The sequence below is a fragment of the Salmo salar genome, chromosome ssa04 (genome assembly GCF_905237065.1).
Source record: "Salmo salar chromosome ssa04, Ssal_v3.1, whole genome shotgun sequence".
Lineage (NCBI taxonomy): Eukaryota > Metazoa > Chordata > Actinopteri > Salmoniformes > Salmonidae > Salmo > Salmo salar.
Window position 1 is genome coordinate 21174232 of NC_059445.1, and position 144179 is coordinate 21318410.

At 42.9% G+C, this 144179-nt stretch overlaps 4 protein-coding genes and 1 pseudogene across 11 annotated transcripts; 3 read left to right on the top strand and 2 right to left on the bottom strand.

Moving 5' to 3' along the window:
* Positions 1-8525: 8525 nt before the first annotated feature.
* On the bottom strand, positions 8526-31288 carry ssrp1b (structure specific recognition protein 1b). 5 transcript variants are annotated; one of them, XM_014195279.2, is made up of 20 exons: positions 30993-31288; positions 30100-30191; positions 29673-29858; positions 29148-29253; positions 28855-29057; positions 27875-27975; positions 25659-25788; positions 25389-25492; positions 24813-24941; positions 24351-24468; positions 24091-24194; positions 23815-23887; positions 23692-23697; positions 23159-23291; positions 22526-22571; positions 22189-22306; positions 21820-21987; positions 21464-21561; positions 9136-9322; positions 8526-8993 (listed from the first exon to the last, which is right to left on the bottom strand). In XM_014195279.2, the coding sequence occupies exons 2-20, from the start codon at positions 30151-30153 to the stop codon at positions 8934-8936; spliced, it is 2124 nt and encodes a 707-aa protein (XP_014050754.2). In that variant the 5' UTR covers positions 30154-30191; positions 30993-31288; the 3' UTR covers positions 8526-8933. The 5 variants fall into 5 exon arrangements, with proteins under 5 accessions (XP_014050754.2, XP_045572598.1, XP_014050751.2 ...); XM_045716642.1 differs by having other exon boundaries at positions 21820-21984; positions 30947-31228; XM_014195276.2 differs by having other exon boundaries at positions 30947-31219.
* A 3799-nt stretch (positions 31289-35087) lies between these two features.
* LOC123742426 (sarcoplasmic/endoplasmic reticulum calcium ATPase 2) lies at positions 35088-52052 on the top strand. 2 transcript variants are annotated; one of them, XM_045716646.1, is made up of 23 exons: positions 35088-35218; positions 36289-36408; positions 36758-36775; positions 36859-36941; positions 37245-37349; positions 37458-37596; positions 40586-40752; positions 41557-41712; positions 41838-41979; positions 42428-42594; positions 42727-42815; positions 43599-43701; positions 44151-44282; positions 44413-44538; positions 44716-44937; positions 45135-45246; positions 45726-45967; positions 46217-46437; positions 46799-47001; positions 47254-47339; positions 47434-47567; positions 47960-48077; positions 49431-52052. In XM_045716646.1, exons 2-23 carry the CDS (start codon positions 36291-36293, stop codon positions 49737-49739), a joined length of 3192 nt encoding a protein of 1063 aa, XP_045572602.1. In that variant the 5' UTR covers positions 35088-35218; positions 36289-36290; the 3' UTR covers positions 49740-52052. The 2 variants fall into 2 exon arrangements, with proteins under 2 accessions (XP_045572602.1, XP_045572601.1); XM_045716645.1 differs by having other exon boundaries at positions 35095-35506.
* A 463-nt stretch (positions 52053-52515) lies between these two features.
* On the top strand, positions 52516-97824 carry LOC123742427 (large neutral amino acids transporter small subunit 3). Of its 2 annotated transcripts, none has more exons than XM_045716647.1 (15): positions 52516-52695; positions 69606-69766; positions 70216-70399; positions 70667-70722; positions 70894-70970; positions 85348-85440; positions 85654-85787; positions 85972-86126; positions 87899-88045; positions 88378-88413; positions 88611-88722; positions 89310-89439; positions 93404-93477; positions 93836-93959; positions 94210-97824. In XM_045716647.1, the coding sequence occupies exons 2-15, from the start codon at positions 69613-69615 to the stop codon at positions 94411-94413; spliced, it is 1680 nt and encodes a 559-aa protein (XP_045572603.1). In that variant the 5' UTR covers positions 52516-52695; positions 69606-69612; the 3' UTR covers positions 94414-97824. The 2 variants fall into 2 exon arrangements, with proteins under 2 accessions (XP_045572603.1, XP_045572604.1); XM_045716648.1 differs by having other exon boundaries at positions 52524-52695; positions 69611-69766.
* A 9917-nt stretch (positions 97825-107741) lies between these two features.
* On the top strand, positions 107742-113733 carry LOC106602576 (GTPase IMAP family member 7). 2 transcript variants are annotated; one of them, XM_014195275.2, is made up of 3 exons: positions 107742-107896; positions 111028-111087; positions 112124-113733. In XM_014195275.2, the coding sequence occupies exons 2-3, from the start codon at positions 111078-111080 to the stop codon at positions 112963-112965; spliced, it is 852 nt and encodes a 283-aa protein (XP_014050750.1). In that variant the 5' UTR covers positions 107742-107896; positions 111028-111077; the 3' UTR covers positions 112966-113733. The 2 variants fall into 2 exon arrangements, with proteins under 2 accessions (XP_014050750.1, XP_045572605.1); XM_045716649.1 differs by having other exon boundaries at positions 107761-107896; positions 110898-111087.
* A 13952-nt stretch (positions 113734-127685) lies between these two features.
* On the bottom strand, positions 127686-129670 carry LOC106602530 (GTPase IMAP family member 7-like; annotated as a pseudogene).
* Positions 129671-144179: the final 14509 nt, after the last annotated feature.

A 144179-nucleotide genomic window follows, 5' to 3' on the forward strand; every position in this document is an offset into this window, starting at 1 on the left:
CAGCCTTATTTTCTTTATTTCTAGCATCATACCAGTGTCTACATATCTGAAAACGTTTTGTAAAAAAATGTAAAGTTAAAAAGTTCTACATCATCAAAAGTTGAACTATTTAGTGGTTTTCAAACAATATGACATTTGTGGTGACGTGGGAAGTAAGAAAACACCCTCTCTCTGGCTAGAAACTCGTTGCAGGTTTTGGAAATCAAAGTTTTTCTTAATTTTAATCCTATCCTGTGATGTCGCAGAGAAGCATTTTCTAGAACCTTTCATCTTATCTTTTTTTTTTAAACTACGCTCTGTTTTCACGTATGGAGACACTGGTTTGGTGCTGGAGATAATGAATAAGGTTGAAAAGTTGCTGTCACACCCTGATCTGTTGCACCTGTCCTTGCGATTGTCTCCACCCCCTCCAGGTGTCGCTTGTTTCCCCCAGTGTATTTATCCCTGTGTTTCCTGTGCCAGTTCGTCTTGTATGTCCAAGTCAACGAGTGTGTTTTTCCTGTGCTCCTGCCTTTTCTATTCTCTTTTTGCTAGTCCTCCCGGTTTTGACCCTTGCCTGTTTCTGGACTCTGTACCTGCCTGACCATTCTGCTTGCCTTGACCTCAAGCCCGCCTGCCACTCTGTACCTCCTGGACTCTGAACTGGTTTTGACCTTTTGCCTGTCCACGACCATTCTCTTGCCTACCCCTTTTTGGATCAATAAACATCTAAGACTCTGCCTTCTGTGTCTGCATCTGGGTCTCGCCTTGTGCCCTGATAGTTGCCCTTAAATAATGAATAATAATTGATTGGATTTATATAGTGTTTTTCTATAGACTGAAAGACAGACTAGAGATGAAGGCAGTATCTCTGGATTTTAGATATGTGTTTGTATACAGGATAATAATACAATGTAATAGCGCTTTTCATTCCGGAGTTGTCTCAAAGGTCTACGGAAGGGAAAAAAATATATATTTATATTCAATAAAACAACAAAAATGTAGAATTAAGGCAGGTAAAATGGCAATAGTGGGCTAGGTGCTAAGTATCGTCAGCGTCAATCTCTGAGGATTTGGCTGAGAGGGAGCCTGTCAATTAAAAACAGGATAAGCCCCAGCACTGACACCTGTGGGACGCCACATGTGACTGCAGACTCCTCTGAATCGGAGTTTCTCCCATTCTTCTCTGCAAATCCTCTCAAGATCTGTCAGGTTGGATGGGGAGCATCACTGCACAGCTGTTTTCAGGGTCTTTCCAGAGATATTCGATCGGGTTCAAGTCCGGACTCTGGTTGGACCACTCAAAGATATTCAAAGACTTGTCCCGAAGCCACCCCTGCGTTGTCTTGGCTGTGTGCTTAGGGTCGTTGTCCTGTTGGAAGGTGAACCTTCACCCCAGTCTCAGGTCCTGAGCACTCTGGATCAGGTTTTCAAAAAGGTTTTCATTCGTCTTTCTCTCGATCCTTCATTCTTCCCAGTCCCTGCTCCTGAAAAACATCCCCACAGCATGATGCTGCCACCAACATGCTTCACCATACGGATGGTGCAATGTTTCTTCCAGACGTGACGATTGGCATTCAGGCCAAAGAGTTCAATCTTGGTTTCATCAGACCAGAGAATCTTGTTTCTCATGGTCTGAGAGTCCTTTAGGTGCCTTTTGGCAAACTCCATGCGGGCTGTCATGTGCCTTTTACTGAGGAGTGGCTTCCGTTTGGCCACTACCATAAAGGCCTGATTGGTTGAGTGCTGCAGAGATGGTTGTCCTTCTGGAAGGTTCTCCCATCTCCACAGAGGAACTCTGGAGCTCTTTCAGAGTGACCGTCGGGTTCTTGGTCACCTCCCTGACCAAGGCCCATCTTCCCCGATTGCTCAGTTTGGCCAAGGTGTCCAGCTCTAGGAAGAGTCTTGGTTGTTCCAACTTCTTCCATTTAAAAATGGTGGAAGCCACTGTGTTCATGGGGACCTTCAATGCTGCAGACATTTGTGGGTATCCAGCTCCACCAACACCCTTGCAAACATCCAAGTACACTTGACGTAATTTTCGGTCACAACTTGTAGACTTGTTTACATGCTGCTGTGCGGTTTGTTGCTAAACTTACTTTGCTACCTGCCAACTTTACGTTTTTTACTTTTTAATTAAAGTTGTATATTTTTATTTTTTCCCCTCGCTCAACTTTTTTCATTCAACTTTTTCACCCCGGATGCTTTATCTGGACGTGGTTCGTCAGGACCTTCACCAGCCGAAGCTAAGTAGTAACATTAACATTATGCCTTCTAATTGCAGTCGCTGTACTCATAATATACGGGAGAACGATCGCCCTATCGCGAGGATAGCTGTGTTGCAATCCCAGCTTCAGACGCAATCGTTAGGCAAGGGTAATTGAAGTGTAGGAAAGGATGAAACTTTGTCTGTGCCACAAATAACTACAGATAGTAGTATAAATCCCCTCACACAGTCCAGACAATTTTCTCATGGCTTCTGGAAGGAAATGCTGTAGGAATGCTCAACCGGTGTCGCTCATTCAGCCGACAGAAACTTTTAACCGGTTCTCCCCATTGAGCAACAGGTCAGAGTCAGAGGCCGAGCCTTCTCTGGTCTCTCCTCCTCCCGTTACGGGGTCTGAGATGCCGAAGCTTCCCACCATTAGCTCTGACAAATTCAAAACCCTAGTCATTGGCGACTCCATTACCCGCAGTCTTAGACTTAAGACAAATCATCCAGCGATCATACACTGTTTACCAGGGGGCAGGGCTACCGACGTTAAGGCTAATCTGAAGATGGTGTTGGCTAAGGCTAAAACTGGCGAGTGTAGATAGTATTAGCACAGATAGATGAGAACATCTTTGGTATAGGGATATTGTTATCCACGTCAGCACCAATGATGTTAGGAGGTCACCAAGCACAACTTAGCTTCAGCGTGTAAATCAGCTGAAAAAATGGGTCGGCATTGAGCAATTGTCTCTGGCCCCCTCCCAGTTAGGGGGAGTGATGAGCTCTACAGCAGAGTCTCACAACTCAATCGCTGGATGAAAACTGTTTTCTGCCACTCCCAAAAGATAGAATTTGTAGATAATTGGCCCTCACCCAAAAACAGGACCAATACTGGCCTGCTGAGGAGTGACGGACTCCATCCTAGCTGGAGGGGTGCTCTTGTAACAGTTTAGCTTCCGTCCCTCTCCTCGCCCCTACCTGGGCTTGAACCAGGGACCCTTTGCAGACATCGACAACAGCCACCCTCGAAGCATCGTTACCCATCGCTCCACAAAAGCCTCGGCCCTTGCAGAGCAAGGGGAACAACTACTTCAAGGTCTCAGAGCGAGTGACGCCACCAACTGAAATGCTATTAACGCCCACCCCGCTAACTAGCTAGCCATTTCACATCGGTTACACTCTCATCTTATCTACAAACATAGACAGGGCTCTATCTCCCCTAGATCCACAATGAGATAAGGTGCAGGCCAGACAGCAGGCTGTTAGCCAGCCTGCCAGCTTAGTGGAGTCTGCCACTAGCACAGTCAGTGTAGTCAGCTCAGCTATCCCCATTGAGACTGTGTCTGTTCCTCGATCTAGGCTGGGCAAAACTAAACATGGTGTTGTTCGCCTTAGCAATCTCACTGGAATGAAGACCTCCTCCATTCCTGTCATTATTGAAAGAGATTGTGATATCTCACATCTCAAAATAGGGCTACTTAATGTTAGATCCCTCACTTCCAAGGCAGTTATAGTCAATTAACGAATCACTGAACATAATCTTGATGTGATTGGCCTGACTGAAACATGGCTTAAGCTTGATGAATTTATTGTGTTAAATGAGGCCTCACCTCTTGATTACACTAGTGATCATCTCCCCCGCGCATCCCGCAAAACGTTGTTTTTGTCTTTTGAGCTTCTAGTCATGAAATCTATGCAGCTTACTCAATTACTTTTTATAGCTACTGTTTACAGGCCTCCTGGCCATATACAGCGTTCCTCACTGAGTTTCCTGAATTCCTATCGGACCTTATAGTCATGGCAGATAATATTCACATTTTTGGTGACTTTAATATTCAAATGGAAAGTCCACAGACCCACTCCAAAAGGCTTTCGGAGCCATCACCGACTCAGTGGGTTTTGTCCAACATGTCTCTGGACCTACTCACTGCCACAGTCATACTCTGGACCTAGTTTTGTCCCGTGGAATAAATGTTGTGGATCTTAATGTTTTTCCTCATAATCCTGGACTATCGGACCACCATTTTATTACGTTTGCAATCGCAACAAATAACCCACTCAGACCCCAACCAAGGATCATCAAAAGCACACAGCCGTACATTTCGATGAAACATGGTGAAGCTCCAAATTTGCCCTCCTTGGAAGCCTGTGTTTCAGACATAAGGAAGTGGATGGCAGTACATTTTCTACTTTTATACTCGGACAAAAGAGATGAGTCCCAAGAAACAAAGAGATCTTCTGTTGAATCTGACAATTAATCTTGAAGGTTGTACAGTCATCTCAAATAAAACTGTGAAGGACCTTGGCGTTACTCTGGACCCTGATCTCTCTTTTGACGATCATATCTAGACGGTTTCAAGGACAGCTTTTTTCCATCTTCGTAACATTGCAAAAATCAGAAACTTTCTGCAAAAATGATGCAGAAAAATGTATCCATGCTTTTGTCACTTCTAGGTTAGACTACTGCAATGCTCTACTTTCTGGCTACCCAGATAAAGCACTAAATAAACTTCAGTTAGTGCTAAACCCGGCTGCTAGAATCTTGACTAGAACCCCAAAATGTGATCATATTACCCCAGTGCTAGCCTCTTTACACTGGCTTCCTGATTTCAAGGTTTTACTGCTAACCGACAAAGCAATATATTGGCTTGCTCCTACCTATCTTTCTGATTTGGTCCTGCCATACATACCTACACGTACGCTATGGTCACAAGGCGCAGGCCTCCTTACTGTCCCTAGAATTTCTAAGCAAACAGCTGGAGGTAGGGCTTTCTCCTATAGAGCATTTTATGGGAGAGACGCAGACTCGGTCTCAATTTGTATGTCTTTATTGAAGACTCAGATCTTCAGTAGTTCCTATGATTGAGTGTAGTCTGGCCCAGGAGTGTGAAGGTGAACGGAAAGGCACTGGAGCAACGAACATCCCTTGCTGTCTCTGCCTGGCCGGTTCCCCTCTCTCCGCCTGGCCGGCTCCCCTCTCTCCACTGGGATTCTCTGCCTCAAACTCTATTACAGAGGCTGAGTCACTGGCTTACTGTTGCTCTTCCATGCCATCCCTAGGATGGGTGCGTCACTTGAGTGGGTTGAGTCACTGATGTGATCTTCCTGTCCGGGTTGACGTCCCCCCTCGGGGTTGTGCTGTGTGGGAGATCTTCATGGGCTATACTCAGCCTTGTATCAGGATAGTAAGTTGGTGGTTGAAGATATCCCTCTAGTGGTGTGGGGGCTGTGCTGTGGCAAAGTGGGTGGGTTATATCCTGCCTGTTTGGCCCTGTCTAGGGTTATCGTCGGATGGGGCCACAGTGTCTCCTGACCCCTCCTGTCTCAGCCTCCAGTATTTATGCTGCAATAGCTTATGTGTCGGGGGGCTAGGGTCCGTCTGTTATATCTGGAGTATTTCTCCTGTCTTATCCTGTGTCCTGTGTGAATTCAAGTATGCTCTTTCTAATTCTCTTTCTTTCTTTCTTTCTTTCTTTCTTTCTTTCTTTCTTTCTTTCTTTCTTTTTCTTTCTTTCTTTCTTTCTCTCGGAGGACCTGAGCCCTAGGACCATGCCTCAGGACTACCTTGCTGTCCCCAGTCCACGTGGTCGTGCTGCTGCTCCAGTTTCAACTGTTCTGCCTGTGGCTGTGGAACCCTGACCTGTTCACCGGACGTGCTACCTTGTCCCAGACCTGCTGTTTTCAACTCTCTAGAGACAGCAAGAGCAGTAGAGATACTCTGAATGATCAGCTATGAAAAGCCAACTGGCATTTACTCCTGAGGTGCTGACCTGTTGCACCCTCTACAACCACTGTGATTATTATTATTTGACCCTGCTGGTCATCTATGAACATTTGAACATCTTGGCCATGTTCTGTTATAATCTCCACCCGGCACAGCCAGAAGAGGACTGGCCACCCCTCATAGCTTGGATCCTCTCTAGGTTTCTTCCTAGGTTCTGGCCTTTCTAGGGAGTTTTTCCTAGCCACCATGCTTCTACATTTTTATTTTATTTTTTTTGATTTTTTTTTTTCTACACCTGCATTGCTTGCTGTTTGGGGTCTTAGGCCGGGTTTCTGTACAGCACTTTGTGACATCAGCTGATGTAAGAAGGGCTTTAAAATACATTTGACTGATTGATTGGTACCCTTCCCCAGATCTGTGCCTCGACACAATCCTGTCTCGGAGCTCTGCAGACAATTCCTTCGACCTCATGGCTTGGTTTTTGGTCTGACATGCACTGTCAACTGTGTGACCTTATATAGACAGTTTTATGCCTTTCCAAATCATGTCCAATCAATTGAATTTACCACAGGTGGACTCCAATCAAGTTGTAGAAACATCTCAAGGATGATCAATGGAATTTTGAGTCTCATAGCAAAGGTTCTGAATACTTATGTAAATAATGTATTTATGCTTTTTATTTTGAAAACATTTGCAAAGATATCTAAAAACCTGTTTTCACCTTGTCATTATGGGGTATTGTGTGAAGATTGATGAGGATTTTTAAAATATTTAATCAATTTTAAAATAAGGCTGTAACGTAACAAAAAGTGGAAAAAGTCAAGGGGTCTGAATACTTTCCGAATGCACTGTATTTCTATGTTTTGAAAGTTATATATCTTGAAAACTTGATTGCTGACATGTAAAACATTTTGGCACTATATCAACAATGGACTAATGAAACAAATGCCAAAATATTGTTTTTGGGTGGTTTTCCTTTACATTTCCTCAGGTTGAGGTGGCCCAGTCATTAAGAGCGTTGGGCCAGTAACTGAAAGGTCACTGGTTCAAAACCTTGAGCAGACTAGGTGAACAATCTGTCGATGTGCCTTTGAGCAAAGCACTTAACCCTAATTGCTCCTGTAAGTCTCTTTGGATAAGAGCATCTGCTAAATGACTAAAATGTTAAGGAATTGAATGGGCCTCTTTGGGTGTTAAAGCGGTCAGAGATAGTGTCACAGGGGGTGCCGGCAGTGTCCTAGTCCAAATTACAAGCAATGTACGACGGATTGTACGTTTTTATGGCATGACCCTGTTAAGTATACAGTACACCATAACTCTCTGGGCTAAGAGAGAGACAGATGCTAAGTCCCAAATTACACTCTATAGGCCCTGGTCAAAAGTAGTGCACTATATAAGGAATAGGGCACCATTTGGGATGTGCCCAGAGAGTTATATTTGTCATAATGATGATTGTGGCGCCGTTAGAGATCACAGATACTAGGAAGTTCTTTCCAACTTATTAGATCTCCTTAGAAATTGGAGAACGAGAGAGAGGGGGAGAAAAAGAAAGACAGCTGGGTAGAGACTGAGAGAAAGAGATGGAGAGAGAAAGGAAATTGACTTAACAGATGATAAATAAAACTCATCCACACCTTCAATTAGATTACCTAGTAAGTGGTCTGAGAGGAAGAAGAGAGATAGAGGGATGGAGAGGACAGACAGAAGATGGAGGAGAAGGGGATGGAGAACAGACGATTATAAGGGGAGAGAGAAACAACAAAAAAGACGAAGGACATGATGGAAAGGGTGGCAGGTAGCCTAGCGGTTAGAACGTTGGACCAGTAACTGAAAGGTTGGTTCGAATACCCGTGCTGATAAGGTGAAAAATCTGTCGATGTGCAAGGCACAACACTAATTTGCTCCAGGGGCGCTGTACTACGGCTGACCCTGTAAAACAACACATTTCACTGCACCTATCCGGTGTATGTGACAATAAAAAATATATCTACTGTTAAAAGGTATATCAATGCAGGGCTAGTATGTAGAGAGAAGAGGTTAAGTGTTGTGGTAGATAAACAATGTAGCTGTCATATACAGAAGATGTGGTTGGAGAGAGGGGTGTGCAGAGAAACTGAGAGAGAAGGAGAACAAAAGGGAGTGTGAGAGAGAGAGAAAGAACAAGGAAATAGATGTTGTGGTTGGCTGAGAAGGAGAGGGGAGAGAGAATTGATAGTATGGCTGGAGAGAGAGAGAGAGAGAGCAGGAGATTGTGTTCCTTTAGAACGCTTGTCATCAGTATCAGATTACGCACAGACACTTAAAAGACAGCCCTCATCCATCCATCCATCCATCCATCCATCCTTCTCTCCGGTCCTCCCCGTCATTCTCACTGCTCATAGTTGACCACACCATGGTATATTGAAACCACAGCCCTCCTCCTTCCTCTAACTCAGTCCAACACCACACATTCTTCTAAACCACGTGGAATAACCATAGAATGTTTATTGTGCTTCGCTAATAGCAAATGGTTGTTTATGTGTGTGTGTGTTTGTGAACATGTGTAACGTTATATGAAAGACAGCATTTACACCAGTCAGCCCCAAAACACTCAAGACATGGAAAAGAGCATTTACTTATAATATTTAATTCAGTAATATTCTGGAAAACTACATTTCACAGCAGGCAAGGGTTTTTACCTGAGTTTTTCACAGCCTAAACCAACAGACAGTGTCATGCATGTGTAGCTGGGAAATGTAGTCATGACACTGCTCAGGTTATGGGATTTTTGCACTGGGCTAAAATCATTAAATACAATTTTTCGCTTCCTGAGATGAGGGGGATAGTTTTACAATTCCTGGACAGAATATTCTTTGAATACATTGGTATGAATTATCTTCATACTTGATTCCTGTGCTTTAAAATAGAATAGAACGAGCGTATGAGAGAGAGGAATGGAGGGCGGTAGAGAGTTCACAACCCCCCTCCACACTTTACCCTCTCCATGTCCTTCCCTCTCTCTCTCCTCTCAGGTACGCCTCAGTCTGATCCTGAGTCAGAACTGGGTGGGGTCGAGGCCACCTCCTCCTCATCTGAACCCTGAGAGAGAGAGAGAGAGAGCGAGAGAGAGTAAAAGAAGAGGCGTGAACATGATTAAACAAAACAATTGTCTGAAATGCCATACTTGTAGCAAAATGTTTTATATGTGAAGTGCATTGTGTGTGTGTGCATATGTCCTCACCTTGCGTTTGCGTTTACCCTTGCCTCTGTCTGACTCTGAGGAGCTCTCTTCGCTGGAGATAAACTCCCTGCTCTTAAAGCTGTCGTTTCCTGTCGTCCTCTCCCTCTCCCTCTCTCGCTCCCTCCCTCCACCAGATGTCCCCTTCTTATTCTTCTCATCCCTCTTCCCTCCCTTCTTTTTCCTTTCCCTGAACACATGAAAAAGAGGAAGTGATAGATTAAAGACATGATAAATAAGCAAACATTCAAAAATACTTCAAATATGATGCACCTTTTGCTGTTATGTTTAGCAAAACTCTTACATGATAATCAATGATACTGTAAGGACCGACGCTGAAGACGAGAAGCAAGTACAGGGAGTGAACATTTAATGAAACATGGACAGGAAAAGAAAATGGATAGTGTCTGGACAGGGGAAAACAAAACGACAATAATGCTGACACGGGGAACAAACTGAGGAGCAGACAGATATAGAGGGGCAATAAACAAAGTAAAGGAGTCCAGGTAAATCTAATGAAGCGCTGATGTGCGTAATGATGGTGACAGGTGTGCATAATGAAGGGCAGCCTGGCACCCTCGAGCTCCAGAGAGGGGAAGCGGGAGCAGGCGTGACAGTACCCCCCCTCTAGGGGTGCCACCTGGCGTCCCACTTGGGCAAGCCTGACGGGCCTGCCGAGGCATGGTGCTGGACTAGCCGGCTGAGGCGTGAAAGTCCGACGAGCCGGCTGAGGCGTGGAAGCCCGACGAGCCGGCTGAGGTGTGAAATCCTGACGATCCCGCTGAGGCGTGGGAGCCTGATGGACCGACTGAGGCATGACGTGGGATGGGAGCCTGATGAGCCGGCTGAGGTGTAAGAGCCCAACGAGCCAGCTGAGGCATGTCGTGGGATGGGAGCCTGCTGACCCAAACGAGGCAAGAGAACCTCTCGAGCCAGCTAAGGCGTGGAAGCCCGATGAGCCAGCTGAGGCACCCCCGGTTCCACAGGCGGCGGCACCCAGACCCGACGTCACCACCAAAAACAAAAAAACGCAAACTCCCTGATGATTCAAATAGTGGTGTAACGGGTGTTGCCGTGTTGAATGGACCAAACTGCAGACGGAATGTGGATACTCATCTTTTTAATATATACGAGCAAAGCATCCACAGGAAAAACAATCACTACTAACTACAGGCTAACAGGCTACGTACAAACAAAAAGACTAGCAGTGTTAGCACAACCACCCACAAACCCAAGTGACAAACATACTCCTAAATATATGACTCCCAATCAGGAACAACGATCCCCAGCTGTTCCTGATCAGGAGTCACAAGACTAACACAGAAACAGACATACTAGACAACACATACAGACTTCTTCTGCCACGTCCTGACCAAAATACTACACCACTACTCCCTCTGCTGGTCAGGACGTGACAAGTGGTGTCAGCATTCTGTAAGGACCGACGCTGGAGACGAGAAGCAAGTACAGGGAATGAACATTTAATGAAACACGGACAGGAACAGAATATGGACAGCGTCTGGACAGGGGAAAACAAAACGACAATAATGCTGACACGGGGAACAAACTAAGGAGCAGACAGATATAGAGGGGCAATCAACAAAGTAAAGGAGTCCAGGTGAGTCCAATGAGCGCTGATGTGTGTAATGATGGTGACAGGTGTACGTAATGACGGGAGCCCTCGAGCGCCAGAGAGGGGAAGCGGGAGCAGGCATGACAGAAACCTAGTCCTGGATTAAAAAGCATGCTCAATGGAGAATCTCAATTAGAAAGGATTTCTAGTCTTTCTAGTATGCTTAATCTGGGTCTGGGAAACCACCCAACATTATATATACTGCAAATTATATACAAGTAGTGCATCAATTGTATCTACACTCTTAGAAAAAAAGGTTCTGGATAGAACCAAAAAGGGTTCTAGTGCTTGCTTCATATTCATAGGTTGCACCTCCATCACTCGGTGGTGCCCTAAAGTGGTGATAAACCCAGTCATTCTGGACAGAGGCTAACTACTGTTAGGTCTAAATTGCATTACAGTGCCTGGAAATACAATGACATTGCTAAAGTAGTCAAATATTTAGTAGGAAACAACTTTGCTAGCATTATCATGTCATCAAATTTACTTTAGACACATTGCAATGTTGTCATTAGCTAGCAAAGTTTGTCAAAAATAGCTAGCAATGCTAACATTAGCGAGCTAAAATCCGGTGGCCTCTCCTCAATCTTAGCCAGCTAGCTAGCTGCATCTAAAGTCAATCTGGTGACATCGAAATGATGACAAAAGGTTTTCCTACTTATTATTGTCTCCTTTTGAATGTCATTGTATTTCCAAGCCACTGTAATGCACTGAATGCTCAGTCGGGCATCAGTCCAAAATGAACGTTCAAAACAATATTGTGATGAAATATGCAACCCATGAATATCGCACCCGTAAAGGTTCTATATAAAACCCTTTGTAGGGTTCTTCGATCAGAACCCAAGGGCTTCTTCTCGGGTTTCCTACAGGATTCTATATGGAACCAACTTCGGTTCTATATTGAATCTTAATCAATCAATCAATCAATCAATCAATCAATCAATCAATCAATCAATCAATCAATCAAATGTATTTATAAAGCCCTTTTTACATCAGACAATGTTACAAAGCGCTATACAGAAACCCAGCTTAAAACCTCAAACAGCAAGCAATGCAGATGTATGTGACAAACGTCGTAGAGAGGAGACCAAGGTGCGGCGTGTTCAATATTTATTATAACTCAGAACACTAAATCAAAACAACAAACAACGGAAAACGAAAGTCACGTTCTGCAGGCTATACTGAGCTGTACAAAAACAAGATCCCACACTGAAGGAGGAAAAAAGGGCTGCCTAAGTATGATTCCCAATCAGAGACAACGATAGACAGCTGCCTCTGATTGGAAACCATACTCAGCCAAACAAAGAAATACAATGACATAGAATGCCCACCCCATATCACACCCTGACCTAACCAAACAGAGAAAAACGTCTCTCTCAGGTCAGGGCGTGACAATGTATTTGTATTTATTATGGATCCGCATTAGCTGCTGCTTTGGCTTCCTGGGGTCCAGCAAAATTAAGGCAGTTTATACAATTTTAAAAACATTACAATACATTCACAGATTTCACAACACACTGTGTGCTCTCAGGCCCCTACTCAACCACTACCACATATCTACAGTACTAAATCCATGTGTATGTATAGTGCGTATTTTACAGTGTGTGTGTGTGTGTATGCATGTGTCTATGCCAATGATTGTGTTGCTTCACAGTCCCCGCTGTTCCATAAGTTTTTTTTTTAATCTGATTTTTAAAATTAAATTTTACTGCTTGCGTCAGTTACTTGATATGGAATAGAGTTCCATGTAGTCATGGCTCTATGTAGTACTGTGTGCCTCCCATAGTCTGTTCTGGACTTGGGGACTGTGAAGAGACCTCTTGTGGCATGTCTTGTGGGGTATGCATGGGTGTCCGAGCTGTGTGCCAGTAGTTTAGACAGACCAACTTCAACATGGTTGGTGCATTCAACATGTCAATACCTAAAAATAGTGATGAAGTCAATCTCTCCTCCACTTTCAGCCAGGAGAGGTTGACATGCATTTTATTAATATTAGCTCTCTGTGTACATCCAAGGGCTAGCCGTGTGGCCCTGTTCTGAGCCAATTGAGCCAATTTTCCTAATCTGAGCCAATTTTCCTAAGTCCTTTTTTGTGGCACCTGACCACACGACTGAACAGTAGTCAAGGTGCGACAAAACTAGGGCCTGTAGGACCTTCCTTGTTGATAGTGTTGTTAAGAAGGCAGAACATCACTTTATTATAGACAGACTTCTCCCCATCTTAGGTACTACTGCATCAATATCTTTTGACCATGACAGTTTACAATCTAGGGTTACTCCAAGCAGTTTAGTCATCTCAACTTGCTCAATTGCCACATTATTTATTACAAGATTTGGTTGAGGTTTAGAGTTTAGTGAGTGTTTTGTTCCAAATACAATGCTTTTAGTTTTAGAAATATTTAGGGCTAACTTATTCCTTGACACCCACTCTGAAACTAACTGCAGCTCTATTGTTGAGTGTTTCAGTCATTTCAGTCGCTGTAGTAGCTGACATGTATAGCGTTGAGTCATACATAGACACTCTGGCTTTACTCAAAGTCAGTGGCATGTCGTTAGTAAAAATTGAAAAAAGCAAGGGGCCTAAACAGCTACCCTGGGGAATTCCTGATTCTAACTGGATTATATTTGAGAGGCTTCCATTAAAGAACATCCTCTGTGTTCTGTTAGACAAGTAACTCATTATCCACATTATAGCAGGGGGTGTTCAGACATAACACATATGTTTTTCCAGCAGCAGACTATGATCGATAATGTCAAAAGCTGCACTGAAGTCTAACAAGACAGCCCCCACAATCATTTTATCATGAATTTCTCTCAGCCAATCATCAGTCATTTGTGTAAGTGTTATCCTTGTTGATTGTCCTTCCCTATAAGCATTCTGAAATTCTGAGGTCAATTTGTTTACTGTGAAATAGCATTGTATGTGGTCAAACACTTTTTTTCCCCAGAAGTTTACTAAGGGTTGGTAACAGGCTGATTGGTCGGCTATTTGAGCCAGTAAAGGGGGCTTTACTGTTATTGGGTAGAGGAATGACTTTAGCTTCCCTCCAGGCCTGAGGGCACATGCTCTATAGTAGGCTTAAATTGAAGATGTGGCAAATAGGAATGGCAGTATCGTCTGCTATTATCCTCAGTAATTTTCCATCCAGATTGTCAGACCCTGGTGGCTTATCATTGTTGATAGACAACAATATTTTTTTCACCTCTTCCACACTGACTTTATGGAATTCAACAGTACAATTCTTGTCTTTCATAATTTGGTCCGATATACTTGGATGTGTAGTGTCTGCCTTTGTTGCTGGCATGTCATCCCCATGTCATTGCAATATCAGTGGGCTTTGTCATGAATGAGCCATCTGATTCAATGAATGAAGGAGCCGAGTTAGCTTTTTCCCCCAAAATCTCACATAAGGTGCCCCAAAGCTTTTTACTATCATTCTTTATATAATTTCTCTTTGTTTCATAGTGTAGTTTATTTTTCTTTAGTTTAGTCACGTGATTTCTTAATTTGCAGTACATTTGCCAATCAGTTGGGCTGCCAGACTTAATTGCCATACCTTTTGTCTCATCCCTATCAACCATATAATTTTTCAATTCCTCATCAATCTAAGGGGATTTAACAGTTTTTACAGTCATTTTCTTAATGGTTGTGAGCTTATTAGTAACTGGAATAAGTATTTTCATAAATGCGTCAAGTGCAGCGTCTGGTTGCTCCTCATTACACACCACAGACCAGTAAATATTCTTTACATCATCAACATATGAATCACTAAAAAATGTCATGTATGACCTCTTATACACTATATTAGGCCCAGCCTTTGGAACTTTGGTTTTCCTAGATATGGCTATTATATTGTGATCACTACATCCTATGGATTTGGATACTGCTTTAAAGCAAATATCTGCAGCATTAGTAAAGATGTGATCAATAAATGTTGATGATTTAATTCCTCTGCTGTTTGTAACTGCCCTGGCAGATTGACTGACAACCTGATCCAGGTTGCAGGCACTGGTTACAGTTTGATGTTTTTTCCTGAGTGGGCAGCTTGATGATAGCCAGTCAATATTTAAATCACCCAGAAAATATACTTCTCTGTTGATATCACATACATCAAGCATTTCACAGATATTATCCAGATACTGACTGTTAGCACTTGGTGGTCTATAGCAGCTTCCCACAAGAATGGGCTTTAGGTGAGACAGATGAACCTGGAGCCATATTCCTTCAACAGTATTTAACATTAGATCGTCTCTAAGCTTTACAGGAATGTGGTTCTGAATATAGACCACAACATTGCCTCCGTTGGCATTTCTGTCTTTTCTGTAGATGTTGTAGATGTTATAACCATGTATTGCTACCAGTGTATCATCAAAGGTATTATCTAAGTGAGTTCCAGAGATAGTCAGAATAGGAATGTCATCTGTTACAAGCAAGTTATTGACTTCATGGATCTTGTTTCTTAGGCTACATACAGTGAGGGAAAAAAGTATTTGATCCCCTGCTGAATTTGTACGTTTGTCCACTGACAAGAAAATGATCAGTCTATAATTTTAATGGTAGGTTTATTTGAACAGTGAGAGACAGAATAACAACAAAAAAATCCATGTCAAAAATGTTATAAATTGATTTGCATTTTAATGAGGGAAATAAGTATTCGACCCCCTCTCAATCAGAAAGATTTCTGGCTCCCAGGTGTCTTTTATACAGGTAACGAGCTGAGATTAGGAGCACACTCTTAAAGGGAGTGCTCCTAATCTCAGTTTGTTACCTGTTTAAAAGACACCTGTCCACAGAAGCAATCAATCAATCAGATTCCAAACTCTCCACCATGGCCAAGACCAAAGAGCTCTCCAAGGATGTCAGGGACAAGATTGTAGACCTACACAAGGCTGGAATGGGCTACAAGACCATCGCCAAGCAGCTTGGTGAGAAGGTGACAATAGTTGGTGCGGTTATTCGCAAATGGAAGAAACACAAAAGAACTGTCAATCTGCCTCGGCCTGGGGCTCCATGCAAGATCTCACCTCGTGGAGTTGCAATGATCATGAGAACGGTGAGGAATCAGCCCAGAACTACACGAGAGGATCTTGTCAATGATCTCAAGGCAGCTGGGACCATAGTCACCAAGAAAACAGTTGGTAACACACTACGCCATGAAGGACTGAAATCCTGCAGCGCCCGCAAAGTCCCCCTGCTCAAGAAAGCACATTTACATGCCCGTCTGAAGTTTGCCAATGAACATCTGAATGATTCAGAGGACAACTGGGTGAAAGTGTTGTGGTCAGATGAGACCAAAATGGAGCTCTTTGGCATCAACTCAACTCGCCGTGTTTGGAGGAGGAGGAATGCTGCCTATGACCCAAGAACACCATCCCCACCGTCAAACATGGAGGTGGAAACATTATGCTTTGGGGGTGTTTTTCTGCTAAGGGGACAGGACAACTTCACCGCATCAAAAGGGACGATGGACGGGGCCATGTACCGTTAAATCTTGGTTGAGAACCAGGGCATTGAAAATGGGTCGTGGATGGCTATTCCAGCGTGACAATGACCCAAAACACACGGCCAAGGCAACAAAGGAGTGGCTCAAGAAGAAGCACATTAAGGTCCTGGAGTGGCCTAGCCAGTCTCCAGACCTTAATCCTATAGGAAATCTGTGGAGGGAGCTGAAGGTTCGAGTTGCCAAACGTCAGCCTCGAAACCTTAATGACTTGGAGAAGATCTGCAAAGAGGCGTGGGACAAAATCCTTCCTGAGATGTGTGCAAACCTGGTGGCCAACTACAAGAAACGTCTGACCTCTGTGATTGCCAACAAGGGTTTTGCCACCAAGTACTAAGTAATGTTTTGCAGAGGGGTCAAATACTTATTTCCCTCATTAAAATGCAAATCAATTTATACAATTTTTGACATGCGTTTTTCTGGATTTTTTTGTTGTTATTCTGTCTCTCACTGTTCAAATAAACCTACCGTAAAAATTATAGACTGATCATTTCTTTGTCAGTGGGCAAACATACAAAATCAGCAGGGGTCAAATACTTTTTTCCCTCACTGTATGTTAATATGGGCTATTTTTAGCACTTTTATGGGTTGCTTGATTGTTTTTAATGCTTTACTGGGAAGCTTATCAGAGGTAGACTTACTCATGTTATTTACATTGGAGCTGATAGTGCAGGGTGAGCTGCACAAAGTGGCCTTCCTACTATTGCACACCGCCTCAGTGCTAACAGTGTAACTCTGGTTTATAGGCTCATGATTACTGCTTACAATAGCTGTAGGATAAACAGATGTATTCGGTGAAATTAGGGGTACATCAATTAAATTACCTACATTGTGTTTTTTACAATGCCCCTAAAATCATGTACATTTGATGCAGCATTATGACGACTCATTGTCAAAAGGGTAGGGATTAACTGAGCTGGTCTTGGATCATTTACCAGTCATTGTTTCAACGCAGCCTTGAAATGCGTGGACAGAGTCCAGGAGCCAAGATGATTTGGATGGACTCCGTCATTCCTGTAGAGTATCTTCTGTTTCCAGAAGGTGACGAAGTTATCAATAAAAGTGACTCCAGCAGAGCTACAGTAGTCTTTTAGCATGATGTGTAATGCCAGCAGTCTGCTGAATCTTTAACACCCGCGGCTCAACGATGGTACTGGACATGAAATTATTTTAATGCTAAAATCAGTTATTTTAAATCCATTTTCAAATGTTCCAAGCTAGCCCTCCTGATGTGGTTTGACCCCACATGGACTACGACAGTGTCAGCTCCCGGCATGGTGTTATGTTCTGTACTCGTGCTCCTGGGTAGCACAGGGTTTTTGCCTTGGGGACCGAAATGTTTCTCACCATAGAGTTGCCTATGATGACAGCTGGTGATGTTGAATGGGCCGGTCTCTCAGGCAGCCTCACGGTCTGGGAGCTCAGAGGATCTGAACCCGAGGTAGAAGCCACCGGAGAGGGAGACAGAACAGAGGACGAAGACGCAGCTGCCTCCAGATAGGATCTTGATTGGGAAGCCACCCAGGAAGAAGGTGCCGGAACCTCTGGATCCTGGGCGACAAATCTGTTTTTGGTGTGTGTCAGTTCCGGGCTCAACATCTCCATGGAGACCCCCGTTGCCAGAGGACGCCTTCTTCGACTTCCAAGGCGAGTGACGTAACTCCATGACTGGTTGGTTGGGTCGAGAACAGTTACGTTCTCTAGGAAAGGGGGAGATCCCTTCGGGGATGGAACCCTGCCAAGCACCGGCCAGTCGGCTGTGGAGAGCCGCGATATGGCGGCGAAACTACCACCAGACCAGAGCGGCGTCCGGCTACTGGGGTGGAAGAAAAATAAAAAGTAGGTGGGCGTGGGTTCCCCAGTAGCTTAAGTAGGTTTGCTACTTGCTTGCTAAGAGTAGCTACTTCGCTCCTGTAGTCCTCCGCAAGCAAGCAGTTGCTACATTGAAAGTCAGCGCGGTCCACATTGTCCCGGAACAAAGCAAAGTAAACACAGTTCCTGCGTTAGATAGCGGCCTCCATTTGAGCCCGCCGAGCCAGCGAGGCTAGCTAGGCTTTCTCGTCTCTCCCCCTATACGGAATCTGGCAGGATCCCGGGATAGATAGTGGCGCTCACAGCAATTTAGCCCAACAGAGCTGCAGGATTCAAAATAAAATAAAAAGTATATAAAAACACTGTCAGCTTTTAAACCGAAGTCTATAGTTCAGGTTTCGGTGTAGATGTAGAAGCCATGTACAGTGCATTCGGAAAGTATTTAGACGCATTCACTTTTTCCACATTTTGTTACGTTATAGCCTTATTCTAAAATAGATTCAATTGTTTTTTCCCCCCACATCAATCTACACACAACACCCCATAATGACAAAGCAAAAACAGGTTTTTAGAAAATGTTGCAAATGAATAAAAAATAAAAAATGGAAATATTACATTTACATAGGTATTCAGACCCTTTACTCAGTACTTTGTTGAAGCACCTTTGACAGCGATTACAGCCTCGAGTCTTCTTGGGTATGACGCTACAAGCGTGGCACACCTGTATTTGAGGAGTTTCTCCCATTCTTCTCTGCAGATCCTCTCAAGCTCTGTCAGGTTGGATGGGGAGTGTTGTTGCACAGCTATTTTCAGGTCTCTCCAGAGATGTTTGATCGGGTACAAGTACATTCAGAGACTTGTCCTGAAGCAACTCCTGTGTTGTCTTGGCTGTGTGCTTAAGGTCGTTGTCCTGTTGGAAGGTGAACCTTCGCCCCAGTCTGAGGTTCTGAGCACTGGAGCAGGTTTTCATCAAGGATCTCTCTGTACTTTGCTCCGTTCATCTTTCCCTCGATCCTGACTAGTCTCCCAGTCCCTGCCGCTGAAAAACATCCCCACAGCATGATGCTGCCACCACCATGCTTCACCGTAGGGATGGTGCCAGGTTTCCTCCAGACATGACGCTTGGCATTCAGGCGAAAGAGTTCAATCTTGGTTTCGTCAGACCAGAGAGTCTTGTTTCTCATGGTCTGAGGGACATTTCGGTGCCTTTTGGTAAACTCCAAGCTGGCTGCCTTTTTTTTTGCCTACAACGTAACAAATTGTGGAAAAAGTGAAGGGGGTCTGAATACTTTCCGAATGCACTGTATGAAGCAAGCATAGAACCCTTTTTGGTTCTATCCAGAACCTTTTTCTGTAAGAGTGTAGTATCTACAGTCAGAAGTTAACATACACTTAGGTTGGAGTCATTAAAACTTGTTTTTCAACCACTCCACAAATTTCTTGTTAACAAACTATAGTTTTGGCAAGTCAGTTAGGACATCTACTTTGTGCAAAACACAAGTCATTTTTCAAATAATTGTTTATAGACAGATTATTTCACTTATAACTCACTGTATCACTATTCCAGTGGGTCAGAAATGTACATACACTAAGTGTAACGCCCTGGCCATAGAGAGGGGTTTTTGTTCTTTATTTTGGTTAGGCCAGGGTGTTACATTGGGTGGGCGTTCTATGTTCATTTTTCTATGTTTTTGTATTTCTTTGTTTTGGGCCGTGTGTGGCTCCCAATCAGGCACAGCTGTAGTTCGTTGCTGCTGATTGGAAGTCACACATAAGGAGCCTGTTTTTCCTTTGGGTTTTGTGGGGGATTGTTTCTGTTTAGTGTCTTGCACCTGACAGTACTGTTTGGCTGTCGGTTTTCTTGTTTTGTTGTATCGTGTTCGTTCGTATATTAAAACTCAAGATGAACACTAACTCCGCTGCACCTTGTTCTACTTCCACAGACAGCCGTTACACTAAGTTGACTGTGCCTTTAAACAGCTTGGAAAATTCCAGAAAATTATGTCATGGCTTTAGAAGCTTCTGATAGGCTAATTGACATAATTTGAGTCAATTGGAGGTGTACCTGTGGATGTATTTCAAGGCCTACCTTCAAACTCAGTGCCTCTTTGCTTGACATCATTGGAAAATATGAAGAAATCAGCCAAGACCTTAGAATTTCTTTTTTGACCTCCACAAGTCTGATTCATCCTTGGGAGAAATTTCCAAACGCCTAAAGGTACCATGTTCATCTGTACAAACAATAGTACGCAAGTATAAATACCATGGGACCACGCAGCCGTCATGCTGCTCAGGAAGGAGCGCGTTCTGTCTCCTAGAGATGAATGTACTTTGGTGTACGAAAAGTGCAAATCAATCCCAGAACAACAGCAAAGGACCTTGTGAAGATGCTGGAGGAAACAGGTACAAAAGTATCTATATCCACAGTGAAACGAGTCCTATATCGACGTAACCTGAAAGGCCGCTCAGCAAGGAAGAAGCCACTGCTCCAAAACCGCCATAAAAAAGCCAGACCACGGTTTGCAACTGCACATGGGGACAAAGATCGTACCTTTTGGAGAAATGTCCTCTGGTCTGATGAAACAAAAATGTAACTGTTTGGCCATAATGGTCTTCATTATGTTTGGAGGAAAAAGGGAGAGTCTTGCAAGCCGAAGAACACCATCCCAACCGTGAAGCACGGGGGTGGCAGCATCATGTTGTGGGGGTGCTTTGCTGCAGGAGGGACTGGTGCACTTCACAAAATAGATGGCATAATGAGGAAGGAAAATTATGTGGATATATTGAAGCAACATCTCAAGACATCAGTCAGGAAGTTAAAGCTTAGTCGCAAATGGATCTGACCCCAAGCATACTTCCGAAGTTGCGGCAAAATGGCTTAAGGACAACAAAGTCAAGATATTGGAGTGGCCATCACAAAGCCCTGACCTCAATCCTATAGACAATTTGTGGGCAGAACTGAAAAAGCATGTGTGAGCAAGGAGGCCTACAAACCTGACTCAGTTACACCAGCTCTGTCAGGAGGAATGGGCCAAAATTCACCCAACTTATTGTGGGAAGGTTGTGGAAGGCTACCCTAAACATTTGATCCAAGTTAAACAATTTAAAGGCAGTGCTACCAAATACTAACTGAGTGTATGTAAACTTCTGACCCACTGGGAATGTGATGAAAGAAGTAAAAGCTGAAATAAATCACTCTCTACTATTATTCTGACATTTCACATTCTTAAAATAATGTGGTGATCCTAACTGACCTAAGACAGGAAATCTTTACTAGGATTAAATGTCAGGAATTGTGAAAAACTGAGTTTAAATGTATTTGGCTAAGGTGTATGTAAACTTCCGACTTCAACTGTAGGTGTTTAACTGGGACATGATACTGTACTTTTTGGAGGGGGCAGAGGATCCTCCTCCACTCTCTCTGTACTCCCTCATCGCTACCTCATAGTCCTTCTTCGCCTCCTCCGCTTTCCCATCCCACTCCTGACAGACAGAGAGAGAAAAGGGTAGAGGGAGAGAGAAAGTGAGAGACAAAGAGAGAGAGAGATGGGAATGGGGCGGAGAAAAAGAAAGACAGAGATAGTCAATAATTCAACAAGATGCATTTTACAATGAACTACATTTTCACACACTAATGAAAGGGAGAGCAAAAGAAAGACAAGAGGGAAGGATGAGAGGAGGACAATTGCAGTACTGGTATCTCTCTCTCTCTCCCTCCCTCTTCCCCTCCCTCTCTCACACCACTTTTTGCTCCTTCCCCAGTTCCCTCCACATCTCCCCGGCCCTCTTGGAGATCTCTGTGATGGATATCCCAGGGTGCTCTGCTTTGATGCTCTCGCGGCTCGCGTTCAGCCACAGGAAATAAGCGCTCATCGGCCTCTTGGGGGCGCCACTGTCCTTTGGCTTCTTCTAGGGAGAGAGAGTAAAGGAGGTAGAGGGGAGAAAAGGGGGAGGGAGAGAGGAAGGGAAGAGGGATAAAAACAGAGGTGAAGGTAGAGAAAGAGAGGAAAGAGGAGAGAGGTTGAGAGATAGAAAGGAAGGGAGGGTTCATTTCAGATGAAGTACTTAGTTTTACCTCTCCTCCCTCTCTCTCCTCCCCCCCTCCTTTACCTTGCGTGGTTTCCTCTCCTTCACTACTTTGGCCTTCTTGGCTGGTCTCTTCTTCTTCTCTCTGTCACTGTCTCCCTCCTCTGCACTGCTGTCACTGGCTGATGCCTTACTGTCATACCTGAGAGAGAAGGAAAAAGAAAGAGAGAGACGGGGAGGGGAGGGGGAGAGAGAGAGAGAGAGTGTGAGGGGGGAGAGCAAGAGAAAGTGGGAGAGTGAAAGAAAGGAGGCAAGTGAGCGAGAGGGAGGCAGGATGAGAAGAGAGAAGGGAATGTGAAAGAAATTGACTGATAAAAAACAGTAAAGATAAGGGAGTGATGGATTGAAAACGAATACGCACTCTTCCGCTATGTCATCTTCCTCCTCTCCAGGGTTAAAAGACTCATCTGGAAGACAAGAGAAATAACTGTGATTGGCTCTGCCTCCTGTCACTCACCGCTCTCACCCTCTGAACTAATTGACTGACATCGGTTCAATTATTTGAGTTCCATTTCTTTCCGTTTTTTTTCTGTGATCCCAAGGTGCAGTTACTCTAGAGATAAATCAGGTCAAGCCCGAACTGTGTGATATAGTAAGGAGTTGTAATTTCCAACAGGCCAATATTCTACACTGTTTAGTGCAGTAAACATGGTAATTAACTACAATGACCATGATCCATTGCGTGCCTACTTGTCCGGTCAGGGCAGACACGAGAGACAGAATAATGTGTTATCAAGAGGGGTAGAGAGCAGTTGCTTGGCGAGGTATTTAAAAAAAAACACATAATGCATTATGCATTATGCATTTAATGTTTAAAAAAATTAATCTAAACCAAAATCAAAAACCATGATTTTTAATAATCAAACTGAAACTGAACCAACCTAAATAATCGCTCAGCTATACCTGTCACTCACGGTTCTCATCCTCTGATTGGCCCAGCCTCCTATCACTCACTGCTCTCGCCCTCTGATTGGCCAAGCCTCCTGTCACTCACCGCTCTCTCCATCGGAGTCATCACTGTCATTAGCCTCCTCTCTGATCTTGCCCTCCTCTTTCATCCTCTCCAGGTAGGCATCATGCTGGTCCTCGTCTGAGTCCTCCAACATGTCATCTTTACCCTTTATACCCTGACAGGATGAAAACACACCGTAGTAGTATAGTAAATACACAGTAGTATCATAGTAAATACACAGTAGTGTCATAGTAAATATATAGTAGTACTGTAGTAATAGACAGCAATATCATTAATTGTAAAACGCAGACTACCCATGTAAAGATGCTAACTAACTCTGGGAAATATACATATACACAGTGAACAACATGTAAAATGTTGACTCACTTACCAAGTCAGGTGTTAATTTGCTTTATCATCAGTAATAACATACACAGATTTAGACTCCTCCCTCCCACCCCAATTCCATAAGAGACAGGCAATGCAATTAATACCCCCAATCCTGATCATACCATTCTCCCAAATCACACACCATGCAGTTTAAAACCAAACCACCACCTCCGTACAGGACCAACCTTTTTCTACCGGACCACAACACAGAGAAACAGAGAGGACAGGTCAGCGGATGAAGGGATGAAAGCACATCTAATGAAAGAGTGAAATAGTGTAGTTTACAGGTGAACAGGTGAGATGTTTACCTCTTTGAATCCTCTGTTCTTGATGCTGAGCTTCTTGGCAGTCACAAAGTCAAAAAGCTTCCCATACTCCTCTCTGACGGAGAGATAGAACGAGCAAGAGAGAGATAAAGACAGAGAGAGAGGATGAAGTGAAAGGTGAGAGACATGACAAAGGTGTGTGCATGCATAAGTGTATGTGTGTGTGAGTGTTTGAGTTTAGCGTGTGTGTGTGTGTGTGTGTGTGTGTGTGTGTGTGTGTGTGTGTGTGTGTGTGTGTGTGTGTGTGTTATCCGTCACCTCTCGATGCTGCTGAAGGTGAACTGGGTGCCCTGCTTGGTTTCTATCTCAAAGTCGAAGGAGCGCGTGGTGGTGGTGCCTCTGGCGAAGTTCACACACGACACCTGGATGGATGGATGAAGAAGAAGAAGGAGGAGGAGTAGAAGAAGTAGAAGATTACTTTATCGTCCAATGTAGGCCTACGCATGAAGGAATGAAAGAACGCCCAAAAAAAGGGATACTTGAATGTCCCATAAGGAAAACTAAAAGGCATACAGCACCTCCTCGAAGCGCAGGTGTACGGGGGGCTTATGTATGTAGACGAAACCCCTCTCCAGAGGGTAGAGCAGGCCTGACGATGCTTTGTAGGAACACGTTATACACTGGGTCCCCGAGTGACTGGAGGGGAGAGAGGTAGAGAGTTTTAAGAGAAAGTTCTATTTTAGAGTGTAATGAGAGTGTGATGGAGACGAGACAGACCGATATGAACGTCGGCTGTATGCAGCAGGTGGCTGTCCTATCGGCTCTGACCACAGAACTTATGTCACTTACGTACGTCATGTGCTGTTCATTTCCAGCTGATTTTACATGTGGATTTGGCACAGTTTGACGACTACTGCGCGCGGCTGACATTCATGTTGTTTAGTCTTGTCTTAGAGGGGTGTGTATGAATGTGTGTTTACTCCTGGAAGTTTCTGTGTGTGTGTGCGTATGCATGTAAACGTGTGCGTGTGAGTGTTTACCCCAGGAAGTTTCCTGGCACGGTGATCTTCCTGTTGACCAGAGCCTTCATCACCCTGCCGACCATCTCATAGAGAGAACCTGACATGTTCTTACTGAGCTTTCCCCCATAACGCTTCTCCACCTCCTCCCTAGAGAGAGAGAGAGGAGAGAGGAGAGAGAGAGGAGGTTTGAGGAGAGAGGAAGACAAACAATAGAAATAAATGAAACAAAAAGCATGAAATATACACCTAATTATCTAATCTGATCAATATCTTCTAACATTTTCCATTCCTTCTCATACACTTACAAATGAAATCCAATTTTACTTGTCACATGTGCCGGATACAGCAGGTGTAGACCTTACCGTGAAACGCTTACTTACAAGCCCTTAACCAACAATGCAGTTTTAAGAAAATATTTACTAAATAAACTCAAGTTTAAAAAAAAAAGGCATAAAAAAAGTAACCCAATAAAATAACGGTAATGGGGCTATATACAGGGGAGACCGGTATAACATCTCTCTCTCTTCCTCTCTCATACTCCAATGTCTCTCATTCCCTCCCCTCACAGTCTCCCTCTCATTCTCTCTCTCTCACTCTGTCATGTTGAGGGAGAGGCTGAGGTCCTCCTCCTTGGAGAAGAGCAGGATGAGGAAGTGGTAACGTGTCTGCCCCTGTTTAATGGGCGGGTCTAGACTGATCTACAGAGAGAGAGGAAGGGACGGAATGAGGGAGAGACAGATAGAGAGAGATTAAGTGAGAGAGAGAGGGAAGGTGAGAGGGAGACAGACAGACATTTGTATACAAATGGTATGCAATCTTGAGGTCTTTACGTGTGATGACTATTCAAACACCAGTAGTACTCACCATGAAGAACATCTGCCTCTGGTCCTTGTGTGGTAGCAGGAAGAGACGCAGCACAGTGGAGTATGGGATCTTGTAGTCAAACGTCTTTCCATGGAGGTGGAGGAAGCTGGGGTAGATACGGATATCATACCTGAGAGAGAGAAAGAGTCAGTGTGAGAGAGAGAGAGAGAGACGGGGGGGGGGGTGTGACAGTGCAAGAGGTTTATATTTCAAAACAAATGTTATTTGTCACATGCACCAAATAAAACCTTACCGTGAAATGCTTACTTACAAGCCCTTAACCAACAAAGCAGTTCAAGAAATGTGTAAAAATATTTACTAAATAAACTAATGTAAAAATAGAAATATTAAAATAAAAAGTAACACAATAAAAATAACAAGGCTATATACAGGGGATACCAGTACAGAGTCAATGTGCAGGGGTACAGGTTGGTCGAGTTATTTTGTACATGTAGGTAGGATGCTTGTCTGGACGCTTGTCTGAACGCTTGTCTGGGCAAAAGGTAGATTAGGAATAGAAAAGGGGTGGCGGAGTTTGGCATAGGTGTCTACACAGCCAACCCTATGGCAGAGAATCATATCTGCCTTCCAGCACTTTCTGATCTGACCGTCAGCTTCTACTTATCCCCAGTTACATGTTCAGCTGTTTAATAAAGTCACAAATGAAAGGGATACATCTTGATACCTTCACCCCCAGCTGAAGGTGTAGTTTGGCATGGATAAGGATTGTGTGTGCCTACCTGACCCTGCATACAGTATGTGTGCACGAAGGCGTGTGTGTGTGTATATGTGTGTAAAGGTGTGTATGTACAGTTGAAGTCGGAAGTTAACATACATTTAGGTTGGAGTCATTAAAACTCGTTTTCAACCACTCCACAAATTTCTTGTTAACAAACTATAGTTTTGGCAAGTCGGTTAGGACATCTACTTTGTGCATGACACAAGTCATTTTTCCAACAATTGTTTACAGACAGATTATTTCACTTATAATTCACTGTATCACAATTCCAGTGGGTCAGAAGTTTACATACACTAAGTTGACTGTGCCTTTAAACATCTTGGAAAATTCCAGAAAATGATGTCATGGCTTTAGAAGCTTCTGAAAGGCTAATTGACATCATTTGAGTCAATTGGAGGTGTACCTGTGGATGTATTTCAAGGCCTATCTTCAAACTCTGTGCCTCTTTGCTTGACATCATGGGAAAATCAAAAGAAATCTGCCAAGACCTCAGGAAAAAAATTGTAGACCTCCGCAATTTCCAAACACCTGAAGGTACCACGTTCATCTGTACAAACAATAGTACGCAAGTATAAACACCATGGGACCACGCAGCCGTCATACCGCTCAGGAAGGAGACGCGTTCTGTCTCCTAGAGATGAACGTACTTTCGTGCGAAAAGTGCAAATCAATCCCAGAACAACAGCAAAGGACCTTGTGAAGCTGCTGGAGGAAACGTGGGCTTAAGGACAACAAAGTCAAGGTATTGGAGTGGCCATCACAAAGCCCTGACCTCAATCCTATAGAAAATTTGTGGGCAGAACTGAAAAAGCATGTGCGAGCAAGGAGGCCTACAAACCTGACTCAGTTACACCAGCTCTGTCAGGAGGAATGGGCCAAAATTCACCCAACTTATTGTGGGAAGGTTGTGGAAGGCTACCCTAAACATTTGACCCAAGTTAAACAATTTAAAGGCAGTGCTACCAAATACTAACAGAGTGTATGTAAACTTCTGACCCACTGGGAATGTGATGAAAGAAATAAAAGCTGAAATAAATCATTCTCTCTACTATTATTCTTTCTTTCATATTCTTAAAATAAAGTGGTGATCCTAACTGACCTATGACAGGGAATTTTTACTAGGATTAAATGTCAGGAATTGTGAAAAACTGAGTTTAAATGTATTTGGCTAAGGTGTATGTAAACTTCCGACTTCAACTGTATATGTTTGTAAAGGTGTGTGTGTATATGTGTGTAAAGGTGTGTGTGTGTGTATATGTTTGTAAAGGTGTGTTTGTATATGTGTAAATGTGTGCAAAGGTGTTTGTGTATATGTGTGTAAAGGTGTGTATGCATATGTGTGTAAAGGTGTGTATGTAAAGGTGTGTGTGTGTATATGTGTGTAAAGGTGTGTGTAAACACGTGTGTGTGTGTAAAGGTGTGTGTGTGTGTAAAGGTGTGTGTGTGTATATGTGTGTAAAGGTGTGTGCATATGTACCTGCCCCTGGGCGTGAGACACTGCAGCTCTTTGAAGATACACACAGCATCTCCTGTAGCCTGGATCACATCTGCCTTGGACAGCACACTGTCTCTAAAGACCTGAGTGGAGGAAAAAACATGTTACTTTCCATACAATATCATCAACATTTCATTTATTCATTTGAGGCATTGGCAGAGACTTTTGTTCAAATCTCCTGTAGATACTTATGTATTTCAGTTTTAACATGTAGAACTTTTATCCCAATAAAGTTGAACTTGACAGTTGGTGTCAGTTCAGTTTCACTGCTAATCCAAGCCGTTTGGGTGTCTCATTATTCAGACAGAGATGCCTAGTCACTGAGTCCTGACACTGAAGTTTTTTGTGGGGAAGAGTTTGCTCTGCAGGACTGAAAAGCCCAAAACATCTATAATACAAGCTGACTTCGGTCGTCAGTTGGACAATGTTTCCTCCGACACATTGGTGCGGCTGGCTTCCGGGTTAAGCGAGCATTGTGTACAAAAAGCAGTGTGGCTTGGCAGATCATGTTTCGGAGGACGCTTGTCTCTCGACCTTCACCTCTCCCGAGTTTGTTGCGGAGTTGCAGCGATGAGACAAGATCGCAACTACCAATTAGAGATCACGAAAACTGGTGGCTATGAGAGGCTATGCATTATCCTGACGACTTAATGTAAATATTCTGTCAATATCAGATGCTTCGTTCTGTTGTTGTGTTTTACATTTTAATCTGTTCTTGTCTGTTGTACTTTAACTGCTGCAAAATGAATTGCCTCTTGAGGACATTAACATTTTCTGAATCTGAATCTGAATACGGGACTAATATGGAAGACTATAGCAGACGTTTATGAATGCTGCCATCACGTTTGTTCTGACCTCTGCTGCGAAATCTTTTTATTCAAACTTGAAGAATATTTCAGTGAGTGTGGGTTTTTCCTTTCTTCAAGTCTATACCAGACACATGCTCACACACAGCCCCCCACCTCCACGGGTTCTGGCCCCTCTTCCGTGGTGGCAGTGTCCCCGGGCGGGACATAGAAGCGGACCTCCATCAGCGACACCTCTGCCTCATCGTTCTGGTGGAACTCCAGTGTCACCTCGTTCTTCCCCGTGGCGCACTGGGACACGCTGGCCAGGGGGATCTCAAATGCTGGGCTGTCGCTCACCTCGAATGACAGGAGAGGGCCTGGGGACAGAAACTAGACTGTGTTGGAGCAAAAATGTTACAACCAAAATGTCCTCTGAAAACTTGAATATGTGGTAGTGTTGTCCTTACCAGAGAATTTGGTGGTGCCCCAGTTCCAACCCTTCACACATAATTCCTTCTCTGACAGCTCCACTTTGTAGTGGGCTTTGAAGTACTCAGAGATCTTCTCAAAGTCCTGGAGAGAGAGGGTAGAGAGGAGAAGGGTGGAGAGAGAGAGAAGACAATGTTTATTTTCCATGCTGACTTTTCTGTTTCAAATGATTCTATTCTACACTCCTCTCTGATCTCGTTCCTACTCCAAACTCACTCTTTACTCTCTTTTATTCCCATTCTTCCCTCTTTCCACCTCTCCATCTGTTTCCTCCCCTTTCTCCTTCTTTCTCTCTTCCATCATCCATACCTCCCTCCCTCCCCTTCATCCTTCCCTCCATCTCTCTGTCTCCCCTCAACGATATCTCCCTCCCTCTCCTCTCCGACCCTCCTTCACCTCCCTCCCTCCTATTTTCCTCTCCTCCACCCCTTTCCTCTCCTCACCTCTCCTCTACCCTCATCTCTCCCCTCATCCCTCTCTCTTCCTCCCATCCCTCTCGTCACCGTGTCTCTGAAGCCGTCATATTTGTAGATGTGCCCGGTGCTGGTGGTCAGCTTGATGCCCTGTCCCAGACACACACGTCTCCACTGGGCCTGAGACAGTTCCGCAGCTGGGATGCTGTCCACCTTCCCTGTCTTACTGCTCTTATACACCACACTCTGTCTACCGAACCGCAGACGGCCATCATTCTGGGGAAGACACAGTAAATAGTGTTGACATACATATACAGTATAGCAACACCTGAAGTAAACATAGACACACACTCACATTTAGAATAGTTTGCAATAGTTTTTAACTGTTGACTGCATTGTCAGATATGTGTTGCTGTGCAGAAACACACACAGACAGCCTCTCCTCGAGTCCTCTCTCTCTCTTTCGCTCACACACACACATGCACAAGCACGCACACACACACACACACACACTCACCCATGACCCTTTGACCTCCTGGTAAATGTCACTGAACTCCAGTGTGTCGCCCATGGCAGCTATTCCTCTGGTCCTCGAGTGCCACTGTCTCTCTAATACCACACACAGAGAGTCTGCCTTCATTATACTAGTCCTATAGCTCAATTGATAAAGCATGGGGCTTGCAATGCCAGGACGGTGGGTACGATTACCGGGATCACTCATAAATAAAGTGTATGCACATAACTGTAATTTGCCTTGAAAAAAAGAATCTGCTAAACGGCATATATAATTATTATAATATTATTACTGTATCTACCGTACTGTACTATCTATAGTATAAACTAACTACAAACTCATAGAAATATATATCTTTCTATCTCTTTATATAAACTTGTAAAAAATATATCTTGTTTCAATGATTTACAATTTATGTGCATGAAGTGGCCTAAATCTTGAATTAAATACATCTAAATGATTTATATGGAAGCCTGTGTGAACTACATGTCTCAACAACTTAATACAGTAGGCCTTGCAGTGAAAATTATAACAACCAACCAAACTTGCTTGTTATGTGTTGCTGTCAGCTGTCAAGCAAATTGAGACATGTAAATAACCCTTATGACAATCTTGAATTAAATACATCTAACTGATTTATATGGAAGCCTGTGTGAACTGCATGTCTCAACAACTTAATACAGTAGGCCTTGCAGTGAAAATTATAACAACCAACCAAACTTGCTTGTTATGTGTTGCTGTCAGCTGTCAAGCAAATTGAGACATGTAAATAACCCTTATGACATCTAAAAACTATTATGCAATATAGTACAGCTTGCTATAATGGTGCTATTATTATGTTATTGTTTACCGATTATAGTTGATCTGTGGAATAACGTCATGTTTACATTACTAACCGTTGTGTTGCAGCTGTCAACTTGCAATGTTGTGCGTGGGGGGAAAGTCAAGTCTTTGCGTCGAAAGTGACGTAATCACGGTTTGTATGTGTTACGTTTGACGTTTTTTCTTCTCTTGGTCTGGCTGTTTTGCGTTTCGAATGTTTTCTTTACTATATGAGTGACGTACAATATCGTTACACATTGATCATCAGACCAAAACAGAAGGGGAAAGACACAGTGGCGGTTCTAGACCATTTCAACTAGGGGGGCCAAGCTGGGGCCAGTTGTACTGTTAGAGGGGCCAGTTACATTAGACGTTATTGTTGACATATCGTTTTGCATGTGGTACGATACTGTTGTGTTCCGCCTAAAGCCGTCCCTCTAGAAAATGTGTGGGTTAAATTAGTGTTCCGCGTTGCCACTGTCTAATAACGGATGTAAAAAAAGAAAGATAGCAAAAATTTGTTTTGTAAAAATTATTTCATACTCCACATTTAGGGGGTCCAAAATTGTTGTCACAGGGGCACTGCCCCCCCAGAACCGCTAGTGGAAAGACATTGAACAGAATTGCAAACAAGTATGTTATAAAACTATATCAGAGGCGTGATAAAACGTTTTTACACACAGTGAATTGCACAAGCGCAAGAAACCTATGAAAACGCGCAGAATTGGTCATATGATAGCAATACATACCAAATGCTAACAAGTTGAGTTGATCACTGAATCACTAATTTCCTCTCCGAAGACAAATACAACTATTCTAGCATTCTATTCATTTTACAAACAGATTGAAATTCGTAAATTATTTTACCTTTATTTAACTAGGCAAGTCAGTCAAGAACATTGGTGGCGAAATATCGCCTAAATTGTCTGTTATGCAGCTAAGGTTAGCATTACGGCAGGTAGCCTAGTGGTTAGAGCGGGACTAGTAACTGAAAGGTTGCAAGATCGAATCCCCGAGCTGACAAGGTAGAAACGTGTCATTCTGAACAAGGCAGTTATTGAAAATATGAATTTGTTCTTAACTGACTTGCCTAGTTAAATAAAGGTAAAGTAAATTACGAATTTCAATCTGTTTGTAGAATGCTAGAATAGTTGTATTTGTCTTCGGAGAGGTAATTAGTGATCCAACTCAACTTGTCAATATACCACTATTATTGCCCCAGCTGTATGTGATTGGTCATGGTGGTGTCACTCTAACCCTGCTTAAAAATATAAAAACTAACCCTGCTTCCGAGTCCAAATCAGACGCTGAGCCGCGCCCCTTCACAGCCAGAGAGAAAGAGCTGCAGGAGCTGAGACAGTTTGACCAGGACTGGCGTTGTGGAGACTGCACAGGTACCCTGCAGCAACCGGTGTTAACTATCTGACAACACATTTTTAATACTGTTGTTCATAATAACAATATGCAGCACGGTGGAGCGTTGCACTGTCCCTTTATATTGTAATGTTTTAGTGTTTCCTCCTGTTTCGTATTGCTTTGTGAATTGTTTTAATCCAATTGTTTTCCTTTCTGTATCTCATAGTGCTATATGATCTACAGTAGCATTCCTAATCCCACTGTACTCACACACACTCTCTCTCTCTCTCTCTCTCTCTCTCTCAGGTATCAGTCGTTTGCAGCGGTGGGAGAGAGCCATGCACAGCATGGGTTAAACCCCCCTCAGGAGATCAGATATATGCTGTTTAGTGCAGACAGACTACACACACTGGTACTATGATCAGAATAGTACACACACAACACACAAGCAGATGCACACACACAAATGCATGTACATTCTTAGAAAATGGTTCCAAAAAGGTTATTTGGCTGACCCCATATGATAATCCTTTTGGGTTCTAGGTAGAAGTATTTTGGGTTCCATATAGAACCCTCTGTGGAAAGGGTTTTTACCTGGAACCAAAAAGGGTTCTTCAAGGGGTTATCCTATGGGAACAGCCTGTGACGATCATCAAAAGGAGTAGACCAAGGTGCAGCGTGGTATGTGTTCATCTTGATATTTATTTAAACTCTGAACACTTAAACAAAATAATAAACAATGGAAAACGACCGTCACGTCTTGCAGGCTTTACAAAGCAGTACAAAAATAAGATCCCACAACTCAAGGAGGGAAAAGGGCTGCCTAAGTATGGTTCCCAATCAGAAACAATGATAGGCAGCTGCCTCTGATTGGAAACCATACCTGGCCAAAACATAGAAATATAAACCATAGAATGCCCACCCCACACCCTGACCTAACAACATAGAGAAATAAACTGTCTCTCTCAGGTCAGGGCGTGACACAGCCGAAGAACCCTTTTAGGTTCTAGATAGCACCTTTTTTTTCCCTAAGAGTGTACACACACACCACACACACACAGTCAAAAACACACAAAAAACTCTCATAAACACACACACTTGATTCTGGACCATTACAAATGTATTCCAGCCATACAGTATCATACGTAATATTGTGCATAACAGTAATGAGAAATGATACATTTGTCATATTTTGTTGTTAAAATATTGTCTAGTACTGTTTTGTCTTTCAGCCTGTGAAGTGACTATCCATTGTGAGAAATAAAAAGATGCGAGACAGAGAAGATAAAAGTAGAATGTCCAAAGTTCATGTGGTTTTGCTTTTGTTCAGTTCAGGTTCGACTGCTAACCATCACACTACACGTTTTTATTAAAATACCCTTTTCTACCAAAATATCTCACACACACACACACACACCACACCACTGCCTCTGTCACACATTTGGTACACTTTTGAGACATTTACATAAATATTTGTATAGGTAACCTATTTCAAACTAAACAATTGAAATTGTATATGTACCAGAGTGAGGAAGAGAGAGAGAGAGAGAGAGAGAGAGAGAGAGAGAGAGACAGTCAGATGTTGCTATTACCTGCTAATGTTGTGTAGACAGTGACACATTCTATTACACAGTAACCCTTTGCCCTCAGAACAGCCTCGATCGGGGCATGGACACTACAAGGTGTCGAGAGCATTTTACAGGGATGCTGGCCCATGTTAACTCCAATGCTTCCCACAGTTGTGTCAAGTGGGCTGGATGTCCTTTGGGTGGTGGACCATTCTTGATAAACACAGGAAACTGTTGAGCATGAAAAACCCAGCAACTCTGAATGGCACACATACACAATCCATGTCTCAATTGTCTCAAAGCTTAAAAATCCTTCTTTAACCTGTATCTTTCCCTTCATCTACACTGATGAAGTGGATTTAACAAGTGACATCAATAAGGGATCACAGCTTTCACCTGCGGTTTCTGTTTTGTATACTGAGTGTATATGTAGCTATGTAGCCAAGTCATCGTTTCTCATTGTGTATTTTTCTATTATTTAAAAAAATGTCTCTGCATTGTTGGGAAGGGCCGTAAGTGTTAGTCTATAGCTGTTGTTTACAAAACATGTGACAAATAAAATGTGATTTGAGTAATAGCCTAGAATACATGACGTAGGATAATGTGTTGCATCAGACGAGCAATAGCCTACTGCTGTTAACGTGACGTCTAACGGAGCAGATAGATGTGTGTGTGAGAGAGAAAGAATGAGCAAGGGAAGGAGGAGATGGGGTGCTGGGGGAAATAATATCTGACCACATATGTACCTTAAGCACATATGCGACCAGACATGCCCCGTTCAAATCAACTGGGAACTCAAATCATGATGTCACTCATCTTCAGGTCGGATGTCAGTCATCTTCAGTTCGGAAAGTCGGAACTCTAGTAAGAGGCCGATATTGTACGTCACTCAGCGGTAAAACGTATTCTGTTGACAGATGGGCGTTGGGGGGAGGAAGCTATCCGCTTTACCTTTAAATACACGTCCCGCCTATTTTGCCTGATGGACATTAATATTGGTCAGGGGGTAACGGGAATCGAGTGTCCTGCCGAACCCATTGAGTTGTAAAAAAGTCAATCATCTGAAAAACGACTGTCGCACAGCACGTTCATTGGTCAAGCGCTGAGCCAAGGGCAAGGTTGGGGTTCCACCCTCCTGCAGCAAATCACCGGTAGGCGGGTTTATAGAAGTTACTGCAATGTGATTCGCTGTACAGCCATTTGTCTAAATCCCACGTCTCTAATTGGCCTAACTTCTGCTCCTACGATTTCTGCGACTGAAGCACTACTGTATAATTCTGTGGCCTTGCATTAAATAAAGCGACGGCTATTTAGATAGCTAAGACATAGCGGGTGGATTAAAGCGCACGACATCGGTGCTGTAATCAAATACAAAGGTAGAGGAATACGCCTCCAACAAGCCTTAGTTGTACTTCAAGAAAAAATGACTTATTCTATGACAATGCCTTTCTTATAATTTTTCAGGACGTAACGTTAGCTAGCTAGTGATCCAGTGGGAGAGAAATAGCCGAGCAGTTAGTATAGATCGATTTCTCAATTCGTCGTAGGAATTAACGTTTTCTTTTTGTAGTTTTCTAATCCTATTTGTTTTGACATTGTGTTATTTACTTAACGTTTCGGAATTAGTTGTTAGTCAACGGAATACCAGGATATTTATTGTACTGGTAAGTCTCCCTTCATTATTAGAGCGCAAACGTCCTGTACAAACAGGATTATTAGCTAGTTACCGTTTCTGAGAATGCCATTTAGCTAGTTAGCAAATGTTAGCGTATTGAAGGCGTCGCAGCGGATCGGCCTAGAAGGGAACATTAACCTTCAATGCAGATATTTAAAAGCTCGTCAACAAGACTTTATCTTTGTATATCAACAAACTTTGCTTTTATTTTATTTGTAATATAATGTGAGCAGTTGACCTGCGTTGGATGCTGCGAAGAGGATTCTTTCAAGAACATTCTGAGATTCTGACATTGTATCTTCGAACCATCGATAAATGCATTTAGCACAATGCAACGCAGGATTCACGTTTATAGTATATTATGTGGTTGCTAAGTTTATTGCATCATGTCTCGTTGAATCCCCTAGCGAACAGGTGCTGTAAATCAACGTAATTTACATGCAACAGGTGCAATTGCTCACCTGATTCTCTAGGCTCCTTTTGTCATGTCCCCAGGCGTTATTTCGGTCTCAGACTCAACACTATCGTATTTACAGAATCAAGGCGGTCCCCATATTGTGGGAATGTTTCATTCAGTGCAGTGAGAGTATGAGTAGAATGGAGAGTACACAATAATTTTTTTCTTCATTTTATTTTCACTAGTTAAGTTTCAATGTTATGTAAGCCTACTGATGTTGTGCATCCCCTTCACTTTCTCACTTTTTCTCCCCAATGTCATCTCTCCCCCTCCATCTTCCTGCCCCTCCCTTTCACCATCCCGCTCTCTTTCAGGGATGGACAATGCCCATACTAAGACAGTCGAGGAGGTGTTGGGGTATTTCTGTGTGAATGAGTCGACAGGCCTGAGCTGCGAACAGCTGAGGAAAAGCAAGGAGAGATGGGGCCCAAACGGTATGTCCTAGTGCGTGACCTAAATGACACGGTTGCCTATGTAGTGCACTACTTTTGACCACGGCCTATAGGACTCTGGTCAAAAATAGTGAACTATGTAGGGAATAGGTGCCATTTGGGACGCAAACCTAACCCTTGACCCCTATTTCACCCTTAAATAAAAAACCGCCAGACTCTTACTCACAAGTATTCAATTGTTTCAATGATTATTATAAAGTAATGACACCCAAGTTAGGCCTATGTTTAGTAATGTGATGATGATATTGACAGTGATGACTGAAAATAGCAATGTTATTACCATGTTTATAACTCTCTCTCTCTCTCTCAATTTCTGAACTCCATGATGCAGAGTTACCGGCAGAAGAAGGTAAGATGTTCATTATCTCTCTCTGTTCGCTCTCTCTTTCTCTCTCCCCTGCATTTACATTGTTTCCATGTCTGTGTTTCCAGGGAAGTCGCTATGGGAACTGATCCTGGAACAGTTTGAGGATCTGTTGGTTCGGATTCTTCTGCTGGCTGCTTGCATCTCCTTCGTAAGGACACACACACACTAACACACGCAGAAAGACAACCTAAACAAACACTATTGTAAATACTGTAACTTTACAATAAATAGCTAAGTCTCAGCCTACCCAAAGCCATCAGATATATTTATAGCTATTTCTATATTTTTGCTCTGAGCATTCCTATTCACTCTTTATATCCTCACAATATTACCATCCCTGTCACATACTCTCTTGGCTCTTGAAAACAAGTTCCTCTTTAACCTCTCTCTCTCTCTCTTTCTCTTTCTCTTTCTCTTTCTCTCTCTTTCTCTCTCTCTCTCTTTCTCACAGACTCTTGCCTGGTTCGAGGAAGGGGAGGGGACCATCACAGCCTTTGTGGAACCCTTCGTCATCCTCCTCATCCTCATCGCCAACGCTATTGTTGGGGTGTGGCAGGTAAAGTCAGTGTTTTGACATGTTGCATTAGTGTGTGTGTGTGTTCATGTATAAACAAGTTTATTAATGTGTGCGACGATGTGTGTTCATTCACGTGTGTGTTTCCAGGAGCGTAATGCTGAGAATGCGATTGAGGCGTTGAAGGAGTATGAGCCTGAGATGGGGAAGGTGTACCGACAGGACAGGAAGAGTGTCCAGAGGGTCCGTGCTAAGGACCTCGTACCTGGGGACATAGTGGAGGTGGCAGGTAGGCAGAACAACTACAAATCCCAGAGTCCATCGAGGGACCACTGTGTTCTACACTATGACTGGTAACATTGTTGAGGTACTATAGCAGGTAGGCAGAAAAATCCCACCATCTTCTAGTGTGGCCCAAGTGTTCTTTATATTAGAAGACCTTCAATAATGGAAAGAAGAACAGAAACTCCCAAAAAACACACCTATGTTATCGAGGTACTATAGCAGGTAGGGGAAAACACTACAAATTCTGTAACTCCTCAAAGGTCCCTTGTGTTCTATACATTGTACCTGGGGAGTGGAGACACAGCGACGGTGGCAGGCATGTAGGGGGAAACAAACTACAAATCCCATTTAGCAAATCCCATACACAAAGTGTTATATTATTGACTGAGTTAGTTGTTTAAACTTCCAAAAATAAGATGTTTAGTTAGCCTTGGAAATATTTTAATCTGTATGGGTTCGGTTTTTTCCCCCTCGCAGCATCATGGAAATCAATGAAGGGTTTTATGGGAAATTAAGTTTTAATCAAGTTGCTGTCAGTTGATGTGATATTCGAAGAGGCCTACAATACCCAATATCACTGCATCTTGCTAAGCTCTGGGAATGTCGCCAGACGGGGTCAAATATTTTCTCAAAGAAACTTTTTACACATATCTGACTGAAAAGCAGTTTGCGGGTCAGTTTCAAATTTCTGTGTGACTTAGCGACAACGCAGCTCGAAGGGTTAAAACCGCCCCAATTGTCGAATCCTCAAGGCGATCCGTTTCTATTCTTAGAGCTTCAAAGAAGTAACAGAGGAAATGGGGGTTGAGTGTGTTTTTTATTTGTGTGTGACTCAGAGATTCACTGTGTGGCTTAAAGAGCATGGGAACTTTGTGACACCAATCACAGTTTACATTGGGGGATGTGTCCCAAATGGCACCCTATTCCCTTTTATAGTGCGCTATTATTGACCAGAGTTGGGGAATAGGGTGCTGTTTGGGATCTATCCATGAAGGATTGTAAAAAAAAGTAACGCGCTTTATCTCATCAATCATCACATCACTGCCTGTCTGTCCCTCTGAGCCAGTGATCTTGCAGGGTTTGAAATGTTTACCAATGAATTTGTTTGATTGACAGCTCATAAAAAAGCTTTTATGTGGAAATAAGATGATAGTTTCATTGTTCTACGGTTTTATGGGTTGTATTTGAACAAATTTAACACAATGGTCAATCTAAGCGCTAGCGGTGTCAGAAATATTTTTGCTATTTTCACAACCATAATTAGCGCAGTTGCTGGCATGGGTGCGAAAGGCCTGGGTTTTGATGAATAAACACATTTTGGGTGTGTCGAGGCTTGGCCCCTCACTAGCCAGTCAGACACGTGCTCCATGGCTAAATATGTGGTTGCTTCAAGTTGTGTATTTACGGTCTTTTATGTATTGCCTTGGAATCAACTCCAATTCCAATGTTAGTCCATTATAGTTTGTTAAACAGCTTACAGAAACAAAATAACAAAATGTAGACCTATCCCATCTTTGCTAAATACAGTATGTTAACTTGAACCTGTTTGCAGTCCACATTGTTCTAATTAATTGCATGTCTTCAATGTGAAAATGTATACATAGAATTCACACTGAAATAGGGGCTAGGCCTACTGTAAGTTGCATTATGGCTGAGCTTGGACATGCTAAAGGTTGTCAATAAGAAAGATTACATTCATTATTGATAAGGCCTAAAAAGAGACTGAATAATTCTAAACAAAGTGAAACAACTTGTTTTTAAGTAGGCTATGTCTAAATATAGTAGCTGGACAAAGGTCCAATATAAAGGGAGAATGTCCTTATGGTTCCAATATGTATATAAAACATCTTAGAGTGCATTCACACTTTTCCAGAAGTTGCATTGCATGCGCGCCACAGACGTTATCACCATAAAAACAGGACAGTGACTCGTTCTAATAAGTTTGCTTGTTTTTTGTAGAATTTTTATTAAAACCCATGTTTTATTTTTTTTCAACAACAAATACACGACATGACCAAAAGTATGTGTACATCTGCTCGTCGAACATCTCATTCCAAAATCATTGGCATTAATATGGAGTTGGTCCCCCTTTTGCTGCTATAACCACCTCCACCCGTTCCACCCGAGTTGTTTTTATTTTTCTCCCTAATTTTGTGATATCCAATTGGTAGTTAGTCTTGTCCCATCACTGCAACTCTCCAACGGACTCAGGAGAGCCGAAGCTCAAGAGCCATGCGTCCTCCGAAACATGACCCTGCCAAGCCGTACTGCTTCTTGACACACTGCTCGTTTAACCTGTAAACCAGCTGCACCAATGTGTCAGAGGAAACGCCATACATCTGGCGACTGAAGTCAGCTTGCAGGCTCCCGGGCCCGCCACAAGGAGTCGCTAGAGCGTGGTGGGACAAGGATATCCCGGCTGGCCAAAACTTCCCCTAACCCGGATGACGCTGGGCCAATTGTGGGCCGCCTCATGGGTCTCCTGTTCACGGCCGGCTGTGACACAGCCTGGGATCCAACCTGGGGCTGTAGTGACGCCTCAAGCACAGCGACGCAGTGCCTTAGACCGCTGCGCCACTCGGGAGGCTACGTTCTGTGAGTTTGTGTAGCCTACCACTTCGCGGCTGAGCTGTTTTTGCTCCTAGACGTTTCCACTTCACAATAACAGCACTTACAGTGGCCCGGGGCAGCTCTAGCAGAGCAGAAATTTGACAAACTGATTTGTTGGAAATGTGGCATCCTATGACTGTGCCACTTTGAAAGTCACTGAGCACTTCAGTACGGGTCATTCCACTGCCAATGTTTGTCTATAGAGATTGCATGTCGGTGTGCTGGATTTTATACACCTGTCAGCAATGGGTGTAGCTGAAATGGCCAAATCCACTAATTTGAAGAGGTGTCCACATACTTCTGGCCATGTCGTGTTTATCCTCAGCTATGTAAGACTTGAACTTGACTTGAAAAACCATCACCTCCGCCCCGTTTTTCCCCAGTGGGTGATAAAGTCCCAGCAGACATCCGGCTGACCTCCATCCGCTCCACCACGCTGCGAGTGGACCAGTCCATCCTGACGGGGGAGTCGGTGTCCGTGATCAAACACACAGACCCAGTGCCTGACCCGCGAGCCGTCAACCAGGACAAGAAAAACATGCTGTTCTCTGTAAGTGTGTGTGGTGGAGGGTGGGTGGGTGGGTGGTTGTGTGTGTTTTTAGGGGGTCATTATCTGATTAGAAATAGACCAGCACGTTTGTTTGAGAATGTGTGTGATTTATTGATCTAATGGGAGATATGGTGTGAGAGAGGAACCAGAACACACGACCGTGTGTGTGTGTGCGCACTGTGACGCTTTGATGTGAGTGTCGAAGGTGTGACTCAACTGTTTGTTGAATAAAACATCACTCGCATTGTTTGCACAGGACACACACATAATATACTGTGTGATATAATCTACTTAACAGTTCTAAAGAGTCAGGTGAACGAGCAACGAGGCCACTGTCTTCCAGGTTAATATACTGATAGTGGAGCAATCCAACAGGGATCATCTGTATTGGTACTAGAGCTACACCCATATACTGGAACTGAGACTGTTCTGTATATCACTAAGAGATACCGTATGTGTGGGATGCATGCCGTTGATCCCCACGCCACCTACATAGTCAAACGCAATTCATGATTTGTAATACATCTGCCCAATGTTTTAAACGTCATTGACAAAACTTTGGAAGTACAGTATGTATTTCTGGTTGAAAAAGATGTCTTTCTGGTCTTGTGCTGACTGTGTTATACATACATACATTTATTTTCCCCTGAATCCTTTTTTGGATGTTATTGCCGTGACTTTGATCTGGAAATGAGCTGTGAGCACAATGCCAGTGTATGCTGCTTTACAGATCAAACTCATGTAGAAAGTACCAACACGGGGCTTCGTCAACCAACACAGGGCTTTATATCATTGTTCTTCCAGGGCACCAACATTGCGGCGGGCAGGGCTATAGGTGTGGTGGTAGCTACTGGGGTGCAGACTGAGATCGGGAAGATTCGTGATGAGATGGCTGCTACAGACCCAGAGAGAACACCGCTGCAGCAAAAACTGGACCAGTTTGGGGAACAGCTGTCCAAGGTACAAGGACTTTCCTTCTCTTCCCTTTTCTCGTCTCTCGCTCTTTCTTTCCCTCATTCTTTTTATTTCATCTGTCAGCTGTATTGTGAGTGGCAGTGTTGTGATAACAGGCTCCCTCCCTCTAGGTGATCACAGTGATCTGCGTGGCAGTGTGGGGTATCAACGTTGGCCATTTCAATGACCCGGTCCATGGTGGCAGCTGGCTCAGAGGGGCCGTCTACTACTTCAAGATCGCTGTGGCACTGGCTGTAGCTGCCATCCCTGAGGGTACGTGGTGGGACCAACCACCTCTCTCTCATTTCTTTGTCTCTCCGTAACACACAAAGTAGAGCATGATTCCATTCTATTCTGAAACCAAAATGAATTCTCTTTTGGGGCGGCAGGTAGCCTAGTGGTTAGAGCGTTGGGCCAGTAACCGAAAGGTTGCTGGATCAAATCCCTGAGCTGGCAAGTTAAAATCTGCCGTTCTGCCCCTGAACAAGGCAGTTACCCCACTGTTCCCCGGTAGGCCGTCATTGTAAATAAGAATTTGTTCTTAACTGACTTGCCTAGTTAAATAAAACGCAGCTCCTCTCTGTGTCCATTTAGACTGTAACTCGGTAAATACAGTAGATTGATCAGCCAGTGTACTTTTGTTACATGACTCGGAAGAACCATCATGGAACCATATATTTAACCGTCCCTTCACCCTATTCAATCTTGGCCCCCCCTGCAGGCCTACCCGCTGTGATCACCACCTGCCTGGCTCTGGGGACCAGACGCATGGCCCGGAAGAACGCCATCGTCCGCAGTCTGCCCTCTGTGGAGACCTTGGGCTGCACCTCTGTCATCTGCTCCGATAAGACTGGCACCCTCACCACCAACCAGATGTCTGTCCACCGGGTGAGAGAGGAGCTGACTTGAAAGTGAAATGGTTTGGCATGTTGATTGACAGACTCAGCCTGATACTGACCTAACCTTACTGATTGTGACATTGAGAGTGTATTTTCTAACCCTGTGTGTGTGTGTGTGTAGATATTTGTTGTGGACAGTGTGTCAGGGGAGCGTTGCGCCCTGAGTGAGTTTTCGGTGACCGGATCTACTTACGCCCCGGAAGGGGAAGTGTGAGTGTCTTTACCCTTTAACCCTTAACTGATGATTGCCACGTTCAAAACAACTGGGAACTTGGAAATATCCGACTTCAGTCTGTTCAAGACAACTGGGAACTCAGGAACAAAACAAGCTCCGACTGGGGAAAAATAGCTTTGAATGGTCATCCGAAATGAAATTCCATGTCAGAAACTCTGGCTTCTTTCTAGAGCTCCAACATTCCGACCTGAAGATCAGGGACATCATGATTTGACCTCATTTTTTGGGCAGTTCCCAGTTGTCTTGAAAGCACAAAATGTCATGACGAATCACTCATCCCCAATTTTGCTATGACTGTCTGAGTGGGGAGGGGGAAAATGAAAACTAGCTGTTATTGGCAGAGGGGTTTGGAACTCTTTCTTATTGGTGTATTAACTAATTTACCGCCTGGTGACGTCACCAGGCAGGCCAAAACTCCATCCCACCAAAACAGGCTGAAATTTCAGGCGGTCTTTTTAAACAGACATGATCATTCTTCATAAATTCCGTTTTTTTATTACAACCTCAGTGTGTGTGTATATATGTATATATAACACAGACAAATCACGTTTTTGACTGCACTGGACCTTTAAGATGCTGAGAAATGTTATCGGTTTAATATTTGGTTCCCTTCCTCCGCTACTTTCTTTCTCTGGTCTCATTCTCCCCCTCTTCTGGCTTTCTACGATCCCTTACTTATTTCCCTTTCTCTCTTATCTTCCATCTCCACCCTTCTGTCTCTTCCCTAATTTTCTCCCTTGTCCTTCTCTCTCCCCCAGGTATAAGGATGAGACGGTGGTGAAGTGTAGTCAGTATGAGGGCCTGGTGGAGATGGCCTCTATCTGTGCTCTGTGTAACGACTCCTCTCTGGACTACAACGAGGTGAGAACAGCTCCTACTTTGCACACCATAACACATCAATTTAAATGGATCTTACTGTAGCCACTGCACTACACACGATAACACACTTCATTTTAACCTTTTATTTAACTAGGCAAGTCAGTTAAGAACAAATTCTTATTTACAATGACGGTCTACCGGGGAACAGTGGGTTAACTGCCTAGTTCAGGGGAAGAGTGACAGATTTTTAACTTGTCAGCTCGGGGATTCGATCCAGCAACCTTTCGGTTAATGGCCCAACGCTCTAACCACTAGGCTGCCTGCCGCCCCAACCATAAGCACTGCATGACACACCACTACATGGACAGACACTTCTTAATTCTGGTCCAGGAGAGCTACTTTTGTTCCAGTCCAGTAGCATCTGTTTGAAATAATACATTCAAATAATGTCATTGTTGTTGACCCTTAACCTGTGGGGGTGTGTGTCCCAGTCTAAGGGTGTGTATGAGAAGGTAGGCGAGGCCACGGAGACGGCCCTGTGCTGTCTGGTGGAGAAGATGAACGTGTTCGACACAGACCTCAGAGGACTGTCCGCCGTCGAGAGAGCTACTGCCTGCTGCTCGGTGTGTGTGTCTGTAATATAAAAAAAACCTGTGTGTGTGTACCATTGAGATGTGCTGACCTAATTTACTTCCTGGCAGAGTGATTGAATGATACATCTCCTCTCTCTCCCTCTATCCTTCTCTCCATCAGGTGATTAAACAGTTGATGAGGAAGGAGTTGACGTTGGAGTTCTCCCGTGACAGGAAGTCCATGTCAGTGTTCTGTTCTCCCAACAAACTCAGCCGCTCTGCCTCCGGGGCCAAGATGTTTGTCAAGGTCAGCTGTGTCTCTGTGTCTTACTCCTACTTATCCACTTCTCTATCCCCCCCCTCTTTCTCTCTCTGCTCTTTCTTGTCGTTTCTATTCCTTACGCGCTTCTTTCTTCTGAGCTCTTTCTCCTACTCTCTGTCCTCCATTTCCTCACTTTGTATGAACTTGTCGTCTCTCTCCCAGGGAGCTCCGGAGAGCGTGCTGGAGCGCTGCCGTTGGATCCGGGTGAACGGGGGCGCGCGGGTGCCCATGACGCCGGCGGGGCGGGAGCAGCTCCAGGGGACCGTCAGGGAGTGGGCCACGGGGCGGGACACCCTCCGATGCCTCGCCATGGCGACCCGGGACTCGCCTCCCGAGATACGCTCTCTCAACCTGGAGAACTCGGCCACCTTCGCTGACTACGAGGTGAGTGATAAAATGAAATCTTTTTTTTTTTTTTGTAATTTTTTTTATGTATCCTTTGTGTTATTATGCAATTTTATTAATCTCTTGTACTTATTTTATAGCTTTTGACTGTAAAGTGTTGCGGTTTTTAAAGGCACTTCAAATACAGTTTTATTTGATTAGTGTTAAATAAACAACAATGTCCCACCCCCCCCCAGTCGGACCTGACCTTTGTGGGCTGCGTGGGGATGCTGGACCCCCCCAGGAAAGAAGTACTTGGTGCGGTCCGCATGTGTCGACAGGCTGGCATCCGTGTCATCATGATCACAGGTAAGACATGCCTTGCCCTCAGTCCCTCTGTTTGTTGTGTTGTGATACATGCTCCTTGGATGGGGAGACCCAAGACACATTATCCAAGGGGATTCAATAAAGTCAACTGAACAGAATTTCTAGCCTCACACTCATCTACCTTAAAATGATATTATAACGTGAAAGGCTGGGACGATACCAGTATATCAATATTTCTTTCCAATGGCAAAAATGAAAACGCGATGCAGACCAAACTCTTTTTGTCCTTTAAAAAGCTGCTGTATGTCCAATATCGTGTGCTTTAGCTTGGAAAATTAAATAAATGTGACATTAGGGCTTTTTACCTCAAGAAGTTAAATCCACTTTGTGTTTTGTTTACTTGCCACGATACTAACGAGTATCCCGATTACTGGTATCGGCCCTAATAACGCGATTTCAAACCGCTTTGCCTGCTGGGTATCATCTCTCCATCTAACCTCTTACTTCACCCCCCCCCCCAGGTGACAACAAGGGCACAGCCATGTCCATCTGTCGTCGCGTGGGCATCATCACGGAGGAGGAGGAGGAGGCGGGCAGGGACGACCCGTTCTCAGGGGGCCTGACGGGGAGGGAGTTTGACGAGCTGCCCCCCCACCTCCAGAGGCAGGCCTGTCGTACCGGACGCTGCTTCGCCCGTGTGGAACCCACACACAAGAGCCGCATCGTGGAGTACCTACAGAGCCTCGATGACATCACAGCTATGGTGAGGTGGTGTGTGTGAGGGGGGGGCTGTATGAGTGAGTGTCCCTGTCTAGAGCTCTACTCTGTGACACTTAATTTTTTTGAAATTTTTTATAATAATAAAAGACCTGTTCAATCGAGTGACGGAACTGTTGTCATCGGTAACATTCTTCCTCTGCATTGAGAAGGCATGTTTGCATTGTGTGGGACCTTTTTTTGCGTTTCTTCCCGGTTTTGACACACTGCCTGTTCTTGCTCCCTCTCTCCCCAGACTGGTGATGGAGTGAATGATGCGCCAGCCCTGAAGAAGGCCGAGATCGGGATCGCCATGGGTTCAGGCACAGCTGTGGCCAAGTCTGCCTCAGAGATGATCTTAGCTGATGATAACTTCTCTACCATCGTAGCGGCTGTAGAAGAGGGCCGAGCCATCTACAACAACATGAAACAGTTCATACGATACCTCATCTCTTCCAACATAGGAGAGGTTGTCTGGTGAGGATAGGGGGACGAGAGGGACTGGAGGAGAGGAAGGGGAGATCCATCTATAACAAAATGAAACGGTTTATAGGAAACTTCATAGGAGAGGGGGATGGAGTGGTACTGGAGGAATGGGTTGGAGGATGGAAATGGGGGAGGAAGAGAGCGTGGTGGGTTAATGTTTTAAATAAAGGGGAAGGCTAACAGAACGGAGATGCACATTTAGGAGAGGAGTACGCTTTAGGTCAGGTGACAATAGAGAGAAGGACAATTTACAAAGGAGGGATTAACTTTTGGGATAATAGTAGTCTGGGACAGTGAGAGAGGATTTCTCTCACCATCCCAACCCCTCTCCCCCTCCTTCCTTCCCCTCCAGTATTTTCATGACGGCTGCTCTGGGCATGCCCGAGGCCCTGATCCCGGTCCAGTTGCTGTGGGTCAACCTGGTGACAGACGGCTTCCCGGCCACCGCCCTGGGCTTCAACCCCCCTGACCTGGATATCATGTCCCGCCCCCCACGCTCCCCCAAGGAGCCACTCATCTCCAGATGGCTCTTCTGCAGATACCTCATCGTCGGATGTGAGTATCTCTGGTTTATCTGTTTCTATATCTATGGCAGATACCGTATCGTGAGGTTATAGATCATGAACAGACAAGAGTTATTGTATTTTGAACTTGTATACTTTGCAGATGTAGCCTCATAAGCACTTTGACAAATCTATTTGTAAAAAGCACTGTACAAATAACTTTTGTGGACGATTGATTGATTTACATCACAATATCAGCTGGGATTCTAGAATATACACATCTAACCTTTGACCTTTCTCTCAGGCTACGTAGGAGCAGCTACAGTAGGAGCTGCAGCCTGGTGGTTCATGGCAGCACACGATGGACCCAAACTCTCCTTCTACCAACTGGTAAGAACACATCCCTCTCTTCTCTCACTTCTCTTACTTTACCGTGTCTAACCTCTCACTCCCTCCCCATCTCGCTCTTTCTCTCTCCTCTCAGTCCCACTATCTCCAGTGCGGTGAAGGCCACGGGGAGTTTGCGGGGGTGCAGTGCTCGGTGTTCGAGTCGCCCTACCCCATGACCATGGCCCTGTCCGTGCTCGTTACCATCGAGATGTGCAACGCCCTCAACAGGTACGCTACTAAAACTACAACTCCTGTAATCCCTTGCGGCACTTGGCGTCATTCATAAAGATCACTGTCTATGACGCGACACAGAACTGGTTTAGTTCTCGCACGATGACATTTCTATTTGTTAGTCACAGTACATTCTACATATGAATATCGACTGTACATTTCGTTCAGTTCTATGGCATGTTGTCCACTTGTTGCTCTTTTCAAATTAAACACTTTCTTTATGATCATGATATGCATGATTATTCAGTAGTGTACAGATTTATATTAGAGATTATTTAGTAGAAGTATGGATGTTTTACTGACTTTGTATTGATATTTCAGAGTTCTGTTGCGTTTAGTATCAATATTTTATTGGCATCTTTTGAGCTTGTTCTGGTCCTCGTCCTCAGTCTGTCAGAAAACCAGTCCCTGCTGAAGATGCCTCCGTGGTCCAACCCCTGGCTGGTGGGAGCTATCTGTCTCTCCATGGCGCTCCACTTCCTCATCCTCTATGTTGACCCCCTGCCTGTAAGTGTGTGTGTTTGTGCATGCATCTGGCATAATTTTGTCAACAACAATACAATATTAGTCAAACACCTATTTTTCAGTGGCAATTGACGAGACTATAGCTGCCTAAATACACTCCGAAAAAAACAAACTAAATGAAATGATTTTTCATTTCAGTTGACTAAAACGAGACAATTATCGCAGTGACTAAAATCTGACTACTAAATGGACCGGACAATAATTTTGGGAGAGATTTGAGAGCTTTTCAGTGATGTGCACAATTAATATTAGCAGCACAGATACGCAGCGGAGTTCTGTTCAGCAGTGGGAAGGATGCCCCACACAGCCTACATCAGCTGGTGAGCTGCGGGGAGCAAGCGATGAGTGTGGGCAGACGGGATCTGCTCCGGCTCCCCCTCCGATTATACACATCGCGCTGTCGACTCTTGCTTCCCCGTAGCTAACCAGTCACCACAATCCTTCTAGTTAGTTACCCTTTGCCTGATTTAAGAAACACAAGCTCCTTTTACGAAATTAAAAACCATAACAGCATTGACTTTAATAGTAAAACAACAGCTGTGTTTTTCTCTCCCTTGAGTAGGCTACAGAAAAGTATATATATTTTTTTGTGGTCTCGCTCAACCCTCCCACTTTTCCCACTGAATTTCATATACAGGTTCTGCAACCAATGTAGCCAAGTCTCCCTCTTTTCCACAGAGAATGGCTTGATTTTTCTATCCCTTAGGCTACCGTTCAAAAGACATGACCCATAATTCCGCCGCTACGTTTTTTTTTTTTTCCCGTCGTGCATAGGCAGGCCGCGTTTTACATTCATAAAGCATATCGCGGGCCGTTCTAAAACTACTTGACTATTTTCCGCCACATCCCACTACGTGTTACCCAGTCAGATATAGCGGACTCGGACTTCAGCCATAGGGACTCGTGAATCGGACTCAAGCACAAGGGACTTAAGAATCGATTGTTATTTTTGCTTTTTGGAAGAATAGGATCTCATGCAGAAAAAGATATTGGTAGGACAAGGTTATGTATGTTTGTGCACATGGAAATCAATGATTTATGTTTACTATAGGTTGTGGCGATACAAATGTGATGTGACTAAAATGAAAGGACATTTAGTTTACCAAAATGGCCTATTGTCTTCATTATTTTGACAAACTAAATCATTATTCAAATGACAAAAATGGGACCAAAACTGATATTTTAGTCAAAATGACTAAGACTCGACAAAATCTAAAAAAGTGCCAAAATTACCACTGCTGCACAGGGAAGTGTGTGTTACATTATATTGTGCTCTCTATCGCATTGTCTAACCATCCCCCTACCCTCTCTCTCTCCCCCTTTTCTCCCATCCAGGTGGTGTTCCAGATCCGCCCCCTGTCGTGGCCACAGTGGGTTGTGGTCCTCAAGATGTCCCTTCCAGTCATCTTCATGGACGAGGCCCTCAAGTTCCTGGCCCGGAACTGGATCGAGCCGGGCACCGACGTGGAGCGCCAGGAGGAGGAGCGGGAGCGCCGGCGGAGGGGTCAAGGGTCAGGGGGCATGACTGCCGCTGTGAGCAGGGTGTTCAAGGGCGTGTCCTGGTCGTTCGTGTTAATGTCGTTCCCCCTTTTGGTCTGGATCTACAGCCTGGACTCTGATATTACTAACATGTTCTATGAGTGAAGGGGGGGGGAAGGGGGAGGGAGGGAGTTGGGTTATGAATGAAAGCGAAGGAACTATAACATAAATAGGGGAGCAAGTTGAGGGGAAGATGGAGTGCAGGGAAAGAAAATCAAAAATACATTTTTAGTGGGATAAAGCCAGGGATGGAGGGATGAAAGTTGAACAATCTGAGACGGTGAGAGGGATAGTGAAGAGGAGAGCACTGATACATCCTAGTTCAGCACTCTGACATTTTGAATATGGGCCCTGACCGTAAGTGAGGGATTTTCCAGAACTCAAGGTCCTATTCAATCAAGCCTGGTTTAGCGAGTTACCTGAATAAGTCTTGAAAATACCACTCCTCTTGTGCAGAAAGAATGCACGTTTAGGTTCACGTAGCCCCTTGACAACATCATTTTTTACAATGTGAGACAAACCAGAAAAGAAACGCAACTTTGTAGTTGATTCAAACAAGCTTTCTAGCCACTCAGAATGAGTTAAATTGAAAAAAAATCTCCCGGAAAGCTGGTTAGCGGATTTGGTTGACTATGGCTGTTGCTTGTGTCTTGAACTCTCCTGCATATTTATTCAATTTTGAAAGGGAAAGTACTGTCTATAGATGATTTATAACATTGGGTACTTTATTAGTTTCATTCCAGTTTCTCTACCTGTAAGGGGACAGGTGGGAAGGTGAGGGAGAAAGAAGCTTCTTCAGTCAAGTCTAGGGAATGGAGGGATGACTGGATGAAGAGGGAGAGAGAAAGGGAGAGCTGAAGAATCTTCCAGCGTCAGTCAGACTGGCCACACCGACACTCTAGCCAGTTTCAGAAATCAATCAATTAATATTTGATTTAATTTAGATGTCATCAAACTGTCTAGGGAAGAGGACAGCAGAATACTTCTTCTTTAATGTGTATTTCTTAGGATTATAGGCTGGCAGAGCTGAATTTTGAAAAGATTTTGCGTTTGTTTTCACTGCACTATTCATATTTATTAATACATCACGACACTGAATTATGTGTTTTCTTTTCTTTCTGTTGGATATTTCTCTATGCCTAACTTCTTTGCTACAGAATGGATGTTGCCTCCATGTATGGTTCTGATAAAGGTGGGCTACTCTTTATGACATCATACCCTTTGTCTCCTTATCATGCATGTTTGAGATTGACTACTGGTGCATTGCAGTTGGACTGCTCAGAATCACTGATCACCAAATTACCTTGCTTTCTAAGTAACTACTCATTATGTGATCAAGATTAGCGATTCTGCGCTGTGCCTTGCTCAAACTCATCCTCCTCAAACACGCTGACTGTTGGTCTATACTAGAACTGTCCAGGTTAGGTGCAGGTTTGGCATCTTTTTGCGTGACCGGATTCCTTCCGATGTCCTACACATGATTTCAGCTTGGACCTGCATCTTTAAAGTTACGACGTCACAATCCTCACGTAGGCCTAGAAGCAGTAGACTTGCCTCTCCGGAGGGCTCCAGCATCTCTGACATTGAATTGTGTAATCGTGACGACTCATTGTTGTCAGGCTGAGAAATTGCATCATATTTTAGCTAGGCTGCTCTACCGTTCTACTAGTTGGCTGTGTGTTTTGATAGTCTAACAGCCACTGTGACATCACACCATAAACTAAAGGTACAAAGTTGTGTAGTCTGCTCATGTGGACACCAATACCACTTCCTCTGTAGTAGTGGGTTTGTTATGGTTGGGAACACTAATTATTTGTCTTTTATTTACAACAGACCGAATTTGCTAACTTTCTAAACCCCCCCCAAGACATGCAACATTGTTTTTTGTTATTATTATTGATATGACTATGACGGTAATTCTGATTTAATTGTCCTTGTGGCGTTTGTAGTACCCCTACTGTGCCTGTAAAGAATTAGGGGGTACCATTTTATTTTCTGAATGTAGTAAAGGGTGGGGGAGTTATTAAAATCATTAATAGGTGTAAGAATTAGAGTGGAAAAGGGGGGATTAGAAGAGGGGCCGTCTGACAGGGTGGCTTTATGAAAGAAAGAGAGATGAGGGAGAGATGCTGAGAGGTCTTTTCTTTACATCTTTCCGTTTCTCTAATGTCGTTCTGACAGAGTACTGTCTTCATCTGAATCCAATAAGCAAAATAATTATACAAAATTTAACGACTTCAAAGAAATGAACATTCAGTGGAGTTATTTGAACAAAAATATTTGAGGCTAAATTAAGGTGGGAATGTATTTAGTTTATTGTAAATCGTACCATTGCTGTGTCACACTACTGCTATTTCATTTATGGAAGATGGGAAATGCTTTATGGGATGAAAACAACAATAAAATGGTTAATTTAAATGTATGTTTCTGTGGTTTCTAATTTGACAGATGGGATCAGAGCCATGTATTTAAATATGTTTATTCCATTTTGAAACGCTTGATGATGAGAATCCGCTGTGTAGTGATAGGGCAAAAACCAAAACGTGCACCCACGGGAGGGACGGGGCAGGACCGAGTTTGGGAAACCCTGATGTCAGCTAACATCACCAGGAACAACTGTGTCCTGGTTATAGCCTGGGCCCTGATCAAGAAAAAAATCGTCTCCGTATTATGCTGTTTGTGTATTTGTATTTAAATATTCGCCGCAAGGTAGCGCAGTGGAACAAGGTTTTTATTTGACAGCTGTAAAGTACCACTGACAACTGAGCGTGCTGCGTTTATAAGTAAATGGAAACTCTCTGCGGCGGGTGGGTGGGTGGGGAGTCCATTTATATAGACTTTAGGAAGGAGAGCGCGAGAGAGGAGGGGTTTAAAGCCATACAAATGTAATGAAGTTGTGACGAGGAACTAAGTGAATGTAGTGAAGTTTCACAAGACCCACAGTGACTGACTGTGTAACGTGTTCGCAGCAGACAGTTTATATCCCGCTTTTTTTTTCACTAAAGAAGGGAAATAAACCATTTACCATAGATATCAATTCTTTCAGGGATTAGCGTCTGAAGTAAGTAATTTCCATTGTTGTGCATGTTCAGAAATGTTGCTGATCTTTTGTGTGTCTGGTAAGAGGAATTTGACTTTACGCACATGGCACAATAGTTATTTTCTGTATTAGTTCCCCCCATTCTTTTTCATAATCTTTCATTTGTTATATTAATGTGCATAACTTTTTTGTAGACCGAGTGACACGGATGATTTTTATATTCGTTTGTACAATGCTAACGTTAATATGTTGACACTATTGTGTTTGGCGCTAAAATTATATATATATATAAAAATGCCCTCCCCACGTTTCAGGTGTCATTTGGCCATAAAAATAGTATAATGGAGGGTGACCAGTAGTTGGTTTATAATCAACTTTGTATACTTAGAAACCGCACTGGGCAATCCATGCGTAATCTATGCGCTGTGCACGTAAAAGGTGGCACCACCGGTGACACCTGGACGCAGCTGTCAGTGCGCACACAGGGGAGCACGAGGAGGGGTCACGCGCGTCCACCACCCACGGATAGGCCGCACGAGTGGAAACAGCTGAAACAGAGGGAGGGATCGAGAGAGGTGTGGCAGTTTTACCACCCCAGGTTTTATATACTGTGTATTTACTCAGTGTATTTACTCTGCCTTAGCTGGTGCCTAAATCAGGAATAGGAAATTCAGAAACTCTTAGAGGGTAGTGGAAGTTGATAAAAGTGCTTGTTTATGATTACATTTTGATTACAACTTCCACTGTCCTCCAAAAGTTGCTGATTTTCTTAGAATGATGCTTTCCAACGTTCTTGTAAATCTAATTTTATTGGTCGCATACACATATTTAGCAGATGTTATTGCGGGTGTAGCGAAATGCTTGTGTTTCTAGCTCCAGCAGTGCAGTAATATCTAACAATTCACAACAAAACACACAGATATAAAAGTAAAAGAATGGAATTCAGAAATTATATAAATATTAGGAGTGTATGTGTAATATATATGGGATGTATAGACATAGTAAATATTCTATCCACATACTGTACATATCTGTAGAATACGTAGGATAAAATAGTATATATACAGCAATAGGTGAATAGGATGGCATTGACTACAGTATGTAAACATAACTAAAGTGACCAATGGATCCATGTCTATGTACATAGATCAGCAGTCTCAACCACCCCGTTGAGTAACTGGGTGGTAGCCAGTTAGTGACAGTGACTAAGTTTAGGGCAGGGTACTGGGTGGAGGACACACAACCAACAAAAATACTGAAGTTGAGTAGGAGCTAGAAGCAGAACTGCCATTTCTGTCGCCGCCATCTTCCTGTGAAAGAGAAAGATACTTCTTTGACAAACTATTTCCCCCTTTTTTTCCTTTGGTTCTACCGGCACACTAAACAAAAAATGACTTATGATCAGTGCCTGAATCTGGCCAGTACACACCGGTACTATGTACAGGCTCCTCACATTTTCTGAGTCTTGAGTTCCAGCAATTATTATAGTATATTGGCTTAAAGAATTTCAAATCAAATTTTATTAGTCACATGCGCCAAATACAACAGGTGTAGTATCCCTTACAGTGAAATGCTTACCTACGAGCCCCTAACCAACAGTGCAGTTTAAAAAAAACAGGTAATATGTACATGTAGGTAGAGTTAATTGAAGTGACTATGCACAAATGACAACAGAGAGTGGCAGTGGTGGGGAGGGGGGCAATGTGAATAGTCTGGGTAGCCATTTGACTAGATGTTCAGGAGTCTTATGGCTTGGGAGTAGAAGCTGTTTAGAAGCCTCTTGGACCTAGACTTGGCGCTCCGGTACCGCTTGCCGTGTGGTAGCAGAGAGAAGAGTCTATGAATAGGGTGGCTGGAGTCTGACAATTTTTAGGGCCTTCCTCTGACACCGCCTGGTATAGAGGTCCTGGATGGCAGGAAGCTTGGCCTCAGTGATGTACTGGGCCGTTCGCACTACCCTCTGTAGTGCCTTGAGGTCGGAGGCTGAGCAGTTGCCATACCAGGCAGTGATGCAACCAGTCAGGATACTCTCGATGGTGCAGCTGTAGCACTTTTGAGGATCTGAGAACCATGTTAGTTTGTTGGTGATGTGGACACCAAGGAACTTAAAGCTCTCAACCTGCTCCACTGCAGCCTGGCAGATGAGAATGGGGGTGTGCTCGGTCCTCTCTTTCCTGTAGTCCACAATCATCTCTTTTGTCTTGGACACGTTGAGGGAGAGGTTGTTGTCCTGGCATCACACGGCCAGGTCTCTGACCTCCTCCCTATAGGCTGTCTCGTTGTTGTCGGTGATCAGGCTGTTGTGTCATCGGCAGATTTAATGATGGTGTTGGAGTCGTGCCTGGCCGTGCAGTCATGAGTGAACAGGGAGTACAGGAGGGGGCTGAGCACGCACCCCTGGGGGGGGCCTGTGTTGAGGATCAGCGTGGTGGATGTTTTGTTACCTACCCTTACCACCTGGGGGCGGCCCGTCAGGAAATCCAGGATCCAGTTGCAGAGGGAGGTGTTTAGTCCCAGGGTCTTTAGCTTATTGATGAGCTTTGAGGGCACTATGGTGTTGAACGCTGAGCTGTAGTCAATGAATAGCATTCTCACATAGGTGTTCCTTTTGTCCAGGTGGGAAAGGGCAGTGTGGAGTGCAATAGAGACTGCATTATCTGTGGATCTGTTGGGGCGGTATGCAAATTGGAGTGGGTCCCGGGTTTCTGGGATGATGGTGTTGATGTGAGCCATGACAAGCCTTTCCAAGCACTTCATGGCTACAGACGTGAGTGCTACAGGTCGGTAGTCATTTAGGCAGGTTACCTTAGTGTTCTTGCATACAGGCACTATGGTGGTCTGCTTAAAACGTGTTGGTATTACAGACTCGGACAGGGAGAGGTTGAAAATGTCAGTGAAGACACTTGCTAGTTGGTCAGCGCATGCTCGCAGTACACGTCCTGTTAATCCGTCTGGCCCTGTGCCTTGTGAATGTTGACCTGTCTAAAGGTCTTACCCACATCAGCTGCGGAGAGCGTGATCACACAGTCTTCCGGTACAGCTGGTGCTCTCATGCATGTTTCAGTGTTACTTGCCTCGAAGCGAGCATAGAAGTAGTTTAGCTCGTCCGCTAGGCTCGTGTCACTGGGCAGCTCTCGGCCGTGTTTCCCTTTGTAGTCTGTAATGGTTTGCAGGCCTTGCCACATCCGACGAGCATCAGAGCCGGTGTAGTACAATTCGATCTTAGTCCTGTATTGATGCTTTGCCTGTTTGATGGTTCGTTGGAGGGCATTGCGGGATTTCTTATAAGCTTCCGGGTTAGAGTCCCGCTCCTTGAAAGCGGCAGCTCTAGCCTTTAGCTCAGTGTGGATGCTGCCTGTAATCCATAGTTTCTAGTTGGGGTATGTACGTACGGTCACTGTGGGGACGCGTCATCGATGCACTTATTAATGAAGCCAATGACAGATGTGGTGTACTCCTCAATGCCATTGGAGGAACCCCAGAACATATTCCAGTCTGTGCTAGCAAAACAGTCCTGTAGCTTAGCATCTGCTTCGTCTGACCACTTTTTTATTGATCTAGTCACTGGTGCTTCCTGCTTTAAGTTTTGCTTGTAAGCAGGAAGATAGAATTATGGCCAGATTTGCCAAATGGTGGGAGGGCTTTGTATGCATGTCTGTATGTGGAGTATAGGTGGTCCGGAGTTCTTTTCCCTCTGGTTGCACATTTAACATGTTGATAGAAATGAGGTAAAACAGATTTAAGTTTCCCTGCATTAAAGTCCCCGGCTACTAGGAGCGCCTCCTCTGGGTGAGTGTTTTTCTTGTTTGCTTATGGCGGAATACAACTCATTCAACGCTATCTTAGTGCCAGCCTCTGACTGTGGTGGTATGTAAACAACTACAAAGAATATAGATGAGAACTCTCTCAGTAGGTAATGTGGTCTGCAGCTTATCATGAGAAACTCTACCTTAGGCGAGCAATGGCTCGAGACGTCCTCAGATATCGTGCACCAGCTGTTGTTTACAAAAATACATTGATCGCCACCCCTTGTCTTACCAGACGCCGCTGTTCTATCCTGCCAGCCAGCTGTATGTTGATATTGTCGTCGTTCAGCCACGACTCCGTGAAGTATAAGATGTTACAGTTATTAATGTCCTGTTGGTAGTTTAATCTTCCCAATAACTCGTCCATTTTATTGTCCAAAGATTGCATGTTTGTGAGCAGAATTGCGGGGAGTGGGGGCTTATTCGATCGCCTCCTACTCCTCAGAAGGCAGCCCGCCCTCCGGCCTCTCTTTCTCTGCCTCCTCTTCACGCAGATCACTGGGGTCGGGGCCTGTTCCCGAGGGAGCCGTATATCCTCCGCCTCGGGCTCGTCAGAGTCGTAAAAGGATTCGGCTAGTCCGTCATGAGTAATCGCAGTCCTGATGTCTAGAATTTATTTTCGGTCATAAGAGACGGTAGCAGCAACATTATGTACAAAAATATTTAAAAAACTAGTTAAACAACGCAGATAATGTACAAAAAAATAAAATGTTTGGAGGCATGTATAACGTCTGTCTGCCTTCTGCTCCGGCGCCATTTTACAGCAGAACCTAATATAAATTGTACTTGCTCCCATTTCAAGCCCTGTTGAAATTATGACCATCAAGCCACATCTCCCAGTTTTGTCATTTAGCTGACACTCCTATCCAGAGCAACTAGAGTTAAGTACCTTGCGCAAGGGCACATCGACAGATTTTTCACCTAGCTGGCTCGGGGATACGAACCAGCGACGTTTCGGTTAGTGGCCCAACGCGCTAAACCGCAAGGCTGCCTGCTGTCCCCATGTGAACGATGGTTGGAAGTGACATCCCGTTGGTGATTGTCATCATAGCGAGCATAACACAACTAACCAGCCAGTCAGTCAGTCATTGTGGACAGGACTTGTGTGACAGGGGCTGTCTCTCTGGATGTGTCCCAAATGGGCACCCTATTCCTATAGTGCACTATAAAGGGAGTTGGGTGCCATTGGGGCCCATCCTCTGTCTGGCCCTTTCAAGGTTGAGATACAACTTTATTTGTTCTGCGGGGGGGGGCATCGGAGTGCAAAGAATGAGACAGACATGAAAGAGATGCAGCGATAGTAAGGGGAGAGAGTTCAACCAAAATGAACAGGGGAGGGGGATTCTTCAGAGGGGGTCATCACTTCAGACCCGGCGCCAGGATAAAATGACTAAGGGGGTAGTTGAAATCAGTGAGGGGGCACAATTTTGGTGGGTTCTCGCATTGGAATTATATTGAATTCACTAAACATAAAGTTCAAATGCCGAGACGCCAAGACCATCATTGATTGAGTGCTTTTAAAAGTAGCCGATCTCCGCTGCGCTGTAGCAGCACTAAAGCAGGGTCATTTTGGTAATGAATATAGGCTACAAGATAGGCTGTTTGTAATAGGTGTATAACACTATCTATGTGAATGCAGCCGTACACACTGCTGTCTTACCAAAATAAGGCCAACTAAATGCTGAAAGTAGTAGCCTAGTTATTTATGCGTGCAAACTAAAATACTGAAAAGCAAGCAGTTTGGCTTAGAATTTATTTATTTATTTATTTCACCTTTATTTAACCTCTTACATCTAGACGTTCCGCTAGCGGAACACCTGCTCCAATATCCAATGATGGGCGTGGCGCGAAATACAAACTCCTCTAAAATCCGAAAACTTCCATTTTTCAAACATATGACTATTTTACAGCATTTTAAAGACAAGACTCTCGTTAATCTAACCACACTGTCCGATTTCAAAAAGGCTTTACAGCGAAAGCAAAACATTAGATTATGTCAGCAGAGTACCCAGCCAGAAATAATCAGACACCCATTTTTCAAGCTAGCATATAATGTCACAAAAAACAAAACCACAGCTAAATGCAGCACTAACCTTTGATGATCTTCATCAGATGACAACCCTAGGACATTATGTTATACAATGCATGCATGTTTTGTTCAATCAAGTTAATATTTATATCAAAAAACAGCTTTTTTACATTAGCATGTGACGTTCAGAACTAGCATACCCCCCGCAAACCTCCGGTGAATTTACTAAATTACTCACGATAAACGTTCACAAAAAACATAACAATTATTTTAAGAATTATAGATACAGAACTCCTCTATGCACTCGATATGTCCGATTTTAAAATAGCTTTTCGGTGAAAGCACATTTTGCAATATTCTAAGTACATAGCCCAGCCATCACGGGCTAGCTATTTAGACACCCAGCAAGTTTAGCCTTCACCAAAATCAGATTTACTATTACAAAAGTTTGATTACCTTTGTTGTCTTCGTCAGAATGCACTCCCAGGACTGCTACTTCAATAACAAATGTTGGTTTGGTCCAAAATAATCCATCGTTATATCCAAATAGCGGCGTTTTGTTCGATGCGTTCAAGACACTATCCGAAGTGTAAATAAGGGTCACGAGCATGGCGCAATTCGTGACAAAAGATTTCTAAATATTCCATTACCGTACTTCGAAGCATGTCAACCGCTGTTTAAAATCAATTTTTATGCCATTTTTCTCGTAAAAAAGCGATAATATTCCGACCGGGAATCTGCGTTTAGGTAAACAGACGAAAGAAAACAAAGCATTCTGTCGACGCGGGCACGAGCCTGAGTCTCACAGTACTGTAACCAGCCACTACCCAAACGCGCTACTTTTTTTTCAACCAGAGCCTGCAAAGCCACGATTCAGCTTTTTGCCGCCTTCTGAGAGCCCATGGGAGCCGTAGGAAGTGTCACGTAACAGCAGAGATCCTCTGTAATGGATAGAGATAATCAAGAAGGGCAAGAAATTGTCAGACAGGGCCACTTCCTGCATGGAATCTTCTCAGGTTTTAGCCTGCCAAATGAGTTCTGTTATACTCACAGACACCATTCAAACAGTTTTAGAAACTTTGGAATGTTTTCTATCCAAAGCTAATAATTATATGCATATTCTAGTTTCTGGGCAGGAGTAATAATCAGATTAAATCGGGTACGCTTTTTATCCGGCTGTGAAAATACTGCTCCCTAGCCATAACAGGTTAACCAGGTAGGCAAGTTGAGAACAAGTTCTCATTTACAATTGCGACCTGGCCAAGATAAAGCAAAGCAGTTCGACAACATACAACAACACAGAGTTACACATGGAGTAAAACAAATATACAGTAGAAAAATAAGTATGTACAATGTGAGCAAATGAGGTGAGATAAGGGAGGTAAAGGCAAAAAAGTCCATGGTGGCAAAGTAAATACAATATAGCAAGTAAAACACTGGAATGGTAGATTTGTAGTAGAAGAAAGTGCAAAGTAGAAATAGAGATAATGGGGTACAAAGGAGCAAAATAAAATAAATAAATACAGTAGGGAAAGAGGTAGTTGGATGGGCTATGTACATGTGCAGTGATCTGTGAGCTGCTCTGACAGCTGGTGCTTAAAGCTAGTGAGGGAGATAAGTGTTTCCAGTTTCAGAGATTTTTGTAGTTCGTTCCAGTCATTGGCAGCAGAGAACTGGAAAGAGAGACGGCCAAAGGAGGAATTGGCTTTGGGGGTGACCAGAGAGATATACCTGCTGGAGCGCGTGCTACAGGTGGGTGCTGCTATGGTGACCAGTGAGCGGAGATAAGGGTGGACTTTACCTAGCACGGTCTTGTAGATGACCTGGTGGTGGGTTTGGCGACGAGTATGAAGCGAGGGCCAGCCAACGAGAGCGTACAGGTCGCAGTGGTGGGTAGTATATGGGGCTTTGGTGACAAAACGGATGGCACTGTGATAGACTGCATCCAGTTTGTTGAGTAGGGTATTGGAGGCTATTTTGTAAATGACATCGCCAAAGTCGAGGATCGGTAGGATGGTCAGTTTTACGAGGGTATGTTTGGCAGCATGAGTGAAGGATGCTTTGTTGCGAAATAGGAAGCCAATTCTTGATTTAACTTTGGATTGGAGATGTTTGATGTGAGTCTGGAAGGAGAGTTTACAGACACCTAGGTATTTGTAGTTGTCCACATATTCTAAGTCAGAACCGTCCAGAGTAGTGATGCAGGACAGGCGGGCAGGTGCAGGCAGCGATCGGTTGAAGAGCATGCATTTAGTTTTACTTGTATTTAGGAGCAGTTGGAGGCCACAGAAGGAGAGTTGTATGTCATTGAAGCTCGTCTGGAGGGTTGTTAAGTGTCCAAAGAAGGGCCAGAAGTATACAGAATGGTGTCGTCTGCGTAGAGGTGGATCAGAGACTCACCAGCAGCAAGAGCAACATCATTGATCTATACAGAGAAAAGAGTTGGCCCAAGAATTGAACCCTGTGGCACCCCCATAGAGACTGCCAGAGGTCCGGACAACAGGCCCTCCGATTTGACACACTGAACTCTATCAGAGAAGTAGTTGGTGAACCAGGCGATGCAATCATTAGAGAAACCAAGGCTATTGAGTCGGCCGATGAGGATGTGGTGATTGACAGAGTCGAAAGCCTTGGCCAGGTCAATGAAAACAGCAGCACAGTATTGTTTCTTATTGATGGCGGTTACGATATCGTTTAGGACCTTGAGCGAGGCTGAGGTGCACCCATGACCAGCTCTGAAACCAGATTGCATAGCGGAGAAGGTGCGGTGGGATTCGAAATGGTCGGTAATCTGTTTGTTGACTTGGCTTTCAAAGACCTTAGAAAGGCAGGGTAGGATGGATATAGGTCTATAGCAATTTGGGTCAAGAGTGTCCCCTCCTTTGAAGAGGGAGATGACAGCAGCTGCTTTCCAATCTATGGGAATCTCAGACGACACGAAAGAGAGGTTGAACAGGCTAGTAATAGGGGTTGCAATAATTTCGGCAGATAATTTTAGAAAGAAAGGGTCCAGATTGTCTAGCCCGGCTGATTTGTAGGGGTCCAGATTTTGCAGCTCTTTCAGAACATTAGCTGAATGGATTTGGGAGAAGGAGAAATGGGGAAGGCTTGGGCGAGTAGCTGTGGGGGGTGCAGTGCTGTTGACTGCAGTAGGGGTAGCCAGGTGGAAAGCATAGCCAGCCGTAGAAAAATGCTTATTGAAATTCTCAATTATAGTGGGTTTATCGATGGTGACAGAGTTTCCTATCCTCAGTGCAGTGGGCAGTTGGGAGGAGCTGTTGTTATTTTCCATGGACTTTACAATGTCCCACAACCTTTGAATGTGTTGCAGGAAGCAAATTTCTGCTTGAAAAAGCTAGCCTTAGCTTTTCTAACTGCTTGTGTATATTGGTTTCTAACTTCCCTGAAAAGTTGCATATCACAGGGGCTGTTTGATGCTAATGCAGAACGCCATAGGATGTTTTTGTGTTGGTTAAGGGCAGTCAGGTCTGGGGAGAACCAAGGGCTATATCTGTTCCTGGTTCTAAATTTCTTGAATGGGGCATGCTTATTTAAGATGGTGAGGAAGGCATTTAAAAAAAATAACCAGGCATCCTCTACTGACGGGATGAGGTCAATATCCTTCCAGGATACAAGGGCCAGGTCGATTAGAAAGGCCTGCTCACTGAAATGTTTCAGGGAGCGTTTGACAGTGATGAGTGGAGGTCGTTTGACCGTAGACCCATTACAGATGCAGGCAATGAGGCAGTGATCGCTGAGATCTTGGTTGAAAACAGCAGAGGTGTATTTAGAGGGCAAATTGGTTAGGATGATATCTATGAGTGTGCCAGTGTTTACGGCTTTGGGGTGGTACCTGGTGGGTTCATTAATAATTTGTGTGAGATTGAGGGCGTCAAGCTTGGATTGTAGGATGGCTGGGGTGTTAAGCATGTCCCAGTTTAGGTCACCTAGTAGCACGAGCTCTGAAGATAGATGGGGAGCAATCAGTTCACATATGGTGTCCAGAGCACAGCTGGGGGCCGAGGGTGGGCTATAGCAGGCGGCAACGGTGAGAGACTTGTTTTTAGAGAGATGGATTTTTTAAAAGTAGAAGTTCAAATTGTTTGGGTACAGACCTGGATAGTAGGACAGAACTCTGCAGGCTATCTCTGCAGTAGATTGCAACACCGCCCCCTGTGGGCTAAGCCCTCTTTTGGTGGGCTAAGCCCTCTTTTGGTGGGCTAAGCCCTCTTTTGCTGGGCTAAGCCCTCTTTTGGTGGGCTAAGCCCTCTTTTGGTGGGCTAAGCCCTCTTTTGCCCCCTCGTGGAACCGAGCCGTCTGCTTAATACTCGCCTAAATTAAATTGGAGGGTTCAGAAAGGTCATCTTCGATACTCCATCATACATTTATGTGACATAAGGAGCAGAGAGGTCAGGGGTTAGAGGTCAAAGTCTAACACACCCCAATGTTTGGGTTCAGTATGAGCACGTTCCAGGTACAAGATCCTTATGTCATGTAGATGTGGTAGTAAGTAACCTAATAGTTGGTTAAAATCACATGATTCACACCCGATGATGTCATCAGAAAAAAACGTATCTACAAACATAGAAACCCGCCGTTTTCATATGTTGGGGTGGTGCTAGAGATGACCAATTTGATGTTGAAAAAGAGTTCCCTTTAAACATTTCTCCAGCCATTGTAATAACCAGGTATTCTGTGCAACATAGATGTGTTCCCATGTAGTGTACTAGTGTAGTTAAGTGTCACTAGGTCTGTGACCACTGCAGCTATTTTTGTCCCCAGCAGGCAGGAGTCCCAGTCTGGCTGCAGGCACGTGTTCAAGAGAGGTAATAGACCCTCAGTCAAACCTGCTTTACCTACACACACAGTCACAGATAGACTGGCACGTATTCACACTTACAGTACCAGTCAAAAGTTTGGACATACCTACTCATTCAAGGGTTTCTCTTTATTTTTACTATTTTATACATTGTAGAATAATAGTGAAGACATCAAAACTATGAAATAACACACATGGAATCATTTAGTAACCAAAAAAGTGTTAAACAAATCAAAATATAATTTATATTTTAGATTCTTCAAAGTAGCCACCCTTTGCCTTGATGACAGCTTTGCATACTCTTGGCATTCTCTCAACCAGATTTACCTGGAATGCTTTTCCAACATATGCTAAGCAATTGTTGGCTGCTTTTCCTTACTCTGTGGCCCAACTCATCCCAAACCATCTCAATTGGGCTGAGGTCAGTTGATTATGGTGGCCAGGTCATCTGATGCTGTACTCCATTACTCTCCTTGTTCAAATAGCCGTTACACAGCCTGGAGGTGTGTTGGGTCATTTTCTTGTTGAAAACAAATGATAGTCCCACTAAGCTCAAACCAGATGGGATGGCATATCGCTGCAGTGGTAGCCATGCTGGTTAAGTGTGCCTTGAATTCTAAATAAATTACTGACAGTGTCACCAGCAAAGCACCCCTACACCATCACACCTCCTTATCCATGCTTCACAGTGGGAACCACACATGCGGAGATCTTCTGTTCACTGACTCGGCATCTCACAAAGACATGGCAGTTGGAACCTCAAATTTGGACTCATCAGACCAAAGGACAGATTTCCACCGGTCCAATGTCCATTGCTCGTGTTTCTTGGCCCAAGCAAGTCTCTTCTTTTTGATGTCCTTTAGTAGTGGTTTGTTTGCAGCAATTCAACCATCAAGGCCTGATTCATGCAGTCTCCTCTGAACAGTTGATGTTGAGATGTCTGTTACTTGAAATCTGTGAAGCATTTATTTGGCCTGCAATTTCTGAGGCTGGTAACTAATGAACTCATCCTCTGCAGCAGAGGTAACTCTGGGTTTTCCTTTCCTGTGGCGGTCCTCATGAGAGACAGCGCTTGATGGTTTTTGCGACTGCACTTGAAGAAACTTTCAAAGTTCTAAAATGTTCCGGATTGACTGACCACCATGTCTTAAAGTCCTGAAAATTCTCTTTGCTTATTTGAGCTGTTCTTGCCATAATATGGACTTGGTATTTTACCAAATAGGGCTATTTTCTGTATACCACCCCTACCTTGTCACAATGCAACTGTCATTAAGGCAAAGGGTGGCTACTTTGTAGAATCTCAAATATAAAATATATTTTGATTTGTTTAACACTTTTTTGGTTACTACATGATTCGATATGTGTTATTTCATAGTTTTGATGTATTCACTATTATTCTACAATGTAGAAAATAGTAAAAATAAAGAGAACCCTTGAATGAGTAGGTGTGTCCAAACTTTTGACTGGTACTGTACATCTGACAACCACTTTCTAATGCATACAGACTTCATGCCTGTTGGCCACAGGTAAACATGCATATTTGTGAGTTATACCCAGGAGGAAAATCTCCTCACTACAATTACATTTTTTTTTAAACATTTATTTTTATTTTTTACAAGGCACATTTTACGAGTCTAAACCCTTGCTCACTAGCTCAGGCTGTGTGTGCCATAGGCACATGCAAATAACAGGGTGTGTGTTCGTGTCAGTCCCAGCTGTCTGATACCTGATAGGTCCACAGCGTGAGGTCAGACACACAGCAATAAGGTCAATTCAGGGGTCACTACTCTACTCACCATTCAGCTCTTTTGTCCTCTAATTCTTCTTTACACCAATCCCTTATTCCTCTCTCCCTCATGGCAGGTAGATCCACCTACAATAACAGGGAAACTGTCCGTTTTTTTCCCAAGCAGTTAGTGAACGGTCAGAATTAGGTACTAACTAGAGGTCGACCGATTATGATTTTTCAACACCGATTATTGGATGACCAAAAAAAGACGATACCGATTAATCGGCAGATTTAAAAATAAATCATATTTATAATGACAATTACAACAATACTGAATGAACACTTTTATTTTAACTTAATACATCAATAAAATCAATTTAGCCTCAAATAAATAATGAAACATATTCAATTTGGTTTAAGTAATGCAAAAACAAAGTGTTGGAGAAGTAAAATTCTAATATTTGCCATGCAAAAAAGCTAACGTTTAAGTTCCTTGCTCAGAACATGAGAACATATGAAAGCTGGTGGTTCCTTTTAACATGAGTCTTCAATATTCCCAGGTAAGAAGTTTAAGGTTGTAGTTATTATAGGACTATTTATCTCTATACCATTTGTATTTCATATACCTTTGACTATTGGATGTTCTTATAGGCACTTTGGTATTGCCAGTGAAACAGTATAGCTTCCGTCCCTCTCCTCGCCCCTACCTGGGCTCGAACCAGGAACACATCGAAAACAGCCACCCTCGAAGCATCGTTATCCATTGCTCCACAAATGCCGCAGCCCTCGCAGAGCAAGGGGAACAACTACTTTAAGGTCTCAGAGCGAGTGCCGTTACCGATTGAAACGCTATTAGCGCACACCCCACTAACTAGCTAGCCATTTCACATCGGTTACACCAGCCTAATCTTGGGAGTTGATAGGCTTGAAGTCATGAACAGCTCAATGCTTGAAGCACAACGAAGAACTGCTGGCAAATGCACAAAAGTGCTGTTTGAATGAATGCTTACGAGCCTGCTGCTGCCTACCGCCGCTCAGTCAGACTGCTCTATCAAATATCAAATCATAGACTTAATTATAACATAACACACAGAAATACGAGCCTTAGGTCATTAATATGGTCAAATCCGGAAACTATCATTTCGAAAACAAAACATTTTGTCACAATCGTCTATAGGAGTAGACCAAGGCGCAGCGTACTTAGAGTTCCACATGTTTAATAAATATGAAACTCACAAAAACAAAGTGTGAAGTTCTGGGCTGCTCACAGGCAGCTACACAAACACAAGATCCCACAAAACACAGGTGGGAAAAGGCAACGATAGACAGCTGCCTCTGATTAGGAACCATACTCGGCCCAAAACAAAGAAATACAAAAACATAGAATGCCCACCCCACACCCTGACCTAACGACATAGAGAAACAAACCCTCTCTCTCAGGTCAGGGCGTGACACATTTATTATTTCAGTGAAATACGGAAACGTTCCGTATTTTATCTAACTGGTGACATCCAAAAGTCTAAATATTGCTGTTACATTGTACAACCTTCAATGTTATGTCATAATTATGTACAATTCTGGCAAATGAATTACGGTCTTTGTTAGGAATAAATGGTCTTCACACAGTTTGCAACGAGCCAGGCAGCCCAAGCTGCTGCATATACCCTGACTGCTTGCACAGAACATAAGAGAAGTGACACAATTTCCCTAGTTAAAAGAAAGTCATGTTAGCAGGCAATATTAACTAAATATGCAGGTTTAAAAATATATACTTGTGTATTGATTTTAAAGAAAGGCATTGACGTTTATGGTTAGGTACACATTGGTGCAACGACAGTGCTTTTTTCGCGAATGCGCTTGTTAAATCATCACCTGTTTGGAGAAGTAGGCTGTGATTCGATGAGAAATTTACAGGCACCGCATCGATTATATGCAACGCAGGACACGCTAGATAAACTAGTAATATCATCAACCATGTGTAGTTAACTAGTGATTATGTTAAGGTTGATTGTTTTTTATAAGATAAGTTTAATGCTAGCTAGCAACTTACCTTGGCTTCTTGCTGCACTCACGTAACAGGTAGTCAGCCTGCCACGCATCCTCGTAGAGTGCAATGGAAGGCAGGTGGTTAGAGCATTGGACTAGTAACCGGAAGGTTGCAAGATCGAATCCCCGAGCTGACAAGGTAAAAATCTGTTGTTCTGCCCCTGAACAAGGCAGTTAACCCACCGTTCCTAGGCCGTTATTGAAAATAAGAATGTGTTCTTAACTGACTTGCCTAGTTAAATAAAGGTAACATTTAAAAAAAAGTTTTAAAATCGGCCACAATCGGTGTCCAAAAATGCCGATCACAGATTATGAGAACTTGAAATCGGCCCTAATTATTCGGCCATTCCGAATAATCGGTCAACCTCTAGTACTAACAGATTACATGTAACCAGGATTACGTAATCAGATTACAAAACTGAAGTAACTGTAATCAACCCCAAAAATATGTAAACACAAGTAATCTGATTAGTTACATTCTTAAAACAGCGGATTACATTTTGGATTACTTCATCTAATATCAAGATGTGGGCTTCAAGTGATTGCCTCAAACACACTGAGATGGCAAGTTTTTGAAAGCTGTGCTGCGCCACACAGCTTTGAAGTCACCTTTCAGTGGGAATGGAAGCCTTTCCATTTTATTCTAATCTTTTAATCTAATCCAAACCTGCAACATTTGCTCTCCCTGGTTGCTTTCCACAGGAAAAAATTATTAAACCAAAAAACATCAGATTTACTGAGAACTGAATCATCCCACATTTGAATTGGATTTTGAAATGAGTCAACACAGCCACATCCTGTTCACTTCCCAAGCACAAATCAGCTGCTTACTCGGCTAAACCTCTAGTTACAGTGGAAATGAGTACTCTCAAATCTACCGTTCTGTCTTTGCAGCAGTGCTGAGCGATTTAGTGCTTTTTGGGGTCAGTTCGATTGTTCAAAAAATAATCACGGTTTTTGATTTTGGTTTAGATTATTTTTTTAAACATTAAATGCATAATGCATTATGTGGGTTGAATGCTGTAACAACACAGAATAAAACAATGAATAAAAGTCCCATGATGTTAGACTGCCCATTACTGCTTATCACTTATTAACCATCATCTAGTTACATTATTTGAATAAAATATTTCAGTTGTTGTGTATATAATAAAACGTTTATTTGATGACTTTATTGTTTCATTCCAAGTCATCTCATCTCTAGCTGCTGCCTATGCTGTCTGACAAAATCACAATTTTGTAGTTCTTCAAGGTAAATAAGGCATACTTCTATGACTGCTGAATAACAATTATCAATCACTTAGATAATGTATTTTCAGGTAGAGTTCCTCACAAAGCAACTGCTCTCGATCACGCATTCTAACATAGCAGGCGTAAAAGAAACACAGATCGGTAAAGTAGGCGCACAATGGACTATGGTCATTGTAGTTAATTACCAGGTTTTCTGCGCTAAACGATGTAGAATATTTGCCTGTTGGAAACTAAAACTCCCTAATTCGGGCTTGATCTGATTTATCTCTAGAGGAACTGGCAATGTGCGTATTGAGCTCACAAAACAAAAACAAAACAACAATGGCATTCAAATAATTGAACATTTCGGTTAATCGCTCAAGCACTACTTCACAGACAGATCTATGTGTTTTTGCAAACTTAGAATAGTCTACATTCAGAGTATTTGCACAATTGGTCATCCAACTAATAAAATAATTCGATTTCTCTTGGATCTGTTACATCTGTCGATTGAAGTATTTATCATTCAAATGACCTTAAGCTCTTTTACTGGCCACAATCTTATTTTTCATGTAATCCGCCGAACCCTGAGTTTATAGGATACTCCTCTTGCTTAGCTGTATGCTTTATAGAAAGTCAATGTCAACATATTCAGGGATTATAACAGAACTGGCAGAGAAACCATTCAGCACAGCGTCTTTCCGGAAACCAGAGTTATGTTGTTGCCATGATGGTGGTGATGATGAGTCAGTCATATGGTTAACCTCACTCTCAGTTGTAGTATCCCACAGAGAATTTGTATTGCTGTTCCTCTCTTTTTGTTGCTCTCTGAGCTCAGATGAAAGTGAGGAGGAAAGTAGCTGCATACTTAAAAAAAAAACATCCTTTCTTGCTTTGATATGTATTTTTAGTTTTTGTAGACCTTTGAAGTTGTTGATGCAACATTGAAGTTCTGTACGGACAGTGTGTGCGGTAATTCTGTAAGAAAGGATTGTTAAATGTTAAACTCTCTCCTCTATCTTCCTCTTGTCTTTTTCTTTTTACCACCTTCTCTCTCTCTCTCTCTCTCTCCCTCCCTCTTGCTCTCTCTCGCTCTCCCTCTCTCTCTCTCTCTCTCTCTCTCTCTCCCTCTCGCTCTCTCTCGCTCTCTCCCTCTTGCTCTCGCTCTCTCTCTCTCTCTCTCTCGCTCTCTCTCGCTCTCCCTTGCTCTTGCTCTCTCGCTCTCTCTCGCTCTCTCCCTCTTGCTCTCTCGCTCTCTCTCTTTCCCCCCAGAGCAGCTATGGCTCCTTCTCTGGCCCAGGCCTATCGTAGGCGCTGGTGGATGGCGGTGACTGCGGTCATAGAGAACCTGCTGTTCTCTGCTGTGCTGCTGGGCTGGGGATCGCTACTCATCATGCTCAAGAACGAGGGCTTCTACTCACACCTCTGCATAAGTACGTCCCCGTCCATGGTAACACTCACACAGGGATATGGTATACTTCAGGGTTGGGTTCCATTCCATTTCAATTCCAGTCAATTCAGAAAGAAGACCAAATGCCAATTCAAAATGTTCCTCATTGAAAAGCATTTAAGAGAATGTCAGTGTACTTCCTGAATTGTCTGGAATTGAAATGGAATTGACCCCAGGTATACATAAACCTGTGCATAGATACTGTGGGGTGAATCCTAACTTCCACTGATATCAATGCTTGACTAAGTGACAATTCAACTCCAGTGGAACTTGCGATTCACCCCTGTATACGTCCATAGATAATATATGTCTATAGCACATGTGGTTTCCTGTGTCTTGTATAGTTCTCAACTCCCCTCTCTCTCTCCACCTCCTTACCCTTCTCCTTCTCCCCCCTCTCTCTTCCATCTCTCTCCACCCCCCCCCCCCCAGACAATGAGACAGTGTTCAGTAACATCAGTTCGTGGGACAGTGGTATCTGGCATAGCTGCGTGGACCAGGAAGAGATGTTGAATCTGGGCTTTACCATTGGCTCCTTCCTGCTGAGTGCAGCCACTCTGCCGCTAGGTATCCTGATGGACAAGTACGGGCCCCGCCCACTCCGCCTCCTCGGCAGGTAAAAGACGGGAAACATCATCGTCATCATCATGATAATAATAGTAAATCATCATCATCATCTACACTGTGATTGTCATCTTCATCATCGTCATTATTATTACAATCATCATCATCATCGCAATTATCATTGAGCATTGTCATAATTAGTATTATTTAAACAATTATCATGTTCATCATCTTCGTGACCATAATCATTATCTTCACAACCATCGTCATCATCATTGTCTTCACCAGTCAGCGTCATCATCAACTCTCTCTCTTGCAGTGCGTGTTTTGCTTTCTCTTGTGCCATGATAGCTGGAGCTGCCTATAACCCTGAAGGTAAGAATCCTAAGCCACTGTAAATCACATGTAAATGAACACTAAATGTACAGGAAATGACATTAAACACAACTTCTGCTTATTACATTACACTGCACACATAGATCTCACTCACTCTGTCCTCTTGTCTCCTCTTTCCTCCTTCTGCTCCTCCTCCCTTTCCTCCTCCAGTACTCTCGGCCCTCATTTTCATCGCGGTCTCCTTCAACGGCTTTGGAGGAATCTGCCTCACCTTCACCTCCCTCACGGTAAGACACGCACACACACACACCCATCATCCTTCTCCTCTACATAGACACAACAACGACAATATCCGAAGCTACCAAGTTCCCAGAACACACCAGCGGCTGGTGGGAGGAGCTATAGGAAGACAGGCTCATTGTAATGGCTGGAATGGAATTCATGTAACTGTATCAAACACACATTTGACTCCGTTCCATTTGTCCCATTTCCAGCCATTACAATGAGCCCCTCCTCCTATAGCTCCTCCCACCACTCATGACCAAAACCTCCCGGCACCTGAAAGGTTTCTTACCCCGTGCTGTGGCCCATAGAGACTAAAGGACTGCACTCCATGCTGCCATCTCTGAACTGTACACAAAATAACTGCACTGTGCTGCATTTGCATCACTCTGCATGTAGATAAATTCATACTGATACTGTAAATGTGTACATCCACTGTATATAAACCGTATTCCCACTGTATGTCAACCGCATACCCACTGTATGTCAACCGTATACCCACAGTATGTCAACTGTATATCAACCGTATACCCACAGTATGTCAACTGTATATCAACCGCATACCCACAGTATGTCAACCGTATATCAACCGTATGTCAACCGTATGTCAACCGCATACCCACAGTATGTCAACTGCATGTCAACCGCATACCCACAGTATATCAACCGCATACCCACTGTATGTCAACTGTATGTTAACCATATACCCACAGTATGTCAACTGTATATCAACTGTATATCAACCGCATACCCACAGTATGTCAACCGTATGTCAACCGTATATCAACCGTATGTCAACCGTATATCAACCGCATACCCACTGTATGTCAACCGCATACCCACAGTATGTCAACTGCATACCCACTATATGTCAACCGTATGTCAACCGCATACCCACAGTATGTCAACGTATACCCACTGTATGTCAACTGTATGTTAACCATATACCCACAGTATGTCAACTGTATATCAACTGTATATCAACCGCATACCCACAGTATGTCAACCGTATGTCAACCGTATATCAACCGTATGTCAACCGTATGTCAACCGCATACCCACAGTATATCAACCGCATACCCACTGTATGTCAACCGTATGTCAACCGCATACCCACAGTATGTCAACCGTATGTCAACCGTATATCAACCGCATACCCACAGTATATCAACCGCATACCCACTGTATGTCAACCGTATGTCAACCGCATACCCACAGTATGTCAACCGCATACCCACTATATGTCAACCGTATGTCAACCGCATACCCACTATATGTCAACCGTATGTCAACCGCATACCCACAGTATATCAACCGCATACCCACTGTATGTCAACTGCATACCCACTGTATGTCAACTGTATGTCAACCGCATACCCACTGTATGTCAACCGTATACCCACTGTATGTCAACCGTATATCAACCGCATACCCACAGTATGTCAACCGTATATCAACCGCATACCCACAGTATGTCAACCGTATATCAACCGCATACCCACAGTATGTCAACCGTATATCAACCGCATACCCACTGTATATCAACCGCATACCCACTGTATGTCAACCGTATACCCATTGTATGCCAACCGCATACCCACTGTATGTCAGCCGTATATCAACCGCATACCCACTGTATGTCAACTGTATGTTAACCGTATACCCACTGTATGTCAACCGTATACCCACTGTATGTCAACCGTATATCAACCGCATACCCACTGTATGTCAACCGTATGTCAACCGCATACCCACTGTATGTCAACTGTATACCCACTGTATGTCAACCGTATGTCAACCGCATACCCACAGTATATCAACCGCATACCCACTGTATGTCAACCGCATACCCACTGTATGTCAACCGCATACCCACAGTATGTCAACTGCATACCCACTATATGTCAACCGTATGTCAACCGCATACCCACAGTATGTCAACGTATACCCACTGTATGTCAACTGTATGTTAACCATATACCCACAGTATGTCAACTGTATATCAACTGTATATCAACCGCATACCCACAGTATGTCAACCGTATGTCAACCGTATATCAACCATATGTCAACCGTATGTCAACCGCATACCCACAGTATATCAACCGCATACCCACTGTATGTCAACCGTATGTCAACCGCATACCCACAGTATGTCAACCGTATGTCAACCGTATATCAACCGCATACCCACAGTATATCAACCGCATACCCACTGTATGTCAACCGTATGTCAACCGCATACCCACAGTATGTCAACCGCATACCCACTATATGTCAACCGTATGTCAACCGCATACCCACAGTATATCAACCGCATACCCAGTGTATGTCAACCGTATACCCACTGTATGTCAACCGTATATCAACCGCATACCCACAGTATGTCAACCGTATATCAACCGCATACCCACAGTATGTCAACCGTATATCAACCGCATACCCACTGTATATCAACCGCATACCCACTGTATGTCAACCGTATACCCATTGTATGCCAACCGCATACCCACTGTATGTCAGCCGTATATCAACCGCATACCCACTGTATGTCAACTGTATGTTAACCGTATACCCACTGTATGTCAACCGTATACCCACTGTATGTCAACCGTATATCAACCGCATACCCACTGTATGTCAACCGTATGTCAACCGCATACCCACTGTATGTCAACTGTATACCCACTGTATGTCAACCGCATACCCACAGTATATATATATAGCTCCACACCGCGTGGCCGCTGCCACTCTAACCTGGTGGTCCCAGCACGCACGACCCACGTGGAGTTCCAGGTCTCCGGCAGCCTCTGGAACTGCCGGTCTGCAGCCAACAAGGCTGAGTTCATCTCAGCCTATGCTACCCTCCAGTCCCTAGACTTCCTGGCGCTGACGGAAACATGGATTACCACAGATAACACTGCTACTCCTACTGCTCTCTCTTCGTCTGCCCACGTGTTCTCGCATACCCCTAGAGCATCGAGCCAGCGGGGTGGTGGCACTGGAATCCTCATCTCTCCCAAGTGGACATTCTCTCTTTCTCCCCTGACCCATCTGTCTATCTCCTCATTTGAATTCCATGCTGTCACAGTTACCAGCCCTTTCAAGCTTAACATCCTTATCATTTATCGCCCTCCAGGTTCCCTTGGAGAGTTCATCAATGAGCTTGACGCCTTGATAAGTTCCTTTCCTGAGGATGGCTCACCTCTCACAGTTCTGGGTGACTTTAACCTCCCCACGTCTACCTTTGACTCATTCCTCTCTGCCTCCTTCTTTCCACTCCTCTTCTCTTTTGACCTCACCCTCTCACCTTCCCCCCCTACTCACAAGGCAGGCAATACGCTTGACCTCATCTTTACTAGATGCTGTTCTTCCACTAATCTCATTGCAACTCCCCTCCAAATCTCCGACCACTACCTTGTATCCTTTTCCCTCTTGCTCTCATCCAACACTTCTCACTCTGCCCCTACTCGGATGCTATTGCGCCGTCCCAACCTTCGCTCTCTCTCTCCCGCTACTCTCTCCTCTTCCATCCTATCATCTCTTCCCTCTGCTCAAACCTTCTCCAACCTATCTCCTGATTCTGCCTCCTCAACCCTCCTCTCCTCCCTTTCTGCATCCTTTGATTTTCTCTGTCCCCTATCCTCCAGGCCGGCTCGGTCCTCCCCTCCAGCTCCATGGCTCGACGACTCACTACGAGCTCACAGAACAGGGCTCCGGGCAGCCGAGCGGAAATGGAGGAAAACTCGCCTCCCCTGCGGACCTGGCATCCTTTCACTCCCTCCTCTCTACATTCTTCTCTTCTGTCTCTGCTGCTAAAGCCACTTTCTACCACTCTAAATTCCAAGCATCTGCCTCTAACCCTAGGAAGCTCTTTGCTACCTTCTCCTCCCTCCTGAATCCTCCCCCCCCCCTCCTCCCTCTCTGCGGATGACTTCGTCAACCATTTTGAAAAGAAGGTTGACGATATCCGATCCTCGTTGCTAAGTCAAACGACACCGCTGGTCCTGCTCACACTGCCCTACCCTGTGCTTTGACCTCTTTCTCCCCTCTCTCTCCAGATGAAATCTCGCGTCTTGTGACGGCCGGCCGCCCAACAACCTGCCCACTTGACCCTATCCCCTCCTCTCTTCTCCAGACCATTTCCGGAGACCTTCTCCCCTTCCTCACCTCGCTCATCAACTCATCCTTGACCGCTGGCTACGTCCCTTCCGTCTTCAAGAGAGCGAGAGTTGCACCCCTTCTGAAAAAACCTACACTCGATCCCTCCGATGTCAACAACTACAGACCAGTATCCCTTCTTTCTTTTCTCTCCAAAACTCTTGAACGTGCCGTCCTTGGCCAGCTCTCCTGCTATCTCTCTCAGAATGACCTTCTTGATCCTAATCAGTCAGGTTTCAAGACTGGGCATTCAACTGAGACTGCTCTTCTCTGTGTCACGGAGGCTCTCCGCACTGCTAAAGCTAACTCTCTCTCCTCTGCTCTCATCCTTCTAGACCTATCTGCTGCCTTTGATACTGTGAACCATCAGATTCTCCTCTCCACCCTCTCCGAGTTGGGCATCTCCGGCGCGGCCCACGCTTGGATTGCGTCCTACCTGACAGGTCGCTCCTACCAGGTGGCGTGGCGAGAATCTGTCTCCGCACCATGCGCTCTCACCACTGGTGTCCCCCAGGGCTCTGTTCTAGGCCCTCTCCTATTCTCGCTATACACCAAGTCACTTGGCTCTGTCATATCCTCACATGGTCTCTCCTATCATTGCTATGCAGACGACACACAATTAATCTTCTCCTTTCCCCCTTCTGATAACCAGGCGGCGAATCGCATCTCTGCATGTCTGTCAGACATATCAGTGTGGATGACGGATCACCAGCTCAAGCTGAACCTCGGCAAGACGGAGCTGTTCTTCCTCCCGGGGAAGGACTGCCCGTTCCATGATCTCGCCATCACGGTTGACAAATCCCTTGTGTCCTCCTCCCAGAGTGCTAAGAACCTTGGCGTGATCCTGGACAACACCCTGTCGTTCTCCACTAACATCAAGGCGGTGACCCGATCCTGTAGGTTCATGCTCTACAACATTCGCAGAGTACGACCCTGCCTCACACAGGAAGCGGCGCAGGTCCTAATCCAGGCACTTGTCATCTCCCCTCTGGATTACTGCAACTCGCTGTTGGCTGGGCTCCCTGCCTGTGCCATTAAACCCCTACAACTCATCCAGAACGCCGCAGCCCGTCTGGTGTTCAACCTTCCCAAGTTCTCTCACGTCACCCAGCTCCTCCGCTCTCTCCACTGGCTTCCAGTTGAAGCTCGCATCCGCTACAAGACCATGGTGATTGCCTACGGAGCTGTGAAGGGAACGGCACCTCCATACCTTCAGGCTCTGATCAGGCCCTACACCCAAACAAGGGCACTGCGTTCATCCACCTCTGGCCTGCTGGCCCCCCTACCTCTGAGGAAGCACAGTTCCCGCTCAGCCCAGTCAAAACTGTTCGCTGCTCTGGCACCCCAATGGTGGAACAAGCTCCCTCACGACGCCAGGACAGCGGAGTCAATCACCACCTTCCGGAGACACCTGAAACCCCACCTCTTTAAGGAATACCTAGGATAGGATAAAGTAATCCTTCTAACCCCCCCTTAAAAGATTTAGACGCACTATTGTAAAGTGGTTGTTCCACTGGATATCATAAGGTGAATGCACCAATTTGTAAGTCGCTCTGGATAAGAGCGTCTGCTAAATGACTTAAATGTAAATGTAATGTAATGTAAATGTATATCAACCGCATACCCACTGTATGTCAACCGCATACCCACTGTATGTCAACCGTATATCAACCGCATACCCACAGTATGTCAACAGCATACCCACAGTATGTCAACCGCATACCCACAGTATATCAACCGCATACCCACTGTATATCAACCGCATACCCACTGTATGTCAACCGTATACCCATTGTATGCCAACCGCATACTGTATGTCAGCCGTATATCAACCGCATACCCACTGTACGTCAACCACATACCCACTGTATGTCAACTGTATGTTAACCGTATACCCACTGTATGTCGACCGTATACCCACTGTATGTCAACCGCATACCCACTGTATATCAACCGCATACCCACTGTATATCAACACTGTATGTCAACCGTATATCAACCGCATACCCACTGTATGTCAACCGCATACCCACTGTATGTCAACCGCATACCCACTGTAGGTCAACCGCATACCCACTGTATGTCAATTGCATACCCACTGTATATTTGTATATCTGCTCATTCTCTTATAGCTCTATGCTCACTCTACCTAGTTGTATATAATGTATGTAAACTTTGTTTAAACTCCGCCGTCTGTATTCTCTCTAAATGTTGTCTATCACTAGCAACACCATATCACCAAGTACAATCCTGAGTATGTGTAAATGTACTTGGTGAATAAAGGTGATCTGATTCTGACCAGTCTATGTTGGTTATTATAACCATATAAATAGATTCAATGGATATAACTAACTATACACTGAGTGTACAAAACATTACCGAACACCTGCTGTGTCCATGACATAGACTGACCAGGTGAATCCAGGTGAAAGCTATGATCCCTTATTGATGTCACTTGTTAAACCCACTTCAGTCAGTGTAGATGAAGGGGAGGAGACAGGTTAAAGAATGATTTGTAAGCCTTGAGACAATTGAGACATGGATTGTGTGTGTGCCATTCCGACGGTGAATGGGTAACACAAAATAAAGTGCCTTTGAACCGTGTATGGTAGTAGGTGCCAGGCACACCGGTTTGTGTCAAGAACTGCAACACTGCTGGGATTTTTACGCTCAACCGTTTCCTGTGAGCATCAAGAATGGTCCACCACCCAAAGGACATTCAGCCAACTTGACACAACTGTGGGAAGCATTGGAGTCAACATGGGCCAGCATCCCCGTGGAACACTTTCAACTCAATATTAGGAAGATGTTCCTAATGTTTGGTATACTCAGTGTATAGTCGTGGCCAAAAGTTTTGAGAATGACACAAATATTAATTTCCACAAAGTTTGCTGCTTCAGTGTCTTTAGATATTTTTGTCAGATGTTACTATGGAATACTGAAGTATAATTACAAGCATTTCATAAGTGTCAAAGGCTTTTATTGACAATTACATGAAGTTGATGCAAAGAGTCAATATTTGCAGTGTTGACCGTTCTTTTTCAAGACCTCTGCAATCCGCCCTGGCATGCTGTCAATTAACTTCTGGGCCACGTCCTGACTGATGGCAGCCCATTCTTGCATAATCAATGCTTGGAGTTTGTCAGAATTTGTGGGTTTTTGTTTGTCCACCCGCCTCTTGAGGATTGACCACAAGTTCTCAATGGGATTAAGGTCTGGGGAGTTTCCTGGCCATGGACCCAAAATATCGATGTTTTGTTCCCCGAGCCACTTAGTTATCACTTTTGCCTTATGGCAAGGTGCTCCATCATGCTGGAAAAGGCATTGTTCATCACCAAAAACCACCCAATGTAGAAACATCTCAAGGATGATCAATGGAAACGGGATACAACTGAGCTCAATTTCGAGTCTCATAGCAAAGTGTCTGAATACTTATGTAAATAAGGTATTTCTGTCTTTTATTTTTAATACATTTAAAAACCTGTTTTTGCTTCGTTATTATGGTGTATTGTGTGTAGATTGATAAGCAAAAAAAGTAATTTAATCAATTTCAGAATAAGGCTGTAACGTAACAAAATTTGGAAAAAGTGAAGGGGTCTGAATACTTTCCGAATGCACTGTATAAGGCATACTTTAGCTATTGCTATTATACACTATATTACTGTATATGGTTGTCAGTTGGTGTTTTGGGAGGATTAATACTTTTTTTCTGTATAGTATGTGTGTATTTTTGTTTTTCTTTGCGTATAAATGTGATTAATAGTGGGTGTGTGTGTTGGCCGTTCAGGGTCTCCACAGCACATGCTGTTCTGCTCCTGGCTCTAAATTCTGGCACACGTCTGTCGGCCAATCAGATCACCGAGCTGACGACACGCCTCGTCCCTGCCCCGCACCCCTTCCCAAAACACACAAGGACACGCGTCTCTCCCTCTCTCCCCCTCTCTTTCTCTCCGCCCTCTCTCTATCTCCCTCTACCCCCTACCCCTCTCTCTCTTTCTCTATATATCTCTCTTTTCCTCTGTCTCTATATATATACACACACTGTAAACCCCCTGGTCTGTGGCAGTAGTTCCAGGTGGTCAAGGCCCTTTCGTTCCATTGACCTAAATCACACGTCCATCCGTCAATCCGTCAGTCAGTCAATATGAGGTACCTGAGCTATATGACCTTACATTCTCCAGGGCAATCGAGACATATCCCATTCCTCTTTTTGTTGTTGTTGTAGAATGTTGTTCCGATTCTGTTTTTAAGGCTCCCTGCTTTTTCTCGAGTTCACCCATCTTCAGACCCTCTCTCTGTCTTTCTACCCCTCTCTCTGTCTCTCTACCTTTCTCAGTCTCTCTACCTTTCTCTCTCTGTCTCTCTGTCTCTCTACCCCTCTCTCTGTCTCTCTACCCCTCTCACTGTAGAGCCCTGCATGACATGGCAAACGTCTCACACGTTTCCCTCCTAGGCATTGACTCTTTCGTTTCATCCATCTTAATAATGTCAACCTTTTGGTTCTGTCTGCCTGTCTCTGTCTGTTAGTCCATGGCAGTGTGTGTGGGGGCACGTAGCTGAGGCTCCTGAATACCTCAGATAGGTCATTAAGAACGAGCTGGAGCTCTGCCCTGACCCATACACTGACCTACAGGACCTGGAGAGAGAATGGTCATGGTCATGGGGCGACTTTATCTGTACCTCTGCCAAGACCTGACCAGGGAAAACTGCAGGCCCTAGTTATTGGCTAAAACTACACTCTTAGAAAAAGGTTTCTGTATAGTACCAAAAATGGTTCTATAACTTCATATAGCAGCCCTTAAGGTTCTATATAGAACCCTTTTGTAGGGTTCTTTAATCAGAACCCAATGGGTTCTATATAGTGAGTGTAGGGCACAGGGTTTTTCCTGGTCGGGTCACTTGGTCCAGAAAACTGTAGTACAGGCTAGTATGTCACTATCAGCAGGATTAAATTGGGAGGGGGGAGAGGGAGTGATAAGGATGGAAAACAGGGAGAGAGACTGTTGTGGAAACAGGAAATATCTTGAAGTAGGGTGTCAAAGTGTGTGTGTGTGTGTGTGTGTGTGTGTGTTTGGCTTCTTCCTGTTTTTTTTTATACAATGTTGCATTTAATTGTTAGAGATAACTGCCCAAGCATCTGAAGAATCTTTTTTTTAAAGGAGTGGTAACTCCCACCCTTTTTCTATTTTCTGATTTTTATTGAACAGATAGTGAGGAATGACAGAGGGGAAAGATATACAGAGTTATTGTTGATATAAAGGATTCATATAACTTGTTTACATAGATGCTGTCTTTATAGATTCCGGTTGTTATGCACATCTTTAAATAGAGGTTAACACAATGCTGTTTGATAAATCTCTAAGCTCAGCTTGGCACAGTGTGAGTTGACACAGTTTGCATCTGAAATGGCACCCTATTCCTTACATAGTAGTCAAAAGTAGTGCACTATATAGCAAATAGGGTGCTACTTCAAATCGTAATACATATCTATATAGAGAAGTGCAAACAGTGTTGTAGCTCTGAGTCTAGCTTTTTTTTTTTTACATTGTATAAAAAGTACAATCACAAAGATTTGATTTAAGCCTTCATAGAGAAATCTCATCACAATTCTGGTATGTATTTAAGCTCAGTGAGCTAATGCAGTATGTGTTGTCACTATATTTAACTTGCGTTTATACCAGCAAAGTAGCCTGACTAATTACCGTTCCGTGCAGCAAACGTTCATGTGAGCTCGCGAGATCAGGCAGCTTGCGAGGCTACCAGGAAAGCCCGCTGTTATAAACAGGAAGTTTTCCAATGGGAGAGTGGTGCTGACATAGCCTGATGTGATGTATGTTATTATCTGTGTGTCCTTTTTATCCGCATAGGCTGGCACTGGCACAGAGTTGTTGGCACGACGTAGGGGGAAATATTTACAGCTGTTGTGCGTGTCTGTGTGTTGGGCATTACTTCAGCAGCTTCTACTGTGCCACCTGCACAGTTTCTCACACACACACACACACACACACACACACACACACACACACACACACACACACTTCACAGCAACAAATGCATTTTTGGCACGCAGACACTCAGTACTTGCACAAAGTCCTCCAACAGAGAAAAGAGGAGGGAGGGAATGAGTGAGGAAAATAACAAGGCATCTACAAGACGACTTGTATGGTATTTGTTTATTCATAACCCCAAATGTACATATTTTCTACCTTTTTCCAAGTTAAACCGTTAGTTTTGCAAAAGTGCCAGCAACCAAAACATCTAAAATCAGCACTGTGATTATTATATGCAGAGTCAGAGGCTGTGAATACAAAGCAAGGCTATTCCCCCTGCCTCAGGCTAGCATGTGTCTCCTAAATCAGCAGAGTAACTGACCTAACACGTGTTGCAATGCTGCGTGTCAGGACCCTCTCCATAAAGATGAACAGCTCATATCACCACCTGGTGTTACTTTCATAGAATTGCATCTTGAGCACTTCCAGTGTCTTCGGGAAGTATTCACACTCCTTTACTTTTCTCACATTTAGTTGTGTTAAATCAAATCAAAGTTTATTAGAGCCTGAATTTAGAGCCTGAATTTAAAATGGATTACATTTTAGATTTTGTGTCACTGATCTACACACAATACCCCATAATGTCAAAGTGGAATTTTGTTTGTAGAATTTGTATTTTTATTTTATAAAAAAATGTAAAGCTGAAATGTCTTGAGTCAATAAGTATTCAACCCCATTGTTATGGCAAACCTAAATAAGTTCAGGAGTAAAAATGTGCTTAACAAATCACATAAATTACATGTTCAATCATAGTGATTAATATGATTTTTGAATGACTACCCCATCTCTGTACCTCGCACATACAATTATCTGCAAGGTCCCTAAATCGAGTAGTGAATTTCAAGCACAGATTCAACCACAAATACCAGGGAGGTTTTTCAAAGCCTCGCAAAGAATGGCACCGATTGGTAGAATTGTAAAAATAAAATAAAAAAGCAGACACTGAATATCCCTTTGAGCATGGTGAAGTTATTAATTACACTTTGGATGATGTATCAATACACCCAGTCTCTACAACGATACAGGTGTGCATCCTAACAGTTGCCGGAGAGGAAGGAAACTGCTCAGGGATTTCACCATGAGGCCAATGGAGATTTAAAACAGTTACGGAGTTTAATGGTTGTGACAGGAGAAAACTGAGGATGGATCAACAACATTGTAGTTACTCCACAACACTAACCTAAATTACAGAGTGAAAAGAAGGAAGCATGAACAGAGTACAAATATACCAAAACATGCATCCTGTTTGCAACAAGGAAATTAAGTAAACATGCAAAAAAAGAAAGGAACTTTTTGTCCTGAATACAAAGTGTTATGTTTGGCGAAAATCCAACACATCACTGAGTACCACTCTTCATATTTTCAAGCATGGTGGTGGCTGCATCATGTTATGGGTATGCTTGTCATCGACAAGGACTAGGGAGTTTTTTGTTGTTGCATAAAAAGATACAAAATACAGCTATAAGCACATGCAAAATCTTAAAGGAAAACCTGGTTCAGTCTGCTTTCCAACAGACACTGGGAGATTAATTCACCTTTCAGCAGGACAATAACCTAAAACACAAGGCCACATCTACGCTGGAGTTGCTTACCAAGACAACGTTGAATGTTCCTGAGTGGCCTAGTTACAGTTTTGACTGAAATCAGCATGGAAATCTATGGAAAGACATGAAAATGGCTGTCTGGCTATGCTCAACAAGGCAATCAAACAAGCTAAGTGTCAGTATAAAGTCAAAGTAGAGTCGCAATTCAACGGCTCAGACACGAGAGGTATGTGGCAGGGTCTACAGTCAATCACGGACTACAGTCAATCACGGACTACAAAAAGAAAACCAGCCCCGTCGCGGACTCCGATGTCTTGCTCCCAGTCAAAGTAAACAACTTCTTTGCTCGCTTTGAGGACAACACAGTGCCACCGACACGGCCCGCTACCAAAACCTGCAGGCTCTCCTTCACCGCAGCCAACGTGAGTAAAACATTTAAACGTGTTAACCCTTGCAAGGCTGTCGGCCCAGACGGCATCCCTAGCCGCGTACTCAGAGCATGCTCAGGCCAGCTGGCTGGTGGGTTTACGGACATAAACAATCAATCCTTATCCCAGTCTGCTGTTCCCACATGCTTCAAGAGGGCCACCATTGTTCCTGTTCCCAAGAAAGCTAAGGTAACTCAGCTAAATGACTATCGCCCCGTAGCACTCACTTCCGTCATCATGAAGTGCTTTGAGAGACTAGTCAAGGATAATATCACCTCCACCCTACCTGACACCCTAGACCCACTCCAATGTGCTTACCGCCCCAATAGGTAAACAGACGACGCAATCGCAATCACACTGCAGACTGCCCTAACCTATCTGGACAAGAGGCATACCTATGTAAGAATGTTGTTCATTAACTACAGCTCAGCATTTAACACCATAGTACCCTCCAAACTCGTCATTAAACTCGAGACCCTGGGTCTCGACCCCGCCCTGTGCAACTGGGTCCTGGACTTTCTGACGTGCCGCCCCCAGGTGGTGAGGGTAGGAAACAACATCTCCACCCCGCTGATCCTCAACACTGGGGCCCCACAAGGGTGCGTTCTCAGCCCTCTCCTGTACTCCCTGTTCACCCATGACTGCGTGGCCATGCACGCCTCCAACTCAATCATCAAGTTTGCAGACAACACTACAGTGGTAGGCTTGATTACCAACAACGACGAGATGGCCTACAGGGGGGAGTGTGGTGTCAGAAAAATAACCTCACACTCAATGTCAACAAATCAAAAGAGATGATCGTGGACTTCAGGAAACAGCAGAGGGAGCAGCCCCCTATCCACATCGACGGGACAGTAGTGGAGAAAGTTCCTTGGCGTACACATCACGGACAAATTGAAATGGTCCACCCACACAGACAGCGTGGTGAAGAAGACTCAGCAGCGCCTCTTCAACCTCAGGAGGCTGAAGAAATTTGGCTTGTCACCAAAAACACTCACAAACTTTTACAGATGCACAATCAAGAGCATCCTGTCGGGCTGTATCACCGCCTGGTACGGCAACTGCTCCGCCCACAACCGTAAGGCTCTCCAGAGGGTAGTGAGGTCTGCACAACGCATCACCGGGGGCAAACTACCTGCCCTCCAGGACACATACACTACCCGATGTCACAGGAAGGCCAAAAAGATAATCAAGGACAACAACCACCTGAGCCACTGCCTGTTCACCCCGCTATCATCCAGAAGGTGAGGTCAGTACAGGTGTCAAAGCTGGGACCTAGTCACTTTAAACAATGCCACTTTATATAATGTTTACATACCCTACATTACTCATCTCATATGTATATACTGTACTCTATACCATCTACTGCATCTTGCCTATGCCGTTCGGCCATCGCTCACCCATATATTTATATGTACATATTCTTATTCATTCCTTTACACTTGTGTGTATAAGGTAGTTGTTGTGAAATTGTTAGATCACTTGTTTGATATTACTGCACGGTCGGAACTAGAAGCACAAGCATTTCGCTGCACTCATATTAACATCTGCTAACCATGTGTATGTGACCAATAAAATTTGAACAATCAACTTGACAGAGCTGGAATAATTTCAAAAAAAAGAATAATGGGAAAATATTGTACAATCCAGTTGTGCAAAGCTCTTAGAGACTTACCCAAATAGCCTCACAGCTGTAATCACTGCCAAAGGTGCTTCAACAAAGTATTGACTCAGGGGTGTGAATAGATATGTACATTTGATATTTCTGTGTTTCATTTTCAATCAATTTGCAAAAAGTTCTAAAAACATGTTTTCACTTTGTCATTATGGGGTAGTGTGTGTAGATGGGTGAGGAGAAAAACATATATTTAATCCATTTTGAATTCAGGCTGTAACACAACAAAATGTGGAATAAGTCAAGGGTTATGAATACTTTCTGAAGGCACTGTACACGGACTCAACAGTCACTGTGCTCACCCGTGATCTTTCTGTTTCTCTCTCTCTCTTATCTCTCCCTCTCATCTCTTTCTCTCTCCTCTCTCTCTCTACCTCTTATCTCTGCTTCCCTTCTCTCTTTCTCTCTCTCCCTCTCTTATCTTTCTCTCCCTCTTCTCTCTCTCTCCCTCTCTCTGTCTCTTGCTGTCACCCCTTTCGCTCCCTCTGTCTCCCCCTCTCTCTCTCCTTCTCTCTGTCTCCTAGTTACCCAACATGTTTGGGAACGTGCGCTCCACCATCTTGTCTCTAATGATCGGCTCCTACGCCTCTTCAGCCGTCACGTTCCCTGGAGTCAAGGTAGGACAGTTACTCCTCAGTTCCCTCTGGGAGTTTAGGTCAGTGTTTGTTACAGTAAGCACCTTGTGACAAATGTTGATTGATTGATTGAGGATTCACAGAAAGGCATTACTTTATGGCTTTATTTGATATTGTGATATATTATAGTTGAATTTGCTAACCTCTTTCCCATACTTCTCTCTCTCACTCCCTCCCTCTGTTTCTTCTCTCCAGTTGATCTATGATCTAGGTGTGTCCTTCAGGGTGATCATGTGGGTGTGGTCGGGGCTAGCCGGTCTCGTCTTCCTCAACTGCTTCCTTAATTGGCCGATGGAGGCTTTCCCCGCACCTGAGGAGATCAGCTACACGTCAGTATCCATGACAACGTTACTATCATAACACAACATTACATGACATAACTCTAATGTTATAGACTGTTACGGTAACCCAAATCATTGAATTACAGAGGGGGGAGTTTTTCTTTCTCCATTGCTCCAATTACTCACTCACTTCACTTCACTTCCTTCCCCTTCTCTCTCCTTGCTCCCTCAGCAAGGAGGTGAAGCTGAGTGGCATGGTGATGGATGACAAGGTGACGGGGGACAGATTCTACAGTCATGTGACCACGGTGGGAGAGAAGATGGGTCCGAAGCAGCAGGGGCCAGATCCCTCGTCAGAGCAGCTCCCACCTGGAGAACAGACACAGGGTGAGGAATAGCATAGGATCACAACAAAAATGGTTAGAACCAGATAGAGCTAGTTAAAACTCTCTGGGCTAGGCGGGACGAATTCGTCCCACCTACGCAACAGCCAGTTGAATCCCGTGGCGCGATTTTCAAATACCTTAGAAATACTATTACTTCAATTTCTCAAACATATGACTATTTTACAGCATTTTAAAGACATGACTCTCGTTAATCTAACCACACTGTCCGATTTCAAAAAGGCTTTACAACGAAAGCAAAACATTAGATTATGTCAGCAGAGTACCCAGCCAGAAATAATCAGACACCCATTTTTCAAGCTAGCATATAATGTCACATAAACCCAAACCACAGCTAAATGCAGCACTAACCTTTGATGATCTTCATCAGATGACAACCCTAGGACATTATGTTATACAGTACATGCATGTTTTGTTCAATCAAGTTCATATTTATATCAAAAACCAGCTTTTACATTAGCATGTGACGTTCAGAACTAGCATACCCCCCGCAAACTTCCGGGGAATTTACTAACAATTTACTAAATTACTCACGATAAACGTTCACAAAAAGCATAACAATTACTTTAAGAATTATAGATGCAGAACTCCTCTATGCACTCGATATGTCCGATTTTAAAATAGCTTTTTGGTGAAAGCACATTTTGCAATATTCTAAGTACATAGCCCAGCCATCACGGGCTAGCTATTTAGACACCCAGCAAGTTTAGCCTTCACCAAAATCAGATTTACTATTACAAAAGTTTGATTACCTTTGTTGTCTTCGTCAGAATGCACTCCCAGGACTGCTACTTCAATAACAAATGTTGGTTTGGTCCAAAATAATCCATCGTTATATCCAAATAGCGGCGTTTTGTTCGTGCGTTCCAGACACTATCCAAAATGGTAAATCAGGGTCGAGCGCATGGCGCAATTCGTGACAAAAAAAATCTAAATATTCCATTACCGTACTTCGAAGCATGTCAACCGCTGTTTAAAATCCATTTTTATGCCATTTTTCTCGTAAAAAAGCGATAATATTCTGACCGGGAATCTCCTTTTAGGTAAACAGAGGAAAGAAAACAAAGCTTTCGGTCGACGCGGGCACGAGCCTGAGTCTCACAGTACTGTAACCAGCCACTACCCAAACGCGCTACTTTTTTTCAGCCAGAGCCTGCAAAGCCACGATTCAGCTTTTTGCCGCCTTCTGAGAGCCTATGGCAGCCGTAGGAAGTGTCACGTAACAGCAGAGATTCTTTGTAATGGATAGAGATGGCAAAGAAGGTCAAGAAATGGTCAGACAGGGTACTTCCTGTACAGAATCTTCTCAGGTTTTGACCTGCCATTTGAGTTCTGTTATACTCACAGACACCATTCAAACAGTTTTAGAAACTTTGGAGTGTTTTCTATCCAAAGCCAATAATTATATGCATATTCTAGTTACTGGGCAGGAGTAGTAACCAGATTAAATCGGGTACGTTTTTTATCCAGCCGTGTCAATACTGCCCCCTAGCCCTAACAGGTTAAAGAACCAGTCAGAACTAGACATAACTGCTTAGAACCGGATACAGTTAAATGGAACTGGTCAGAGCTGGTCTTCCAGGGCTTCACTCACCAACCATAATCAATGGACGATATTGAGCTCAACCCTACTATAAAATCTAATATCTGTTCAACTTTTTTATAAAAATGTGTTAACAAATTGACAAAATAACTTACCCAAGTATCATTATCTCATGTTTAATTCTTACCCCCGCCCCTTCTTTCCCCTGACAGGTGGCCCTCCGTTCCGTAGTTCAGTCTGCTCGCCCATCTTCCTGTGGAGTCTCATCACCATGGCGATGACCCAGCTGCGCATCATCTTCTTTATGGGTGCCATGAACAGGATGCTGGAGTTCCTGGTTACCCACGGAGACCCACACCGTAAGGACCAATCACTTGCAACGGTTTTAAGTTGTGGGCACTGTCACATTAGCCTTGTGAAACAAGACTGACTTCGTAATGGCTCACATTTTGTTTCCCATATTAAGTGACGCGAAACAAAATGTGAGCGCAGCGGTCAGCCTGCCACATATCTTAATCTTTATTTTTTGTAAAGTATATTGAGACGCGAAATCTGCTGTAAATAACATATGACTTGAATATCTGTGGCACCGAATGGTCAGTTTTAGGGGAATGGCATCTGTGATTTGTTATGATGTTAGTGGGTGGGAATTTGGGACTTCCATGACTTTCTGTGTGTTTTCTGATTTCAGCCTCTAAGGATCTATTGATGGAGGCAGAGCAACAAGGTGAGAGAACGAGACATTCCATTGGAACCGTGTGTGTGTGTGTGTGTGTGTGTGTGTGTGTGGGTGTGTGTGTTTGTAAATGTGTGCGTGCGTTCAGGTTTGTGAGAGAGAGCGAGAGGGCCTGTGTGTTTTGTACTGTGTATGTGCGCACGTACGTACGCGTGTGTGTTTTCTGACCGTGTGTCTCCTCTCCTCAGTGGGTTTCTACTCGTCAGTGTTTGGCTCCCTGCAGCTGCTCTGCCTCCTCACCTGTCCTCTGATTGGCTACATCATGGACTGGAGGATGAAGGAGTGCGACGTAGACCAGAGGTGTGCGTGTGTGCGTGCACGTGTGTGTGACAGAGAGGGAGTGAGAGCGAAACAGAGAGAGACCGGAACCGAGAGAGAGAGAGAAAGAGAGAGAACATAGGAACTTCGGTTATAAACCACTCATCTCATCCATCATGCTGATTGGACAGTGTTTACACTTACAGCCCACTAAGAAAATCTCTGGGCCCAAGGTATTTTAAACACATTCACCTAGTCATTCCTGCCCCCCTTAGTAAACTGCACGTCCTTGTATGTGCCTATTGGTGCCTGGATGCATTAATACAAAATCACCACTAAGCTGGTGACATAAGCTGTTCATCCGTATGGAGAGATGGACAGCGTTTGACTAATATTGGTCACTCAGCTTTCTTTAAGGGAGAAATAATTCAGAAGAGACCAAGCATGACATGCTGAGAGAGAGCAGGGTTGTGTTCATTAGACATTAACTAAAGAAAACGTTGTAAAATTGTAACTTTCCGTTGCAATTAAAAAAAAAAAAGTTTTCTGTGGCGTTCCCTAATAAACACAACCCTTGGTATTTTCCCGATGATTTTTTATTTTATTTATCCCTGACCTCTTCTCTCCAGCCAACTTGAACCCCCGAAGAGAGACAGGAAGATCCAGAAACTGACCAATGCCATCCGCGCTTTCATCATCACCAACGTTCTACTGGTCATCTTCGGAGTCATCCAGATGCTAGACAACCTGCCTGTACAGGTAAGAAGATAGCCACATGACCCAACCCCTACCTTACCTGGGGTGCGTTCGGCAGGACACCAGACGGTGATACAGCCCGACAGGATGCTCTCGATTGTGCATCTGTAAAAGTTTGAGTGTTTTAGATGACAAACCAAATTTCTTCAGCCTCCTGAGGTTGAAGAGGCGCTGTTGTGCCTTCTTCACCATGCTGTCTGTGTGGGTGGACCATTTCAGTTTGTCCGTGAGGTGTACGCCCAGGAACTAAAAAACTTTCCACCTTCTCCACTATAACACCTACTCATTCATATATTTTTTGTACTATTTTCTACATTGTAGAATAATAGTGAAGACATCAAAGCTATGAAATAACACATATGGAATCATGTAGTAACCAAAAAAGTGTTAAACAAATTAAAATATGTTTTATATTTGAGAAAATCTTCAAATAGCCACCCTTTGCCTTGATGACAGCTTTGCACACTCTTGGCCGCAAATAAGAAAATGGTACTGTCTTGTTTGCGTATATAAGGAATTTGAAATTATTCATACTTTTACTTTTGATATTTAAGTACATTTTAGCAATTACATTTACTTTTGATATTTAAGTATATTTAAAAACAAATACAAATACTTTTACCCAAGTAGTATTTTACTGGGTGACTTTCATTTTTACCTTAATAGAAAGTGACTCAAGTATCTTTACTTTTACTCAAGTATGCCAATTGGGTACTTTTTCCACCACTGAACGGGGGCTAATGACTTTAGAACAGGAGCTAATGACGGTTTCGCCCAGTGATGTAGTTGAGTCACTAAACCTTGAGTCCGAATTGAGGTGGAAATACTCTGGGTAGCCATTTGATTAGATGTTGACGAGTTTTATGGCTTGGGGGTAGAAGCTGTTTAGAAGCCTCTTGGACCTAGACTTGGCACTCCGGTATCGCTTGCCATGCGGTAGCAGAGAGAACAGTCTATGACTGGGGTGGTTGGAGTCTTAGACCATTTTTAGGGCCTTCCTCTGACACCGCCTGGTATAGAGGTCCTGGATGGCTTGCGGTCAGAGGTCGAGCAGTGATGCAACCAGTCAGGATGTTCTCGATGGTGCAGCTGTAGAATCTTTTGAGGATCTGAGGACCCATGCCAATTTTTTTCAGTCTCCTGAGGTTTTGTCGTGCCCTCTTCACGACTGTCTTGGTGTGCTTGGACCATGTTAGTTTGTTGGTGATGTGGACACCAAGGAACTTGAAGCTCTCAACCTGCTCTACTACAGCCCTGTCAATGAGCATGGGGGCATGCTCGGTCCTCCTTTTCTTGTAGTCCACAATCATATCCTTTGTCTTGATCACATTGAGGGAGAGGTTGTTGTCCTGGCACCACATGGCCAGGTCTCTGACCTCCTCCCTATAGGCTGTCTCGTCTGTGATCATGCCTACCACTGTTGTGTCATCCGGAAAACTTAATGATGGTGTTGGAGTGCCTGGCCACGCAGTCTTGGGTGAACAGGGAGTACAGGAGGGGACTGAGCCTCACCCCTGAGGGGCCCCTGTGTTGAGGATCAGCGTGGCGGATGTGTTGTTTCCTACCCTTACCACCTGGGAGAGGCCCATCAGGAAGTCCAGGATCCAGTTTCAGAGGGAGGTGTTTAGTCCCAGGGTTCTTAGCTTTGTGATGAGCTTTGAGGGCACTATGGTGTTGAATGCTGAGTTGAAGTTAATGAATAGCATTCTCACATAGGGGCTCCTTTTGTCCAGGTGGGAAAGGGCAGTGTGGAGTGCAATAGAGATTGCATCATCTGTGGATCTGTTAGGGCGGTATGCAAATTGGAGTGGGTCTAGGGCTTCTGGGATAATGGTGTTGATGTGAGCCATGACCAGCCTTTCGAAGCACTTCATGCCTACAGACGTGAGTGCTACGGGTCGGTAGTCATTTAGGCGGGTTTCCTTAGTGTTCTTGGGCACAGGGACTATGGTGGTCTGCTTGAAACACGTTGGTATTACAGACTCAATCAGGGACATGTTGAAAATGTCAGTGAAGACACTTGCCAGTTGGTCAGCGCATGCTCGGAGTACACGTCCTGGTAATCCGTCTGGCCATGCGGCCTTGTGAATGTTGACCTGTTTAAAGGTCTTACTCACATCAGCTGCGGAGAGCGTGATCACACAGTTGTCCGGAACAGCTGATGCTGTCATGCATGTTTCAGTGTTACTTGCCTCGAAGCGAGCATAGAAGTAATTTAGCTCGTCCGCCAGGCTTGTGTCACTGGTCAGCTCTCGGCTGTGCTTCCCTTTGTAGTCTGTAATAGTTTGCAAGCATTGCCACATGCGTCGGACGCCTCACAAGTCCTCAAGTGGCAGCTTCATTAAATAGTACCCGTCTCAACATCAACAGTGAAGAGGCGACTCTGCGATGCTGGCCTTCTAGACAGAGTTTCTCTGTCCAGTGTCTGTTCTTTTGCCCATCTTAATCTTTTATTTTTATTGGCCAGTCTGAGATATGGCTTTTTCTTTGCAACTCTTTCTGGAAGGCCAGCATCCTGGAGTCACCTCTTCACTGTTGATGTTGAGACTGGTGTTTTGCGGGTACTATTTAATGAAACTAGACACACTAATGTACTTGTCCTCTTTCTATTCTGGTTAGGGCCAGTTTGCACTGTTCTGTGAAGGGAGTACTACACAGCATTGTACGAGATCTTTAGTATCGTGGCAATTTCTCGCACGGAATAGCCTTCATTTCTCAGAACAAGAATAGACTGACGAGTTTCAGAAGAATGTTCTTTGTTTCTGGCCATTTTGAGCCTGTAATCAAACCCAAAAATGCTGATGCTCCAAATACACAACTGGTCTAAATAAGGTCAGCTTAATTGCTTCTTTAATCAGGACAACAGTATTCAGCTGTGCTAATATAATTGCAAAAGGGTTTTCTAATGATCAATTAGCCTTTTAAAATTATAAACTTGGATTAGCTAACACAACGTGCCATTGGAACACAGGAGTGATGGTTGCTGATAATGGGCCTCTGTACGCCTATGTAGATGTTCCATAAAAGAAATCAGCCCGTTTCCAGCTACAATAGCAAGTTACAACATTAACAATGTCTACACTGTATTTCTGATCAATTTGATGTTATTTTAATGGACAAAAAAAATGTGCTTTTCTTTCAAAAACAATGACATTTCTAAGTGACACCAAACTTTTGAATGGTGGTGTATAATCGGAGGCGGAGCCTGAGTGGAGGCTGTGTTTGCTGGGTGTGATGTGTCCACACTGCTTATCAGAACCACGCTGCACATCTGTACTGCTAATATTAATTGTCGTTATCACTGAAAAGCTCTCAATCTCTCCAAAAACTATTGTCCAGTCCACTTAGAAGTCAGATTTTAGTCAAAGATAATTTCATCTTGTCTCGTTTTAGTCAACTGAAATGAAAAATCATTTTTCTTTACTTGTAGTTTTTTCTGGGTCTATTTAGTCAGTTATAGTGTCACTGAAAAATAGGTGTTTTTATGATTTATTTTAGTCACTATTTCTGTTGACGAAATTAACACTGCTACAGGTTCTTAGATTGTGTATCTTTGGTTTGCTGTAACCAAATAAAACCCATCCCTACACTTTGGAGTTTTAAGGCAAACCTTAAGAAAATATGAATGCTTTAAGACAGAACAGGCTAAGAGAAAGTATAATAGTATTAATGAATGTTATTGGTCTATTTGATTTCGATTGATGCGATTATGTCTTTTTTTGTGGATATATTTAGTTTCATGCATTTTCAAGAGGACCACAATGGAACTTGTTTGTGTTATCCTTGATGATTTTGAAATGCAGCAGTATCCACGTGTGGTTTTATTGTGTTTTTAAATGGCCAAATAAAATAAACTAATTCTCTCCCTCTCCATCCCCCTATCCTTTTATTTTCCTACGACCCCACTTTATTTTCCTACTACCCCACTTGATCTATCTCTCTCTCTTTCTTTTTCCCTCCCTCCCAGATAATTTCCTTCATCGTCCACACCATGGTCAGAGGTTTCGTCCACTCCTGTGCTGGAGGACTCTATGCTGCTGTGTAAGTACATTACGACGTCAACTAAACACATTGTTGGACTTTTGCTTTCCAGCATATTACACCCACGCTATGATCGTCTCAGTAAGATTCGTAGGTGTGTGTGTGTGTGTCAAGAGTTTTGAGAATTGTTTGTTACACAATTTGGAAAACAGTGTTACATATCAATAGCAGTTACAAGCTAAATTATTGGATACAATTCACAAATGTCACAAATTGGCACAAACACAAAAAAATACAACTTTAAAAGATGCATTATCTTAACAAAACATTGGTGCTACAGTTAAGGTGTCTGTTTTGGTGAGGTATGGCACAGTCAGTTTTGATTGGAGAGGTAACCATTACATTCCGCCCCTTCCAGATATCCGTCCAATCACTTTGGGACATTGACGGGGATGCAGTCGATGATCAGCGCGTTGTTCGCTCTCCTCCAGCAGCCTCTCTTCGTCATCATGGTGGGACACCTGGGAGGAGACCCCTACTGGGTGAGGCCACACACAAACACGCACGGAGAGCATACACACACACAGATCACATACATGCAGACACACATGGCACACACCCACATGATGACACTAGTACTTTGCCACTGTACTACTGAGATTGTAAGGCAAATTAATTAAAACTGATTCATGTGAATGGACAGAAACAGAAAATTGAGGCAATAAGATTTATTAGAAAAGTATGTCTCAAACATGTTCTTTCTCTGACTTAACTCTATCCTCCAATCAACAGATCAACCTGAGCCTGCTCATTGCCTCATTGGCTGGATTCCTGTTGCCCGGATACCTGATCTATCACCGTAGAAACCTGATGCGAGAGAAGGTGGAGAAGCGTGAGAGGGAGGCCGCTAACCAATCAGAAAGAGAGAGAGAAACCTTACGGCAATCAGAAAATGGCCATACCAAAAACCATACTAATGGACATCTCAGCAATTAAGCCTAAGAATCTCGACCGCACTAACAGTCAAATATCATAGTCGTTAATTGTAAAATATCATTATAGACCATCGTCATGATGATGACATTGATGGTTGTCATTTTCAACAAGGACAGTGATGACGATGTTGTGCATTGGAGTTTGGACTTGGGTCCATGTCGCCCTTAAGCCCTTTTCAATTTGACATCAAAATATACACTCAATATACTCATTAGTGTTTTAAGTAGGACATGCCAAAGAAATCCTAAAATATACATTTAACTCTTATTTATTTTAATTAAAAACATGGAAATCGAGGTTCGGCAATTCAATAACTAAGCAATAATATTTACAATGACCATAAATTCCATGAAGGTTATTAGTACCATTTCAGGTCACCCTTCAACCAACCGGAAGCACAGCTCTCAGTGTTCTGTAGTAGACAGAAACTGGATCTCTTTCGCCATCAGATTGGCTGGTGTAACATTGAACTACCTCCCCCACCACACTACAGTCACTTCTTTTATTTAGGCCTAGCAGCCAGTCTGGTAGTAATATTTTATCAGTGTTTGTTTGTCTTTCCCGGTTCCCTCCCTGTATCTATACTTATCTTTATTTTGTCTGTACATCCAGCGGAGAATACAGATTAGGAGGAGACAAAGTGGGAATGGTGGTGAAAGGGAACCTAAGTTTCCAAATCCATGTGCCTAGACCACCAGCCCATGGGGCCTGCACATCCCTATTATTTTGACTATCAATCTGCACCTGCAATCTTTCCCCGTGTCCCCTTCTTTATGTCCATGTCAGACCTGTCATTGTAAGTCCACCTGCAATCTTTCCCCGTGCCCCCTTCTTTATGTCCATGTCAGACCTGTCATTGTAAATCCACCTGCAATCATTCTCCGTGCCCCAGTCTTTATGTCCATGTCCAAGTCCACTAAGTACTATGCCCACTTGGTCAAGTCTACGGCTGTGTCTGAAGTGGCACCCTATATAGTGCACTACTTTTAACCAGGGCCCATAGGGTAAAAGTTTGGACACACCCTGGGTCACTACCGCTATGTCCCTGTGTTCATCCCAGAGTTAGTATTTGAATATCTCCGTGCATCACAATGTGTCCACCCGAAATGTGGGATTGAGTCCCAAATGTAACCCTATTTCCTATATAGTGCACTACTTTTGACCAGAACCATATGGGCCCTGTTCAAAGGCAGTATACTACATAGGAAATCGGGTGCCATGTGGGACTCAACCTAGGTTTTGAGATGACATCATCATCCATTGTCATTTCAGCCAATCATAGCTAGGTTCAGGACAGTGGTACGGTGTGTGAGGTGTTGTGCAGGCACAGCCTAGTTTGTAACAATATTGATGGAATTTTGTTTTTAGAGAATCATGTTATTGGATTTGTTGCATTTCATGAAATTGGAACGTGAAATGTCTGTGTAGTTATATAGAAATGCCAAATCGGTACCTATTTCTGAAACCTTTAAGGTCAGCTATTACACGTGAGCTTTTACGGAGAGCTGTAGATTAGTTTTACAAAAAAGTATTTATTTGTTTAAACGTGGGAAAGAAAGAGCACTTGTCGAAAGCTGATTCAATCTGGAGAACCAACCAACCAACCAACCAACCATCTTGAAATTTTATACAGTATTTACAGTTAACAGTACCGTATGAGAGAAAAATCATATACAGATGTGTTGCTCAAATCAACTCCAAAAGCTGGTTGAATCTGATCAACCAACAGTCTTCAGTGTTTAAAAACATTATTTACAGTCAACAATACTGTGAGGTCAAATAAAACAGTATTTACAGTTAACAGTACTGTATGAGGTCAAATAAAACAGTATTTACAGTTAACAGTACTGTATGAGGTCAAATAAAACAGTATTTACAGTTAACAGTACTGTATAAGGTCAAATATAACAGTACTGTATGAAGTAAGATGGATGCACCTGAACCCCAATATCACTGTCCCCATGACAACGACAGTAGAACCACCCCATTGGAGCAGGGCTTCATTTAGCAGGTACATTGTGGCTGCTAGGCTATTTATGTAGGGTACAGAACATCCCAAATGGCACCCTATTCCTTATATAGTGCACTACTTTTGACCAGAGCCCTATGGGGGCTATGGTCAAAAGTAATGCACTATATAGGGTATGGGGTGCCATTTGTGATGGAGACATAGTGTGTATGATGTAGTAGCGCTTGAATCTAAAAGATAATACTGTAATGTAATAATGAGTTGAATTATTCATAAATGAAATGTGTGTGCTTTATTGTAAGTGCCTGGGAATCAAGTCTTTTTTTGTGCTAGCCTGGTCCCAGATCTGTTTGTTCTCTTGCCAACTCCATTGCTCATTGTCAAGCCAAACATGGGATGACAATAAGTGAAAAGAAGTTGACATGATAGCACGAACAGACTGGCACTCGGACTACTTTTGTGCCCATTCCCACAAAGAACAATGTAGCGGTATGTGTAGTACCTATAGTGCCTGAAATGCACTATGAGAATGTAAAGCCATAGTTTTGCTGCATATGCTTGTTGGATGTTTTCTCATCTTTTTAAGACTTGAGAGTTGCTTTGCTATTTATTTGATTTGCGCATCCGAAAAAGAACTGTTGGTTCATCCACATCACAGTTGCTCTCCAACTATGCCTCTCAGAGTAGGAGTGGTGATCTAGGATCAGTTTTGCCGTTTAGATCATAATGAATTAGATAACATGGACAGGGGGGGACCTGATCCTAGATCAGTACTGCTACTCTGAGATGCTTTAAGAATACAGCAACTTTCACATATTTCCACCGCTGTGTGTGAGAACATCCATTATTATCACTGATCTTATAACATTTGTAATAATAAGATCATATTATGCGGGCAATGTGGTGAAGAGAATGTAAGAGGATCCAAAACAATGTATTATAAATAGGCTATGAATAGAAAATGTAATATTTAAAGACATGCTCCGGAACTTTGACGACAAAGAAGTATTTTTTTCAACCTCCCGCTTTGGGTTGGATGTGTCAATGTGTAGTTCATACATGCATAATTACTGTCTTACCTCAATTAGCGCCTAAATCCAAAGTTTGAAAACGACTGTTTTCTGGAAGCTGTGTGGCGCCATTTTCCATACTTTTTCACCCACGTGGGAAAGCCCCCTAGCAATTCGAGGTTCAGCCAATGAGCTTTTAGCCCCTCGCCATTTGAGTGACAGTTAGCGAGAGAGCGAGCAATGACGTGGTGCACATATCTGCACATATGTGACGTAGTACGCAATTTCTGGGGACCACTTTTGGCTCGTGAGCATTACTTTCAGAACTACTGGCTAAAAAGTATACACAAGTACCGGAGAATCTCTTTAAGTGATTTCACTGATGTTTTTGGGGTGCTTCTCTTTGTGAAGTAATAAATGAACAGATTTCAACATGCGAGCCTGTATTTTATTGGTTTTATAGTGAACACGACCCAGGTGTGTGTCATTAGGTCATTCCTTGGCTGAGGGATTACAGACCGACTCTACAGAGTCCAAACATGGCTGGTGAGTAACCTGCTCAAACTGTATTTTTCTACCTGTAAAGTGTATTTTTCTACCTGTAAAGATAAGGGTGTAACCGAAGCCTACATCAACAGGGCAAGGTGAAGTGTCTTTTAGTTAGTAAGAAGTGGCAAGGACGTAAGGAGTCTTGCAGTAGAAATTGACCCGATCCTAGATCTGTGTCGAAGGGCAACTTGTAGTCTACCTGGAGTGGGACGCAAACTGCAGATACCTTTTCTTTGCAATCGTGACTTACACTGAAAGAGAAGGACGCATTAGATCAGGGGTTGTAAATCAGCCCATTCTTTCTCAACCTCGTTCCCAGTCTCAATTGCTACCGCATAAAGAGTCGACTTGTAGACAAGATTCATTCTTTTTTTATCTTTTATTTAGTGAGAGTCCAACGTTGTCAGTTTAGGGTCCAGAGAGTTGAAATGCAAAGACACATTTTCTGTGAAATCACGTGACGGTCATAGAGATGGGGTACAACGTTAGTCATAACAGTAACATTGTTTACTATCTTCAAATATGTTCTTTAATATTTGATACAGGCTTTGCTATCTCCACCTCTGCCCATAAACCCTCCTGTAGGTTGAGGCCTCCCTGTGGATTCTGGCGCATCACCCTCCACTCCAAATCTTATTCCCTCAGTTTATTGAATAAACTGCCAAATTCCATGCGTGAATTGTGGCTAAGAAGGACCTTTGTCTTGTTGTGTAACGTAATAAAGTGCCCACTAACACATGGCAACAACGACCAAGAATGTAACATTTACATTATCATGAGAAGTAAGAGCTACAACAATTAAAATTGGGCTTGGAATAGTAGATTCACGTCCCTGAAATTTTTTTAAAATGGGACCTTCAGTAGTACTTTTGCTGCAGCATGGGACATTGTTAACATAACAAACTCTCTCACAGGGTGACTCCAAGCGCAAAGGTCATTAGCAAGCATCTAAAATGTAATATATAGTGCATTCGGGAAGTATTCAGACCCTTTAAGTTTTTCCACATTGTGTTATATTACAGCCTTATTCTAAAATGGATTAAATGAATTGTTTTATTCGTCAATCTACACGCAATACCCCATAATGACAAAAACAGATACCTTATTTACATTAGTATTCAGACCCTTTGCTATGAGACTTGAAATTTAGCGCAGGTGCATCCTGTTTCCATTTCACATCATTGAGATGTTTCTACAAATTGATTGGAGTCCACCTGTGGTATATTCAATTGATTGCACATGATTTGGAAAGGCACACACCTGTGTACGAGGTCCCACAGTTGACAGTGAATGTCAGAGCAAAACCAAGCCATGAGGTCGAAGGAATTGTCCGTAGAGCTCCGAGACAGTATTGTGTCGAGGCACAGATCTGGGGAAGCATACCAAAACATTTCTGAGGCATTGAAAGGTCCCCAAGAACACAGTGGCCTCCATCATTCTTAAATGGAAGAAGTTTGGAACCACCAAGACTCTTCTTAGAGCTGGCAGCCCAGCCAAACTGAGCAATCGGGGTGAAGGGTCTTGATCAGGGAGGTGACCAAGAACCTGATGGTCACTCTGACGGAGCTCCAGAGTTCCTCTTTGGAGATGGGAGAATCTTCCAGAAGGACAACCATCTCTGCAGCACTCCACCATTCTGGCCTTTATGATAGAGTGGCCAGACGGAAACTACTCCTCAGTAAAAGGCACCTAAAGACACCTCAGACCATGAGAAACAAGATTCTCTGGTCTGATGAAACCAAGATTGAACTCTTTGGCCTGAATGCCAAGTGTCACATCTGGAGGAAACCTGGCACCATCTTTACGGTGAAGCCTGGTGGTGGCAGCATGCTGTGGGGATGTTTTTCAGCGGCAGGGACTGAGAGACTAGTCAGGATCGACGGAAAGATGAACAGAGCAAAGTACAGTGAGATCCTGGATGAAAACCTCCAGAGCGCTCAGGGCAATGACCCTAAGCAAACAGTCAAGACAATGCAGGAGTGGCAATGGGACAAGTCTTTGAATGTCCTTGAGTGGCACGGCCAGTCCGGACTTGAACCCGATCGAACATCTCTAGAGTCACCTGAAATTAGCTGTGCAGCGACGCTCCCCATCCAACCTGACAGAGCTTGAGAGGATCTGCGGAGAAGAATGGGAGAAACCTCTTAAATACAGGTGTGTCAAGCTTGTAGCATCATACCCAAGCAGCCGTGCTACTCCCGCTGATATGCCGTTTTCCTCACACAACCCAACCGCCCTTCTCTAGACCGGCAACACTACAGCTGCCAGTCATAGCCAGTGGCATACCTACTCCCTGTTGCCACTTATTTTTATATATATATTATGTATATGTATGTATATGTGTGTATTATTTAAGATACATTGAATGTCCATTTGAAAAAGATTTGTTGAAAAGTACAGTAAATAATTGTGTGTGTGCAAAATATATCCGATAACGAGGGCCAGTCCTGGTCGCCTGGATGCAATGGTGACATCAAATCAAATTTTATTGTCATGTACACTACCGGTCAAAAGTTTTAGAACACCTACTCATTCAAGGGTTTTCCTTTATTTTGACTATTTTCTACATTGTAGATGTCACGCCCTGGCCATAGAGGGTTTTATTCTCTATTTTGGTTAGGCCAGGGTGTGACTAGGGTGGGCATTCTATGTCCTTTTTTCTATGTTTTGTATTTCTTTGTTTTGGCCTGGTATGGCTGTCAATCAGGGACAGCTGTACATCGTTGTCGCTGATTGGGAGCCATACTTAGGTAGCCTGTTTTCCTTTGGGTTTTGTGGGTGGTTAATTTCTGTTTTGTATATCTTACCTGACAGAACTGTTTGGCTGTCGTTATTGGTTTCTTTGTTTCAGTGTTCAGATCAAAATAAATACATGATGAGCACTAACCACGCTGCGCCTTGGTCTACTCCCTTCAACAGCCATTACAGTAGAATAATAGTGAAGATATCAAAACTATGAAATAACACAAATGGAATCATCTATTAACCAAAAGTGTTAAACAAATCAAAATATATTTTATAGATTCTTCAAATAACCACCCTTTGCCTTGATGACAGCTTTGCACACTCTTGGCATTCTCTCAACCAGCTTCCAGGTAGTCACCTGGAATGCATTTCAATTAACAGGTGTGCAAATAAATAAAACATAAAACCTAAAGCTGGGGACTTGACATACTGACTCTACAGAACCTGAACATGGATGGTGAGTAACTGAACAAAAATATGAATGCAGTATTGTTCCCATGTTTCATGAGCTGAAGTAAAAGATCCCAGAAATGTTCCATACTCACAAAAAGCTTATTCTTAGTTTATTTCTCTAAAGTGTTTTCACCCCTGTTAGTAAGCATTTCTCCTTTGCCAAGATAATCCATCCACCTGACAGGGGTGGCATATCAAGAAGCTGATTATCCAGCATGATTATTGTGCTGGGGACAATAAAAGGCCACTCTACTTTGTCACACAATGCCATCAATGTCTCAAGTTTTGTGCAATTAAATTGCTGACTGCAGGAATGTCCAGAGCTATTGCCAGAGAATTGAATGTTAATTTCTCTACCATAAGCAGCCTAAAGTTGTTTTAGAGAATTTGTCAGTACATCCATCTGGCCTCATAACCGCAGACCAGGTGTAACCACGCCAGCCCAGGACCTCCACATCCAGCTTCTTCACCTGTGGGATTGTCTGATACCAACCAACCGGACAGCTGATGAAACTGTCAGAAACTGTCTCAGGGAAGCTCATCTGCGTGCTCGTCGTCCTCAACAGGGTCTTGACCTGACTGCAGTTCTGCGTCGTAACTGACTTCAGTGGGCAAATGCTCACCTTCAATGGCCACTGGCATGCTGTAACAGTGAGTAGTTAAGCACAAGCATTTACTGGATTTGAAGGATTAAAAATAAAAAAATGGCCGTCTTATCATTCCATCTCACTATTACATTTAAATGTTTTATACACATCTAAATATAAGTACAAACCGAAAGAAAGAAAAACATGGTAGAGAAACTATCAGTAATAAGGTCCTCAAAGAGCTTTCTAAATTGCCCTAGAGGCACCAAAACATCAAATTTAAGAACATTTGGGAGATTCTTTCATGAATAAGATTCTTTCACGAAGTCAGTAAAGGAATTTCCAGAGTTAACCATCCCTGAGACTGGGTGTGGTAACTCGTATGTCTAAAGTTTAGTACAGATGTTAGATACAGTTGGACTTTTTTGTAAAATAGCTTTTTTAAATGAAAACCTAGCAATTTATCAACTTATGTGACATCAAAGAGGGCCAACCAACTTTCTAGTAGAGAATGCAGTGATGAATACTAAAACTATCACCTGCAATAAAGTGCAGTAAGTTATGATAAACTGCATTTAATGGCTTTAATGAAGTGGCAACTGTGTTCATATAGATGATGTCGCCTGAACATGGATGGTGAGTAACCTTCTGTATTAAGACAGAAATGGGAACTTACCTTTTACAGGAAGAAAAATTAGGGGTGTAACATAAGGCTACAACAACAGGGTGAAGTCAAGTGTCTTTTAGTTAATAAGAAGTCCCGTGGTCGCAAGGACACAAGGAGTCTTGCAGTAGAAACTGACCTAAGATGAGTTGTGTTTCCTCCCCAAATGGTTTTTAGGTAGGTATTGGCATTGCGTAAACTGAGCCTAGATCTGTGTCTAAGGGCAAATTGTAGTCTGCCTGGAGTGGGACGCAAACTGTAGATACCTTTTTTTTGCAATCATGCGACTAAGACGCCGTTAGTCTTTCAGTCACCCACGTGGGTAGAACCAATGAGGAGATGGTACGTGAGTATCTGCTTCTATAAACCAATGAGGAGATGGGAGAGGCAGGACTTAACACACATTTTCTATGAAATCACGTGACTTACACTCAGAGATGCTCTTTAATATTTGATACAGGCTTTGCTATCTCCACCTCTGCCCATAAACTCTCCTGAAGGCTAATGCCTCGCTGTGTGTTCTGGCCCCTCACCCTCCAAATCTTATTCTGTCTATTTATTAAATAAACTGCCAAATTCCATACATGAATTGACCCTAGCAATTACTTTAGTGTCACGTCCTGACCATAGTAAGAGGTTATTTTCTATGGTAGAGTAGGTCAGGGCGTGACAGGGGGTGTTTTTCTATGTTTTGTATTTCTATGTTAAGTTCTAGTTTTTCTATTTCTATGTTGGGTTTTTTGGGGGTTGATCTCCAATTGGAAGCAGCTGGTCCTTGTTGTCTGTAATTAGAGATCATATTTAAGTAGGGGTTTTTCTTCCTGGGTTTTGTGGGTTGTTATATTTTGAGTAGTGTTTGTTTCGCTCTGTGTCACGTTTTGTTATTTGTGTATTGCAAAGTTTCACGGATTTAATAAAATGTGGAACTACAACCACGCTGCACTTTGGTCCGATCCTTTCGACAACCGTGACATTTAGTCTTGTTGTGTAATGTAATAGTGTCCTCCAATACATGGCAATAACTACCAAGGATGTAACAAATACATTATCATGAGCAGTAAGAGCTACAACCATTCAAATTGGACTCTGAAGAGTAGATTCACGTCCCTGAAAAATTTGACCTTCAGTAGTACAGTCGTGGCCAAAAGTTGAGAATGACACAAATATTAATTTCCACAAAGTTTGCTGCTTCAGTGTCTAGATATTATTGTCAGATGTTACTATGGAATACTGAAGTATAATTACAAGCATTTCATAAGTGTCAAACGCTTTTATTGACAATTACATGAAATTGATGCAAAGAGTGAATATTTGCAGTGTTGACCCTTCTTTTTCAAGACCTCTGCAATCCGCCCTGGCATGCTGTCAATTAACTTCTGGGCCACGTCCTGACTGATGGCAGCCCATTCTTGCATAATCAATGCTTGGAGTTTGTCAGAATTTGTGGGGTTTTGTTTGTCCACCCGCCTCTTGAGGATCGACCACAAGTTCTCAATGGGATTAAGATCTGGGGAGTTTCCTGGCCATGGACCCAAAATATTGGTGTTTTGTTCCCCGAGCCACTTAGTTATCACTTTTGCCTTATGGCAAGGTGCTCCATCATGCTGGAAAAGGCATTGTTCATCACCAAACTGTTCCTGGATGGTTGGGAGAAGTTGCTCTCGTAGGATGTGTTGATACCATTCTTTATTCATGGCTGTGTTCTTAGGCAAAATTGTGAGTGAGCCCACTCCCTTGGCTGAGAAGCAACCCCACACATGAATGGTCTCAGGATGCTTTACTGTTGGCATGACACAGGACTGATGGCAGCGCTCACCTTGTCTTCTCCGGACAAGCTTTTTTCCGGATGCCCCAAACAATCGGAAAGGGAGAAAATGACTTAACCCCAGTCCTCAGCAGTCCAATCCCTGTACCTTTTGCAGAATATCAGTCTGTCCGTGAAGTTTTTCCTGGAGAGAAGTGGCTTCTTTGCAGCACTTCTTGACACCAGGCCACCCTCCAAAAGTCTTCACCTCACTGTGCGTGCAGATGCACTCACACCTGCCTGCTGTCATTCCTGAGCAAGCTCTGTACTGGTGGTGCCCCGATCCCGCAGCTGAATCAACTTTAGGAGACGGTCCTGACGCTTGCTGGACTTTCTTGGGCGTCCTGAAGCCTTCTGCAGAAATGCAGTGGAAATGTTTTTTTTGGGATTCAGTTCATTTGCATGGCAAAGAGGGATTTTGCAATTATTTTCAAATCATCTGATCACTCTTCATAACATTCGGGAGTATATGCAAATTGCCCTCATACAAATTGAGGCAGCAGACTTTGTGTAAATGAATATGTGTCATTCTCAACTTTTGGCCATGACTGTACATATGGGGGCATAACATTTTTTCCTTTTTCAAAGTACCTTTGCTGCAGCAAGGGACATTGTTAATGTAACAAAGTCTCTCACAGGGTGACTAAGCGCAAAGGTTATTAGCAAGCATCTAATATATAATAAACTCATCAAAAAAAGAAACTGCCCTTTTTCAGGACCCAGTCTTTCAAAGATAATTCGTAAAAATCCAAATGACTTCACAGATCTTCATTGTAAAGGGTTTAAACACTGTTTCCCATGCTTGTTCAATGAACCATAAATAATTAATGAACATGCACCTGTGGAACGGTCGTTAAGACACTAACAGCTTACAGATGGTACAGTGAGAGGACGTTTATTTTTTGGCTGAGTTTATGCCATTTAGCTGACACTTTTATCCAAAGCGACTTACAGTAACGCTTGCAAACATTTTTTTTTACATATGGGTGGTCCCAGGAATCTAACCCAGTATCATGGCGTTGCAAGCTGAGCAATGAAATGCATTTCTGAAATATGTCCCTGAAGGCACTGTTACAGTATTTAGCACAGTAGAAAGCGTGCTTCCAGACCGGAACCATGTAAAATCTGAAAGCGCATTCAAAAATGACAACACCTCACTTGATTGGTCGGAAGAAAAAGCCTTGTCCACCAGAGCTCCTGTTTTTCTGTGCCACTTACTTGCAGATTTATTTTTTTTATATAACTTTAAAACTTTTGACACTGGTTAGTCCCAAAATTTGTGCCAAAACTCTTGAGCACACAGATTCGACATCAGCAAATGTAGTTTTGATACACAGAAGAGTCACCAGTCGCAAGTTTAGTAAATGAGTTGCATTCATTCTCAAATGTAGTTGCATGCTTGCAAATCTTATTGAATTTATCCACATACCAACTTACATGTTTGCAAGTGTTGTATTTATTTACACATAACGTTATGCACTTGCAAGTGTTGTTTAATTTGTTCTCAAAATAAGTTACATGTTTGCAAATATTTTTTGCAACTACAAAACTCAGTATACAGGTGCAACTCATATTTTACATGTGCAAATCATACTTTAAAAGCTTGTATGTAATTATTTTACCTCCATATTTAAAGCATTGGATGTAGGGAACGTGGAAAATAGCAAGGGAGAGGAATTGTTTTGCGTACTGGGATCGACACTGGCTTTCGGTTCAAACACTTAAAAGACACACTTACCCTCGTCCACTTACCCTCCCTCGCCTTATGCCCTTGGGAGAATCCCCGTCGCCATCTTGTGATTAGCCAAGCAAGAGAAGTTGGCAACGTAAGCCCCTCAGCCCTCGTTTTAAGTCGGTTTTGCGAGTGTACAATTATGTTCACACCAGGGCCTGAAACTACTATTCTGCTCTCTATCCATGGAATTCGTCCACTATCCCAACAGGATGTTTTTTACTCATACAAAGCTATTCAAACATACCAACACACATGAACATACTAAACAAGATAGAAGACAGAGAGTAGTTTGTTGATGCTGAGAACAGAATATATATATATATATATATATATATATATATATATATATATATATATATTTATTTTAGAACGTTCTTTGAACATTACTAATGTTTATTTTTTTTATGGAAATATTCTTAATGTTCTGAGAACATGACTTTAAAAAGAACCACGAGGAAACCTGTAGAAAACGTTATGCTGAAGTACTGAAATTCCCAGAGAAGAACGTTGTTTCATAACGTGCTCTGAACAATTTGAGAACATTACTTTAAGTAGAACCATGAGGAAACCTGTAGGAAATGTCATGGGAAGGTTGGATGCATAATAACAGCAGGGAAACCATGCTCTCACCAAGCTCTAAGAAACATATGGATCTCAGAACGTTATGTGCTAGCTGGGATGTTATCTAATTAACTCACTCAATATCATATTCAACACATCTAATGGATTATCCAGTTCTACAACTTGTTCATGTTTCTTAAATCAGAGCCAAAGACAGATAAAAAAAAATTAACAAACTTGAAAAAAGTAAATATCCTTTCGTCTGGAAGGTATAGAGGCGATGTCAGGTTGACAAGCTGAAGACAAACTGCAGACAACACACCCTCACTCCCTAACTCACTCACTTCCTAACTCACCCTCACCCACACACCTGTGTTCCTCCCGTCTGTAAACTGATGCTGTCCTTGACAGACATATACCTGACAGGTAGATAAAGTTTGTTTTGATTGAAGAAAATATGCTGTGCCATGTGGAATATGTTAGGAGAAAATTATATTTAAACCATTTTGAATTCAGGCTGTAACACAACAAAATGTGAAATAAATCAAGGGGTGTGAATACTTTCTGAAGGCACTGTATCATACTTTATATGTTTATACTTTACAAGCATACATTTTCATTATGTAGTTCTCAAAATCTGTAGTACCCAAACCAGTTACCAAACAGTTAAGTTATTATCAATTAGGAGCAGCCGGATTAAGTAATAGTGAAATGTATTTTAACAAATGAGAAGAGGAAGTAATGTGAGCATTTCATTTTGAAAAATAGTTTATGTATTGCAATGCGAAACATGTATTTCTAGATGAAACAATGATTAAGTTAGGTGAAAAGTTACTTTATGATTGAGTTGTACATTAGCTGCGTTTACACAGGCAGCCCAATTACGATATTTTGTTCACTAATTGGTCGTTTCACCAATCATATCATCTCTGAAAAAGATCTGATGTGAAAATATTTGGTGTGATTGGTCAAAAGACCAATTAGTGGAATAAAATGTCAGAATTGGCCTGCCTGTGTAAAAGCAGCCTTAATTAATTAAAACTGTGCTTAGAGTTTGAAACTGCCTTTTTGATGATCTGTTTTGAGATTTGTATTAAGCATTGTGAAAATGTACCACATAGGCTACTTGTGAAAAAGCGCACCAAAGCGATTCACAAAACAAAGATCAAGCAGTCTTATGGTTTGTAGCTGAAGTTCCCAGTCCATCCACATGGAGGCACTACTCTCTTTAGGCAGAAGTTGTCACTACACAGATCATCTTACCCAGCCCCAACCCCAGAAATGAATGTAAACCAGCTACATTGTGTTGAAAGAACAGGAACGATGACAAGGCAACTTATTTATTGAATATACATTGAATTTTCTACAAAATACCAAAAGTCCAGTTGGATTCAGAAATAGTTCTGGTAGGCTTGTACTGATCTTCATATGTATTTTCGTAGTCTATTCCAACACTCTAAATGTAAGCCTCACTGTTTGCCAGCCTACATGCATTGGTTTTCTAACTTTAGATTTAAAAAAAATGTTAATACATGTTTATGTTGTGAGTATTAGAACTGGATTTAGATCAAATCAATATATTTATAACAAATGTACGTTTACAATGATACGTTCATGTTTCCTGTGCACTGGTGAAATTGGAGAACAATTTTATTTTGTATCATGTGATTTCTTGTAAATCAGTTTGCACTTGTTTTGGGTAGCCACCTTCCTTAACTGTGCACTTGGGGAGGAAGTGTCTGGTGGTGCGTGATAGGCTACATTGTCGAGCCACATCATTTATTTTAAACATCTGGGTTAACCACCTCTAGGATTTCTTAACATTATTTAAAACATTTATTTTATTCCCACATCCAGCTTCACTATGTTTCATGAGTCTAAAGATGATTTTAGTGCTTTTTATTTTATTTATTTCACCTTTATTTAACCAGGTAGGCCAGTCGAGAACAACTTCTCATTTACAACTGCGACATGGCCAAGATAAAGCAAAGCAGTGTGACAAAAAACAACACAGTTACACGTGGGATAAACAAACATAGTCAATAACACAATAGAAAGATCTATATACAGTGTGTGCAAATGGAGTAAGGAGGTAAGGCAATAAATAGGCCATAGTAGCGAAGTAATTACAATTTAGCAAATTAACACGAGTGATAGATGTGCAGATGAGGATGTGCAAGTAGAAATACTGGTGTGCAAAAAAAGTCAAAAACAATATGATGGATGAGGTAGGTAGTTGGACGGGCTATTTACAAATGGGCTGTGTACAGCTGCAGCGATCGGTAAGCTGCTCAGATAGCTGATGCTTAAAGTTAGTGAGGGAGATATGTCTCTAACTTCAGCGATTGGTAGGTGTTTGTTGCGGTGGCCTGAAGTATAATTTTTATTATGATTGTAGTAGTCAATATATTTACCATATATGGTGCCGCTTGTTGGGTATAAATAATTATAAACATGAATAAATAGAAAAGATAGCTGTACCTAAGACAACTCAAAAGTCATTATTTCTCCAACACACCATTCATATGCAGAGCAGTATGGTCACAAGGACAGCAAGCCCTTGAGGAGCTCAAAATCGAAAGATTTTGGAGCCAACTGCAGTTAGTCTGACTACAAACTTAAGGGGAGACGTTGATAGCGATCCAAACACTTAAAAGACACACCCTTGCCTTATGCCCTTGGGGGAATCCCCTTCGGTTCAAATGATTAGCCAAGCAAGGGAAGTTTCCTCAGCCCTCGTTTTAGTAGAGTTTGCGAGTGTACAATTATGTTCACTCCGGGGCCTGAATCCCCCCATAATTCAATTTGCGACGATTGTACATCCGCTAAGAAAAGTCAGCAAAAACTTAAAAACAACATCAATGGAGAAGTCAGCATACAAGTGTAATAAGGCATTATTTGTTCGACCGCAACTTCTGGGGTAGCTAGCTTTAGCTTGGTACCTAGCTAGCACCAATACAACCAGCCTGAAAACAATGACCAGTAGAAACTGCAGTCATTTTCATTATTTTTAGGAATCCTTGTGAGGAAGTATTAGCTAGGTAGCCACTAGTTGTTCGCCTATTGAAATTGAACTAGCTAGCCAGCAACGTAACCCTGTTGCCCAAAGCTAACGTTATAAGAAGCCAGCTTGCTTCATCTGGCTAGTGTGGCTCGACCGGACCAGGTTATGTGTTGTGAAGCTAGCCACAATAAGTATTAGGCACAATAGTGGAATTTGCGGTTTGCCTTCAAAATAGAGGTAGCTCTTTGAAAGTGATGCAGAAGGTTACAGAGACCTAAAGAGAAATTCATGTTCAATTCTGTCAAAGGCTTTACAGAAGTAAAAATAAAAAAAGACAACCGCATCTGAGTCAATTGCATCTGAATAATCTATAAGGTCCAAGATTAAACGAATGTTAGAGTTTATGTGATGGCCCTTCATAAATCCTGTTTGAGTCTCATTTATAATGGTATCTATTTCTTTCTTTAATCTTTAGGCATAAACCAGAGCAATCAATTTGTAATCAATATTTAATAAAGTAATTGGTCTCCAATTGTCAATGAGAGAAGGGTCTTTATCGGGCTTCGGAATCAATGAAATAAGGCCCTGTTTCATAGTGGAGACCATTTCCCCAAGTTTAATGCAATCTTGAAACATTATAAAAATCAGGTCTTCAAGTAACTCCCAAAACTGTCTATAGAATTCAACTGACAGTCCATCAGGGCCAGGTGATTTCCCTTTTTTCATTGAATTCAGAGCCTCTCTAATTTCTTCAATTGACACAGGTGAATCGCAAACTGAGTGGAAATCATCCTCAATTACAGGGACATAATTCTGAATGTGGCAAATGTAGCTTTCACAACCATCTTCCTGAAATTGAGAGCTGTAAAGGTTTTCATAAAAGGAATTGACAAATGATGATATTGTAATGGGATCTTTGCATAAAACATCATTAATTTTGAGTGCAGTTATAGATTATCTTTTGTAGTTTCTATTTTCAAGTGCAAAAAAGTAACTAGTGTTTCTTTCCCCCGCTTCAATCCATTTTGCTCTTGACCTACAAAGGCACCCTTTGCCAGATCCGTGTAAAGCTGTTCTAATTCTAGTTGTAAAGACTTGAATACAGACTCCTCTTCTTTAGATAGATTATCTTTCTTCAGATAACTGTCAAGCTTGCTCATCATCTTTTTTTCTCTGAGGTTCTTTAATTGCGTCAGCTCTTTGGGACGTTTAATGGCTATCACTCTGACTTTATATTTGAAAAATTCCCATCTACTTCCCTGACCCGTCTTTCTTGCAAAAAATATCTTTAGCTAACAATTTTATGTTTTCAATGAGAGTAGTATCTTTAAGAAGTGTGTTGTTTAATTTCTAATATCCTCGAGTACCTTTTGATTTTTTAGTAATTGGGTGTGTCTTTTAAGTGTTTGGACCGCCACCGTTGTGGAAACATCTTTCTAAAATGAGCAGTTGCCATGAGAATACTGTGGGTGTGTCTATGGGGCGGACCGCATGAGTGATACTATAAGAGCAGTTGTTCTGTTATCTGGACAGATCCATTCTCTATCACAGGACCTGACGGATCGACTCTACAACACCCAAATATGGCTGGTGGTGAGTAACCTACCTACATGGTAATACGACATATGGAAACTCATGTCTAGTATTTGTTTTTCATGTTCTTCAAAAATCAACTACGCATGAAATGCTGTCATTGCTTTGCTTTTTAACAATCTTTTTGATTCAACCATAACTGTAATATCCCATGGAACTCTATATGCCTTGGAAGAAGTGAGGGAGTAACTCTTTATAAACTGATTGCTTTATTACTCAACCGGAGCATGGTGTAACAGACATGCAGTAGCAGCCAGTGTTGCCAACTATTTTTTTAGTGAGAATCTCTGTTAGGGCCTTGATTTGCCAATGGTGGAACAAGCTCCCACACGACGCCAGGACAGCGGAGTCAATCACCACCTTCCGGAGACACCTGAAACCCCACCTCTTTAAGGAATACCTAGGATAGGATAAAGTAATCCTTCTAACCCCCCCCTTAGAAGATTTAGATGCACTATTGTAAAGTGGTTGTTCCACTGGATATCATAAGGTGAATGCACCAATTTGTAAGTCGCTCTGGATAAGAGCGTCTGCTAAATGACTTAAATTTAAATGTAAATTTGTCGCTACTGTAGATTACGCTTTGTCGATGCCACGACACAGATGCGGTCCACGATGTAGCGTTTTCACCCCCTCTCCCGCGCCGTTGCTGTGAATTCTGTTGTACAGACAGCTTCTCCCACTCTCGTTAGAAGGCAGAATTGATATCTGCGGCCGGGTGCGGGTGACACAAACAGCACCACTAACTCATATTCAGTACTGCACCACCTGGTGGTGCGTATGTGTAATGACGTGTTAATACCGCATTCAACAATAACGCTTAGTCAGTTTTGATAGATTCATTGTTTGTGATATTTTATATTTCATTGCAGAATGCACAGGATTATTGTCATTTCGTGTTGCAGTTGCATTTACACAGTTCAATTGATAGAAAGCCATTGCTAATTTGTGCACAGTTTAGGTTCTACAGACCAAACATGTTTGACTCTGATGTCAAGAAGAAAAGTAACAACAATGTCTCTCTGTCATCCAACAGTGCAGAAAAACCAAAATGAGGTGCTGAGGATTGTTCTGGTTGGGAAGACTGGAGTTGGGAAGAGTGCAACAGCAAACACCATCCTGGGGAAAAAAGTTTTTGAGTCTTACCGTTCCCCTGTTTCTCTGACAAAAGAGTGTGACAAGGCTAGAGGGGAGGTGGATGGGAGAGAAGTTGCTATTGTTGACACTCCAGGCTTGTTTGACACTAACTTATCACAAGAGGAGACCCTGATGAAGATTGCGAAGTGCATCTCCTTCTCTGCTCCTGGGCCCCATGTGTTCCTTGTAGTAGTTGCGTTGGTTAGATTCACAAAGGAAGAGAAAGACGCAGTGGACATGATTCAGAAATTCTTTGGAAAAGATGCAGCAAAATACATCATGGTCCTCTTCACAAATGCAGACCAGCTTGACGAAGAACAAACAATTGAAGACTTTTTGCGTGCCTGTCCAGATCTTCAGGATGTCATTGCCAACTGCGGTGGGCGGTATCATGACTTCAACAACAGAGATAAAAAGAACCGCTCCCAGGTCACTGAGCTGCTTGAGAAGATTAACAAGATGGTCACGATGAATGGAGGAAGCCACTACACCACTGAGATGTTCCAAAAGGCTGAGAGGGCGATTGAAGAAGAGACGAAGAGGATCTTGAAAGAGAAGGAAGAGGAGGTGCACAGGGAGGAGGAGAAACTAAAGGCAAAATATGAAGGAGAGTTCCTAAAGAAACACCAAGCCATCCTAGGTGCAGCCACCTTTGCGTCAGCCAGATGTTTAGCTGAAGGACAAAACGACTTCACAAACAATTATTGGCGCTATTTGAGCTCTTCATGTAGTATCCTCTGAGGTGGTGTCATCAGAAAAAAACAAATAACTGTGGCATGGCATTAGGCATGTGACAATAGAACAAGACATGAAGTACTGAAGAATAGGGAAAGAGCACCACAATACTATACTGCAAATCATATGACTTTTCATTAATGATAAAGTGGCATGGAAAATAATATTAGGATAGGACTTGATTTGCCCTTGATGACAGGTGACGGCCCGGATGCCAAGTGAACTCATATAATTTCATTACAATCATACCATTGAGTGACCTGCTTTAAATGCTGAACCTAACGGAATCTGCTAACCTAACTTAAAATATCTGAAGTATATCATTGTTTTCCATCATCCTGTGTAACAGATAACACACAGACGTAATAACAGAGAGAAAGAACCTGAATAATCATGAGTGTAATGATACATGCATACTTTGAGGAGGTGTATTTTATATACAGTGAGGGAAAAAAGTATTTGATCCCCTGCTGATTTTGTATGGTTTGCCCACTGACAAAGAAATGATCAGTCTATAATTTTAATGGTAGGTTTATTTGAACAGTGAGACACAGAATAACAACAAAAAAATCCAGAAAAACGCATGTCAAAAATGTTATACATTGATTTGCATTTTAATGAGGGAAATAAGTATTTGTCCCCTCTGCACACATGACTTAGTACTTGGTGGCAAAACCCTTGTTGGCAATCACAGAGGCTGACTTACTCCTGCATCTGGCATATTTGAATGTGACTGCATGTACCTAGAATTCGGTATTAAAGCTATTGCTTCAACTCCACCTCAGACTGAAGTCTTTCACACGACACGTTTGTGTTTATAGAATAGTTGTACTACTGCGTTCACCTATACAATCCCTATTAGATCAGTGATTACTACAAGGAAGGAATGCATTTTATTGTTTAGAAGGAAGAACCCAGGTCTACTTGTAGAGTTTAACTCCAACCCAAAATTAGCACTAACTTCCCATCACTAGAGGGCCATAACTTGGTTTACCCGGGGCGTACTGCTGAATTAAAAACGTCCTCCAGTGATTTTTTTATATTTTATTGGTGATAATCGATATCCCAAGTATAAATACAGTAAAGTACTAACACAAAGTTTTTATTAGACACAACTTCAAGGAGTTGGTCTGATGGGAATCCGTGATGTCGTCGGCCTCCACCCTTACTTGAGGAACAAAATAGGAAAGCCCCCCCCCACTTGTGCAATGTCATGACATGCCTCAACCACCTATTGAGGTGTGCCTTTTAAGTAAATCAGGTGAAAAGGAGACTGGAGTACCACTTTAAGATCAGGAAATGAGGCTAACAGGTGTGGGTCATTAGGCCGTCACCAGACTGGTAATGCAGGCCTTTTTGGCAGAGATCAAAGATGGTTTTGATTAGAGCAGGGATGGGCAACTTCAGTCCTCGCTGGCCAGAGTGGTGTCACACTTTTTCCCCATCCCTAGCAAACACAGCTGACTCAACTAATTGCATTCTAAACTGAAGATAATGTTTAGTTAATTATTGGAGTCAGGTGTGTTAGCTGGGTTGAAAATATCATACTTTTCATGCCCCAGAGGACTGGAGTTGCCCATCCCTGGACTAGAGGGAGTACAGCAACAACCACAAGTGACTTTTTTGTAGCAGGTGAGGAGAATTTATGTAGAGGTTAGGAGAATTAATGGGACAGGTTAGGAGACTTAGGTTTGGAATGGGGCTATGGTTAGCTAAAATGCTCTCCTAACCTGCTACGAAAAGTCACTTTTGGTCGTAGCTGTACTACCGTAATTTCCGGACAATTGAGCGCACCTGAATATAAGCCGCACCCACTGAATTTAAATGTTTTATTTATTTTGAACATAAATAAGCCACACATGTCTATAAGCCGCAGGTGCCTACCGGTACATTGAAACAAATTAACTTTACACAGGCTTTAAAGAAACACGGCTTATAACAAAACATTTGAAAGCGGGAAAAATCCATATATTAGCCGCGTCATTGTTTAAGCCGCGAGGTTCAAAGTTGGGAAAAAAGTAGCGGCTTATAGTCCGGAAATTACTGTACTTCTAGTCACAACCATCAAATATTGGCATCCTAGAGGGGAATGCACAGAGATCCTGTATATGTTCTAGATGTAATTATATGGGATAATGGCTGACGTGGTCTATGGTTTTGGGAGATAGAGATGACGGCTGAGGTCAAACCATCACCTTTTACATCAAACCTGAACGATGCAACGCTAGCAGTGGACTGGCCAACTGGGGGAATTATACTTGGACTCATTAACAAGGTTTCCATCCAACCTTTTTATGTGTGTAAAGTACATGTTAGATAAAAAGTCAGGACAGGCCTGATGGAAACAACAAATATGTTGATAAACTTTCCAAATATCAACAAAACAATATACGCTAGACAAGGTGTGATCTTTTTGTGTCTGCAAAATGTATTATGTGAGAAATGCCAGTGGAAATGTCTTTATGTGCAAATATTAGTATAATAACCATCATATCGAAGTAAACTCGGAGTCACGCAATGATATGTTGTATGGTCCTCCAACTACGACTTGGGAAAGCATGCAGTTTATTAGGCTACCTACAATTTAAATAAATGATGAACTTCACAGGGTGGTGAAAGTGCATTGTGATGAGCTTGATGCTCCTTTCCAATAAATATAGAGGGTCTTATTCTGGTAATGTGATGGTCGATGCTTGGCTGTTTGACAAATCAAAATAATTTAGTTCTTATCCATAATAATCTCATCATGTAGGCTATACCTGCACTGTATGATGTGGGCTAGAGTGCACGTGCCACGACCAGAGTGGGCACATTCGCTATATAACGTAACATTTGTTTTGTCAAAACCATCAGTAAAGTTGAAAATGCAATGGAAACCAGTTTTACTTGTACAGAACAAAAATATGAACACAACATGTAAAGTGTTGGTCCCCTGTTTCATGAGCTGAAATAAAAGATCCCAGAAATGTTCCATACTCCCAAAAAGCTTATTTCTCTAAAATGTTGGTTTCATCCCTGTTAGTGAGCGTTTGTCCTTTGCCAAGATAATCCATCCACCTAACAGGGGTGGCATATCAAGAAGTTGATTATCCAGCATGATTATTACACAGGTGCACCTTATGTTTGGGACAATAAAAGGCCACTCTAAAATGTGCGGTTTTGTCACACAACGCCATCGATGTCTCAAGTTTTGTGTAATTTAATTGCTGACTGCAGGAATTTCCAGAGTCAGCCATCCCTGAGACCGGGTGTGGTAAAGATGTTAGATCCAGTGGGACTTTTTGTAAAAGAGCTTTATAAATGAAAACCTAGCAATTTATCAACTTACGTGACATCAAAGAGGGCCAACCAACTTTCTGGTAGAGAATGCAATGATGAATACTAAAACTGTCACCTGCCATAAAGCACAGTGCGCTATGATAAACTGCATTTAACGGCTTTAATGAAGTGGCAACTGTGTTCATATAGATGATGTCACCTGAACATGGATAGTGAGTAACCTTCTGTATTAAGACAGAAATGGGAACTTAATTTTTCTACCTGTAAAGATAAGGGTGTAACGTAAGGCTACAACAACAGGGCAAAGTAAAGTGTCTTTTAGTTAATAAGAAGTCCCGTGGTGGCAATGACACAAGGAGTCTTGCAGTAGAAACTGACCTAAGATCAGTTGTGTTCCCTCCCCAAATGGTTTGTAGGTAGGTATTGGTGTTGCGTAAACTGAGCCTAGATCTGTGTCTAAGGCCAACTTTGTAGTCTGCCTGGAGTGGGACTGTAGATACCTTTTCTTTGCAATCATGTGACTAACACGTTGTTAGTCTCAGTCAGCCACGTGGGTAGAACCAATGAGGAGGTGGTACGTGAGTATCTGCTTCTATAAACCAATGAGGAGATGGGAGAGGCAGGACTTAACACACATTTTCTATGAAATCACGTGACTTACACTCAGAGTGGTGGGATAAGGCGTTGGTCATAAACAGTAACACTGGGGGGTTTTATTTAACTGTTTATCTTCAGAGATGCTCTTTAATATTTGATTCAGGCTTTGCTATCTCCACCTCTGCCCATAAACTCTCCTGAAGGCTAATGCCTCGCTGTGTGTTCTGGCCCCTCACCCTCCAAATCTTATTCTGTCAATTTATTGAATAAACTGCCAAATTCCATACATGAATTGACCCTAGCAATTACTTTAGTCTTGTTGTGTAACGTAATAGTGTCCTCCAAATACATGGCAATAACTACCAAGGATGTAACAAATACATTATCATGAGCAGTAAGAGCTACAACCATTCAAATTGGGCTCTGAAGAGTAGATTCACGTCCCTGAAAAATTTGACCTTCAGTAGTACATATGGGGCATAACATTTTTTCCTTTTTCAAAGTACCTTTGCTGCAGCAAGGGACATTGTTAATGTAACAAAGTCTCTCACAGGGTGACTCTATGCGCAAAGGTTATTAGCAAACATCTAATATATAATAAACTCAGCAAAAAAAGAAATGGCCCTTTTTCAGGACCCAGTCTTTCAAAGATAATTAATAAAAATCCAAATGACTTCACAGATCTTCATTGTAAAGGGTTTGAACACTGTTTCCCATCCTTGTTCAATGAACCATAAACAATTAATAATGAACATGCACCTGTGGAACGGTCGTCCGCAATAGGCTGAGAGAGGCTGGACTGAGGGCTTGTAGGCCTGTTGTAAGGCAACGTCGCCTATGGGCACAAACACCGTCGCTGGACCAGACAGGACTGGCAAAAATTGCCCCTCACTGACGAGTCGCAATTTTGTCTCACCAGGGGTGATTGTCGGATTCGCGTTTATCGTCAAAGGAATGAGCGTTACAACGAGGCCTGTACTCTGGAGCGGGATCGATTTGGAGGTGGAGGGTCCGTCATGGTCTGGGGCGGTGTGTCACAACATCATCGGACTGAGCTTGTCATTGCAGGCAATCTCAAAGCTGTGCGTTACATGGAAGACATCCTCCTCCCTCATGTGGTACCCTTCCTGCAAGCTCATCCTGATATGACCCTCCAGCATGACAATGCCACCAGCCATACAGCTCGTTCTGTGCGTGATTTCCTGCAAGACAGGAATGTCAGTGTTCTACCATGGCCAGCGAAGAGCCCGGATCTCAATCCCATTGAGCACGTCTGGGACCTGTTGGATCGGAGGGTGAGGCCTAGGGCCATTCCCCCCAGAAAAGTCCAGGAACTTGCAGGTGCCTTGGTGGAAGAGTGGGGTAACATCTCACAGAAAGAACTGGCAAATCTGGTGCAGTCCATGAGGAGGAGATGCACTGCAGTACTTAATGCAGCTGGTGGTCAGACCAGATACTGACTGTTACTTTTGACCCCCCTTTTGTTCATGTACACTTTATTCCATTTATGTTAGTCACATGTCTGTGGAACTTGTTCAGTTTATGTCTCAGTTGTTGAATCTTGTTATGTTCATATAAATAATTATACATGTTAAGTTTGCTGAAAATAAGCGCAGTTGACAGTGAGAGGACGTTTCTTTTTATGCTGAGTTTATATGCCATTTAGCTGACACTTTTATCCAATGCGACTTACAGTAACACTTGCATACATTTTTTACATATGAGTGGTCCCAGGAATCTAACCCAGTATCATGGCGTTGCAAGCTGAGCAATGAAATGCATTTCTGAAATATGTCCCTGAAGGCGCCGTTACAGTACATCCATATTTAGCACAGTAGAAAGCGTGCTTCCAGACCGGAACCATGTAAAATGTGAAAGCACATTAAAAAATGACAACACCTCACTTGATTGGTCAGAAGAAAAAGCCTTGTCCACCAGAGCTCCTGTTTTTCTATGTCACTTGCTTGCAGATTTTAGTCACAAAATTACTGCCAAAACTCTGAGCGCACAGATTCGACATCAGCAAATGTAGTTTTGATACACAGAAGAAGATTCACCAGTCGCAAGTTTAGTAAATGAGTTGCATTCATTCTCAAATGTAGTTGCATGCTTGCATATCTTATTGAATTTATCCACATATCAACTTACATGTTTGCAAGTGTTGTATTTATTCACACATAACGTTATGCGCTTGCAAGTGTTGTTTAATTTGTTCTCAAAATAAGTTACATGTTTGCAAATATTTTTTGCAACTACAAAACTCAGTATACAGGTGCCGCTCATATTTTACATATGCAAATCATACTTTAAAAGATTGTATGTAATTATTCTTCCTCCATATTTAAAGCATTGGACGTAGGGAACGTGGGAAATAGCAAGGGGGAGGAATTGTTTTGCGTACTGGGATCGACACTGGCTTACGGTTCAAACACTTAAAAGACACACTTACCCTCGTCCACTTACCCTCCCTCGCCTTATGCCCTTGGGAGAATCCCCTTCCTCATCTTGTGATTAGCCAAGCAAGGGAAGTTTGCAACGTAAGCCCCTCAGCCCTCGTTTTAAGTCGGCTTTGCGAGTGTACAATTATGTTCACACCGGGGCCTGAAACTCCCCATAATTCAATTTGCGACGATTGTACATACGCTAAGAAAAGTCTGCGAAAACAACATCAATGGAGAAGTCAACATACAAGTGTACGTAAAAACAAATGCAATTAAGTTAGAAATTGATGGCACAAACACGTCTCGTAAAAAGTAAATATGTTTTTGTTTGGTTATCTTTTGAAATTGTAGAAATAAAATATTTTCCTTCTTCCGAATTCCAGCTAGGCAGGCTAACACAGAACTCAAACCGGCTGCGCGCGAGCGCCATCGTGCATAAATGTATTTTGTACCCCCACACCAAATTCGATCACGACACGCAGGTTAAAATATCAAAACAAACTCTGAACCATTTACAGTGGGGCAAAAAGGTATTTAGTCAGCCACCAATTGTGCAAGTTCTCCCACTTAAAAAGATGAGAGAGGCCTCTAATTTTCATCATAGGTATAAAAATCCAGAAAATCACATTGTAGGATTTTTTATGAATTTATTTGCAAATTATGGTGGATAATAAGTATTTGGTCAATAACAAAAGTTTATCTCAATACTTTGTTATATACCCTTTGTTGGCAATGACACAGGTCAAACGTTTTCTGTAAGTCTTCACAAGGTTTTCACACACTGTTGCTGGTATTTTGGCCCATTCCTCCATGCAGATCTCCTCTAGAGCAGTGATGTTTTGGGGCTGTCACTGGGCAACACGGACTTTCAACTCCCTCCAAAGATTTTCTATGGGGTTGAGATCTGGAGACTGGCTAGGCCACTCCAGGACCTTGAAATGCTTTTTACGAAGCCACTCCTTCGTTGCCCGGGCGGTGTGTTTGGGATCATTGTCATGCTGAAAGACCCAGCCACGTTTCATCTTCAATGCCCTTGCTGATGGAAGGAGGTTTTCACTCAAAATCTCACGATACATGGCCCCATTCATTCTTTCCTTTACACGGATCAGTCGTCCTGGTCCCTTTGCAGAAAAACAGCCCCAAAGCATGATGTTTCCACCCCCATGCTTCACAGAAATCATGGTGAATAACAATCTAACACAGGATACAGTTGAAATAGCAATAGCCTTCAATTCCTACTTTATTGACTCTGTCAAGGTACTGACACAGAACCCCTCCACTGGTTTATTGGGCTCAGTGCTAGTGAATGACGCTCAACCTGTCTTCATCATAAGGGAGGTTTCTGAGTCAAAGGTGAACAAGGTGATTAGCTCACTAAAGAACTCTAAATCCAAAGATGTGTTTGGGCTGGACTCTACCTTTCTTAAAAACTACAGAGTCACTCATTGGCCCCATTACTAAGGTCACCAACACATCTATTGGTCTGGGGGTGTTTCCAAGGGTATGGAAGTCAGCCATAATAACGGCCATCTTTAAATCGGGCGACCCTGCTGATGTGAGTAACTACAGGCCCATTAGTATACTACCTGTAGTGTCGAAGGTTGTTGAAAAGTGTGTAGCAGAACAACTGATTTCCCACCTCAACAACAGCCCCTTCACATTACACTCCGTGCAGTTTGGCTTCAGAGCGAAACACTCCACAGAAACGGCCAACTGCTTTCTTCTGGAAAATGTGAAGTCCAAGATGGACAAAGGGGGCGTTGTTGGGGCTGTGTTTCTGGACCTAAGGAAGGCTTTCGATACTGTTAACCATGAGATTCTCATCACAAAATTGTCCAAGTTCAACTTTTCCCCCGATGCCTTGAGATGGATGAAATCATACCTTGAAGGCAGAACTCAGTGTGTCAGAGTGAGCAATGAGCTGTCGCCCACTCTTAGCTATGATGTGGGCGTGCCCCAAGGGTCAATAGTGGGGCCCCTCCTGTTCAGCCTGTACATTAATGATCTGCCTTCCGTCTGCACTGGGTCTGAAGTTCAAATGTATGCAGATGATACAGTGATATATGTGCATGCAAAGAGCAAACAACAAGCTGCACAAGAACTCACTACTGTAATGGTCCAGGTTACAAAGTGGCTCAGTGACTCGTGTTTGCATCTCAATGTGAAAAAAACAGTTTGCATGTTCTTCACAAAGAGGGCAACAGATGCTACTGAGCCAGATGTCTATGTGTCAGGGGAGAAGCTCCAGGTGGTATCTGATTTTAAGTACCTTGGAATCATACTTGATTCCAACCTCTCTTTTAAAAAGCATGTGAAAAAGGTAATTCAAATAACCAAATTCAACCTAGCTAATTTCCGATTTATACGAAATTGTTTGACCACAGAGGTAGCAAAACTATATTTCAAATCGATGATACTCCCCCACTTAACATACTGCTTGACTAGTTGGACCCAAGCTTGCTATACAACATTAAAACCTATTCAGTCTGTCTACAAACAGGCTCTCAAAGTGCTCGATAGAAAGCCCAATAGCCATCATCACTGTTACATCCTCAGAAAGCATGAGCTCCTGAGTTGGGAAAATCTTGTGCAATACACCGACGCATGTCTTGTATTCAAGATCCTAAATGGCCTAGCTCCCCTTCCACTCAGTATTTTTGTAAAACAGAAAACCCAAACATATGGCAGCAGATCCACAAGGTCTGCCATGAGAGGTGACTGTATAGTTCCCTTAAGGAAAAGCACCTTTAGTAAATCTGCTTTCTCTGTGAGAGCTTCCCATGTCTGGAATACACTGCCATCAGACACACATAACTGCACCACATATCACACTTTCACAAAATGCATGAAGACATGGCTAAAGGTCAATCAGACTTGTGAACATAATCCCTAGCTGTGTATTGCCGCTTTCCATGTTGTCTGTTGTCTGTAGCTTGTGAGGTGTGGAAACACTGTTGTTTTTATGGATTTTGTCTTGTTGCTTTTTGTTCTATGTTGCTCTGTCTGTATGCTACATCTTGCTTGTCCTATGTTGCTCTGTCTGTATGCTATGTCTTGCTTGTCCTATGTTACTCTGCGTGTGCTCACTGTTCAATGATTGTCTATATTGTAATTGTTTTTAATAACCTGCCCAGGGACTGCGGTTGAAAATTAGCCGGCTGGCTAAAACCGGCACTTTTACTGAAACGTTGATTAATGTGCACTGTCCCTGTAAAAATAAAATAAACTCAAACTCAAACAGTAGGTATGGTGTTCTTTGGATGCAACTCAGCATTCTTTGTCCTCCAAACACGGCGAGTTGAGTTTTTACCAAAAAGTTCTATTTTGGTTTCATCTGACCATATGACATTCTCCCAATCCTCTTCTGGATCATCCAAATGCTCTCTAGCAAACTTCAGACGAGCCTGGACATGTACTGGCTTAAGCAGGGGGACACATCTGGAACTGCAGGATTTGAGTCCCTGGCGGCGTAGTGTGTTACTGATGGTAGGCTTTGTTACTTTGGTCCCAGCTCTCTGCAGGTCATTCACTAGGTCCCCCCGTGTGGTTCTGGGATTTTTGCTCACTGTTCTTGTGATCATTTTGACCCCACGGGGTGAGATCTTGCGTGGAGCCCCAGATCGAGGGAGATTATCAGTGGTCTTGTATGTCTTCCATTTCCTAATAATTGCTCCCACAGTTGATTTCTTCAAACCAAGCTGCTTACCTATTGCAGATTCAGTCTTCCCAGCCTGGTGCAGGTCTACAATTTTGTTTCTGGTGTCCTTTGACAGCTCTTTGGTCTTGGCCATAGTGGAGTTTGGAGTGTGACTGTTTGAGGTTGTGGACAGGTGTCTTTTATACTGATAACAAGTTCAAACAGGTGCCATTAATACAGGTAATGAGTGGAGGACAGAGGAGCCTCTTAAAGAAGAAGTTACAGGTCTTGCTTGTTTGTAGGTGACCAAATACTTATTTTGCACCATAATTTGCAAATAAATTCATTAAAAATCCTACAATGTGATTTTCTGGAAATCTTTTTCTCATTTTGTCTGTCATAGTTGACGTGTACCTATGATGAAAATTACAGGCCTCTCTCATCTTTTTAAGTGGGAGAACTTGCACAAATGGTGGCTGACTAAATACTTTTTTGCCCCACTGTATCTGTCGTTTTTTTAGCATCGCTGTCAAAATCTGACTGGTGGCCACAGATTCGTTTAACCCTGCATAACTGGCTATATGGTAGACCATTCTTGAGGGGAAGGGGATGCATACTATCCGCACATAGCAAGGTATTGCGATCTGTGGGCTTTGTGTATAAGTCTGTGTGTAATGCATCATTCTTTGATAATCCATAAATCCAGGTAGTTTATTTTTCTCTCATCTGTCTGCATGGTGAATTTGAGGTGTTTGGAATTCATTTAGTTCCTGCTGACTTCCTTCCCAGAGCACAAAATATATCATCTATGTATCTCTTCCATAGAAGTATTTTAGAAAGTAAGGGGTGTGTGTCTGTTTTAAAAAGGAATGCTTCTTCAAATTGTCCCACATACAGGTTTGCATAGTTGGGGGAAAAGGGGAGCCCATGGCTACACCCCGAATTTGAAGGAAAAAGTCTGACTCAAAGACAAAGTAGTTATGGGATAATACCAGTTCAGTAAAGTTGTAAGATGCAATCATTGGATGGAGCAAGGGTAGAGTCTCTCTGCTGAAGGAAGTGTTGCAGCGCCTGCAAGCCTCCAGTGTGTGCGATGTTAGTGTACAAGCTCTCCACATCAAAAGTGGCCAGCAGGGTGCCCTCTGGTATCCTTCCTAAGCCCTCTATCAATGAGATCAGAAGTGGCCAGCAGGGTGCCCTCTGGTATCCTTCCTAAGCCCTCTATCAATGAGATCAGAAGTGGCCAGCAGGGTGCCCTCTGGTATCCTTCCTAAGCCCTCAATCAATAAGATCATGTGACTAGTGTCTTTGACATAAGATGGGAGATTCTCAACCATCGGTTTAATGTGGTAATCCAAAAATGTAGAAATATCACAGAGTTGATTGCTACTACAATGGGTCGACCTGGAGGAGATACTTGTTTGGGTAATTTAGCGACTGTATAGAAAGTTGGTGTCGTGGGAAATTTCACACATAGAAATTCAACTTCTTGTTTAGTGATTTGTCCTGATTCCAAACAGCTTTCCACTGTGGATGAAATATTATGCTGGAATTCCAGGGTAGGGTCACAATTCAGTTTGTGATAGAAGTCACCTTTAGATAGTTGTCGGCGACATTCATTCACATAGTCACATTTGTTTTGTATACAAATTCCTCCTCCATCACATTTTTTTATGATAATCGAAGGATCTGACTTTAAGTCCTTAAGAGCCACTCTCTCGTCTCTACTCAGGTTATCATAGGATTTGTGTTTGTTTGTCTTTCAGTAAGTCACCTACATCATTTTCAACAATCCTACAGAAGGTTTCTATGGAGGCATTGCGTTTGGGGGGAGGTACAAATGAACTTTTTGCTCTAAATGTAGTTCTCTCAGAGTTCTCAGGTACCTCAGCTGGTTTAATGGCTCCATCTCCTCCTTGACTCACGGTAGGACAGGTAAGTCTATTGATTAGCGTGGTAGACCTATGTATACATCTCACTGAGGATGACACTTCAAGTGGAGTCATGTAAGTATCACTCTTATCAAAGAACAAAAAAACTTGAATAGATCTATCTGGACATCAAAGTCATTAATGTATGCAGTGGGTACAAATGTTAGTCCCTTATTGAGAACACTGAGGTGAGCGGATGTCAGGGTCTTACTTGATAAGTTGAAGACATTTAGCTCTATCCTATACCGTACCAGGGAGAGATGGTTCCAGTTTGGAGTCGGATTGACAGACACTGGTCTATACAATGAAAACTGTTGACACGGCAGATACTGTCTGCTATGTATTATAAGTATCTTTCATACAAATCATAACCGTGTGACTCATTCTATATATCTGTTGTTCGTCATGTAGGTTGAAAGGGGTGTATCTTGGCTATAAAAGACCTTTGTCTCAACGAATCATCGGAGCGTGAATTGTCAACCATCCATGACCAGCCATCATTACCGTAGTGCACTCAATCGATTCACTTTATATGTATGCGTTTTATTGACCTGCTCCCTTATAAGTGATTAAAGATTTAGTTTAAGTATAACTCTGACTTGTGTGATAAGTTTCTCTCCTCATTTAATAGTAAAGAAAATTAACCACAGGATGCCAATCTTTGATGGTTGTGACTAGAAGCAGTACAGCTACGACCAGAAGTGACTTTTCATAGCAGGTTAGGAGAGCATTTTAGCTAACCTAAACCTATGTCTCCTAACCCATCATGTTAATTCTCCTAATCTTCTGCATAAATTCTCCTAACCTGTTACGAAAAAGTGAATTATGTTTGTACTCCCTCTAGTCCAGGTTATGGCCCTCTAGTGATGGGAAGTTAGTGCTAATTTTGGGTTGGAGTTAAACTCTACAAGTAGACCTGGGTTCTTCCTTCTAAACAATAAAATGCATTCCTTCCTTGTAGTAATCACTGATCTAATAGGGATTGTATAGGTGAACGCACTACTACAATTACTCTATAAACACAAACGTGTGAAAGACTGAGGTGCAGTTGAAGCAATAGCTTTAATACAGAATTCTGGGTACATGCAGTCGCTTTCAAATGTGTCCATGTTTCATCTGTTACACTTCAGACATTTTAAGTTACCAGAGTCAGCATTTAAAAAACAGGTCACTCAATGGTACAACTGTAAACAAAGGACATGAGTTTACGTGGCGCCCAAGCTGGGCTTCACTCAAAGGGCAAATCAAGCTCTATCCTAATAATAAATGACTGCATTAAAATGGATAGTTCTAATATTGCCGTGAATTTAACCTGTTACATCTAGATGTTCCGCTAGCGGAACCCCGTTCCGCCAGCGGGACACCTAGCCAACAGCCAATGGGAAGACATGGCGCGAAATACAAAAAATACTAAAATACCACAATTCAATTTTCTCAAACAATCAACTATTTTACACCATTTTAAAGATAAGACTCTCGTTAATCTAACCACATTGTCCGATTTCAAAAAGGCTTTACAGCGAAAGCAAAACATTAGATTATGTTAGGAGAGTACATAGACAAAAATAATCACACAGCCATTTTTCAAGCAGGGAAATATGTCACAGAAACCGAAAACACAGCTAAATTATGCACTAACCGTTGACGATCTTCATCAGATGACACTCCTAGGACATTATGTTATACAATACATGTATGTTTTGTTCAATCAAGTTCATATTTATATCCAAAAACAGCATTTTACATATTTGCGTGATGTTCAGAAAATGTATTTTCCACCACAAACTTCCTGTGAATTTACAAAAATACTCTTTATAAACGTTAACAAAATACATAACAATTATTTTAAGAATTATAGATACACAACTCCTTTATGCAATCGCTATGTCAGATTTTAAAATAGCTTTTCGGTGAAAGCACATTTTGCAATATTCTGAGTACATAGCTCAGCCATCACGGCTAGCCATTTTGACACCCGCCAAGTCGGGGCAAACTAAACTCAGAATTAGTATTAGAAAAATTGTATTACCTTTGCTGATCTTCATCAGAATGCACTCCCAGGACTGCTACTTCCACAACAAATGTTGTTTTTGTTCCAAATAATCCATAGTTATGTCCAATACCTCCGTTTTGTTCGTGCGTTCAGGTCACTATCCAAAGGCATTTCGAGACCAAAAAATTCCAAATGTTCCTTTACCGTACTTAGAAGCATGTCAAACGCTGTTTAAAATCAATTTTATGCTATTTTTCTCGTAAAGTAGCGATAATATTCCAACCGGACAATCGTGTTTTCATTCAAAGAGGAAAAGAAAAAACACTGTGCTCGCGGGAACGCGCATTTCCAATCTCTTAGTCACCAGGCAGTCCTCTGACAAACTGTGCTCTTATTATCTGCCCAGAGACAGGAGACGGCTCAATCCACGTTCTGAAGGCTTTAGAGAGCCAATGGAAGACTTAGGAAGTGCAACGTAACTCATAAGTATTTGTAGTTTCTCTGGGGATTCAAAAGTAGAACTACAGTTCTCAGACAGGCCACTTCCTGCTTGGAATTTTCTCAGGTTTTTGCCTGCCATATGAGTTCTGTTATACTCACAGACACCATTCAAACAGGTTTAGAAACTTCAGAGTGTTTTCTATGCAAATCTACTAATAATATGCATATTCCCATTTCTGGGCAAGAGTAGTAACCAGTTTAAATCGGGTAAATTTTTCATCCGGCCGTGAAAATACTGCCCCCTATCCTAGACAGGTTAATTAAGTTTGCAGTTATAGTTTTGTTCCATTGTCACATACGTAATGCAATGCCATCTCACGATTAATTGTTATTCTAACGACACCATCTCATAAGATACTACACCAACCACTTTTTGGAGGATTTTTTGTGTATTCATTTTTCCTTTCGGCTTCTCTTCTGGCTTCTCCTTCCTTGATTTTCCTTAGCATCTCTTGTTCTTTCTTTGGGAGCTCTCCTTCATATTTTGCCTTTAGTTCCTCCTCCGCTCTGAGTGTCTCCTCTTCCTGCTCTTTCAGGATCCTCTCCTTCTCCTCTTCAATCGCCCTCTCAGCCTTTTGGAACATCTCAGAGGTGTAGTGGCTTCCTCCATTCATCGTGACCATCTTGTTAATCTTCTCAACCAGCTCAGTGACCTGGGAGCGATTCTACTTATCTCTGTTGTTGAAGTCATGATACCGCCCACCGCAGTTGGCAATGACATCCTGAAGATCTGGACAGGCACGCAAAAAGTCTTCAATTGTTTGTTCTTCTTCAAGCTGGTCTGCATTTGTGAAGAGGACCATGATGTATTTTCCTGCATCTTTTCCAAAGAACTTCTGAATCATCTCCACTGTGTCTCTCTCCTCCTGTGTGTATCTACCCAGCACCATCACCACAAGGAACACATGGGGCCCAGGAGCAGAGAAGGAGATGCACTTCACAGTCTTCATCAGGGTCTCCCTTTGTGTTATCTTGGTGTCAAACAATCCTGGAGTGTCAACAATAGCAACTTCTCTCCCATCCATCTCCCCTCTAGCCTTGTCACACACTATTGTCAAAGAAGCAGGGGAAAAATGAGATTCAAAAGCTTTTCTCCCCAGGATGGTATCTGCTGTTGCACTCTTCCCAACACCAGTCTTCCCAACCAGAACAATCCTCAGCACCTTCTTCTGCTGCACTGTTGGTTGACAGACATTTGTTACTTTTCATCTTGAAATCAGAATCAAGCATGTTAGGTCTGTAGAATCTAAACTCTGAGCAAATTAGCAACGGCTGTCTATCAATTGAACCATGTGAATGCAACTACAACATGAAATTATAAACTAATTTTTGCTCAAAGAGACAAAGACATTAACAGAACTACAATGATACTGCGCATTCTGCAATGAAATATAAAATTACATAAACAATTAATCTATCAAAACTGACTATGCTACAGTAATACGTTATTGTGGTAGCTGGTATTAACACAGCATTACACACGCCACCAGGTGGTCCAGTACTGAATTTGAGTACATATTGGTATCATTGTTAGAGTATTGGGACGCACCCAACACACACGTTGGGCTTGTTCGACAATGCAGGCGACTGCCGACTGACTGGTCTACAGATCACCTTGCTTGAATCATAAATAACAACAAATTATTATTAGTAGTAGATCACAATTGACCTATGATACACCACGCTTTTGATGCTCTCGAACACAACCGTTGAATGTAGCTGCGACCAGTGTTGCCAATTTAGGCGCTATATTTAGTGAGTTTTCGTACCCCTCCAACGACTTTTATTGGTAAAAGAGGCAAGCGAATAGTTAGTTACAAATTCAGCTACTTTTCAGGCTGCCTTTGGGGGATTTTGCCACAGAGAGTTTCTATGGTTTTGATAGCATTTCAAGACTTCTCCCACTCAATTCTGCCACAAACGACAGTGGGAGAAGTGGTCTGGGGGTGCGGCAGTACAGCGGGGACCGCAGTTATGCCGCAGCAAGGGAAAATTGGTCCTGTGAAGTCGTCTAGCGACTAATCAAGGAGCCAATAGCGAGTCTCACTGAAACTTAATGGGCAACAGTGGATGCAACTGCATGCCTGTAACACCATGCTCCAGTTTACTAATAAAGTAATCAGTTTATAAAGAGTTACTCCCTCACTTCATCCAAGGCATAAAGAGTTCAATAGGTTTTTACAGTTATGGTTGAATAAAAAATATTGTTAAAAAGCTCAGCAGTGAGATCATTTTATGAGCAGTTGATTTTGAAGAACACGAAAAACAAACACTAGACATGAGTTCCCATACGTCTTATTACCGTGTAGGTTGTTTACTCACCACTAGCCATGTTCGGGTCTTGTAGAGTCAATCCGTCAGGTCCTATGAGAGAGAATGGATCTATCGAGAGAATAGAGTATAAAGGCAAGAGAAGAGAATATAAAGGCAAGAGAAGAAAAAGCCTGGAAGGAGGAGAGATGACTAGAAACAATTCGGTTTACCGTTTTATGTATGGATTAATTGGCGGAGTAGAGGACCATGTGCATTTCAGGTAAAATAACAACTCAATGTCCAAGGACAAATTAGTTAGCAACAGCAAGCTAGCTAAAAAGGACAAATTATCTAGCAAGTGCAAGCTAGCTAGCAAAATTGCCATAAATATTTAATGCTTTTCGACCTGTCCCCAAATTAATATACATTGGGGCAAAAAAGTATTTAGTCAGCCACCAATTGTGCAAGTTCTCCCACTGAACTTGTTATCAGTATAAAAGACACCTGTCCACAACCTCAAACAGTCACACTCCAAACTCCACTATGGCCAAGACCAAAGAGCTGTCAAAGGACACCAGAAACAAAATTGTAGACCTGCACCAGGCTGGGAAGACTGAATCTGCAATAGGTAAGCAGCTTGGTTTGAAGAAATCAACTGTGGGAGCAATTATTAGGAAATGGAAGACATACAAGACCACTGATAATCTCCCTCGATCTGGGGCTCCACGCATGATCTCACCCCGTGGGGTCAAAATGATCACAAGAACGGTGAGCAAAAATCCCAGAACCACACGGGGGGACCTAGTGAATGACCTGCAGAGAGTTGGGACCAAAGTAACAAAGCCTACCATCAGTAACACACTACGCCGCCAGGGACTCAAATCCTGCAGTTCCAGATGTGTCCCCCTGCTTAAGCCAGTACATGTCCAGGCTCGTCTGAAGTTTGCTAGAGAGCATTTGGATGATCCAGAAGAGGATTGGGAGAATGTCATATGGTCAGATGAAACCAAAATATAACTTTTTGGTAAAAACTCAACTCGTCATGTTTGGAGGACAAAGAATGCTGAGTTGCATCCAAAGAACACCATACCTACTGTGAAGCATGGGGGTGGAAACATCATGCTTTGGGGCTGTTTTTCTGCAAAGGGACCAGGACGATTGATCCGTGTAAAGGAAAGAATGAATGGGGCCATGTATCGTGAGATTTTGAGTGAAAACCTCCTTCCATCAGCAAGGGCATTGAAGATGAAACGTGGCTGGGTCTTTCAGCATGACAATGATCCCAAACACACCGCCCGGGCAACGAAGGAGTGGCTTTGTAAGAAGCATTTCAAGGTCCTGGAGTGGCCTAGCCAGTCTCCAGATCTCAACCCCATAGACAATCTTTGGAGGGAGTTGAAAGTCCGTGTTGCCCAGCGACAGCCCCAAAACATCACTGCTTTAGAGTAGATCTCCATCGAGGAATGGGCCAAAATACCAGCAACAGTGTGTGAAAACCTTGTGAAGACTTACAGAAAACATTTGACCTGTGTCATTGCCAACAAAGGGTATATAACAAAGTATTGAGATAAACTTTTGTTATTGACCAAATACTGAAAATTACAGGCCTCTCTCATCTTTTTAAGTGGGAGAACTTGCACAATTGGTGGCTGACTAAATACTTTTTTGCCCCACTGTAAATTCTAAATGAGAGGCTACAAGGATCAAACTCTTGATGTGGCAAAGAGGAAAATATCTCAAAAACCAAGAGATTAATTACTAAAAACTCAACCAAAGAAGAAAAACAACGCAACCATAAGTACCCCAAGGGTTCGGAGAAAATGAAAGCAATTCTGAAAAAGCACTGGCATATTCTGCAATCAGACAAAAAAATTGCACACCTCTTCAAGGAACCCCCACTGGTGGTCTATAAGTGTGGTCGCAATATTGGAGATAGTTTGATGAGATCTGACATGCCCCCTGAGCCCACTCAGACAATCTTAACACCCATCCCAAATGGGAACTACAAATGTGGCTCATGCGCACAGTGCAATAGCACTATGTCACGATTGTCGTAAGGAGTGGACCAAAACGCAGCGGGAAAATGTATACTCATCTTCTTTTTTATTTGAAGAAGGAAAAACAAAATAAACACGTATACAAAACAAACGACTCCAAACAGTCCCGTCAGGTGCAATAACCCCGAACCACACTAAACAAACACCCCCTGCCACACCCTGACCAAACTACAATAACAAACAGCCCCTTTACTGGTCAGGACGTGACAGTTACCCCCCCCAAAGGTGCAGACCCCGGCTGCACCTTAAACAAAAAATAAATAAACAAAAATAAACCCCAACACAAAAATAATCCCCTAACTAAAGGGAGGGAAGGGACGGTGGCCACCGTCACTGACGGTTCTTGTGCTACACCCCCCCCTCCCCAACCTCCTACTACGGAGGTGGCTCAGGCTCCGGCCTTACTCCCCAACCTAACCTGTCCACCCCCGCTAACTGCTTATTATTATTTACCCCTCCCGAAGTCTCTGGACTAAGGCGCATCGCTGAAGACCCCGGACTGGAGGGCGACTCTGGGGAGCTCCGGACTGGAGGGCGACTCTGGGGAGCTCCGGACTGGAGGGCGACTCTAGCTGCGCCGACTCTGGCTGCGCCGGCTCCGGACTGTGGGCCGTCTCTGCTGGCTCCGGACTGTGGGCCGTCTCTGCTGGCTCCGGACTGTGGGCCGTCTCTGCTGGCTCCGGACTGTGGGCCGTCTCTGCAGGCTCCGGACTGTGGGCCGTCTCTGCAGGCTCCGGACTGTGGGCCATCTCTAGACGGGGTACTGTCGCCGGAAGCTCTGGACAGGGAACTGTCGTCGGAAGCTCTGGATGGGGAACTGTCGTCGGAAGCTCTGGACGGGGACTGCGCACTGAAGGCCTGATGCGTAGGGCTGGCTTTGGAGGCGCCAGACTAGGGACATGCACCACAGGGCTAGTGTGAGGGTGCAGGAGCAGGACGAACTGGACTGGGCTGACGCACTGGAGGCCTGGTGCGTGGGGCTGGTACTGGAGGTACCAGACTGGAGACACGCACCCCAAGGCTAGTGCGAGGAGCGGGAACAGGACGTACTGGACTGGGCTGACGCACTGGAGGCCTGGTGCTTGGTGGTGGCTTTGGAGGCGCCAGACTGGAAACACGCACCTCAAGGCTAGTGCGAGGAGCGGGAACTGGATACACTGGGTCATGAGTAGGCACCGGCGGTCTGGAGCGCACCACCTGCACAACCCGTCCTGGCTGGATGGTAACACTAGCCCTGCACGAACGGAGTGCTGGCACAGGGCGAACTGGGCTGTGCAGAGGCCTGATGGCTGCCGTGCGTAGAGCAGGCGTAGGGTAGCCTGGGCCTAGGAGGTGCACTGGTGGCCAGATGTGCTGTGCAGGCATACTCCTACCTGGCTGGATGCCCACTCTAGCACGGCACTTGCGAGGGGCTGGGATGGCTCGCACCGGACTGTGCGTGCGCATGGGTGAGATCGTGCGCACTTTCTGCATACACCGGTGCTCTCATGATCCGTTGCTCCCCATAATAAGCACGGGGAGTTGGCTTAGGTCTATTACCTGACCTAACCACTCTCCCCGTGTGCCCCCCCCAAAACATTTCTTGGGGCTGCCTCTCACACTTGCCAATCGGCAAGAAGGAAAAACAAAATAAACACGTATACAAAACAAACGACTCCAAACAGTCCCGTCAGGTGCAACAAACACTAAACCAGGAAATAACTACCCACCAACCCCCATAGAACAAAAACCCCTATAAATAGGACCTTCAATCAGAGGCAACGAGAAGCAGCTGCCTCCAATTGAAGGTCAACCCAATAAACACCACATAGAAATAGACCAACTAGAAATAACATAGAAATACACTAACATAGAACATAACCCAAACAACCCCGAACCACACTAAACAAACACCCCCTACCACGCCCTGACCAAACTACAATAACAAACAGCCCCTTTACTGGTCAGGATGTGACACACTATAAAAACGTCTTTCTTCAGACACCCACATACAGGCCCAAATCAAATGTATTTATAAAGCCCTTCTTACATCAGCTGATATCTCAAAGTGCTGTACAGAAAACCAGCCTAAAACCCCAAATAGCAAGCAATGCAGGTGTAGAAGCAAGGTCGAAAAATCCCTGTTAGGGGTATCATCTCATGCAAGACCAAGGGAGTAATCTATCTTATCACCTGTTCATGTGGAAAAGCCTATGTAGGACAAATAAAAAGACAATTAAAACAACGCATAGCTGAACACCACAGCTCAATCAGGTGTAAGAACATTGACTATCCAGTAGCAGCTCACTTTGTTGAAGCTAACCATCCCATCTCCTCCCTCAAATACACAGGCATTGAGCATGTTGCTCTACCAAGGAGAGGAGGTAACTTTGAGATCCTACTACTACAAAGGGAGGCTTACTGGATATCCTACCTAAAAACATTGACCCCTAGTGGTCTGAATATTGACTTTGATCTCAGGCCCTTCTTATGAGCACATTTTCCTTTATGAACAAGTCTTATAAATTGAAAAATGATTTGTACATCTTATTAGCGTACACCTAATATGTTCCCCCTGTTGATGATGTTCATTATATATTAAGGTTGAACCAATATTACATGTAACAAAAATGAAATTCGAAATTATGTGAAAATGAATGAAACAATAATGTATGTTGACGCTAATATGATGTACAATATACCATTATGTTTCTATATGATAACAATAGCATAATATATTTAATATGTGATATACTATTTTTTAAACAGTTTAACTAATACATTTTAATTCACTTAATCATTACGACACACCCCTCACCACTGTCATTGATTACACTAATTGCACTGTGTGTCAACATAACCTTGTTCAAGTATTCATGACATTACCCTGAGGAAGGCACAGTGATGCTGAAACGTTGGTAAATACCCATTAAATTGTTGGGAGATTATACATGCAGTGTGCGACTTTCTTTATTTTGATAGTTTAAGGTATAGAACAGAAACATTAACTCATGCTCTGGAATGCTCTTTAGGTTTTACCACCCGAAAGACATGGTAAATCTCCTCTGTCAGTGTTATCTCCCAGAGGCCCATCCTCAGTAGAACACACACTAGTTAACAGGATACTCTATTCTGTTGCATAAAACAACCATTTGATGCAATAAAAGTATTATAACATAATCTTGAAATTTTCCACCATAATCCTAGAGAGGGGAATGCACAGAGCTCCTATAAATTCTAGATGTAATTATATGGGACAATGGCTGAAGTGGTCTATGATATTGGGAGATAGAGATGACAGATCAAACCATCACCTTTCAAACCTGAATGATGCAATCCTAGCAGTGAATTGGACAGGCCAACTGGAGGGGTCCTACTTGGACTCATTAACTAGGTTGGATAAAAAAAATCGCGACAGGGCTGCTGGAAACATTTAGAAACTTTCCAAATGTCAACAAAACAATATACGCTAGACAAGGTGGGATCTTTCTGTGTCTAAAATTAATTATGCGAGAAATGGCTTTATGAGCAAATATTAATATAATAACCATCATATCGAAGTAAACTTGGAGTCACGCAATGACATGTCCTCCCACTACGACTCAGGAAAGCATGCAGTTTAGGCTACAATTTAAATAAATGATGAACTTCACAGGGTGGTGAAATTGAACTGTGATGAGCTTGATGCTCCTTTCCAATAAATATAGAGGGTCTTATTCTGGTGACATGATGATCGATTCTTGGCTGTTTGACAAATAATAATTTCCCTCTAATCAATAATCTCATGTAGGCTATACCTGCACTGTATGATGTGGGCTAGAGGACACATGTCATGACCAGAGTGGGAACATTCGCTATATAACGTAACATTTGTGTCAACCATCAGTAAAGTTGAAAATGCGATGGAAACCAATTTTACTTGTACAGTTGTATACTAAACAAAAATATGAACACAACATGTAAAGTATTGGTCCCATGTTTCATGAGCTGAAATAAAAGATCCCAGAAATGTTCCGTACTCACAAAATGCTAATTTCTAGTTTATTTCTCTAAAGTGTTTTCACCCTGTTAGTGAGCATTTCTCCTTTGCCAAGATAATCCATACACCTGACAGGGGTGGCATATCAAGAAGGTGATTATCCAGCATGATTATTACACAGGTGAACCTTGTGCTGGGGACAATAAAAGGCCACTCTAAAATGTGCAGTTTTGTCACACAATGCCGTCAATGTCTCAGGTTTTGTGCAATTTAATTGCTGACTGCAGGAATGTCCAGAGCTGTTGCCAGATAATTGAATGTTCATTTCTCTACCATAAGCAGCCTCAAGTTGTTTTAGAGAATTTGTCAGTACGTCCATCTGGCCTCATAACTGCCGGACCTCCACATCCAGCTTCTTCACCTGCAGGATTGTCTGATACCAGCCACGACGAGCAAGCTCATCTGCGTGCTCGTCGTCCTCAACAGGGTCTTGACCTGACTGCAGTTCTGCGTCGTAACTGACTTCAGTGGGAAAATGCTCACCTTCAATGGCCACTGGCATGCTGTAACAGTGAGTAGTTCAGCACAAGCATTTACTGGATTTGAAGGATTAAAAAGAAAAAAATGGGCGTCTTATCATCCCATCTCACTATTACATTTAAATGTTTTATACACATATGAAAATATAAATACAAACAGAAAGAAAACCACTGTTAATGTTGCGACAGTTCGTTTCTGGTAACAGAACAAAATAGTCAGCACATAGTAACTTCTGATTTAGCTGTACTTTAATTAATGCAAACACGTGCGTGGTATATGTGTGGTTCGTATATATATGGTCTCGCTGTTTTACCTCGCAGGGCAAAACAGAGAAGAGGGCGTCACATTCTATTGTTCTCTCTTTTATACTCTAACAGAGATAGTTCCCGCTCAATGCTGGCCTGTCCGAGGGAGGAGGAGCGTGGTTTAAACTTGCTCCTCCTGTCGTCGGCGTGCAGGCTGATCCCAGCGTCGTGACGCACTTCCTGTTGCCGGTTGTAGTTCTTCTTGTCTTCAACAGTTGATTCACCCATAGTTTATGTACTTAATATTGTAGCATAGCTTCCCCGGAATATTATAAAGGTTATGCATACAAATAGCCAGTTCAACCCTAACAGCACGGTAAAAAACTATCAGTAATAAGGTCCTCAAAGAGCTTTCTGAATTGCACTAGAGGCACCAAGACATCACATTTAAGAACATTTGGGAGATTCTTTCATGAATAAGATTCTTTCACGAACTCAGTAAAGACCAAAGGAATTTCCAGAGTTAACCATCCCTGAGACTGGGTGTGGTAACTCCTATGTCTAAAGTTTAGTAAAGATGTTAGATACAGTGGGACTTTTTGTAAAATAGCTTTATAAATGAACCTAGCAATGTATCAACTTGCGCAATGTCAAAGAGGTCCAACCAACTTTCTGGTAGAGAATGCAGTGATGAGTACTAAAACTGTCACCCGTAATAAAGCACAGTGCGCAATGATAAACTGCATTTAACGGCTTTAATGAAGTGGCAACTGTGTTCATATAGATGTCGCCATAAAAAACAACATAAAATAAACATTTGGGTGTTATCTCACTGTTAAATACAAACAAAAAGATGCAATGTGAAGCACAAGCAAGAATCTTCCAGGATAAGAGGGAATTAATCAAACCTAGTGTTGCAAAATTCTGTATTTCCTTGTTATTCCCTCCTGATTGCAGAAATCTTCTCACCAGGATTTATGGAGAATCGTTTTGGTCAAGTTACTGGAATATTCCAACCCATATCAAAACACATACATATTTTTGCCAGCACATCTACAACTACCAACCTCTTTACAAGCTATCCCCTAACAGTTGCAAGCTATCTCCTAACAGTTATAAACAAACAGGTTACAATTGGCCCTCTATCAGGTGAAACTGGGGGTATCAACTCTCCCTCAGAGACCATAGGGGGTAGTTCGCCATCATAGACACCAGAATAATCAAAATGATCTTTAACACCCTCATCTTCATGTTATTTGTCCCCTCCCTCTCTCTCTCCCCTTCCCCTGGTCCAGTCTGTTTCAGATGCCTGAGAACTGAGGCAGCAGAATAACATACATGAATTGAAGACCAGAATTTCACCCAAAGACACAATATAAAACATTTTGGTGCTTTGCAAGCTTAATAGTAAAACAAAATCACAACCAGCCAAACCAATACAGAAAACCCCACATTTTGTCTCAGGGATCTGTACTTCAAAAAGAACACATGGTGGACCACTGCCAGGTAGAGCTCAAAACATATACAGCACTGGAACAGGGGGCGGCCTGGGTTAATAAAACCATCAAAGAATTCTGCTAGGAGAAGGAGAATAGGGAGGTGTATGTAGACAAAGATGAAGACAGGCAGTAGAGGATCTCAGATACAGCTAAGTTGAGAGCGAAGAACTCTGAGGCCATCGTCCCTCCGGCTCCGGTCAGTATCAGCCACAGGATGTAGCCATTGGTAGATAGACTCAGGATGAGGTTTAATTGTGTCTCTCTTAGAACTGTGCTAGGTACATCTATAGGCTACATCAAATACCTGCCAACACACCTGTGTGGCATATCACATTGCAAAGCTCTGTAGCTACACCCAAGGACCACATGCCATGAAGATATCCTACATGTGACTGATGATGTGCTGGTGTTGCTACTGTAGGCCTACTTGTTAACCACAGAGTTGGTTGGTGATACTACATGCTAGCCAAAACTAATATATTATGTTCTTGACATGCTAGAAGAAATACAAGTTATTTATCAAGTTGTATACAAGGATACAGAATTTGTAGATACAGAATTCTAAAGAGACCAAAATGTGTATTCGAAGATGAATTAAGTGTCCTCTGACATTTGCTCAGTCTTTGTTAGTTGTAGCCTCTTCCCATATTATAGTAGTACTAGTGGCACTATTAGTTGTAAATCATCAGATCTGATTAATTCAATTAAATATCATTTTAATCTTTGAGGAATACATAACACAACCACAATGTATTATGATTGAAGATATGTTGTGCTGTGTGGAATGTGTTATGGATAGAGTTATTCCTGACCAGGTCAAGTCAAATGTGTCACTTATTTAAATGATGCGTTTATTATTATCTAACAGTGCAGACAAACGTGTGTAATCAGCTTCAGCCTTTATTGGAACTAATAAAATGGAGGGAAAATCTGAGTAATCATTCTAGTAATATCATTGTCATAAACAATACAACCAAAAACAGAATGGTAGTATTAATTTTGAAAAAGTAATTATACCACAAGTTTATCTGCAAATCTATCAGTCTGTTTCTGATGTAAAAACTGAAAATTCAATTTATCCATGATATACTAGAACTACATAAAAAAAAAAACCGGGTGAGTTTTCTTTCTTAGATGCGTCAATTATGAAATAGTTGAGATTTATTTTCGGGTCCTTTTCTCTGTTGAATAAACCCTTCTTGGTCAGCATTTACAAACAGTGAAAAATAAAATGTTAGTTTTAAATGGATTTTGCGATCTACATTTACAGTTGAAGTCGGAAGTTTACATACACCTTAGCCAAATACATTTAAACTCAGTTTTTCACAATTCCTGACATTTAATCCTAGTAAAGATTTGCTGTCTTAAGTCAGTTAGGATCACCACTTTATTTTAAGAATGTGAAATGTCAGAATAATAGTAGAGAGAATGATTTATTTCAGCTTTTATTTCTTTCATCACATTCCCAGTGGGTCAGAAGTTTACATACACTCAATTAGTATTTGGTAGCATTGCCTTTAAATTGTTTAACATGGGTCAAACGTTTCGCTTAGCCTTCCACAAGCTTCCCACAATAAGTTGGGTGAATTTTGGCCCATTCCTCCTGACAGAGCTGGTGTAACTGGATCAGGTTTGTAGACCTGCTTGCTCGCACACGCTTTTTCAGTTCTGCCCACAAATTTTCTATAGGATTGAGGTCAGGGCTTTGTGATGGCCACTCCAATACCTTGACTTTGTTGTCCTTAAGCCATTTTGCCACAACTTTGGAAGTATGCTTTGGGTCATTGTCCATTTGGAAGACCCATTTGGGACCAAGCTTTAACTTCCTGACTGTTGTCTTAAGATGTTGCTTCAATATATCCACATAATTTTCCGTCCTCATGATGCCATCTACTTTGTGAAGTGCACCAGTCCCTCCTGCAGCAAAGCACCCCAACAACATGATGCTGCCACCCCGTGCTTCACGGTTGGGATGGTGTTCTCGGCTTGCAAGCCTCCCCCTTTTTTCTCCAAACATAACGATGGTCATTATTGCCAAACAGTTCTATGTTTGTTTCATCAGACCAGAGGACATTTCTCCAAAAAGTACGATCTTTGTCCCCATGTGCAGTTGCAAACCGTATATTTTTATGGTGGTTTTGGAGCAGTGGCTTCTTCCTTGCTGAGTGTCCTTTCAGGTTATGTCGATATAGGACTCGTTTACTGTGGATATAGATACTTTTGTACCTGTTTCCTCCAGCATCATCACAAGGTCCTTTGCTGTTGTTCTGGGATTGATTTGCCCTTTTCGCACCAATGTACGTTCATCTCTAGGAGAGAGAATGCGTCTCCTTCCTGAGCGGTATGGCGGCTGCGTGGTCCCATGGTGTTTATACTTGCGTACTATTGTTTGTACAGATGAACGTGGTACCTTCAGGCGTTTGGAAATTGCTCCCAAGGATGAACCAGACTTGTGGAGGTCTGCAATATTTTTTCAGAGGTCTTGGCTGATTTCTTTTGATTTTCCCATGATGTCAAGTAAAGAGGCACTGAGTTTGACGGTAGGCCCTGAAATACATCCACAGGCACACCTCCAATTGACTCAAATGATGTCAATTAGCCCATCAGAAGCTTCTAAAGCCATGACATAATTTTCAGGAATTTTCCAAGCTGTTTAAAGGCACAGTCAACGTGGTGTATGTAAACTTCTGACCCACTGGAATTGTGATACAGTGAATTATAAGTGAAATAATCTGTCTGTAAACAATTGTTGGAAAAATGACTTGTGTCATGCACAAAGTAGATGTCCTAACCGACTTGCCAAAACTGTAGTTTGTTACAAGAAATTTGTGGAGTGGTTGAAAAACGAGTTTTAATGACTCCAACCTAAGTGTATGTAAACTGTAAATCAATTGCAATAAATTCAATAAGCCCTAATCTATGGATTTCACATGACTGGGCAGTGGTACAGCCTGGGGAGTCATGCCCAGCCAATCAGAATGAGGACTTTATTACAGACAGAAATACTCCTCAGCACCGACCCCACCCCCCCTCAGATGATCCTGCATTTGAAGAAGCCGGATGTGGAGGTCCTAGGCTGGCATGGTTAACGCGGTTGTGAGGCCGGTTGGACATACTGCCAAATTCTCCAAAACGTAGTTGGAGGCAGCTTATGGTAGAGAAATTAACATAAAATCCTCTGGCAACAACTCTGGTGGACATTCCTTCAGTCAGCATGTCAATTGCACACTCCCTCAAAACTTGAGACATCTGTGGTATTGTGTTGTATGACAGAACTGCACATTTTAAAGTGGCCTTTTGTTGTCCCCAGCACAAGGTGCACATGTTTAATGATCGTGCTGTTTAATCATCTTCTTGATATGTCACACCTGTCAGATAGACGGATTATCTTTGCAAAGGAGAAATGCTCACTAACAGGGATGTAAAAAATGTGTGCACAAAATTTGAGGGGGCATGGAACATTTCTGGGATTTTTATTTCAGCTGGTGAAACATAGGGCCAACACTTTACATGTTGCGTATATATTTTTGTTCAGTTTACAATGTTGTTGATCTATCCTCAGTTTCCTTCTATCACAGCCATTACACTCTGTAATTCACCTTAGCTACAGTGAGTTTGCTAGTTAGCATTTAGCTTCAGTGTTGTTAACATCGGATAGACATGGCAGCGAACATTTCCCCTCCCACCGCTATGAATCTCAGGAGATTTGAGCACGAACTGGGATACGTTCAGAGGTGAATGGGAGGACTATGCACTAGCCATGAGCAGTGGCGACCCGTCATTCAAGGCAGTTGGGGCAGCCCCACCTGTTTTGAGCCCCACATTTAATAATAATAATAATAAACAATTGTGGAGTGGGGGGGCTTGCCTGTTTTGCATGTTATTTTGTCATTAATACGTATCACATATCAGTTTGCAGACAATGTAAAAAATATATATCATTGAGTTAATAAAACCGCATAAAAAACATGGTCTCTTTTTTGATTTCTTGAGAAAGGCAGCTCCAAAATGCAGGTGTTTCAGCCCAGCTCAGAGCTTTCTGTGGTGGTGGGGCAAGACAGTGGAAAATACGGACACTACGTCACCTCCAAGTGTAAGGGTAGAGCTATAAAATTCTAGGCCCTTGGGTGCTGCCATAGAGTTACATTAGAAGTGCCCATCCAAGAAGGCTCAAGGTCATTGGCCACAGATAAAATGACGTCAAATCACGTTATATGTACAGTAGCTTTGATTGGACTGATCATGTCAACATCATACTTTCATAATCTTAGTTAGTAGTTATCATCATAAATCAAGTCGACAATCTACTGGCAAATCCTTTTTAATCCTTTTTTTTATGAAGATAGAAATTACAGATAAAATCAGTTCTCATCGGCCATTGGACATAAACATTACACAACAAGTTGGAAATCGTAAATTCAACATTGAGTGGTTTGGAAGGAATCAGTGACAGTGGGTAACTACAAGCATTGCAAAGCAATCACTAGCCTGCTATTCAGTGGAGTGGCTGTGTGGTCCCAAATCTGGGATAACCTGTTGGGGCTACAGGTTAGCAATGAACCCCGAGTCGGGATTGCTAACAAGGCTGGAAATTCAAAACATCAAAAATCTAATAATTTCAATTTCTCAAACAATCAACTATTTTACACAATTTAAAAGATAAACATCTCCTTAATCTAACCACATTGTTCGATTTTCAAAGAGGCTTTACGGCAAAAGCATAAAGTTAGATTATGTTAGGACAGTACATAGCCACAAAAGTACAAACATCCATTTTCAATTCAAGGTCAGGCGTCACCAAAAGCAGAAACCAGCTAGAATTATGCACTAACCTTTGTCAATCTCCATCAGATGACACTCCTAGGACATTATGTTATACAATACATGCATTTTTTGTTCCATCAAGTTCATATTTATATCCAAAAACAGCATTTTACAGTAGCGTGAAATTCAGATTTTTTTATTCTCTGAAATGCTTCCGGTGAACATAACAAAATTACTATTCGAAAACATTGGTAAATTATAATATTGTCATTCAAAGAATAATATATTATCATCTCGTAATTGCTACCGAATGACCAGATCTCAAAATAACTTTACTGGGAAATCACATTTTGCAATAAACGGGGTGCTATGCTAAGAACAATAAGCTATGCTATACAGTTAGCATCATCTAATATTGATAATAACATTGTAAATATCCCCTTACCTTTGATTATCTCCATCAGAAGGCACTGCCAGAAATCCCAGGTCCGGAACAAATGTGGTTTCTTTTGACAAAGTTCATAATTTATGTCCAAATAACACCAAGTACTTAGCGTTCATTATGCTCCCACAAAACGTGGTGGGGGGGTGTAAAATCACGCCGAAAAGCTAAAAAAACCTAGTAAATAATCTATTTACGTTCGTCCAAACATGTCAAACGTTGTTTAGCATTAATCTTTTGGTCCATTTTTAACATTAAACATCAGTAATATTTTCACACAACCTATCCTATGTCTAGATAAACAATGATGACAAACTCACGCGTCTCAGATTTATGCGCAGGCGCAAAAAAATGAAGTGATGACATGTCAACTTCCTTGCATTCTAATTTGCTCTCTGTTTATCATAGACGCTTCAAACAACTTTATAAAGATCGTTGACATCTAGTGGAAGCCGTAGGTGTTGCGAAATGAATCCTTTCTCACTATGGTATCTATAAAACAATGACACTAAATAGTACAGTCAGAAAATTCAGAGTGTTTTCTATCCAAATGTGTTAATAATATGCATATCCTAGCTTCTGAGTTGGTGTAGGAGGCAGTTAAAAATGGGCACATATTTTTTTCAAAATGTCTCAATACTGCCCCCGAGCCCCAACAGGTTTTAAGGGGCTTTTTTTCCAAGTTTAAAATTATAAACATTCAACATTGGCCATGCTGTCAATGAAGCATGATTTGTGTTGCGTCAACTCGGAACTGCGAAAACTTGACGTTGTGAGTTCAAGACAACTGGGAAGTCGGGAATAAACTAGCTCCGACTGGGAAAATACGCTTTGAACGGTCATCCAACTCGGAATTGTAAATCCGCCTCTTTCTAGAGCTATGACCTGAAGATCAATGACGTCATCATGATTCAACCTTCCCAGTTGTTTTAAAAGCACCATAAATCCAGAGATTCCAGACTTTGATGAACAAATTTTCCCACGAATGACCGCCACGCCACCTTCCTGTTCAAGTGAGCACAGCACAACAAGGTGAGTCCAAAGATGTATTGTATGCTGCTGCATAAATGATGTAATATGCCA

Bases quoted from the DNA above. Each gene is read 5' to 3' on its own strand.
- ssrp1b (XM_014195276.2), bottom strand. From the start codon at position 30,977: ATGACGTTATTCCACAGATCAACTATAATCG. The intron at 29,058-29,147 runs GTAAGGACAACA...TTCTGTCCCCAG, and splicing joins GGGCACCACCAAATTCTCTG to GCCCTCTCCTGTCATTCGAG. The intron at 23,888-24,090 runs GTGACGGATAAC...TCTCTCCGTCAG, and splicing joins ACCTTCAGCAGCATCGAGAG to AGAGGAGTATGGGAAGCTTT.
- LOC123742426 (XM_045716646.1), top strand. From the start codon at position 36,291: ATGGACAATGCCCATACTAAGACAGTCGAGGAGGTGTTGGGGTATTTC. The intron at 44,938-45,134 runs GTGAGTGATAAA...ACCCCCCCCCAG, and splicing joins CCACCTTCGCTGACTACGAG to TCGGACCTGACCTTTGTGGG. The intron at 46,438-46,798 runs GTGAGGATAGGG...CTTCCCCTCCAG, and splicing joins AACATAGGAGAGGTTGTCTG to TATTTTCATGACGGCTGCTC.
- LOC123742427 (XM_045716647.1), top strand. From the start codon at position 69,613: ATGGCTCCTTCTCTGGCCCAGGCCTATCGTAGGCGCTGGTGGATGGCG. The intron at 85,788-85,971 runs GTCAGTATCCAT...TTGCTCCCTCAG, and splicing joins CCTGAGGAGATCAGCTACAC to CAAGGAGGTGAAGCTGAGTG. The intron at 88,414-88,610 runs GTGAGAGAACGA...TCCTCTCCTCAG, and splicing joins GATGGAGGCAGAGCAACAAG to TGGGTTTCTACTCGTCAGTG.